This window comes from Pholis gunnellus (genome assembly GCF_910591455.1).
Source record: "Pholis gunnellus genome assembly, chromosome: 3".
In the NCBI taxonomy this organism is placed as follows: domain Eukaryota; kingdom Metazoa; phylum Chordata; class Actinopteri; order Perciformes; family Pholidae; genus Pholis; species Pholis gunnellus.
Genome location: NC_136529.1, coordinates 14,185,383 through 14,309,508, shown reverse-complemented (window position 1 = coordinate 14,309,508; position 124,126 = coordinate 14,185,383). Strand labels below are relative to the sequence as shown.

General features: G+C 41.7%; 9 protein-coding genes across 11 annotated transcripts in view; 6 read left to right on the top strand and 3 right to left on the bottom strand.

The window, feature by feature from the left end:
• Nucleotides 1-15,760: 15,760 nt before the first annotated feature.
• On the bottom strand, nt 15,761-70,195 carry bsnb (bassoon (presynaptic cytomatrix protein) b; the record flags this gene model as incomplete). The annotated part of the gene is made up of 11 exons (XM_079184249.1): nt 15,761-15,801; nt 16,011-16,157; nt 16,243-16,357; nt 16,852-17,711; nt 18,093-20,187; nt 22,230-28,553; nt 29,856-30,692; nt 50,653-51,285; nt 51,742-51,945; nt 63,223-63,613; nt 70,017-70,195. 11 exons carry the CDS (start codon nt 70,193-70,195, stop codon nt 15,761-15,763), a joined length of 11,826 nt encoding a protein of 3,941 aa, XP_079040375.1.
• Nucleotides 70,196-71,828: 1,633 nt separating this feature from the next.
• Nucleotides 71,829-79,060, bottom strand: bap1 (BRCA1 associated deubiquitinase 1). Its single transcript, XM_079184448.1, has 17 exons — nt 78,907-79,060; nt 78,550-78,579; nt 78,403-78,457; nt 78,076-78,208; nt 77,167-77,286; nt 76,674-76,735; nt 76,386-76,528; nt 76,029-76,107; nt 75,822-75,945; nt 75,438-75,561; nt 75,168-75,346; nt 74,789-74,919; nt 74,196-74,659; nt 73,731-73,948; nt 73,456-73,548; nt 73,289-73,361; nt 71,829-72,774 (listed from the first exon to the last, which is right to left on the bottom strand). The coding sequence occupies exons 1-17, from the start codon at nt 78,941-78,943 to the stop codon at nt 72,641-72,643; spliced, it is 2,199 nt and encodes a 732-aa protein (XP_079040574.1). The 5' UTR covers nt 78,944-79,060; the 3' UTR covers nt 71,829-72,640.
• A 600-nt stretch (nt 79,061-79,660) lies between these two features.
• rad54l2 (RAD54 like 2) lies at nt 79,661-92,573 on the top strand. 2 transcript variants are annotated; one of them, XM_079186584.1, is made up of 23 exons: nt 79,661-79,802; nt 79,948-80,039; nt 81,462-81,690; nt 81,812-82,097; nt 82,188-82,324; nt 82,417-82,557; nt 82,649-82,881; nt 82,981-83,163; nt 83,270-83,403; nt 83,490-83,686; nt 83,789-84,131; nt 84,250-84,427; nt 84,565-84,771; nt 84,989-85,107; nt 85,464-85,582; nt 85,891-85,990; nt 86,089-86,294; nt 86,489-86,658; nt 86,804-87,000; nt 87,398-87,582; nt 87,754-87,843; nt 87,933-88,025; nt 88,695-92,573. In XM_079186584.1, exons 3-23 carry the CDS (start codon nt 81,513-81,515, stop codon nt 89,714-89,716), a joined length of 4,518 nt encoding a protein of 1,505 aa, XP_079042710.1. In that variant the 5' UTR covers nt 79,661-79,802; nt 79,948-80,039; nt 81,462-81,512; the 3' UTR covers nt 89,717-92,573. The 2 variants fall into 2 exon arrangements, with proteins under 2 accessions (XP_079042710.1, XP_079042709.1); XM_079186583.1 differs by lacking the exon at nt 79,948-80,039 and having other exon boundaries at nt 79,671-79,802.
• Nucleotides 92,574-92,696: 123 nt separating this feature from the next.
• On the bottom strand, nt 92,697-94,247 carry cyb561d2 (cytochrome b561 family, member D2). Its single transcript, XM_079186585.1, has 3 exons — nt 93,834-94,247; nt 93,708-93,745; nt 92,697-93,435 (listed from the first exon to the last, which is right to left on the bottom strand). Exons 1-3 carry the CDS (start codon nt 93,964-93,966, stop codon nt 92,932-92,934), a joined length of 675 nt encoding a protein of 224 aa, XP_079042711.1. The 5' UTR covers nt 93,967-94,247; the 3' UTR covers nt 92,697-92,931.
• Nucleotides 94,248-96,510: 2,263 nt separating this feature from the next.
• Nucleotides 96,511-102,646, top strand: rassf1 (Ras association domain family member 1). The gene is made up of 7 exons (XM_079156652.1): nt 96,511-96,622; nt 98,165-98,672; nt 99,990-100,114; nt 101,290-101,394; nt 101,541-101,829; nt 101,923-102,038; nt 102,145-102,646. The coding sequence occupies exons 2-7, from the start codon at nt 98,381-98,383 to the stop codon at nt 102,289-102,291; spliced, it is 1,074 nt and encodes a 357-aa protein (XP_079012778.1). The 5' UTR covers nt 96,511-96,622; nt 98,165-98,380; the 3' UTR covers nt 102,292-102,646.
• Nucleotides 102,647-103,083: 437 nt separating this feature from the next.
• Nucleotides 103,084-107,298, top strand: tusc2b (tumor suppressor 2, mitochondrial calcium regulator b). Its single transcript, XM_079157084.1, has 4 exons — nt 103,084-103,222; nt 104,013-104,258; nt 105,371-105,491; nt 105,589-107,298. The coding sequence occupies exons 2-4, from the start codon at nt 104,110-104,112 to the stop codon at nt 105,652-105,654; spliced, it is 336 nt and encodes a 111-aa protein (XP_079013210.1). The 5' UTR covers nt 103,084-103,222; nt 104,013-104,109; the 3' UTR covers nt 105,655-107,298.
• A 3,125-nt stretch (nt 107,299-110,423) lies between these two features.
• On the top strand, nt 110,424-112,263 carry hyal2b (hyaluronidase 2b; the record flags this gene model as incomplete). Its single annotated transcript, XM_079183770.1, has 3 exons — nt 110,424-111,374; nt 111,691-111,780; nt 111,874-112,263. The coding sequence occupies 3 exons, from the start codon at nt 110,424-110,426 to the stop codon at nt 112,261-112,263; spliced, it is 1,431 nt and encodes a 476-aa protein (XP_079039896.1).
• A 3,133-nt stretch (nt 112,264-115,396) lies between these two features.
• abhd14a (abhydrolase domain containing 14A) lies at nt 115,397-119,561 on the top strand. 2 transcript variants are annotated; one of them, XM_079156794.1, is made up of 6 exons: nt 115,432-115,445; nt 115,544-115,680; nt 116,283-116,563; nt 116,760-116,875; nt 117,742-117,977; nt 118,696-119,561. In XM_079156794.1, the coding sequence occupies exons 3-6, from the start codon at nt 116,301-116,303 to the stop codon at nt 118,876-118,878; spliced, it is 798 nt and encodes a 265-aa protein (XP_079012920.1). In that variant the 5' UTR covers nt 115,432-115,445; nt 115,544-115,680; nt 116,283-116,300; the 3' UTR covers nt 118,879-119,561. The 2 variants fall into 2 exon arrangements, with proteins under 2 accessions (XP_079012919.1, XP_079012920.1); XM_079156793.1 differs by having other exon boundaries at nt 115,397-115,680.
• A 2,224-nt stretch (nt 119,562-121,785) lies between these two features.
• The window catches only part of LOC306715703 (aminoacylase-1-like), a 6,773-nt gene continuing 4,432 nt past the window's right edge, over nt 121,786-124,126 (top strand). Inside the window, exons 1-6 of the mRNA XM_079186155.1 lie at nt 121,786-121,816; nt 122,184-122,331; nt 123,320-123,384; nt 123,507-123,611; nt 123,706-123,800; nt 123,996-124,072. Of these exons, the coding sequence (XP_079042281.1) occupies nt 122,205-122,331; nt 123,320-123,384; nt 123,507-123,611; nt 123,706-123,800; nt 123,996-124,072 (469 nt within the window). The 5' untranslated portion in view covers nt 121,786-121,816; nt 122,184-122,204. The remainder of the gene's footprint in view (nt 121,817-122,183; nt 122,332-123,319; nt 123,385-123,506; nt 123,612-123,705; nt 123,801-123,995; nt 124,073-124,126) is intronic.

Genomic DNA, 124,126 nt, shown 5'->3' with positions numbered 1-124,126 from the left:
GGCAATGACCAGAACAGACAAAACAACATAAACGCCTTATAATAATTTAGAATCGCTGTTAGTTTAGATGACTCGTCTCATTTTTAGGCCCGTTTGCAGCATAAAGCACAGCATCCTGTGAAGCATCTATCAGTCAGTGTTTGTTCGGATCTATTCCCTTTAACGAAGCTTTTCTGTGTTCATGTGTTGGTATCATTTTTAGACTGTTGTCGTTTTGTACCTCTTTAATTTCACTTATCTTACCTTGAAAACCCTCTTATTAAAGCTGACAGCTGTGGTATTCAACTTCAGCTCGGATTCATTTATGTAGCTGCCTTTGTAATTGGTACTTACAAGAAAACCATGTAACGTGATGTGGGGAAAGGTTTCAAATATCATGCCAACTGTGCCGGTGCTGGTGGGCCAGTGATCTGGGATGTGAGCACAACTTTCACGCTTTTAATTCCAGCTCCATCTTTGTTGCATGTCGTGCCCCTCGCTCCTCGTTTCCTGCCAATTTCAACTGTCAGCATTTTAATATAAGGCACATACTGTATGCCAGAAAAATGTTATTTAAGTAATCATGATGACATATGCTAAACCGAGTAAAACTGCATTGTGTTGATGACCAATGTTCCCGCTTGAAAGAAATGCTCAACACTACACGACTTCCACCTTAGAAATAAGCAACACAATTCTATTGTCTTGGCTTTGTTTAGGTGTTTCTGTTTTCTGTCCACACAGCAGCATACACTCTAATCACATGGATGTGACACAATACGAGATTTGACAGATTCATTTCCTGGAGCTTTGATATTTGCAGTGAAATGGGAATCCTGAATTGGTTTGATCAAAGAAGTTAAAGTATCCAGTGTAGGGCTGTCTGATGATTATTAAAACAATTCATCATTCAGTCCAGAAAATGCCTGGAAATTGTATATTAGTACTTAGGACTGATTTTAGCAGATTATAACAGTTTACAATAAAACAGAGGGAAAAAACAGCAAATCCCAAAACAAATTCTTTGTGTTTTTGTTGGATAAATGACTTAAAAACAGTTGCAGTCATTTTGTCAATTGAGTAATGAATTACTTGACTAAGTATATCAGTACTAGTACAGTGGGCATCTCGCACACACACAGCACCAACGTATGCCAGGCAGAGGGGAAAGACCAAAGGGCAATAAGAGGGTATCATCTTATTACAGAAACAGTGATAATGCTGGAGCACCACAAGGGATGCCATCTGAGAGGGCCAATTGTAATCCTCCACCTCACCCCCACTCAACAGTTAACTTTACAAAGGACATGTATGGTGCATACAACATTACTGCTGCTTATTATTACTTAGATATTCCGATTTATAAAACTCATGGCCAATGTCCTACTTTCATTTCTGACCAGGCATCATACTCACACTGCTCAGGTATTAGTGAGCAATTACAGTATAGGACAACAAATGCCAGTATAATGCATGAAGAAATTATCACTGGCAATTCAGAGAGCAGTGGTGCATAAACAGCGAGGAGGATACAGATGCCCTGACAGAAAGATTTCACCACAGGCGACGCCGAGTCTGTGGGGTCAGGGAGACCCTATTTCTATTAAGGCGATCATGACATTTCGAAAAGCCGGCATGCAGACATTTTGTTCCTATATCCTCTAACAAATATGAATAAGACTGCTAAACCAGGGTTCTGTGACAGTGAGAACGTGCTTTTGAGGCCAAAGCACATGTCTAGGGCATACAAAAGGCATTTTTTCTATATATAGCCTTTACAATGGGTTGAAGATAAAGACATTTCAAGTGAAAAGAAGTGCCAGCCTGTTCAGTGAGGGTGCAGTGCTACTTGAGCTAGTGCAACACATCACATGCAGCCCACTCACCACGTATTCTACTACGCCCCCACTGCTTCCCACTGACTTCAATGGTTGGTTGAATGGATGACAAAATGTGGCCTATGTGCCACTTCTAATAGCCTGTTCCACCCGTACACTAAAATCCAATGTTCAACGAAAGCTCTGCTAAGAAATGACTTGTGAATGCAAAATAAAGGCACGGAAAAATCATCGAAACGATGTTTATCTTAATTACACACGGGTTTCTGTTTTCAATTCTAATATTTATTCCAATGTCTGCCGACTGATGTGCAGGCTAAAGTAGGCTATTTAATGCAGCTTAGGAAGCACGGTCGACCAATTGACATCTTATTGGGCCTACATCTTCGAAGGCTCCGGCGTGGTGTGCGTCGAGCACCTGACTACACTAATGCAATATTAGTTAAACCCGCCGTAGCGAAGAAGACTGAAACCTTTATTTTGAAACACGGCCCGGCTCTATCGATTCAACACGGCTTTTAAACGCAAATTATCATGTATCAAGTGAGCACTGTCTGGTTGTGTCCATGCAATCAACGACCACCTGACATTTTTTTTTGGAATACACATAGCTTGTGCTTTTTTTCCTCCTGCTAAATCCCTAAAACATCGCTAAAAAAAACGAAAAAGACGCACGTGTCATTTGGTGATGAAACGCGGTTAGAGTGGGTGTAAAATAAAAGAGGTGAATGTACCTTGATCGATGTTAATTCCTCTCCTTCGCCGCTTTAGACGGCATATTGTCGCCTCCATTCACTCGAGCAGCCTCTCTCAGCATCCTGCGCTGTCATTGGGCAGCGGACACGCTCTCTCTCCTCCACGCACCAGGGAGCAGCATCACCACTACTGCATGTGGCAGCTGGCCGGATGGGATGGGCGGATGAGATGCGGTGAGCCGCCTGCACGGAATTTCACTTCATCTCGGTGTTGAACGGTAATCATTGCCCGCGTCCGCTCATATTAGTTCAAGATGTTTGAGGTTTTGTTTTATTCGAGCTCTAGTTGTCTCTTTTATGGCTTTTACGCCAAGGGTTTACAGGTGCAGGGAAACACTGATTCGGTACTTTCAGGTAGACGGGTCTAATTCAAAATCAGCTGTGTGGCTTGGATGAATAGTTAATAAACCTGTGGTGACCCATTTCGATTAAAAAATATCATGTCATTATAATTAGAAATGATCTCTAAATAATGAGTTAACATCTCAAAATAAAGAGAAACATTCAAAATAATGACCTAGTATCTCAATATATTGACTTAGGTTTTTTTGAGATACTCAAAATATTTTATTTCAAAAATACTAAATAAATACATTTATTTTGATGTGCAAAATAATTATTTTCAGATCACTATTTTGATAGTTTGTCATTATAATGACTGACATGATAATTATATTTTTTCATCACAGTGCCACAAATGGGCTTCCATATAACCTGTGGGTGGAGCTAGCTTTACTGCTTTCTATGGGGTTTTAGTTTCCTTAATTATGACTGTCAGGCAGCCTTTCCTCCCACACTGTATACCACCCTTATCAAGGATAAGTGAGGATGGGATAATACCAAGGGATGGGATTGTTGTCGGCCAATCCTAGCAAAAGAGGAGGGATTTGCATGCCTGACAGCCTGAACTCTGGGAATACAAGTCAATTTTTCTTCTTCATCTGTCATCCACCCTGTAATTTCCCCTTTACTACTCTTGCACAGCTGATCCATTTAATTCTTACTGGCTGAGCAGAAGAAACAGAATTACCCCAACACCTCTTGTATGAAAGTGGATCAAGTTTGCAGATGAAATAAGAGCTCGCCCTACATGGAGAGACTAGCATCCTTGCAAAGAATTAGATGGCAAGATACCACTCTTAAATATGGAGCTATAGCCAGAGGCTTAGGACTAGATACAGAGGGAAACAGCTAACCTGACTTTGCACAATGGTAAAACAATCCACCAACCAACAACTCTAAACCGTAGACATGTTATGTGTCATTTGTTAAATCTGTACAAGAATCATTGGGGTTTTAAGGGTGTATATGCAGGACTATTTGTTGGCCCGGTGCCGTAACTTCCTGGAGTCTCGGTTGGTTGCTTGGCAACATCACAGGGATGACTGGTAGTTTTATATTTACAGTACAGACGTGAGATTGTTATTAATCTTCTCATCTAACTCTCGTCAAGAACGCAAATACGAGTATTTCCCAAACTGTGAAGCTATTTCATCTGGTTTGACGTCAAAGCAAAACAGAACTGGGACAGGTAGCCTGGTTTTAAATGAAACAGTTGAAAGAATAACACAACAAGTAAAGCAGTGACGCATTATTGTGTCTTTTATAAAACAGTGAACCCGCTCCTCTCCAGTGTTCAGACTGCCAACATTAAATCAGATTTGCTTGAGGGTAACCACAGATCCAGTGAGCAGCTGACAGAGGAACTTCTGTCGCAGCATGAATCTATCTAAACTCATGACATCACACACTGACTTCACCATGAGGTGAGTACGTCCTTCAGAAGTGTTTGAACAGCCAGACTCGCAGGCTTTTTAAAAACTAAAACAATGCCCCAATGGCTCTCGTCTTCCTCCTGCTCTCACCTGCCTTCAGGCCTCTGGGAATTACGGGGACTTTCTCCCATTTTGCATTGTAAACACTGACGCTAAGTGTGCTTGACAGGGCCCAAAGGAGAGGCATCAGCATTTCTGTGTCCCGAACACAAACAAACAGCATCCCTTCTTTCTTTCCCTCCCATGCACACATACAAGGTTATAATAATCAGTGGTGGGCCGTTAGGGCCAGCACGGCCTTCTCTGCTGGCCTAGACAGAATCCCAAAGTTATAGCTATTTTATAATTTAATACTTTTCATAAATACACAACATGTATTTTAAATATTTTTTTCCCATTATCTTATTTTCTCATTACACAGCTACTCTCGTCCTCAGTTGCTCTGCTTCCAGCGTAGCTTGTTTTAAGTAGAGCTTTTATCCAATCAGATTTCGCCCCTATGCTGTCTCTAAGTAAAAGACCTTCAGAATTACAAGTGAATCCCTGTGCAGTTTAAGTAAATGGGGACAATATTGTTGATTGTCATAGTCTTCAACCAATCAGATCTTTAGTTTGACATGTTGGGTGTATTCTTTGACATGCCAGAGCTGCTAGCTGGCCTACAAGTACGTCAGCATTAACGTGCGGCTTGATTGGTCAGTGGGCTAGTCTGACTGTTGTGAAACTAGCTAGCAGAACTTTGTAGCAGTAAGAGTTAAAGTTTAAAGATATGCAAGAAGTTTTTACGTGACATTTAATTTTTAGCGTTGACAATCCCAATATCTACTGCCTCTGTCAAGCAGACATTTTCAGCACTCAAACGCATTAAAACGTATTCAAGAAATACAACGTGGCGTCCATGAATGGAGAAAGACCTCTCGCTGGAACTGAACCGCACCGATGTTATGTACAACCGTGGAATTAAACTCTTTGTAATCAAAGAAAGGAGGATGGACTTTGTCTTTAAATAGTGATAGGCAGCTTTGATAAGTTAACTACTTTTGTTTTTTTACGTCCACAATAGTAGCCTTACTACTGTGTTAATTTATATATTGTGTCGTTTTTATGATATGGTTAATATTGTTCCCTCTGATGTGAATAATATTTGAATGGCCCGTGCCCTAGAGTGTGTGGGGGAATGCGTGTTTTAGCGCCGCAGTTTTGCTGGAATGTGCAGAGGCCTGTTGAATCGTGTTATTTGTTTTATGTTATTCTACCTGCTTTGTTGTCATATAAATATATGTGACTGGTTCTTGTGAGTTTGTTCTTGTCATTGTGTTAATTATATTCATTTTGACTATATGAATTGCCTGTTAATGACGAAGCATCCCATCATGCAAGTTATTAGGAGGTGGTTCAACCGTAGTAGGACAGCACTGAAGGCCCAGGTATAACATACACGGCTCGCCACTGGGTTATATGAACAGGAAAGAGGGGAAATGGGTACAGTAAGAAGCCCTTTGTGCTCCAGTTTATTGAATACTATGTTCTACTTCATAATGAGATCCCAGTTACAGCCAGAATGATAGTGGCGGTTTGTAAGCTTTGCTTGGATCTTGCAGGGCATTAGAGGCCATGTCGAGCCTTGGCTTCCTTTTCCTCTCACAATTTGACCTGCAATATGTTCCAGCCTGCCGGAGCAGCCATGTGGTCAATGCTGCGCTGCCAGAAATGTCCATTTTCTTGCTCTTCCAATTTAGATTTCACTTCAGGTGAGTAGAAGGTCCATGCTCCTGAAGAAAGCATATAAATAATTATTATAAGAATGTCCTCCTCTGGGTACCATGAGTGTACAAAACGTTTCAATAGGTTAAAGTAGTTTTATGCACAATCCACAAAACCTCAGTAACATAAAATAGAATAAAATAAAATAAAACTGCAATACAAGAATTACCCACATACTGGAATCACAGCTCCCTTTTTTGTTTTGTTTTAACTACAGGTCCTCCTCGGGCACACTGTGCATGCTTCATTATCCTCCCAAATCAGTAAGTGTCTACTTTAGTGATAATTGTGTTGACGGTACGTGAATTGTTTGTTTTATACAGGAAATACAGATCTTCCAACTCTCATCACAGTGGCAAAAACAAGAAATGACCTAGAAACCAAACTGATCGTCGGACTGAGTAACGTGACGTTACATACCTGTTCTCCTTAGTTTGCTGTCAACTGCTCATTTAACAGCGCTGTCAATTCTTCGAAACTTGTCCACTAGCCGATAATCCACATTGTTCATTCCGGTGACCACAACTAACTTCTTTAAAACCATAACGTTCTAAATTCTGTCAACGAGCAAATGACGACAACGTTGCTTGGCGAACAGCTGATGAAATTGCAGTATGGCAATAAGCAATCAGTCACATGGTATCACATTTTTTCCATCCACATTCATAGGCAATTCATTGAGCATGCATATTGTGTTTTCTCTAGATGTTGGGAGCTTGAGCGGTCCCTCTTAAAACACCATTTAAAACTGTTGTTTCAGCCGTTGGCCTTAAATGGTTTATTAATGGTAATAACAGCAACAACCGAGGGTGTTTTATGCCATCATTAATCCAGAATAATATAAATTCCAATCGCACTAAAACCAAACCACATTTTTTTCTGTTGCCAGCAAGAGTTTAAATACAGTCTATGGCCTATACATTAATATCAGCTTACATCAAGGGATACAGTTCACTATGTCTTAATTAAGCTCACAAGGAAATCAGTGAAACTAGTTATTTGTCTTTTTCTAAGACATGTGATTTTAGACTATTCATCTATGGCCCACAAGAAAACCCTTTAAAAAGCATAAATACCTGGAAAAGGATTGTTTCATTATTAAAGTGTTGTGTATTGATTATGCAGTCCGTGGGACTGGCAAGCAAGCAGATTAAGACCAAGAGAGTGACAGGTGAACGAAGAAAACCTGAGCAGCCAGTTCTCCCATCAGCTTAATTCTAACAAAAAGGCTCAATTACGGTAATGTGTGAGCGCACTTTGGCCGTAGCAATGACATTTAATAATTTATTTGTAGAATGAGTCACTCTCTGCTTCCACAGTTCTTCAACCTCTGTGTCACACTTCCCATCACTCGAGGTTGAGTCACAAAATGCTCCTTTGAGGTCATTGCTGATGGAAATAACTGGTTAATCCTCAGAGGTCGATGCTCCTGTCATGGCTTTCAGGAACTGGATAAATGCAAGCGTCACAATTATAGTTCACTGACTTACAATTATGCCTCTAATAAGAGGACGTCTAGGTGAAGTGACCTATATCTGAAGACAATAATGACAAACCATTAATCAACCTGCTGTATACAAGCAGCCACCTGCTCTGATGTGGGAGATCGGACAGAGCTGGCTCAGCCCATAAGACCACTGCTGCGAAAGACAAAACAGAAACAGAAAAATGTCTATTAAGTAATATAGAGTAAGTGACCTCCAACAGTTTATGATGAGGGTCGCTCAGCACTTTTATGTATCATTGTGAAGTTAAATACGCTCCATTAGAGCCACCTGAAGGGAAAAAAAGGTGAGACACCAGTGCTGGAGAGTTGGCTGCTGGGCCCAGCAATAAATCCTTGTTAGAGCAAAGATTGAGCACTTACGGCTTCACAACGCTCTCATTGATGGGTCATATCAGTTAATTGAGAAATTTTAGTGGTGTTTTAACCTTTGTGGACCTATGTCTTAATCATCTTTATCAAAAAATATATCTTGTATGAAGTCCACGCTTGCTTCATTTGAAAACTGCGAGCAGAAGTCTTTGGTGCAATAGGTTACGGTATGGCTCAGCTGGGTCAATCACTCTCTCACTTTCCATTTGGTTTCTCGCAGTTCAACCTCACATGTAAAAAAAAAAGAAGAGCCTAGATCTTTGAAATTACAACAAACACATCTTCCTCTCCAAGATTCAGCTCATATCTTCGACTGTGGAGATCTGTCAAGCTTTTATGATTCAGATCAGATCATAGTACAGCCACTGACCTCATTAAGGAACCAGTGACCTTCTTTTAGCTGCAAAATTGGGTAAAAGGTCAGATTAAGCTTTTCCCATTTTAGTGTTTTTGAATATGTGGACCATGCAATTATAATTGACCACTTCAAATTCAGGATTAGCATTAAGGACGTAGCACTTAAATTCAGGGTCATCCTGTTTTGCATAACACAAATTCTTACACTTGGTTGTATTATTTAGATTTTCTCACTTTGCCATTCAGACAAAATGCTGATACAAATGTAGTTTTATAAACTTTGTTCAGGAACGGGACCGCGCCCAGAACACGGCTCATTTCCCCCGCACAAGTATTTAAGCTCAACGAACCCGTTCACTTCCTCTTCGACTCTATTCTCTCATCCCTCCCCCCAACCCCGTTTTGTTTTCCTATTTTCTCCCTCTCTTGCAGGATTACAGGAACGACAGGGGACTCTGCACCGCCAGAGCTTCTGAAGAGATAGCCCCCATCCTAACATCTCCATTCCCCCTGTTCTTGCCAGCCACCGGACACCAACAGTCCCCCATCGATCGCCTAACCTCCTTTCTACAAACCCTCCTCATTTCTTCTTCCTTACATCCCTTCATCTCTGCATCCCTACCCTACACCCCTTCATCCCTCTTCCTCGACCCCTACCCTACATCCCTCTACCTCAACCCCTACCCCACATCCCTTCATCTCTTCATCCCTACCCCACATCCCATCATCCCTCTACCCTTTACCCCTTCCGCTTCCTAATCTAACAATCATTCCATTATGCAATAAACCTCTCGAAACTCATACTGTTATTGGCGTGGTCCTTGTTAGTGAAATATTATTGACTCACACAACTAAATGACGTAAACAACCTGAATATTCATTACTTAATAATGTTTGCCAGAACCTTTCCACCAAACTAAACACTAACTTCTTTCTTGATGAAATCAAGAATCTGCCAATCAAAGTAACTCCAGCTGCAAACGAGGTCATAACTGTAACTGCACTGCTACAGTACAGTATGGAATGTGACACTAAACAGTCAAACTTACTATTTAAATGCACTTTTCAAGTAAATGTAAAAAATAATTTAATCTTTTTTTTCTTAGCAGAGGTAAATATAAGGCTGCTTCCAATTTTGTACCAGATGAGGGCAGCCAAGATCTGCAGATGTGACTGTTTTACTGCTTTACGCTGAGGGAGAGGGGAGCTGTAGAATGGGTTCATTGTAATCTGGTGGCCCATTCAACTTTGTTACAGCAGAGTAGCACCGTTGAAACACAATATAGGGTCACGACAAGTTGTGGGTTCAGTCCGCTGGTGAATCGATACCAGAGCTGCACTGCTGTGTCAGCAGTAGTGTAAGTTCTCTTCATGAAGGAGTGGTGAATTAATTAATTCATGATAGAAAAAAACAACATGCATCCCATTGACATGAGGAATATACATATCTAGACATATAAGCACACATCTTTGATAAGTCAAAAGAGGAGAGATGGAATCCATTATTGTCACTCAAGCAACCCTGAATACAACAATATCAACTTCAATTTCAAGAATAATCCTCATGTGACATCAAGTCTCACCCTTCAAATGAACTGGGGCATAAAATAAGTCATCGGACCACATAGTTCCCATTTCTGAGGGCAACCATATTGATTTTCAACACACTCTTATTCCAACTTGTTTTGTCAGAGCCCTTGACATCACAGTCACATCACTGGACATTAATATGGGATTTAACGTTGTGAATTCAAACAAAACCACTTCAGGTTCAGGAAAAACTTTACGGGGCGACTGGATGGCTCACCTGGTGGAGCGGGTCCCCCGTGTAAGCTGTGTCCTTATCCCAATGGCCAGCCACAGCCCTGTGCTGCTGGTCGTCCCCTCTCCCTCTCTCCCTTTCCTGTCTGTCTACTACTCATCTTACAAAGTGTCTCAATCAGCACTGCAAGGAAATAGGTCACACACACACACACACGCACACACACACACGCACACACACACACACACACACACACACACACACACACACACACACACACACACACACACACACACACACACACACACACACACACACACACACACAGACTGAAGACAATAACCACAATATATTCCTTTTCTTTTTATTCTTCTCTCTGTATGGAAATTCCAGGGTCAATATTTTCATTAATCACATTACTTGACATGATGCACCAAAATTTACTCTGTTTACAGGAATACACTGAATAGAACACAAGGTTTCACAATGGATACACGACTGACGTTTTGCCCATTGCACTTACAACAGTGAATGACATTTTCCAGATTTTTTGTTTCATTTTTTTTGCTTCCCTTTTCCCTCATACCCCTGCAGATCATATCCATCAAATTGAAGACCTCCTGATATTCTGACAAAGGCTTTCCACTCGGCAGTTGCTGAGGAGGTTTCTTTCTTCTTGTTTTACAAGCACAATATGTATAGAAACTATACACAGACTGGATATGTTTCTGAATACAAGTTTTGTTCCACTGTTGTAAACAGTCAATACAAGTCAGCCACATACATTATGCTTATGCAATAATAATAATCATCATCATCATTAGTTTTACCATCATCCTCATTATTGTGGTAGTAAATATTCTTTTTATACACAAAAGTTGGCAGCAAATACGGCATGGGGATGCACATGACAGCCGTACTCAGAACTCAAAAGCTGTACAGAAGAATGAATTTGTATTTACATGTGTATGTAAGAATGTGTTTCTCTCTGCCTTTCTGTCAAATGGACAGCTGCATCGGAGGCTGTTTTGTCTCGTGCACTTCATCTTGACCAGATAGCATTTCCAACTCGCTTTTGACATAGATCTCACTCTGTTAAGTTGGAGGCACTGTTACGCAACCTCCGTATTTATACGGTTCATCGGGCAGCGAGTGCTGCCAGTCAGGCTTGTGCTTCCAAATTGACATGCCCTGATTTGTGAATGACTGGCTGGACATTTTACTCATCAATATTCTCTACATTGGCCTGTGAAAGTCAAGATTCGTCAGGCAAACCTCGGTGAAATCATGCCGTAGCCTTTTTTTACTCAGGTACAACTTCCAAGAATATAAGCTCTAATCATGCACCTTTCCAATGTCTTGGCTGCTGAGTGGTTTAATCAACAATGAAATATCCGATAGAAGCATTCCATTCACCCCACAGGTTATACTGACACCCAATATATACATTGACAAGTATTAATGATAAGTGCTGACCATCTGTATCACAGGTTTATAGCAGCACGGACAGCCACTGCAAGCCAAACACTGAGGAGCCCAGGTCAGCCAAAACGCACAAAAACTGAATGAAGGCTTACAAACAGCCAGACAAAGCCAAGCAAACCCATGCTTCAAAGCAACATGATGGTGGACATTCAAAACCGACAGTCTACACAGTTTACCCTTTGGCAACAAGTCCCCGTGTGGGGAGTGAGGGGTCAAAACATGCCACGAAAATAAAAACAATTCTAGTTCAATATTCAATATTCAAATTCGTACAGACAAGTTGCTAAGTAAAAACATTTTCATGACCTTTTTTTTTTTTTTTTTTTTTACTTTCTTAGTTCATAATTCTGTTGTTTTCTTGTGAATACAGTGATGATAATAAACTGTTTTAGGCAGAATCACTTCCAGGTTCAAAATGAGTCATTGCATAGAACATTTTAATTGATAATTGCTTTCATCCGCTCCTATATCTGTTATGCACGTGTATGTGTGCGTGTGTGACTTTGCACAAATATAGGCAGTGGGCCCAGCTTGTTAGTGAGATCATCTTGTTGGTGAATTGGTAACCTCATTAATCTCAGCAGGAAGTTAACATCTCTATTCGGTGGAGAACACAATTAACCTTGGCTCTGAAGTGTAACAAGAGTGCAAAGTGTGTGATGTGTAAAGTATGTGTGTGTGCATATGTGTTTGCAGGAGTTAGAGAGAGAGAGAGAGAGAGAGAGAGAGAGAGAGAGAGAGAGAGAGAGAGAGAGAGACTGTCTGTGTGAGTGTGTGAGTACCAGTCTGCATGCTCTTATGCATCTGCACATAACATGCACGTATGAACACGGTACTGTAGTTGTAAACCCTCTGACAAATTGTATTACGGCGATTTATCGACAGAAGTGTTTGATATTTCCCATCACTGATTTAAACAACATTTATACGATTGTGCTATATACCATTTTCTGCATGCTATTGCTTTTAAAAAATCAACAAGCAAATTATTTGATGCAAGAAAACAGATTCAAACAAATAAAAAGTGAAAAATAGAAAGTTTTACCAAAGAAAAACACAGAACAACAAAAAGTCACTGGAGAGTGATTCCATACATACACAAATGACAAATTTACATAATTAGATCTCTGGTTTGTTTATGTACATACAATAGTATACAGTTGTGTAAAAAGAAATGCATGATGACTTGGACATTTTAAAACATATGAGGTATACAAGTAAAAACATGTACTAATAAGGCTCTTCCATTCCGTGAATATCAGGCAAAAATGAAAAGAAACTAAAAGATGAGACAAATCAATAAAAAGGATAAAGTCCCCTCTGAGGCTTTATCCTTTTTATGGTCAGCCTCAGAGCGTCGTAGTCAGCCTGGGGCAGACTACAACGATGGCTTTGCAATGGCTAATTAAGAGCCGTGGCCACTCTTTCATTTGGTCCTCTCATCTGTGTGAATCTCACACTTGTGGGCACACTGGTAGTACTTCTCTTCCCTAAAAACCTACAGCTGACGACGAGTGGCATCTCATAGGTGGTGAAAAAGTATTAATATGGGCTTTCTTTTTTCAGTTTTTCAAATATTTGTGCGTGCATTCTCATGTCCACATTTATACAATGCATTCTGTAGACATCAAAACAAAAAAAGAGGAGAAATAAAAACACATTCAAATAAAGGGTCAAATACCCTATACTGGAATGTACTGTAGAGATCAGAGAAACCAAGCATTCAAGGATCGTAGTGGAGTTGTCTAGTTGGTTGTCATGGCCGTGATACACCTTGTCTACTCCAGGTATGTGGAGTCATTGTGGGCTGATATCAGTATCTTTGATACAAGGAAAACCTATGAAAATCTATCTTATTCTTTTTTTCACTGTATTTTGCATGAAAAGGCTATGAAGACGTCAATGTAGAATCAATATCCTTGCCAGATGTGCACTCCTCAGACACGAGTGGTGTTCCATTAGAATTCCTGTAGAGGGCGCTGGGAGATTTCCTTTATTGAGCTGTTCGAAAGAAGAGACACGCACGGCCTGACACGCTGAATTTCCAGGTGCCTCAGCCAGCGGGCCTTTTACTGTCACACAGAACCCAGGAAGCTTTCTCTAGGAGAAGGACTTCCTCTCTTCCTCTTCTCTCCTCCACATCCTCATTATTGACCGTTGATGTCCTCCTGAAAGAAAGACAGTGAAGATGTGAATGTCAACAGAAATGAATTAATTGCACAATATGAAATTCTCCAAACCACAAAAATTAATGCAACAACCAACAACATTTTATTTACAAAAAATAAATAATAATAATATATATATATACATAAATAATCTGAGCCTCTAAAAATTCGGCATGTTTTCAATGGCCTTTAGAGAGCAACGACATAGACAGAAACGTTCTGCAATGTTTAAGTTTCAGTTTTTACGTGCCAGCCTATTTTCCTTTACTTCCCGTGAGACTCCAGCCAATCACAGCCCTGCTGGTATCGGCAGTAATCCACAGGGCTGAGCAGGCTGGCCTGCTGCTCAGAGCAGCACTGACGCTGGTTTATCTCCACATTCCCTCCACTGAAGCCTGAGACTGGCCACAGACACAAATATGACTCGACACAGCTACTGATATTAACTCAAGTCAACATAGACATCATAACAGCTGAATGATAGACCTTCACTCAAATGAGCCACAACTTCATCCTGTGCAAGTCACAGCATGTGTTGTGACAGACGCTAAATAAAGTGCCTTGAAATCAGCTTTATTTGCGCTTCTGCAGTTCTGCTCCATTGAGCAGAATTAGTTTGTTAGCTCATTCTACCATGTAATGAGTGACGCTTACCATGAGTCATGATTCTGTGTGTCTGCATGGGCTCTTGTCTCTGTGTGTCTTTGCGTGTGACATTAAAGCAAAGCCACAGTTAGCCTTCTCAGGCTAATTATAGCCCAGTGTGCTTGGCCCAGATTATTGGGCATGCGCGGAGTCAGAGGGTAAACCATACTAGTGCTGACCTCCCTTGGTCTTGCCCTCACACTTCTGCAGCAGACCGTTCAAATGTGTTTGACTTTAATAACCTGACCTGACATAGCAGTGAATCAATGAAATAAAGCGCTGAAGCCAACCAAAGCAAAACTAACAACAAAACTAAAATCAATCAGCCCATAATCCAGCATCAGAAACACACCTACATGAGCACACACATGTATGTGAATGACTCTAGTTACTTACCATTGGTCCAATGAGGCATCAGACGTCTCCACAATCATCATTCTGGGACTGTAGTTCTGTCAAGGCATCCACTTACTCTCAGGCCTCTTCAGCCCTCTACTCATGTCTTGTAACACTGTGCTGACGAAGCAATCACCTTTATTTAATTCACTTCAGCCGTGTGCCCATGTCTGGGGAATTCAGTGCTGACAAGGCATCCTTTGATTCCAGCTCTGTTCAGTAATTTGAGGTAAGGGAAAGGTACAACGGATCAGTCAGGATATACAATCACAGACTTTAATCAGTCATACCTTCGCTTGAGTCGTATCATTATACAGATACGGACTATGCTAATCTATGTAAATATCCAGCTGATAAAACACTTAATCAATTAATCAAAGCATGACAGCATTCTATGTTTTCACAGTTTGTAGACTAAAACTAACAAGCTAAAACGTTAAATATCACCAGCAATTAATAGTTTAACAGTGCATCACTGCTTTTGTTTTACACAACAGAATTGTCACAAAAGTGAATAAACATACACTGCATTTTTAAATAGTTTTCTACAACATTGTTGTTTTCACTTGCTTAGTGGAGCAGGTGACACAATATTTATCCTAAAGACATGATGATGAGATACTAATGAGATACTCACTGATGCACTCAGGATCTCTCTTCCTCTATTTCTTCTGTAATGTGAAATTTATTTATTGCAGTTTCATAGGTTTTTCAAGTACAAAGCTACCAATCCATCTCATTTCAACTCTGCATACCCTGAAAGAAAAGCACAGTTGATTCAAAATAAACAAGTGAAGCAATAAGCATAAACATGATCATTTCCCAAACACCCATTAGTTAGTGCAAAGAAGAATTTCCTAATTTATGTTGATAAGCCCATCCCTCTAAACATTTGGAGTTGCACATGCCTGTAACTTTCGTTAAAAACAACTTGAATACACTTACCCTCCTCTCTCCAGTTCACCATAATGAAGTGAACTTCTTCCCGAAGCCAGACAAAGCTACGAGAATGACAAAGAGAAGGAGGCGATTATCAGAAAACAACCTAACCCAAACAGCGATATACCCATTCAAGGAATTCCAGTATCTCACTGAATTAATATACTCTTACTATAAAACTAAAGCTAAATCACAGTGGATTAAACATTTGCTACACCTGAAGATAAGCTGCATTTAAGTTTCTTAAACATTTATTTATTCATGACTGTACCATCGCCCAGTTTCCCCGCTTGCTCTGCTGCTCCTCCTTGCAGGATTTTAGTGAGAACATTTTCCCCTTCAGCAGGTGGCTGTCCTGCTGTGGCGCTGCCTATACCTACGGGTTTACTACCGATCCCAACAGGCGGGGCCTTGGAGCCTGCAAACAACAAACAACATAACCATCACATATGTCATTGTTTGCCTGTGGTTACTGAGTGGTTTATGGTAATGTTGGAACTGACCAATGCCTGTAAGAGGAGGTGTAGCTATTTTGGTAGGTTGAGGTGCTGTTGGGGCTGCTGCTGTAGGTTTCATTACTGTCGCTGCTGCTGCTGCAGGTGTAGCATCCATTTTTGCCTGTCAAACAGAACAGAGACAAATATTGAGTATAAATTGCTACCATGCATTTAATCTCGACTATGTTTTAAATGTAATCCCATTTGAAATATAATCTTATATAGTTAAATGTATACTATAGTTAATCAAAATGTTTCTTATTCTATGCTCTTTATTCTATGTCATTTTCTCTTTCCCACTTCTGTCTGTGTTTAGTTTACATAATGCTCACTATCCACTAGAAGTGTCTTTGTTGAGTGAGTCAGATTGTTCTCACACAATCCCAAAGCATAAAACCAACAGCCGTTGGTTTTTGTGACATTTAAAGTGTTTTTTGAAGGTTAAAAAGGACACAGTGCCATTTTATGACTAAACTTGTTTTCTAACATCACAACTAGCCTCTTGCATTAGGAAAATAACATAATACAGGTTTTGTGATCAAGTAGCACATCCTTAATAACAGAAGATAGAAACAGTTAATGTATTACATTAAAACCAAGCTTAGGTCTACTCACCGCAGTGGTAGCTGGTGGCCCTGCTACAGACCCTACACCTGGCTGTCTTCCCTGTGGTGGGGCTTGGCCAGATTTGGGTTGGGGCTGTGCCGGTCCAGCTCCTGCTGTGGTTGTTATAGGCTGGCTGCTCTGAGGGGTTTGGCTGTGCTGCAGAGGTTGCTGCTGCTGCTGTTGCGCACTCTGCTGATGCTGCTGCTGGGCCTGCTGGGTACCATCAAGTGGTTCAGAGCCTGGATGTCTCCCAGACTGGCCCTGACCACCTGACCGCTGCTGCCCAGCATGGCCCTGAGAGGGCTGCTGCTGCTGCTGCGGCTGCTGCTGCTGCTGCTGCTGCTGCTGTGGTTTAGGCCCTGCTGCAGAGGGCTCCTGCCTCCTGGGTGTTGTGCGATCTCCTTGGGGTCTCTGGCTCCGTCCACCTGTGCCGTGATGATGACCAGAGGCTGCGTCTCGAGAGAAGTCGCCTGAGTTTCGGGGGCTTCCCTGGGCAGAACGGGAGTCTGGACCACTCCTTCTTTGTGTAGACGAGGAGCCTCTGCCATCAGAGCGAACAGATGGGTCTTTGGGGTGTGTTCTGGAAGAACGTGTCGACCTGGGATCCTCTGAGGTGTGGCGAGAAGAGCTGTGTCTGCCAGTGTTGCCGCCATGATGACGGTGATCCCGTGATGTTGTGGAGGAGGGGTGGCGTTGTTGGTTGTACTCATCCTGGTTACTGTATTCCTCTGGAGGTTCGTCATAATCATGGTAGGTGTGTTTACTACGCCTCCCTGTGGATGAGTGAACTCCATGATGTCTTGAGCGATCAGAACGAGCCTCCCGTGGCTTCTCAAACCAATCAGTCTCCTCTTGGCTCAAATGATAGGCTTTTAAAACCAAAACAAACATTATCAGTCAATTGTTTTTTGTGGTGAGAGGAGTAGCATGCAGATTGAAGCCATTCAAAATAACTGGGAAAACATGCTCCACATCCCAGAGCCATGCATATTTTTGAGGAATCCAACAGAAAAAAACTTAAAACAACAGACATTATCTTGCATTTAAAAAGCATGCGTGCAAAAAGAAATATTAAAAAAGGCATTATTGGCTTAATTCATCACAGGGAACATTCCATAGTAAAAGACAAGACAAACAAAATAATGTCGCTCTTCTAAACATTCCACACTTGGCATGCAGTACCTTTCCAGCACACGGTAAAGGTAGGAAGAACAAATGTCACACAGCAAAAATGATTCAGCACCAGTTACCTTCACTGTCAGAAACAGCACAGTGCATGTCATCTACGAGGTAAGGGTCATCTGGTTTATAGACATGACTCCTAGGCAGGTCCTTCTTGTGATGGTCCTGCACATCTGGCAACGAATGGCTGGAGCCATACTGGTTCCTCACATCATGGGCTTCTGGTATGCCGGAGCCACTTTCCATGCCTACAGGCTGCCCAACAGGACTGATTGGACTCTCCTCTTCTGAATTCTGACTGCGCATTGGAGGTCTTCCACTGCGGCTGCTTCTCTGAGACCGCTCCATGGCATCCCTCTCGTAGGATTTACTTCTGTGTCCTGTGGCATCTCTTGAGGAAATCTTGTCCATACCATATCCAGTAGACCTGGACCTGCCAGAGCTGTACATGCGGTCCTCCTCCTCAAGACCATCACGACTGGTGCCGTAATATTTCTGCTGGTCGTATGCATTCTTCTTAATCCCATAGGTGGCATCATCCTGAAGCTTCTTGGATCTTGACACAACTGTACAGCTGCCTCCTGTTGATGTTGTCATTGTGTAAGAGGCAAGGTCAGACTCCACATCCCGTGCTTCCTCAATAGGGGAGAATTTAGAAATCTTCTGCTCCATTCCCTGCTTCCTGTGCTTACTACGTTTAGAGGAGACTACAGCAGGGGCAAGATTCTTGGGTGCAAGTTTGTGGCTACTGGAGTTGCTCCTTGATGTGTGTTTATAATCATCATAGTAATAGGAAGAGCCTCCACTCACTGTGGTGCTGGTGCGACTGTCCACTGTACTCTGGTAACCTGTTGTTCCACTAGGCCTGCCATAAGCATCCACGGGCTCATCTTCAGGTCTACTGTAGGCACTCCCACGTGCAGGACCATTCTCATTGCGATACCGCCCTCCCACAGGATGGCCTAGAGCATCCGTAGGTTGGCTAGTGTTATCTTTTGTCAACTCACTGATGTCATCAATCATGACATAGTTCCTAGGTATATTCTGCTCCAGGTTAGAGGTGTAGAGTCCATCAGAAGCATAAGCAGATGGGGGGCTGTCCACAGAGTGAATCAAGCCGGGCTCCGGGGGGCGGTACTGTCCATATGCATTGTTGTAGACTGGGCCAAAGTTGGTATCTGGAGCTGATGTGGCCACTGACACTGCTGGGTTGCTGATGACTTCATAGTTGGTGGGGAGTTTTTGCTCAAGGTCAGCCAAAGAGGTTTGACGTGGTCTTTGATGGACTGTAAGGATCTCTGCTTGGGGCTGGTAAGAGAGACCAGGTTGGTAGGCGCTGTGGCTGGGGTAAGGAAGGGTCTGGCTGGGCATTGGCTGACCAGAAGGATGGAAGCCCTGATGACCAGGCTGCTGCATGCCAAGGTCTGTCTGGTAGGCGGGCTGGGCATACATGCGATTGGAATAAGTTCCCTGGTTCTGGTAGCCAGGGCCTGATGGGGGATGGGGCTGGAATGTTCCTGGCTGGGGTGCAGAGGATGAAGGGTATTGAGGAGGTTGGAAGCCTATCTGTTGGTAAGCAGAGCCTGGCTGTTGTGTTGATGGCTGACTTTGAGGATATGGATAAGACATATAGGATGAGGTTGAGGGATACTGGGAGGTTGCATTGAGATCATTAGTGAATTGGCTCAATGGTGCAGTGCTGGGCCTTGTCAGCAGACCATTACCATCAAAGGTTCCTGTTGCAGCTACCATCCTGAGGTTGTTGAGCTCACTGTCCGACATGTAGTCCCGAGCATCACCCATACATCTCAGGTAAGCCAGCTCTCTCCTCTCCCTATCCTTCACCATGGTCTCCTTACGTTGGGTGATGCCTAGCTCCAAGTAACGTAGCTTGGCGTCAATCTCTTTCTCTTCTTCCTCCAGTTCAGCCTGCTGCTTTCGGAGCTTTGACGACTCTTGTTCCACAGCTTTCAGTTCACTCAGCAGTCCAGCCTTGGTGACTCCCTGGGCAGGTCTGGGTAGGATCCTCTGGGGCATTCCAGGGGAGCTGTACATTTGTGCTGGAGTAACAATGGGGAGCGTAGTCTCCTCTGGAGGAGGGCTAGGGAGAGTCCTCTTTATTTTCCTCATCAGAGAGTTCTGCTGCTGCTGCAGGGAGGCCATCTGCTTGGAAAGGCAGAGACACATCAGCAAACACTGAGCTATAAACAGAATGTGTTTATGTAAATTAGACTCATTACTGTACACTGGGTACTCACAGAGGGTTTGCACATTTCTTCATCCCTAGACCTAAGTGAAAAGCTCTCCAGCCTGATATGTTGTCAGACTACTTGGTTAATTAGCTTATGTACTACAGGGGCGTTAGCTCCATCAGTAGTTCAACTAACATGGTTTGATTTCATTATATCAATTAAAATGTTGTTTCACTGAAGCCAAAGACACAATGTGACATTTTTCATTGTATGCCTGATTAACAATCTGAAGTAAAACGAATAGTAGTGGCAGTCATTGTAGTAACACAAAGCGCCTCTATTACATAATAATATTGCAAAGTTACACCATTTAGGGGTACAATTTAAATATGTTAATTGTTGTACTAAAATAACAATTAACATGTTAATTGTTACTAAAAGTAACATTTATAAAAATGTTACTGCAATGGATTAAATTTCAAATATATCTCTGTGATATCAATTCACATCTAATTTGCTAAATGTAGCATCTTTGAATATCAGAATAATCCTAAATCAAAATTAAATACTGAACAAATGAATGTGGGTTTGAGCAGCTCAGTAAATGTAAACATCATGTTAATGAAGCAATTGTGTTTTGAGTCGTTTGATTTAATTCAAATGTATTTTTAGAAATATGTTAATTATCCCTCTACTCCTTTGATCAAATATCCACAATATCTGGCCCTTTTTCACATTGCTCCAAACTAATTTCTGTATGGCATGCAGGTAAGAAAATTCAAACATACTGTATAAACTAGAAATAAAGACACAACTTAAAAATATATCTGTGCTAGTCTAATACTTACAAAATACTTGTGTTGGGTAGATCCATAAGTATCCATAAGAAAACCATGTATGAATCAATAACACTAAAGATTATAAGTAAAGTGTGTCAAATGCCTGAAATCTGAATTCTGTTTCCTTCTCAGACAAATGTTGGTCTAAGTGCAGAGCAATGTAAATTTACTTTGACCAGCTGCTAACAATCAGGAAGAGAGCAAATCACCACCACGATTCCTACACATACTATGTCCCCCTAGCAACTCTTAAGGGTTTGCCTGATATAGAAGACATGACAGAAAGGGAGTGAGAGAGAGAGAGAGAGAGAGAGAGAGAGAGAGAGAGAGAGAGAGAGAGAGAGAGAGAGAGAGAGAGAGAGTGAGTAAAACGGGCTAAAGGAGTAGAAAGAGGGAAGATAAGGGAGGAGATGCAGTAGAACCGGATGATGGGAAAAGGTTTTCTGGCATGGCCAGCTGCTCTCATGAGAACATTCTGTCACCTTCTTGATGCCAGATCCTGTGTGATCATCTATGTCCACACACAGCATATTTTGCATTAACATGCATTCATTTTAATTTACATGTTTTTTGTCTCTGACAATTAATTGATAAATACTAACTTAATTTAGGGTAAGTACTCTATTTCTATTTAATGCTTCTCTACATGCTAATTGGATCATATATTGTTTGGCACTGGTATGCTCTGATTGTAAAAAATTAGTTGGACACAAAAGTTGTGACACATTTTAGGACATCCTACATAGTGTCAGTGTGACCTCTAATACAGTAATGTGCATATATAATGTATCAAAAATAAACAATGCATTATGTTCCTACAATAACATACAGCATATTGTCCCATGTAAACAAATGTGTATGGTATTCTTGATATAAAAAAACAATGTATATTTGTAGTAAAAATATATATGTTGAAACATATATTTGAACAATATACTCATATCTCCCTGGGGGACCTAAGGCGTTTATGCAGTATGCACTGTAATTTTATTTGAAGGAACTACTCTGGACTGTGAGGGCGTGCTGTATTTCTACTAACATATTCTTTATTCTGAATACGTTTTATACATTTCTTCTCTATATATATTTTATATTCTATTCATTATCATTTTGTAAGCCTTCAGAAATTTTGATAAACTAACTTCTGCTCAAAGAAAAAGTGATGCTTTCATACCTGACTGTTGGACAAAGCTTGCTGATGATATGGTGAGAACCTGTTCTTTGCAGGGTCCTCTGATGTGGGGCTTAGAGGCTTGGGATCCGACATGGAGCGCTGCACACTTTTTATGGGTCTTGGTAGGGTCTGGTGACGTTGGGGTGATTCAGTAGTAAAGGCCTTCTGCTGGGGTGTAACATGGGCCTTGTTAAGTTTCTCCTGGGAGGCAAATGTTGTCTCCAGCATGCGATGAGGAGACAATGGAGATACAGGGGAGTATAGCACCTGCGGAGATTTGGGGGGCTGCCGAGATGGAGACTCAGTTTGTTGATAGCCAATTTCCAAGGGGTCTGGTTTCCTCCTCTCAAACTTAACAACTCCTTGGTGTCTAGGAGAAGTTGGTTCAGATGTGTTTGCACCTACAATATGCAGAGTTGTTGAGTACGGACTAATAGTTGTAGGGACACTCAGCTGAGGGGCGACCACACCCTGAGACTGAGACTCTGGTTCTGTCTGGCAGGCCAGACTTTCTCCTTTGTGGGTCCTTTCAGGGGCTGCTATGTAATGTAATAGGTCAACCTTTGAGGTCTCTGCCATGGTAACGTGGATTGCAGGTGAAATCCTGCTTAGTTGGTCGGGCTCTGTTTGGCATGACGAATCATTTGTGGTTTGAATAGCTATACTTGCAGAAGCCACTTTAGATGACCCTTCTGATTTAGCCTCCCCGCTGGACTCAGAGTGCTTGGAAACACGTGATCGCCTGCGCCTGACTGGCTGCTGATCCCATTCTCCCTGGTCCTCCTCATCAGTCTGCACACTGCAGTCGGCGATACGCCTTGTTCTCCTACGCCTGTTCATAAATCTGTCTTCTCCATCTTCATCATCTGTTTGCACACAGCTGTCTGCAATCCTCTTCCCAGAGTCGTCCTCTGAGCCATCCCTCAGACGAGGCATGGAATTCTGCTTTTTCATCGTCTTGGAATCAGCCTGTTTGTCACTGCTTCTCAAAGACATTTCAGAGGCAGAACTATGAATGGGTCGAGCAGCCACCATGGCTTGTACCACTTGTCCATCCTGCCAAAATTGAACACTCTGTCCATCTTGTTGAATAACTCTACCACTCTGGTCACAAATAATGAACCCTTGAGGGGGCCCTCCTCCAACAACTACCCCTTGTATAGCACCCTGGGCAGATGTGGCTGCTGCTGCCGCCACTGCTGATGCGGTGGCTGTCTCCACTGCTGCAGCAGCAGCTGCTGCCTCCACCGCTGCCGTCTTTTGTCTTTTCTGCTCCTCCAACTGCTGCTGGAGCTGGTGCTGCAGAGACTGAATTTGTTCAAGCTGCATTCTCTGCTGGGCCAGTTGTTCTCTTTGCATAATGAGCTGCGTCTCCCGCTCTGCCTGCTGTTGGTGTAGGACTTGCTGCTTGATTGACTGCAGCTCATGAATTTCACGCTGAACGATTAGTTGTTCTTTTTCTCTGTGTCGCTGAAGCTCGATACGATCTCTATCAAGCTCCTCGTGTAGGCGCAGCTGCCTTAATTTCTCCAGTTCTACTCGCTCTCGCTCTAGATGCAGCACATGCTCTTGTTGCTGACTCAGTCTTTCATCTTCCTTACTTTTCTGGGCATCCATGGGAGGAGAAAGTGTGGAACTCGGTGCTAGGGCAGTGCCGTGGGGTGTCACTTGGGGCTGACCCTGTGGCAGAACTAATGGTTGATGTGGACTGATGGGTTGAACTTGAGGTTGGGTTTGAGTCAAAGATAAAGGTTCAGTTTGAGCAGGTAACTGGTGTGGCTGCATTTGAAATTGCAATGGCTGGACAGTTGGAGGTTGGCCTTGAGCTTGAGAGAATGATGAAACACTCTGTGAGGTAAGTTGAGTGCGGTCTGTCTGTTGATCTGCCATTGTTGGCGTACCAGTTGCTGGTACATTGTGTGCCCCTAGGTGTGCTGCAGGTTGGGTGGGTGGAACGGTTGCAGCTGTTGGAGCAGCAACTGTTGTTAAAGGCTTTCCAAGGTACACAGGAGTTTCCTGGTGTAAGCTGCTTGCTTCAGGCACACTTCCTGATGGTGTGGCTGAAGTAGGATACTGGTTTGGAGTAGGGTAGGAATATGGTCCCTGTGTGGACAGGGGCATTCTGGGAGTCACTTGAGGCAACCTTGTAAGGCTAGCCAATGGTACTGCAGTTACACCTGTGGGGTATGGTCTGTAAATTCCTCTAGGTATGGGACGCAGGACTGAGGAAGGCTGGGTGGTAATTGGCAAGGTGGAGGCTATGGGAGTGTTAATGGTGGAATATATCATGCCATCACCTCCTCTCATAGCAGCAGGGTACAAGGCGCGTATACTTGCTTGCCTAGCATTTATTAAGTTAGTTAGTGTTTGGCCATTTGCTGTTGGTCTTCCATCTGGGCCATAAAGTAGGTTTGCTCTTATTGATGCTAAGCTTTGCTGGAGATTTAACCTCGCTAAAGGTCCACCCCTTCCAGCCCCATATGGTACCAGTTCAGGGTTATTTCCATACCGGCTTCCAAACTGGTCCACAGAGTTTAGGGCTGCACACATGCGACTTATCTCCCTGGCAGTGGTTGCACTATACTGAGCCAGATTGGGGTCCTGTGGTCCTGTTTGGTCACGTGAATTGTAGGCGTAGTCAGAATTGATATTTGACATGGAGCCATATCGGCGAAGGGGTAATGAAGGACCAGTCAAATCTCCTTGGTGACGCAAGTCTGTGTAAGATCCATACTGCGCTCCAATACCAAGGTATCCACCATCATAAGCCTGATTCATGCTGCTAAGATCTACTGCCAGACCCCCCTGAACATTACTCTGATAGTGACCAGCATCAGTCATGGAGGGCAGATTAGTATCAGACATGGAGGGCTGAATTCTTCCTGAGGGGTCTACGGGCAGTTGATATGGTTTATGCTCCTCTGTTACTCCTTGTGTAGCTTGAGGCTGCTGTTGTGTTTGTTGTTGTTGTTGTTGTTGTTGTTGGATGACATTGTAGTGTGGTGGATGGGGAGCGTGGGCTGCTTGAGAGTTTTCAGTGGTGGGGGTTTTATCTGAGGACATTGTTGTAGGCTTCTGAGTGAATGACCCTGAACAGGAACCAGCAAAGGGCAATTTGTAAACAACATCACAACAAGCCACCTGGTTTTCTGGTTTGATCTGTCCAGTGAGATCCAAGACCTGAGGAGGGGGGGGAGGTTCCTCTTGCTTAACCAGTTGAGTCACTGTGCCCCCCTGTGATGGTTTATTTTCATCAAGTTGCACCATCATGACATGGGGCTTACCAGTGGACAAGTTCATTACTGTTGGCTTGTTTTTTAGCTCTAAGGCAACTCCACCATAGACCTCATGGGACGCATTAGAAGCAGGAGCCCCAGACACTGATGGTGGAGCCAAGGGGGATACTCTAGGAATGGCACTAGCAGTCACTGCAGGCTGGGCACTGCTTGTCTGGCTGACTACAAGGTCTTTTTTCATTAGGATTGGCTGAACCTGATTAGCTAAATTGTAACGTGCAAAAGAGGATTGCTGATGGTGCTGCTGGAGCTGCTGCTCAAGAAGCTGTTGCTGCTGCAAGAGCTTCTGCTGCTGTAACTGCAGTTGTTGCTGTTGTATACCCAGGTTCTCCAGACAGGCATCAATTTTGGGAATAGATGGGTCAGTAATTGGAGGCTTGATCTGGGTTAAACACACAGCTGATCCAACACCCTGCCCCAAATCCACACGGTTTTGCAAAGGATCTCCATAAACAACTAGTTGCTTGGGTTGGGACATGAACATCGAACCTGCAACTGTGACGCTAACTGTAGTCGGTGTTGATACAGATATGTACGGTTGTTCTTGTGCATTCAGGTTCATAATAAGAGGTTGCACTGCTGTGTGTCGACCAGATGGCTGCTCTGCTCCTAAAGAGTATCTCCTTGCATCAGAGGCAAGAGATGTTAGGTCCATGCCCTGATCTGTCATTATAATTGGAGCAGACCTCATTGGGGCTCTCAGATCCACCACGTTAGAGCTTGGATGTGTTTGAACCTGACCCACAACCATTGAAGATCCTGGAATATTTGAGATTTTACACAGAGATATGTTTTCCATAGATCCCCGACTATGTGCAGTTGTGGTCATAATGCCAATACCAACATTAACTTTTTCAACATTTTGAGCCATCTGTGAAGAATGTTTCGAAGATGGATGCATTTGTGGTGATGTTGGGGAACTTGTTGAAGAGGGCTGGGAGCTATACAAGGTTTTACAACTGACCTGTGTTGGTGATGACAAAGGGGAAGTGGAAGAATTTACAGTGAGTGGCTTTGCAGGACTGGTTGTATCTGAGCCTAGAGTTATCACCATCACTGGTGAATCTCGAGAGGACTGTTGTCGTGCAAGACGTGGCGAAATTGCCCTTTGAGGTGCCTGAGCTCCATGGGATGATGTAGCTGATGTAGGACCACCAGGCAAAGATGGCAGCTGCCTGCCACTACCACCAGTGGATCTCACGGACGGTGTATGCGTTGGGCTTTGTGCTGGAGAAGCATTGGGGGAGACTGGGGGGCTGGGACCTTTGAAAAGGGAGAAGACTTTGGAGGTTAAGGAGGACGCTCCAGGGTCTGGTGATGCCTGTGTTGGCCTCTGGGAGCCTGCTCTGTTGCCAGCAGACACTGTGCTACCTGCCTGTCGAGTTGTGGCAGTCTGACTGACTTGGGCTTTGGTTGTGGCAACTCCAACAACACCTTCAATTTTGGCACTCTGTGTCATCATCCTATTTTGCGTTTCTTTTGATAGATGCTGTGCTGCATGAATTCCTGGAATTCTTGGATCACTCCCTGTTGTGGAGAAGGTCATAGGTGCAGTAACCTGTGTTGGGCTTGAGCCAGGGGTCAAGACAGTTTCTGCTTCAAGATTATGTTTACTGTCAGGCTGAGAGGCACCTTTCTGCCTCTGCATGAGCTGTGCTTTCTTCATCATCTCCTCATAGACCTCCTCTGCACTTTTTAGAGTTTTATCAGAGGGTGATATTGCTGATGTCTTTTCTGTAGGGGAGTAGAGTGATGTGAAGGTTGGAAGATTATATTCATTTCCTGTTTTGTAAAGCTTTCCACCAATCATCTCAAAGCCCTCTGCTTCTGAATCCATAGATGGGGAGTATTCAGAACATGACGATCTGTGAAGCTCCTCCATCTCTGCAGCCTGTCTCAGCTCCTCTGTTGGCGATGCATCCTCAATAGGAGAGAGATTACTGGGGGGTGTTTTGGATCTTTCCCGTCTTCTCTGTGCCCGTAGCTCCTCTTTATCCCTCTTTGTTTTTCGAGCAGTACTTCGTATCCTCTGTTGCTCTAGATCTCTCATCTGCTCCTGTTCTCGAAGTAGTTCTTCCTCCTCTCTGAGCTCATCCTCCTCAGATGAGTCTTCGATAGTGGGCAGCAGTGGCCCATGGGACCGATGTCGAGCCTTCCTCTGCTGCTTTGCCTCCTCTAGTCTTGCTCTACGACTAGGGCTGCTGTCACTGTCATCCTCCATGGAAGACACAGATGTGGGGGATGTTCCAGAGGTGTAGCTGGGTGTGGTGGCAGGTAGAGTGGATGAATATTCTCCCTTGGACCGCTCTTCAGGAGAACCAGTTAAACTTTCCATCTCTAGCTCTGGTTCTCGTAGGTCATGTTCGGTGCTGAGCTCCATGTCTCGGTTATAGCTGTTGGTGTTATTCAGCTCAATGGTCTTAAAACGCCGAAGGCCACCGGCCATTACAACATCTTCCTCTTCATTTACCTCTGTTGCCTTGGTGTCCTCCTCAAAACTATTAGACTGGTGAGAGAGTCGTCGCCTTTCCTTGCTTAATTCTCCACCAGTTTTATGTCCCCTTTTAGTCTTCTGGTTTCCGTGTTCTTCCACCTCCTCTTCATCCGCACTCATCTCCAGAATTTGCCTCCTCATGAATTCCTCATCTGTTAATTCTTTATGTGACTTCTTCTGTCTTACTGGCAATGGTGACAGACCACTTTCACTGCTGTCCTCCACATAATCATGGCGAAGCTTACAACTGAGGTCATCTTCTGACTCCTCCCTTGCTGCATCGTCATCAGGATTGTAGTCCCGGCCCTGTCCTACAGACAGTGAATGTGGCCTGTGTTTCTGATCTGACATCTTTGACTCTAGTAGAGGCTTCATGGAGCTCTCTAGCTTGGTGATTTCCGAGGGGATGGAAGCACCACTGAGCTTGAGTGCTTCTTCCCGGATCTGTCCTGTAATCTCCCCATGAGAGCTCGAGATCCCATCTGAGGAGTATCCAGTGTCACTTAGACTCTGTGTACTTGATTTGTTGTAATCCTGAAGAAAGAGAGAAAGAAAGGGAGAGAGGTCAGAAGCAAAAAAAAGGCATACATTTGTCCTAAATTACCTCATGGCATGGTCTATTACAAGCCCCAGTGCACACCTTATAGCCCACTATTTCATCAAACTTATCAGCAGTGACATTCTCATGAGCATTTTTAGATAATAGGGAATGAAATTAATGCACTAGACCGTATACACTTGAAAATGTCTCTAATACTAGATATCAGAGAATAATTACATTGAAGAGAACAAATTCTTTATCAGACAACCAGATATAGTAAAACTTTAGGCTAAAATCAACCCAAATATTTGTACAATTGTTCTTTGGTTTTAGATGTCAAGCGAATTTGACTTTGCATATAGTTACCACCAAGCAACATTTATACATATATTATCCTGAAAAGAAGACTTATTCTAATCTTATTTTATTGTTTGTCAAAGCTATTAATCATACTCGATTGATTTGGGTTGAGTTTGCCTGTCAAAGTTACGTCCACACAGATGGATAAATACACTGACACACAGAGTGAACATAACAGACAGTTGAACATACAAACATCTACAGACAAATGTCATTTGGTCACATGCTTGATTGTCATCTTTGACGCATTCTCCGTTGCATTCTTCCAATCGTTGAAGAATAACGAACATGCTTAGAATGCTTAAAATATCATCACAAAGTTTCACAGTAAACAAAAAGCTTGCGTTTGATACAAATAAATTAAAGTGTACAAAACCAGACGGAGGAATGGCCACTGAGAAAATGATGATGATTATGATGACGATGATAAGGATAAAAATGGTGGTGATGATGAGGAGGATGATGCTAAGCATGAAAATGGTGATAATGATGACGATGATGATGATGATAAGGATGATGATGGTGATGATGATGCTAAAGGTTAAGATGGTGACATTAATGATGGTGATGGTGATGATGATGTGATAACAGTGACATTAGTGACAATAGTACATTTCATGATAACTACTACTAACTACCTTCAGAGTGAATGATGACAATGGAATGATGGAACTGATGAGTAAGGAGAAGAAAAAGAAGTGCAACCAAAAAAATAGAAAACAAACATGTTAACTACAAAAATCATAATTATGAGAACAAATATTTAAAAAACCGATGGCCCCAATAGTGATGTGGAATGAATGATTAAAAGGATGATGATTTAATGAAAATGTTTCTGAGAAATGGTTACAATTATTTGAATGGAGCAAAAACATAAAATAAAAATGGTGAATCAAGAGTAACACGTGAAGGCGAAGAAGTTGCAGGTAGCTCACTTCATGGTGTCTTGACTTCTGTGTATCTTCAGCTATCTTCATGTCTTTTGGTGAAGTGATAGTCTCTGACAGTGTCTTCTTTGGTGAGGCCTTGACGTCTTCTTTTAGAGATTTAGATGTGACTTTAGTCTTCTCCTGGCACTGCGGCTGCTTGCGGGTCTGGTTGTTACCTGTGGGTTTAGACTGAGTAGGTGCTGTTTTTGATGGGGTGGGAGAGGCCTTGACATGGTTCGGTGTGGTTTTACCAGCGGTGGCCTTGGCACCAGAAGGATGAGAAGGGCCCTTAGTCTGAGCAGAGGGCTGAGCAGATCCCTTTGTCTGAGCAGAGGGCTGAGCAGATCCCTTTGTCTGAGTGGGCCCTTTGGCCTGACACTGGCCCTTCATTTGGTTAGAAGACTGAACAGGGCCCTTACTCTGAGCATGTGATTGATTAGGACCTTTACTTTGAGGTCCCTTACTCTGAGCTGAGGGTTGTGATGGACCCTTAGTTTGGGAAGGTGGTTGAGTTGAACCCTTAGGCTGAGGAACAGGTTGGGCAGAGCCCTTGTTTTGAGGGGAAGCTTGGCTGGGCCCCTTGGTATGAGGGGCAGGCCCAGCATGTTTCACAGGAGAGACAGGGCCACTTACTTGGGGACCCGTTGGTTTCTGTTGTTGTTGAGGACCTGTGGGTCTAGGCCCTAAAAGCTGATTTGGCCCTTTCTGCTGAGGTGGTTGTTGATTGGCTGTAGCAGGTGGCCGGGGGGATCCCAAGGGCTGTGCAATAGGAGTTGCAACATCTCCCAAGCTTCCTGACAGAGCCCTCTGCGTCTGGCAGTTCAAGCACAGCCATTCTTTCTTCTGAAAAAGAAGCACAAAGAGAACAGCAAAAGAGTATTTTTAGTGTCACCTGAATTCCAAGGGAAACTATTTCAATGGTAAACAATCTTTCTACATACACAAAGGGTGCTCAACATTGACGTTCACTTTGATATTGACACTGTGTCAACACATTATTTCATTATTTTGTATGATGATTGATGAGTGCAGAAATATGAATGTGTTCGCTACTTAAAAATTTGCTTTATAAACGGTCATGGAATGCCAAGGACAATAGCGAGTCTGAACAACTCGAAGCCTGTCCAAACAAGGCCTTTCATCTCTTGGTGAAGACTTAATCATTTGACAACATTAAGCACTCTCAAACAGGGTACACAGAGGAAGAGTGCTGTGTGAATACAAATGAACATGTCTGTTAATAGATTGGAGGAGTGCAACTGTCATTAGACCTTTTATGGAGGCCACAGCAAACCTTCAATCTGCAAGAGTATAGGATTGTATGGCAATAGTTATAGATTCGGACAATGCTAATCTAGAACAAAACCCATCAATATCAATATTAAAATAAACAGATTCAATTTCAAGTCAATGCAGCAGATCGATTAAACTGCCTGATGGATAGAAATGGTTATATTACAGGTTATGAAAGCTGAAAAGAGAGGCGGCGGCACCATGTTTGTAGCGCAGCCCTCCGTTTCTATGATAATCATTTGTGCCCGAGGACTGAAGAGGGAGCGTTCTTGTGTCACATACAACAAAACAAATAACCTCATAAACACCTCTATTGCCGATTACCATCTGCCAAATAAATCATTCCTTGGTGTCATACTCAAAAGCTTAATAGAGAAGATGGAATTCAACAACATGACCTGAAACAGCAAATAAACACAAACAATGCAGGTGTTCAATGACTGTATCAGAGGACACCTTTACTTTAACAGTCAAGATGCCAGAGAAGGTTGCAAAGAAGTATTAATTATTTTCAAATGCCCTTAGATTTTGCTCACATTGCAATTATCAAATATAATCAGTACTTTTGAAATGTATTGGGATTCTTTCACTTCTGTCACATGTCTGACAGAGGAGAGTTTTTAAAAAGAGTTATCTGCCTGAATTATATAAATAACTGAGAAAAGCTGTTAAAGCTAGAAAAAGAGAGATAGACAGAGAGTGGCAATGATTTAGTCAGCAAGAAACATCCTAACAGCCGGATAGGGATCTTAATCTAGAGACCCCAGAGACCTGCGTTTGACAGACAAGTCTCCAGAGATAAAGTCTTCTTTGTCGCTTCATACTTAGTCTGTGCAGAGAAATTGATCAGGCTCTGTGAGTGAGATTGATTGATTTTGTTCTTCTCAGGGCTACTTGTGTGTCCTCTGGACTCGTATAGAAAAACTGTTTGGCTCACTGGTGGGTACAAACCATCACAGGCCGCTTCTACTATTTTTTCAGTAAAACAAATCTACAAATAATGGTTAACCGCTAGCTGATGTGGGTGGTAGACAAAGCTACAGCTAAAATGTAACAGAAGAGGATGGAAAAGGATGCAGAGGAGGATGAGGAGGAGGCGGGTGAAAAAAAAACAGGAAGAAGAACAAAGTGGTGGTGAGCTAAGGATGATGATGATGAACAGAAGAAAGAAGGTGGTGGTGAAGATGATGGTTAAATAAATAGATGACTACCAATCAAAAGCAAATTGACAAACAAAACAGAGAAATAAATACAGTAAAATTCATGATGTTCATGATCTTCAGAGAATCACTGAAGACAATATCCCAGTACATACACAGGTATAAAATAAAGAGCTGCAACTGACGATTGTTTCCATCATCGATCATTGATCCATTTAACGGTCATTTTCATGATTTACTGATCACTTTTCTGGTCTACAAATGGCCACAAATGGCGTCAAATGTGCATCACAAGCTCTCAGAGTCAAAGGTTATGTATTGTTGTTGTTGATGTCTTGTCATTGTTGAGTCATTTTCTGTCCATCAACCGACCACTCGACTTATTGTTGCAGGTCAAATTAAAAGCTACATTCATCAGTTATCTAAACAAGCTGAGAGACATCCAGCCCTCGTATATCAAGGCCTTTTTTAGGTTGGCATGCAAAATACAAAAAATTGCCAAATTACACAACCAGCAGACACAGAGCAACATCATCATCCCACTTGTGCTTCTGGCCAACTGACAAACACAATCCCCGTGTTGAATAGACTTTTAGCACTGGTTTGGTTTCCAGTAACTCGTGAATAAAGTCTTAGTGCCACAGCTATCAATTATTTTCACACTCGTTTAATGAGCCATTACTTTCTTACTTCATTGATTCATTGTACATCAAACATTGTCAAATAATCAAACCTGAAAAGCTGAGACCATCAAATGTTTGTCATTTGTGCTTGAAAAATTCCTTAATTACTGTATATCATAATAGTTTCCAATTCATTTTCGGACAATCAGATAATTGATTAATGTACTAAGAGTTGCAGCTCTTGGGTCTGTAGCTTGTCAGACGTTGAGACTTTTTCACCAGCTGCTGTGTGGTGCTGGTCAGGTAGCTTGCAGATACCAGGAATACCTAAAACTGCTGTCTGTGGTGAGAGGCTCAACCTCTCTGGATTACTGTGTAATGTAAAAATGATGATTAATTCAGCTTTAGTACCGGTAGACGTCGTTCTTCTGTTGATAATAACTCAATTAGACCCTTATGCAACATGAGTGTTAAATTATGCAGCTCCCTCATTTAGAAATGATGCCATTTGAATCATGAATACTGTGAAAACATGCGCTTCATTAAGGACATCGCTGCAGCAAACTAAGGAATAGTGGTGGCAGCTACAACCTTTTTTAGACTAAAAGGAGATTTAAAAAAAGAGCCTGGCAAACGCTTGGCCAGTTTGAAAACCTTTCAAGCAGTAAAAACCACAATGATCACCTTTACAGTAACTTAATTTAACAAAGAGACGTTCCTAAATACAAGAACCGTCAGAACCAAATGTGATAAAACATATATAAAGATACAATGGCTACATTTGCAATCTATGTGTAAGATGCTATTTTTATTGATGCTATTTTTTCATTCAGGATCAAATCTTTCTTAACGTGCCCAAATCCTACAGGGATCTGTGGTCTCAACGGAGACCACGAAGCATGGATGGAGGCATTGGCATGCCAAACAGACAGACTTGCTTTGTTTTCATCTCTCTCATGTGCTCTACTGAGAAGCTATATATAAACAGGTGCAGTACTCTCAGAACTGGCCATCTGTGCCGGTTCTCTCACAAGTAAAAAAAAAAAAAAATGTGTAGAAATGTCAGAGACAAGCGTCTGTGTGCTTGTGGACAGCTAGTGCACAATGGGGCCGACAGAAAACCACTGAAGCGACAATATAGACGGTGAGAACATGCCGTGTGTGTGTACTGTGTGCACACATGCATGCATACGATCACATAATCAACCAATCTCAATAAATCTACCAGCCTCTAAAGTCTCTACTCATTTCCAACTTCCTCAAAACCACATCAAATCTGCTTTAACCCTTTTTTGAGCATGTCCATAAATCAATTAAATACCTAAATTAGATACTATAATGAGGATCTTTCCTCCGCCGAGAAGCTTTCTTGCTGCCATTTTGGCAAAGCCAAACTCTTTGCTCCTGAATCAGCCTAACATCGCTGCGTGGGTGAAAGGGAGAGAGGAGCAAGGCCAAACCGGAGCTGGGAGTTGCAAATTATTCATGTAGAGTGCTTTAGCTTGTACAGCAGGGAGCATTGTGGGCTGTGTTTCCCACCTCTGCCCACACTGTGTGGAGAAAATCAGGTCCGTAAAAAAGACTGAGCCTCTGCGCCTCAAAGACAGGCCTTTAATGCACTCTGAAAACTGAGCAACCAATTCACTGTGGCAATCTTCTACTTTTTAACGGCCCTCTGAAGAAAAGCACCTCAGCTCAATACAAAGAGATTAAACCACAGATAAAACTAAAGAGATAGAAAGGGGAATTAGTTGTTCAAGCAGAAAATAATTAGTTTTGAAACACAGTTTTTGTTTTGTTTTTATCATTCGCTTTTCTTCAAACTTTTTGGGGGGAGTTACTGTATGTGTGTGTGTGTGGGGGGTTCTACTGTAAGTGTGTATTTTAGCAACAGGCTCAGTTTGTTAGTGAGATCATCTTGTTAGTGAGCTGGTAACCTCATTAAATGGCAGGAGGTTGACTTGTGTGCTCAGTGGAGCGTGTATTTAACTTCGGCTCTGAACTGTAACTCAGATGCGGCTGACAAAACCACACACTGACTGTAATCTATCAATTACATCTAAAGTATTTGCCGTCAGCTCTTTTCCAATGCAACATGAGTCAACGTGGCTTTCAGGATCTAGTTTAAAGACATTTTTTTTTACACTGTAGCCTTCAGCTTGTTACTTGTTCTAAGATTTTGAGTGCGTGGATCTTCTTCCTGTTTGTAGCTACTGTTTATATATTCTGTGTCTGACTAATTAAGAGCTCAGTGCACTTGACAACTTGACAAAACACATGCAAATTAAGAAAACACATCATATACACAGTAACAAAAAGAGAAATGCTGACTACCCATACATGGTGTTGAAAGTGATTTCAGATTGAACATTCTGGTTGCATGATTGAGATATTATTGCAGAAATTTGTGTGCCAGGGTGAGTATTTTGGTTTTTAGTTCCACCGGGAAGTGTTTCCTCTATTTGCTTACGTGTTCTGTATATTGTTGTGTTGTCACTATTTGCAGCTCGTATCTGTATTTGGTTGTTTACATCTGTTATTCCGCATATGTGTATCTGTGTATGTAAAAGAATCAGTAAAAGTGAACTGAGCCTTGCAAATTATTTTACACATTCACAAGTCTGAGTATACGGTGAGATTGAGATAGTTTCACACAAATTTGTAATATTGCTACTATAATACCCCCATAGATTTGCATTTGTTTCCTTCAGCTGCAGAGTGATGAGCTCTCAGGGCCACAGTTTAGTTCCATTGAAAACCCAAAATCTAGACATTTATAATTTAAGCTTAGGAGGAGCATGCCTTGTGGAGCGCCTACAACATTGTTATTTATTTTGTTACAGTTGTACATCCTTGCAGTAAATATTATGTTATGTACCCAGAAAAAGATCTTAAGCTCATGGTGTCCACAACGTTTGAACACAGCTGAAACAAAAGTGTTTGACGCATTAGCAAATGTGAATTCTGTTGTTTTTTTTCCTTTTCAGTTACAGACAAGGTACCAAGAGTAGTGTTGAGAGAGCAGTTAGTGAGTGAAACTGAATCTACCATGAGAGACATGATAGTGTGAACACTGGCAGTGTAGCGATGCTCCAGTCAGCTCACAGCTGGAGAAGCTGCCCTTTCACTGTCAAAATAATGAGGGATTGAACACTGCAGGTTACCACAAGGAAAAGGTCAGAGAGATTGATCCCATTCTCATAGATTGATCCCACTCTCAGAGGAGCTTGCTGAGACATTGCAGCCCTGATCACTTATGTGTGTGCAACCTGAGTATGTGCGTGCTAGTATGTGTACATGTGCATCTGTCCATGTCCATACAAGTATGGTTTGGTATAAATTCAACAAATGATGTAATGCAGCATGGAAAGTATATTAATTATCCTGCGACTGCTAACCCCTAATGACAAGCAAAGCTAAGAGCAGGTATGCAAATGACAAATTCAAAGTGTTGAAATGGGGCTTGATTTGATTGAGGAATGTATCATCCTGAATTAAAATCCAACAATTTTTACTGTCTCTCTCAATTTGGAATGATCCAATGAAGGCAAAATGGCAAATGTAATGAGGCAAGAAGACCAAGCTCTCAAAGGTAGAAGATGAACTCCAGGCTATAAAATATGTTCTTCAAGTTGTAAAAAAACACAACTCTGAAGAACAAAAAGAAATCTGCTGAATACTTCAGGCGAACTTGCACAAGGAAGGGGGAACAAATGCAAACCCCCTGCAGGATGGTCCTCCAGAGTGTGACTCAACAGAGGATTTAAAACTGACATGACAATTAATCAATTACACACTTCTAGAAGTATTAGACCATGAACATAGCTAAATTATTTAACGATTCTATAATAGGAGTTCGCAGAGACCTTCAGAGATGCACCGCAAACCTCCTGAAAAGAAATGTGACTACGCGCCATGCAGGAACTGCAGACGCCACAGAAGTTTGATTGGACATCATTGAATCAAATAAATCAAAGACCGTCTGACAAAGGATTTGAATAACATGGGTCCAAATCAAAAGAAAGTACATACATGTTCAAGAGGAGCCCACACAGAATGCATATGGGCACAGCTGCAGGAGCATAAATCACACTGCAAACCTAAACCCACAATAACTGGTTTATTCTTTTGGCCACTTGGGGGCAGTAGAAATAAAAGTTAACATGGCAAATGGTTTATTCATTTGGAGTCATTTTTTGCCCATCTGGTGAATCCCTCTCCTTTTAGCTCTGGTTTGCCCAACACCAACTCCTGAGGGAAATATGTGGATCTTAGCTGCTAAATAATCCTTTGTGTTCACCAGTTGGTCATTAACTTTGTCAGTCTGCTACTGTCATATAAGTAGGGACATTTAGTTTTCATTAAAACATGTTAGCACTGTCTCGACAGAACAGTGCATGTATTGTTTCAGGTAATAAAATGTGTGTCCTTATGCACTTCATTTGTCTTAATTTCTTTATTTTTATTAATACTGAAGTAGTGATTGATTTACTTTCCATACATTTTAAACATATTGGTGGCTCCTCTTCGAGCTAAAATGCAGCTATGCAGTCTCTCTATTGATAGCAGGAGCTTATAAGAGAAGAGGTGGCTGCTGGAAAATGTTTTCTTCAGGGAGAGGTAACTATAAAGAATGCCCAAAGTGGACTCTGTGATCTGCCTTAAAAATACTGCACGTCACAACTTTTTCTCCACGCGGCTAAAATAAAAGGTCACATTCTTCAAATCACAATCCTGGTCATAAATCAAAGTTTCAAACTTTCTCTATTTTTTAATTTGTTGTCACCATGAAATAAAGGCCAAAATGCACAAAAGTAACGTGCACCAGAGCCAAACTGCTGGTGAGGCAAGAATGTGTTGGAGAGCTTTAAAGCGTCCTGCCCATGGAGGGAGCCAGAGAGCGCAGAATTTCATAGAGAGATAAGGAGTCCCGTGGGAGCATACACACCCACACAACAACATGAAAAACAAACACAGAGTCAGATTCAAGCATCCTGCTAAATATTGCACATGGAGTGGGCTGCATATTTAACACCAACCGTTTTACTGTAATACCATCTCAGCTCTTATTCCCTGCACTATTGGTGTGGGGACAGTCACTCCTCCGCTGTCCCACTTTACTTCTGACACACACACACACACAGGAATATTTTGATAGGCCGATCAGCAAAGTGTGCAAACACATGTGCAAGCAGACATACTTTGTGTAGCCTATACACAACCTCAGTATTCCACCTCTCACTGTCAGTCAACTCACAGCAAGAGTGTGTCCCCCGCATGGTGTCTCTCCCAGGAACCTGACCACAAGCTGTGAGCAAGAAATGTCAGCTGACATTGACCACATGTCACAACCTCAAAGAGGTATATAATATGTAGGTGGCCAGAAAGGAAAGTAAGATCAATTCCCAGTAAACAGCTGTTTTCAATAGTTATTTCAATCGAGATCGCAAATGTAAAACTGAGGCAATGTTTCGGAAGACTGCTACCAACCATCTGCGAGGAAAATGAGCAAATGGAAGCATGACAGGAATGCATGGCGATACAAAACATTTGTAACGCATCATGTGTTATCCTCTCCCTCAAAGTTTGACTTCCAGCTGTCAAACTTTGTCCATCCTACTTCTTAGACAATTCAACCAAAAATAATTCAACAGTAGCTTTCACGTCTTTCCCATCAAAACAGCTTCGGTCATTACCTGAATGGAAGATTTCTTTGACGGTGCATAACAAATGCGCTGGCCGCGTCAACCTTCAAAGTATAGAACAAAGAACTGAAATAAAAAAGGATAGCAGTGTAACAACAAAAGGCAGAAATCATCAGAAAAATCATCAGAAAACATCCTTCACGTTCTGTCTCTCACAGAGATTAATGAGGCGTACGACAGAGGAGGTCATAATTAATTTGTAACAAGTGAAGGTCGGGGGAGCAGAGGGTCAGTGTGAATTATTAACTACAAAGTGCACAGGGGCGCGCTGCCAAGCAGGTATGAATGGGGTGAGTGAGGAAATATGTCACGCACAGTTTGGTGCCCACACACGTAGACACACACACACACTCTCACGTTTAATACCAGTAACGGAGCATAGGAACACCTAAACACACTGAATGTAAAGTTTGGGCAGTCACAGTCAAAGGTTACATTCAATCAAAATAAAATGAATCACTACAAATAACCATACTCACAATCCTGTTTCACTGCAGTGATGTTCACAATAAGAATCAAAGATCAGCAGAGCAAAGCCCTATCGTAGCCCTTTAAACCATCGTATCCATTTCCATTATGCACAGTCTGAATAAACAGTGGTGCGCAGTGCGAAGTGTGTAGCGAGCACATGTCACAGTAGTGTGCCGGGCCGTGTCACTCCGCCACACGGCTGTGACAGGTCAGAAAGAGTCAGCAGGTATATAGGTCAATCCCCTGGGACTCCTTCAATGGCGACACGTGGTCAGGCCTGTGGATTAGAGAGGAAATGAAGGATCATCCATGGAGGAAGCAGGACTCAACTACAGTCACGGTCACTCATACAGTTCCCCGCAGTGTGTTCAAAATGAAGACAACATACAGTAGATGGTCATCTCAATGAGTTTTGCAGGGCCAGATATAGAGTATTTCCATACTACACTGTCCTGAATAAATACTTCTTCTTCTCCTCAGGGTGTGGCATGTTTGATAGGCCAGCCTGCAGGTAGACAAGTCCATTTTATATTTGTAGGAGTAGTCCCTGAGTTTATTTCATTAGAATAATATTATTCTCTGTGCTTTGTTTATGTGCCTGTTCCAGGCGCACGTGCATTTTAGTGCATGTGAGTCCCATTGTGTGTGTCCAACTGGCTGGCTAATCGACGCCGCTCTGCACTGCGCTGCGCTCATACGGCGGTTACCGACCCCCTCAACGTCCCGACCCACGGCGTCCGACTCAGGTAAACACTTTTAGCTCTGTCAGCAATGTTGCCATTGTTTGCATTGCTGCTATCCGCCGGCTCAGCCGTCGCCATGTTGAGAGCCGTGTGGAGGCAATCCCTCAATCAAAGATATGCTCTGAATGTGGAATCAAGCACTTTTAAGGGATCACTAAAGCAATAACAATCCATCCACTGGGAACCATAGATGTCTGTGCAAAATGTCATATCAGTCAGTGTGCGAAATACAGGGGGTCTTGATTGACACTTGACACTCCCTGAAAGCCTCAACAGCAAAACTTTTGAGGGTCCCTGGAAAAATCCTCCAAAATTAATTTGTCACTTGAAATCGTCTTTTAAACGCTCTCTATGTCCAGCACTATTAATGATTCAAATTGCCAAACATTTATTCATTAATATGAATACAGAAACATATTGTTGTTTCTATTGCCGTTGAATACCCGCTATTGAAATGTTGTGTAGTTTAGAAAACCTACAAAAGCATGTAGCCTAGTTGAGTGCCTTCACTTACATCAGTGAAATCTTGTAGGCCTATTGCGTATTGAGCCTTGGTGAGACTTCAGCACAACCCTGGAGCACCAGTTTGGGTGGATCGCCACCATGGTACTTCGCACACTGACCAAAGTGGTAGATCGATTGACCAACTGACATTCTCATGTATTGTGTGATGCTGATAGTATGGCTAAAAAAAGATACATATGTGAACTCATTTTTAAAAAATGGAAAGGAAAGGAAAATGATTAGACAAGCAGATCTTAAAAGCTAACCCTATCCCTTGCTTGATTATTACGTGACTAATGTGAACAATTAGGCACATTATCAAAGTGTTTACAGTAGAAGACTTTTCCAAAACAGTGTCAGTCTTCATGTGAAATAACTTTTTACAGCGTGTTGCTGCAGGACAACAGTGTGTCATCTGCCATTAAGTATGTCTCTTCTGTCCCTCCGGGGGGTGGGGTAGCACAGTGTCAGGTCATGCTTTCTGCTCTTCATTTACGCAGTCTGTCTGTATCTATTCGTATCAACGGGGGCAACAGGTGCTCTCTTTTGGCCCAGCATCAGTCTCAGTGTCCTGCCTCAGTAGAGGGATCTCGATACATAAATAAGACGCAGACATCCAAGTTAACCCACAAAGTCATTTTATCTGAAAGCATGTTTCCAACCACACATCTTCATTTTGGAGGGAGTCTGACAGAGACACAGACTGGTGGATGATATTTTCAGCTTTCTACCATTTCTGCTCCACCTGGACAGGAACACTCAGAGGAGGCTACATGATGCAAATGAAGCACATTGTTTGTTTGAGTTCTGGATCTGTAAAGCTATCAGCAGCCATCTCCGTAGGAAAAACAATCTGCAAGAATCATACAGTATATGTGGTAAAATGTACAACCTTAAACGCAATTTGAAAGTCCCTTTGATCAAGAGTGTTCTGGCAGCAACAGCAATATGTTACAGACCAAGAACAAGACAGATGACTTAAAAATACTAAATAAACTGAAATGAAGTTACTAAATCCTGAATAAAATGACTGTTACGTAAAATATTTCATTTTAGAAACAACCTGCATAGCACTTTGAAACAACGCAAGAGTTGTTCAATCCATAAAAAAAATACTTTTACCAAACCGCCATCATATGTGAGGCACTAAGCTACTAAACATGGCAAATAATAACCCTAATCCATCGCCTCCACCATGTCTAAATATAACTGAATCTTTAGGGAGGTTCTGTGGATCCACCTCCTTCATCCCTCAAAGAAGTGAAATCTTTCCTAGAGGACAAGAACAATCCAATATCCCACTTCACACACTTCAGGACTTGTAAGAAAGCATTCAAAGGACGGCTGGAGCTGTTCTGAAGGCAGAGGATGGTATTTGACAGTTTCCTTCGTTTTTTTTTATTTTTTTGGAAAGCCTTTTAGCCCAGCTCTGCTAATTTGCCCTGAGAATATTCAAGATGAATTGCAGTGTTTATCCCTCTGCAATCTTGTTAAAAAAGCACCAAGAGCGGCAGCACACAGCTCAGCTCAGTTTGGTGAATGCACCTTCCTCTGTTGTCAAGCTGTCTAATGCAGTCAGGATAATAAGAAGTCATTGATGTGGCTTATTTTCACCGTGCCACACCTACACCGGCCTCATACGTCCCGACTCTTTCACTGTTCTCCCCCGTCTTTAATCAGCAAACACGCTTAACGTCAGCAAGATAATAAGACACAGAATGCCAATGTGGCTGATTGAGATTAAGTCAGATGTACACACACACACACACACACACACACACACACACACACACACACACACACACACACACAACATAATAGTTTGTCTGCAGCATCATACAGAGGATGGGTAATTTGCATACTCCTTTGGCAACACAGGAAAACTCAACAGTCAGATGTGCTTTTTGCAAAACTCCTCCGAGGCAAAAACAGAATAAAGGCAGTGGCAAAACAACAGTCAAACCTCTAATCACATCTGTTTTCCTAAATGTTAATCAAGCTGCAGCCAAACAAACCTATTTTACACTGTGGTTGGCAGCCGAGCCCAAACAAGTCATGTGTCTCGTCACATATGCCTGTCCCCAGGACAAGTTAATCAGGCTGTCTCCTCGGCCCTGTTTCATTTTAGATGAGTTTCTAATACCCTGCCAGGCGATTCTGCAGCCATCAGCCAAGCAAATACAATTCATGTATCTCACATTTATCTTTTAAACAAGTTACTCAAGCTGCAACCTATCACTAGCGCCTAGTCAGGTGATTCCTCTACTGGAATGAGTCCAGCTAAAATGATGTCTGCTAATGCTGCACCCGTCTTTCAGACGTGTTCATTTTGGAGTTACATACAGGTTTTAAGTTGGTGAGCAAGTCTGTAAGGAAACAAGGGCTTCAGCATCCTTTGAGTGGGACTGACTGTAGAAGAGAAGTAAGTTGTAAAGTCCTAAAATGGAGTGACATAATCCACTGTACAAAATGTCAGTTAAAGACGACAACAGTCACAAGATTGTGGTCACATACAGAACGTCAGTAAGAAGGCAAAAAATATATAAATCTCTAATGCGCAATAACCAAACTATTATTACTTTGGCATAAAAAAACTATGATCATGTAGAACCTCGTTGCTCACAGTCGCTGATTAAGAAAATAGGTCATCAAGGCCAGCAAAATGCAAAATTATGGATAAGCAGACTGTCACTTTTGGACTTGTCTCATACTTTGTCTTGTTGTTGTTAATGTACGTAAGGAAGAAAAAGGTGGCACATAGTGAGTGGTTCCCAGGAGATATTTCAAAGTTAAAAGTGCATGAAGTAAAGTATCAGACAACACTGCTGCATATTTTTGTACAATATTGTATAAAAAGCACAAGGTTCCCTAACACAGCTTTTAAACATCTATACATTTGAGACGAAAAACAACCCTGTATGTGTTGGTTTGTGAGGTGAGGTGTTTACAACAAAACGACAGTGACCAAGCCATTAAGCACTATTACCCTTCCCCTGGTTGTTGTGTCACGCCCCCAGCAGCAAACTGCACTGGAGCCTCAGTGTCTTCACTAATCAAAGCAGTGGGAGGACCTTTTCTCTGGCCAAGTGTAATGATCCTCGTGCTGCTTTTGCTATTGTTAATATAGTTGTAAGCCCGCTGCTCACAGCAGCAGCCCAGACCCTCACAGCTGATCCGGTCATCTCCACTGCTGCCCGACAGCTGCAGCACTGAGAAGATTAGCAAGGGGTTAAATGTAATATCTGAGCGATCAGTGAGCTTTATCTCTTTCATTTTGTCTCTCAATCTCCTGCTCCCTTTCATTATAGCGCTCCCTCTGTCTGGCTGTGTATTTTCATTCCCCTGACACACGACTACACGTCTCCGTTCCGTAATCTCACATTTGTGTCGCCAGCCTTTTAGAAGTTGCAGCCTCTCAGCAAAGCGCTCACTCAACTGACCCCCTCCTTCTTTCCTAATGCCAGCATTAGGGAGCACTCGCATGCCCGAGGTGCTGCGGGGAGGAGAGAGCAGGAGCACCGATGAGGCTGGTGAAGTGATGCGTTGAGACAGGAGGGCCCAGTAGCCGGGGCGGGAGGACTGCTCCGGCCCACCTCTGTGCCTCTGACACCGAGGATAGACACAGCACTGCCAGGAGCCCTTGGAGCGTCGCTAAAGCTCGTTAGCATAGCCACCAGGCCTTGAAGATGATGAGTTCTGAAGAGGTGATTAAGCCAATGCTGAGGTCCCTTGTAGGCTTCAAAGCACAGTCACTCACAAGGTAGGAGAGGAAGGGCATTTGAAGAAAAGAGCCACAGAAAAGAACTGGAGGGGTAATTCAAGTTCATTATGGTCACTGTGCTCCTAGATAGTCATTCATCAAAAGAGCTGATACGGCTGCCGGTGCAGGCAGGGCTCGGGAACAGGTCGAGGTTGACCTCAAAGACATCTCGTGAAAAATGAACACTTGTGGTGCACAGGCGCTTAGCAGAATAAGGCACATACAATGCAATCCCAGTGCCAAATGGTGCTAGTCAATCACGATTCTCCTGTCACCCTTTTTCTATTTCCTGTCAGTCCCACGTTTAGAATCAGGAATCACAGTGCAACATCTCAGGAATCTTAAAAAGCACAACAGATAGCGCCGGAATATAGAGGCAGTTGTGGGAGCTTTGTCCTGGATCTCTCAGCAGGTCTGTGATATACAGGAGTTTAAACAAAGTGCATGCGACTCCATCTCAGACAGAGCCCAGAGCCTGCTGCCAAACACAAAGGTCCCACAGATGAGAGTGAGTGGCATTTAAGCCTCCGAACCAGCGAGCCATCTGTGCTGGGCGCCACATAATCTCAACAGGAAGCAGACATTGCTGTACGTCACATCATCTTCCTGTCTCCGTGTCTACCGCAGCACAGTCACACACACTGCATGTTGTCACTGTGGCACAAGGGGTTTTGGGGTGAACTCGCTTCATGTTATTCAAACTGAACATGTGCCGCCTCTTTTAAAATACAGGCGTTCAGTGGAAAAAACCTTGGTTTCACCATTACAGTCTCTTCAACCCTAAAATCAAGTCATAATGGGCTTTGTCTCAGTGTAATCAGCCAACAAGGCTTACTATTCTCAAATGGCACTTATTTGTGTGGGTGGATCTTTACAATGGTGTGTCGGGGTTAAGCATCGTACTCAAGGGGATCACTACACTCCCTCAACACGGATTACAAACACTCTCAACTATTAGCTCCTTCTACGACCCCCCCCCCCCCCCCCCCCACACACACACACACACACCCCATACACACAGAAACACATCCATCTCACTGCCTCTGTCTCTTTTTGTTTGTCTGTGTCACCTGTGTCTTATAAATACTCTGGTTTTATGTGCAAAGGTTTTAAGATGTTCACCTTGCTGTTGCTGCTAAATCAACAGAGCGTAGACTGAATCAAGAGGACTGAGTACCCGTGTTGCAATGTCAACTGCGAGCGATTCAACCAGAAGTAATTGCCAATTCAATCAATGTGTCAACAGCAAGCAGCCTCCAACTAAGGCGTGTAGACAGGAGGAGGGCTGACTGAGTGTGTATGTGGGTTTACAGAGCTGGAAAATGTTTAAAAAGGTATCAGACGCTAACGTTAGGATTTTTTAAAAAGGAGTCAGTAGCATAGTTCAATAAATAGATTGAAATAACTAAAATCACAATAAGTTGTAGTTATGGGTAATAATAATATTATTTTATTTATTAACTCAGTTATTTATATTTGAGTATAGTAATATACTGCTGTTGTTCTTGGTAATATTCTAACTACAAATAAAACCATTTAGTGTCTGTATTCACAATCATTGTTAAACAAACTGACAAATATTGCATACTTTGCTATATTATTACTCAAGATCAACAGTGTGAAATCTGTTAGTTCTCAGTATTGTGCTTCAGTGGGCGTGAATACATGTATTTTGGTGTGTGCAGCATGTTTAATTGGCATGTGGGCGTCTGAATCTGAATTCTTGTAATATACGTGCACTGGACCTCCACAAGCAGTACACGCAGCACAAAGGAATACTGAAGTATTAAAAGGCAGCAAGCAGCTGATTGAGGCCGGGTGGGGGGGTTTGAATCTGTGATGGTGTACCATCATCACTTTGGGAGCAGCCAGGCTGAGCATGGCAGGCTTGGATGCATGATGCCGGCAGCCATCTGGCTTTGGATGGGACTCCGAAAGGGAGACGCAGGCTGGTGCCAACCTTCAGAAAGCACTTCCAGTATGTTTGAGAATGAGAATGACATGTTCATCTATACTGCGGTGTGAGAGCGGCAAACTGTGTTCCTGCAGAGCTGTGACACGTAAGCAAATACTACATGTTCTACATATGTTCACTGAGCGCCTGGTGCGTCTTCAAGGGCACTGCGGTCTCAAGCAAATTGCAGCCGTGAATGGAAAAGTAGAGCTTCCACCAAGACTTTGATTAATTCAAGATATGGATTTAATCTGTGTTTAGCTCTCGGTGGCTGTTGGATGTAAGTAATTCTTCAACTGAGTCAACAGTAAGCTCCATTTGCACAAAGAAATGTTTGAAAATCAAACAAAGTTTTTAAAGGCTAAATTTCACGCTACACGGTCTATCTGCAATTTCTCATTATCAACATTTCATCGTGTGCTAACCACACAGTTTACTGGGCACATACAACTGAGCCAATATATAGCTACTGCAGACGGTGTTACAGACTGTTAAAAGGTTACTCTTTGCACACTCTCTGACTGTAATTGCTTTGTCAAAGCCGAGCGTATTACAGAATGAGACTGTGAGAGAGCGCCTTTGTGTGTGTGCGTGTGTGTGTGTGTGGGTGTGTGTGTGTGTGTGTGTGTGTGGATGACTATGGATTCATCATATACAATGAATGCATACTGGTAAAGGTGACATGATGAGCAGGTAAATGTAAATATGTCAATGTAAAGTTACTGTATACTGATCTTATTTCAGCTCTGTGTGGTCTCTGGCTACAGCTAAACTTTACCTTGCTGACACATCACCAGGATAAATTAATGTTAAACGCGAGTTTGTCTGATCCCCCTTAATATTCAAGAGGATGAGAGAGAGTCTTATTAAGAAGTAAAAAAAAATAGATTTTAGGCTGAAAAGGGAAGTTTTAATGTTGGAATAAAACAGTTAATATATTTGATACAAGACACCAAATATATGTTCTGAAAGAGTAAGTAGACTTGTTGTGAGTTTCAGTACAGAATTTGATACCTTAATAAATCATATTGGATTCTAACACCAACTATACAACCTGCTCCTGATACTCCGCCTCATACAAACGGACGCTGTCCCGCAGTAAAACTACCATGCACCTGCACGTATACATTTCTCTGCTCATACACATGCACGCAACATGCACACGGGCATCAGCACACACTGACCTTATGTGACATGATGAATCAAACGCAGCACTCTCCCTGCTCCACACTGCATGAACTATTTATAATGTTCTCCCTAGTTGAATTATTGATGAACTATATTTTCTGTTTCTCTACACTTTTTTATTCAACTCTGTGAGAAATTCGGTCTGTTTACTAATGATCCACTCAGGGCCTCTGTTTCGTTATAAACAGAGAGGCTCTATATCATAATAATGGACACACCGAGTCAGATCAGAACGCCGGCCCAGCCGTGGAAAGGAAATGTTAGGCATATGGGAAAAACAATGTTTTAGTGAAACTGCTGCATGGGAACTGAAACAGAATGCATTGTGTCAAACACACCTCCACCTATATTTACTGTCAAGAAAAAGCCAAAGCACGGCTGTGGGCTGGAGTAGCCTGTGCGTACATGCAGCGTACTGTAAACCAGATTGAGCAGGAGACACTCCAGTGAGAACATCTTATGTTCTATTTGCAACCGTACTCTGGGGAGACGACAATGACACAAGGTTGGTTTTAATCTCCTTGAGAGGCGTAATGGGGAGGAAACGGCCTCAAAACAAGGACATCCTATTTACTCAGAGCCACACATGACTTTCAGCACTAATTGATGTGAAATATTGTGCAACGTAACAAGCAGTTGGCTTCCTCTCACTCATTATCTCTAATTCTCACTCTCTCTCCTTCCTCCTCCTTCTCGTTCTATCACCTCTTTCCTTTCTCTCCTCCGCTCTTCCACTCGTTCTCGCACAGACGCTGGCATTCGTCGTCTCATCGCAGATTGAAAAGGGACCGACTATTTTTTTTTCTTTTCTATGATACAACGCAGCCTAATTTGCTCAGAATGAATTATGCAGTGTGTCACTCACGGGGTGACAGAAAAATGTATTTTCATGAATATTTCCAGCATTTTTCTGTTATCCACACGCTACAGATCCTCCTTAAGTACAGTTACAGAGAATTTCATTGCAGGATGTCTATTACAAGTCGTGCTTTAGGTGTAACACAATAAGGGCGATAAACTCTTAATGGGCAGTTTTTCTGTATCTTTGTGGATATGTCTTTCACCTTTTCCATAATGCAGCATTTTCTTTTGTCAATGTAAAAATAAAAACTGATTACGTCCACTGCGATTAGTAGAAAGATTAAAACCTGTAAAAGACCACGGTGGGGTGAACGCTTGCTGAAGCTACTGTAGTTTAACGTTGTTCTTTTTAAATAGCTTTAATTACTTTGGTACATACTTACAGTAGCAGCTCATTTGCATTTCCTCCCCACTTTTGTTGTCACTTTCTATTAGTGTAAGAATTTCCTCAGCTCTCATCAGCCAGTGAGGACTTTATTTACTGTAAATTGTTTCATCTTGTAGCCGAAAAAACAGCAGCCTTTGGAAAGATAGGGACATATAATACAAGTGAAAATCACAGATTTTGCTTCTAATAAAAAGATCCTGAAACAATTGAGCCTTAGAGGAGAAGTCTGGTGCTATTATTATTATTGTCTATATTATTGAAAACACTGAAATGATACTGTCCTACAAACAAGTTTTGATAAAGCATATTCCTTTTATTCCTCCATCAAAACTCAAATCTCATCAGAAATTATAAACACATAAATGAGCCCCACTGTTGCACTGGTCCCACATAAATCAGCTAAAAACACTTAATACTTAAAAATAAAAGTATGTATTCATTAAATCGGCAGTACATCGTCAGCAATAACCAATGGGCTGAGAGTTACAGACCGGGAAGGGAAGAATTAAGAGGACAAACACATTGTTGGTTTTGGTCTTTTCATTTTAGTCTCTTCAGGATTTGTTGATAATAACAAAAATGTAAAATATATCTACAGCCTTGTCCTTTAATACATTTCTAGTAACTGGTAAACAGTTGTCACTACCCAGTTGTTCAGCCACTGAGCACAGATTAAATGTAAGTTTTTTTTGGCTATCATCCAGGGTGACTCAATAAAAAAAATCAGACCAGACCAGTGACGACAAGAAATGATGCACTTACAGGCTTTGTCACCACACCGTCATGAAAACAGGGAGCAGTGATACAAATTCAGGCGAGAAAAGACAAAGAAAAAGAAACAGAGAAACAGAAAAGTTTGGAGGGATTAGGAAAGGATGAGGAGGAAAAATGTGCCAAACAGGCTGTGGAAATCAAGCTGTGAAACCAAGACTCAAAGTACAAAGCCTCACACCATGTCCAAATGCTTCTCACCCACTCTGGAGAGACCGACCTTTCAGCTCACATGGAATGACAACAAAAACTGTTTGGAAAGAATGCACCTTGTGCTGGATTGAGGCCGAAGCCAGCTGAGCAGAAACACATCACGCCTAATAGTCTCTCCTGAAAACAGAGCAACAGCAGTCTGAAAGTTTTTGTAGACTCTCAGCATCTTAGCAGCCGAGCATGAAAGGGACGCCTGACAAACAAATTATCTCTCTGTTTCCATAGCGATCTATGAATGGCCTGTGCTAGTGCCTGTGACAACCAGATGCCCGGGCAGACAAGGCTCGCCCATAAAAAGCCAGCGCTCTGCAGAAAGCCAGTTATTACTGCTATCATTCAATTGGATTTGATTTGCATAATTAAACTCTGTTATTGCCTGGCTTACTGCAAGTCCCTGCTCTTACCAACTGGATTGCCACCATGACAGAGGACTAAGGAGCACTTCAGGAAACAATATACCCTCAGCTAACCCCTGTGACTAATCAATACTAAGATTAACCAGTAAATTGAACTTGATAAGGCCCCGTTTTCTGTAGATGGGTCATATATTCCTGTGCAGCTCCAGGGTAGAGTGCACACTGATGAGGTGAGTCACAGCCTGGACTTCACTCAGCTAACTACATGAAAGGCCCTGACGGAGCAGAACAGAGCAGGTCCGGTATGAGAAGCACTGAGAGCGAGAAAGAGAAGAAGCTCACAGGCTTACATAAAGCATTGTGTGTTAACCCTTGAAAACACAAATATCAACCCATCTTGTGCAGAAATCTTCTTTTGTCCTTTGCATGACATATTTTAAAGTCATTTGTTGATCTCTCCAATGAGGCACTACTCTTTGAAAACACTACGAAACAACAAGAACCAGCACTGACATACAAAATGGAGATCATGAAAAACCGCAGAGATAGAGCAAACGGAGACAATTGTTGGCCAATTGACAACACCTGAAGCACAAGAATCCTCTGTAAATTGCAGCTATTCCCTCCAAGAGCGGGCCGCCACAAATGGATAACAACACAGCCCATTCAACTGCAACATGACGCAGCATTTCTTCTGGAAACACATCAACAAATCATTTCATTTAGCAAATGCATGGTCTGAAAGCCGTTGCAGACCAGTTGACACTTTGTTACACATAAATGAAAGCCAAACAGATCAAATCAGAGTCTTACCTCGACTAGGTGGGGAGTGGGATTGAATCCACACATGTTGCACACTTGGTGGTGGCACTGTGTGCAGGTGTTGTAGTTGGGTTGTTCTGCTGTGTTGCCGATGTTGAGGTTAGTCTTGCACAGAGGACAACAAGCCTTGGGTTTAGTGGAGTCCGGGGGGGTGTGCTGTTGTTGCTGCTGAGCATGGGCTCGAGGCCCTTGTTGTGCAGGCTGAGGTCCTGAGGGTTTACCCGGCCCAGGCCCTGGACCAGGAGGTCCTCCTGGTTTGGGGGCCGTTTTGGGGGGCTGTTGTTGTGGTTGAGTAGTCTCAGATATGAGAGTGCTGGCCTGGTTAAGAAGAGAAGCGCCAAAGCCAAACAGCTTCCCAAATGTCTGCTCTGGAGGTGGGGGCTGCCGTGAAGGAGAGCTCCCCGCACTGCGAGTCTGGTCGTGGCGGGTGTGCTGGGGTTGGTGGGCGGGAGAGTTGCGGGACAGATCAGGCTGGGACGGGGCTTTGGCCATGCCGGGGAGAGCGACTGCCCCTGGAGGGAGCTTTATTTGTTTCTGACCTGGGCCAGCTGGACCTGCCTGTTTGGTAGAGCCAGGCACTGGATGGGCCTGTGCTGGATGTTGGGCCTGTGCTGGATGTTGGGCCTGTGCTGGATGATGAGCCTGCGCTGGATGATGAGCCTGCGCTGGATGTTGAGCCTGCGCTGGATGTTGGGCCTGTGCTGGATGTTGGGCCTGTGCTGGATGTTGGGCCTGTGCTGGATGATGAGCCTGCGCTGGATGATGAGCCTGCGCTGGATGTTGAGCCTGCGCTGGATGTTGGGCCTGTGCTGGATGTTGGGCCTGCGCTGGATGTTGAGCCTGCGCTGGATGATGGGCCTGCGCTGGATGTTGAGCCTGCGCTGGATGATGGGCCTGCGCTGGATGTTGAGCCTGCGCTGGATGATGGGCCTGCGCTGGATGTTGAGCCTGCGCTGGATGTTGGGCCTGCGCTGGATGTTGAGCCTGCGCTGGATGATGGGCCTGCGCTGGATGTTGGGCCTGCGCTGGATGTTGAGCCTGTGCTGGATGATGGGCCTGCGCTGGATGTTGAGCCTGCACTGGATGATGGGCCTGCGCTGGAGGCTGCGTCTGAGGAGGGGGCTGTGTCTGGGGTGCAGGCTGAGTCGAAGCTTCAGGTTTAAGTTCTGGTTTGGCTGCATGAGAAGGAGAGTGTATCTGTTGCTGACTCTTGGAGCGTGGTGTGGTCATGTCCATCCCCAATGCTCTCTGCATCTGACAGTTCAGACATAGCCACTCCTGAACCTGTGAAAGAAAGAGATAAAAAACAACAACAATGACCATAAGCTACAGCATCTAGTCTCCATCGTGTATTAAATAAATGACAGTGGGAATTAAAGAAAATAGTTCAACATATTGGGAAATAAATTCATTTGATTGATGACTCTCTCATGTCTGTACCCTTTTTATGGATTAAACAAACACAATATAATGTGTTAATCAGTGAGCTTTAGAGGCACTGGGAGGCAGATTGTCGGACAGCCAGGCTAGCTGTTTTCTATTGTTTTCAGTGTGTATGCTAAGCTAAGCTAACCATCTGCTGATCGTAGTTTCATATTTACAGTGCAGACACATGAATGAATCTCACTCTCTGCAAGGTAGCAAATATTTCCCAAAATGTAACATGATACCTTTGATAAAAGGTTTAACTGACGGGGCGGTTGTAGATGATAATAAGAGGGTGCATTATTTAAATAAGTCAAGATATCTTTCAAAAAGATACCGTAACTTGGTTGTCTGCATCTCCTCCCTGCACCCCCTGGGTTTTTAGTGCATGCTCCACTTTCTTTCCACTGTCCAAAGAGATTCAAGTAACATGAACTAAAAACTCCGAATTGCCTTTGGGTGTGAATGTGAACATGAGTGTGTTGTCTGTGTATGTGATGGACTCGCTGCCTTCCCTTCCCCTCATCCAATGCATGCTGGGATAGCCTCCAGCCTTCTCTGAATAGGAAACATTGTGTATGTAAAATGATTGAATAAAATAATAGTTGTGAATGATGTAAAATATCTCATTGAGGATGGATTTTAGCATCCTGTGCCTCTGCATGGACATTTATTGGTAAACATTAATTACCCATGAACAAATGCGTAGGAAATAAATGTGACAGACTAGATGAACTCTGGACTTCTTCAATAAATCATCACTGCCACTGATTTAGCATCTTCCCTCGCATCTTTTCTGAGTGTCTCTTCCCTTTTTTCTTTGTCTTACATTCCCACTCTTTACACAACATGTTCCCTTTCTCATTAAAACCCTCCAACTATTCTCCTCTTGTTCCTCCTGCTGTTGTCATTTCCTTTACGGCTTTGCTTCTCCTATCTTCTGCTCCATATCGGCACATAAGAAGGTCAAAGTCAGAAAGTGGCCCTAGTGATGGCACATGGCCATACGTGGTAATTGGCATCCTGGTGCTTTGACAGCTGCCACACCATTGTAGCTGTCTTGGATTTGCGGTCATTACATAATGCCTTAATGCATTATAAATGCAGTCGGAGAAAAGTTGTGTGAAGATTGGGGCAGGGTTGGAGGTCTGGGGCTCAAAGGACAAGGTGGGAGGCCTGGACGCACTCCTTTTCCTTTATACCTTTGAGTAAAAATTCACTTTTAGACTGTAAAGGGGGATTGATAAAGATTTTGGTTCGGCTTCAGCTGAGAGTTTTTAGTACTCTGGGAGCTGCTGAAGCGAGGATTGAAAATGCAGCAAGATCTCTTTACTTCTGCTGTGGAATCAAATGTCTCAGCAAGCCTGTGGCCGCGGCATGTTGATTCACAAACAAGCTCACAAACAACACGCACATGCACATTGTCTATGAGGGACTACGAAGTGCATGTTATTATTTGAACAAGATCTTTGTCCTGTAAGATTTACTCAAACTATTGCCTATAAAGTACAACAACAACCAACACACTTTTACTCTTCATGTTTGATCCAAACTAGCTAAAGTATCATATAGTACTGACTATAACTTTCAATAAGTATGTTTTGTATAGTAGTATTTTGTTTAGTAGTATTTGTGATTTCATGCTGACTGTTCTCATGTAACTTGTTATTGTTGCTGAACGTCTTTATAAGGTTTAATTGCAAAATGTTATTGACTGCCTGGAGCGTCGTTCCATATATTATCTGTTAAAACATTTCATACAAGCTAGCACGGTAGTTGTGACTTCACAGTTTAGCTACAGCGCTATGATTCAAGTGTAGTATCGCTCTACATAATGCCAAACACTGACTCACTGCTGTGCTCTGACTTTTAGTTTAACAGTAAGCTTAAATAGTAACTTAACCCTGATGATAGCACCTAACTCTATTATAACCCGACTGAACTACCGCTTTTTATCACTTCTTTATTCATTATTAATCATTGGGGATGACCGATTTTACTTTTTAAGTGCCAAGATCCCATCCAAACCTGAGCTGTCCTACAGGTTTCCATTTTAATTACACTGTTCACTGTTTTGAAATGTTTAATAACCAGTATTTCTCAATCTGTCTCCAAGCGAGTCATTCAGTCGGTCAGTCAGTACAGACAGAGTAAGTCTCGGGCTCAGCAGCATCTTTGCCTTGTGCCTGGCTCCTGCCCAATCCTCAGTATGTGGAGAGATGAGGCCACGGTTTTCACTGTCAATCAGGGAAGCTGAGAAGCCGGGAACAGCGGTGAACCCTCGGGACAGTCAGAGTAATGTGGACAGTGAAAAAAGCCAACACTGGACTCTTCTTCCAATCAGAGATTTACAAGTGGGAACTCCTCTTTCCATCATTATTATTGTCCTTGATTTTTTTTTTCTTCTCTAAATTACAGTTAGGATAATCATGTTAACCCCATTGAGGAGAAAACAAACCAGAAAAACAAAGAACGCAGCTGCTGGGAGGGCAGGCAGCTATTTATCAATTCCATCGCGTCTCTGCTTGCCTCCGCCTCATCTCTCCATCTCATTCCTCTCTGGGTCCCCCTTGTTATGAGGCAATCATGTGGATCTTTATGAAATCTGATCTGTATCAGCAAAAAAACAAGCACACTGCACACTCTGTCTCCTGCCCTCCTTCTCTATACGCTCTCTGTTGAAACCCTCCATCTTGTCCTCCTTCACCCATCTTTATTTCTCCGTCTTATCTGCATCCCTCGAATCACACCACTCCCTATAACTCTCCTCCTCCATCTCCATCACCGTCTCCGTCTCAGGTACTGTATACATTTTTGATGGCTCTCATCCGGCTTTGCTTACACACATGGATCCAATTCCTGCCTAAGCCTGCTAAATGTGTGTGTTCGTGTGCAGGTGTGTGTGTGTGTGTGTGTGTCTAGTGGTAGGATGCACGTCAAAGGTCAAAAGATGCGACCGGAGCTCACAGTTCTGTGAGGACTCAGCGTCTGCCAACAGGATGCTCGAGCAACGTGGCTTCATGCAGAACAACGACTTGCTGCCATAAATAGAACCTTTTAGCAGCAAGGGCCCACCGATTCTTGGATATGGATCAAATCATGAGAGCAAAGCATCCTTATTAGCACCACACACACACACACATATACAGTATATACGTTGAATTTTATGCTTTGGGTCAAATCTGATACATATATACTTCATCATATCAACTAACGATTATTTTAAATAATTGATTCACTTGGAGATTGATTCAATTTCACAATTTATTAATTGTTTGGTCTGTTTAATTGCGATCACATTTTCCTAAAACCTGACATCTTCAGATGTCGTCTTTTGTTCAACAACATTTTTGGCATTTCATCTTAGTAAATTATTAAATTATTAATTGAACTAGTGGCATCAGACAACATCTATAACTCGGATGTAGTCGAGAGTAACTCTGTGTATTACAATAAAAACCCTGTCAATCACTTAAACTGATAGCACATTCCAATCCTGTGGTTTGATTTTCATTGGAGGGGCAACACTGTTGTTCCTCGTGGATCACAAATTTGAGTAATTTTGCAGCGCTGATCTAAATAACATCCCTGTGCAAGTTAAAAGTGTGAAGAAACAATGACAACTGAGTCAGAACATGTAACCCTGCATACATCACATAGGTGCACAGAGTTTCCCACTTTTCTTCTCCCGTTTGTTGACAGGAGCGAGACATCATGCACCCCATCATTCCCCAGGAAAGCTGAGTTAAGAACGCGCTCTGAGACAGAATCAAACCTCAACTAAACGAGAACTCAGACAAAGGAGGAAGCTCTGTCCCGGAGATCACAATGCGGTATCACCATGCGGTACGCACAGCAGCTGAGCACTGCAGTTTGGGGATCAGCATGCTTGGAATGCAGCGGTTTATCAATTCCTTGCAAATTGGGCCAGAAGACATTGAAATTCCTCTCAATGCGCCCCCCCCCACCCCACCCCCCTCTCTCCCCTTTCCTGTCAATTTGTCTCTTTCTGCCTCTGCTCACCCATGTCAGTGCTACAAACAACTACACACGTACAATCTCAATAACACACATCTGTTTTACTCCCAAAAATGCCAAGCAGGGAACTGCATTCATAAAAAGAAAGAAATTAGATGAGTAGATTTATGAATGGTTGTGGAAAAATCGCTGTTAAATGTATGTTTGTTGTGCTGGTGCAGTGTCGGGCACAGCGTAACTGAGGATACTGGAAATAGTGGAGAGAGGTAGTGTATAACATGATATCTTGGTATACAGAAGATGGACACAATGAACACCTGTGCAGTGTAATGCAAGAAAAAACTAATCTCTGCAAAAGACATGCTGCTACCTTTTAGAAGCTTTTAATGTCACATTTCTGTCCAGCTGTAATGTTTAAGGCTGCATTTAGTGCTGTTGTAGTTTAGTGTTTAGTTTAGTTTAGTTTTATGCACAAAGACCAGATGCACATGCGTTTAGCGTTTGTAGCAAAACGCTAATACATTGCTGTAAAGGGTAGCTATTATCAGATAATAGACAACAAAATGGTAGCACACACCTCCGCAAATGATGAACATTACCATAACCATACCTTTGAAACACGGTCTCAAAAACTAAAATTGAATTTAAAAGCTTTGAAAGAGACATATTTCGGATAAACAGATAAAGGTTGTTTTCTGTGTTTTTTAAGTGTTAAGAAATAAGCGTGTCTGGCAGAATAATAGACTTTAGATATCTACTGCAAAATGTAATTCCCAATCTGAAGCACTGGCAGAATAAAAAAGAAACAAATCAATTGAATACATCCTGATGCTGCGCTGATACACAAACAATGTGACCGATACACAGTTTGGTAAACTTGTGAGTTGCATACAAAATAACAAATCACCATATTGTCACCATGTTGCAGAAAGTGAGCTTTCAATGTGTTTATCTTGTCATATTCTTTTACAGTGACAACGTTAAGAACATGGACTAAAGACACACAGCTGCCCCTTCTCAATTCAAACAGATTGAAAAGATGTGATGCTTCCTATTATTCCCTGCTGCAAGCTGAGAATTTAAATGCAGCTAGTTAGGGGGTAATAATCAAACCAGTGTCCCAGATTTAGTGTCTGGCACTTCTCATTGCAAAATATTTTGGTATATGCAAAATTCAGCATGTAGTGTCTCAGCTGGATACCTGACCCAGTTCATACTGTTTGTCCACTTAAAGCCCCAGTCTGCGATTACAGCCTGGTGCAACGTGGGAAAAAATGTCACATAGACACATTTTCGCATACATTTTCTGTATTTTGTTTTATGGACACACTGTACATGTTCAGTGAGACGTTTCCTGTCTCGGGATTTGCAGTAAATAGGATTATAACATTTATTAAAAACACACATTGTAATTTGTATCAAGCCATACTAAGATAACCTACATTTCATTTCCAAAACATTAGGTATCATCTAAGAAGTCAGACAGTCAATAATAATAATTGACAATACGTGCATGCTGTCAGAACTTAGATGATTAAACATTTTAATCTAAACTCTAACATATTTATGTTATATATATATATGATAATGATCTAATCATTATTTCATATATGTACAGTTTGTATCATATGTGTCAAAGGGGAAACAGCTTTGATTTTTTCAGAAGTAGCAAAGCCTCAGTTGCTAACTCAGCAAATGACGCACACAGGCAGGGAGACTGCTGCTGTCTTGTTGGTGGGAATCCAAGAATTAAACGACGGGTCACTTTGTCCGCACGAATAATGAAATAGAACATTTTTCTGCAAAAACCTTTGATGATAAGCAAGTGGCCTCAAAAGCTAAATGATTAAACATCCATTCAGAATATATTAAACTCATTCATTTTTTCAAAATCTTCCAACACAGATTGGGAGACAAACTACAAAAAACCGTAACTACAAAGGAACTGGTATTTTCCCCAAATCTGTCCCCTCAAGGACTAAAACTAGTGAAACATTCCAACTTTTTGTGAAGTTGAAATGTTAATAAATCACATCCTGATCCTCTACATTCGTGACATACACCAGCCAAGCTGTCCTTCGCTAAAAGTCAAGCTCAAGATAATATTATTGAGAGATCCATATAACAACCTTATTGTCTCCCACTTTGCCGAATATAAATGCCATTGAATCGCGTGAGCCACATGATGTAAAGTTAGAGGGGGATTAGAGATGTCTGATGCTAAATATTTGAATTAATTCGAGGGGATTAGGAACAAGTCTCTGGCTCCCTCGAGGTATAATGGACTTATCCTTCAATGATACGACCACATCATTTGAGTTTATATCTATTTGTATTTATTTTTCGCTATATATTTGTAGACTCTCTCTAAGAAAAATCAGACCATAATGGTGTAATATAAATGTGTTCCCGTATATAAACAATAGCCCTGCTATGAAACAGCTTAACTCTCACTCTGAGGCAAGCAGTAAAGCCTGGAAGAAGTTAAAGTTCAAACTAAGATCAATAATGTACCTGAGACACTCACAACCTATAAAGTTGCCTTCAAGAACAAAAATAACAGAATCTTCACTCATGCCACTATGAACAGCTTGTTCTTCCTGGTTGGTGTTGCTGTAGCACCTTGAGAAAATCAATTTGGGGCCTTATGACATGGGTAACTTTAAAGTCCAAGTCAGCTATAAAGCACCTCTGTCTCTGAGAAACTTAGAGGTAACTGACTATAAGTTTGTATCCCACAGCTGTATATGTGCAGGCAGGAGGGGGTTAAAACATCCGACTGACTGACCAACAGAGTGACTCATAGTAGCTGCTAGACACAGCTAAATACCCTGTTTTTTAAAAAGGTTTTCAATTTAGCCGTAAAAGACAAGCAGCACCTTGAACACTTGGATGCAGTTGAACAAAGTTGCTGTGGCGAACAAGTTATCAAACTGTTGCCTGTTAACACATCGCGCATACACGAAGCAACATCCATTTGAAGTTGTGTTTCTGGCGGCCTGTTCAACATTCACTCTGCTTTTAGCTTCGTTTTGGTCTCAATCAGCTCCTGAGTGAAAGATCTAAATGCTCCACTATGTTCTCCAGCTAGTTGCTAATAGTCTGTCCACCGTTTGCTGCTGGGCAGGTAGAGTACACAACGCTTTTATTAGAGATTTTTCTGCAATTGGAAACCGACGAGACTGAACCAAAACTTTAAACCAAAACAATTAGCTGAAAGTCTCTAAAATGCTCCGTAGAGCTGAATCGGGTGCGACTTATCAGTGGGTTCGTCACTACAAGTTAACCCTTTTAGATGCAAGATGTCATGTTAGCCATTGTTAATAGAAAATAATTGATTAGTTCATCTTATCAACAATGTATGGATAAATGTATCCATACTTATGAAATATTAGCTTGTGTAATCTTTTTTTTAATGCAAAATATTGTATTTTGGAGCTAAAAATAGATTTCACATTTCTAGTTCGGTTGCTAAATATATCTGGTGCAACTTTCAACTGTGGCTACCTACCGGCTATATTTCGGGGATGAGGAGATATAAAGAGTGGCTCCACAGAGTCTTCTGTGTGGGAGCATTTGTTAAAACTGTTCCTCAGCGTGTGGGATTGTTGGTTAAACCAAAAAAGAAGCAGTTCCAAGGCACTCTTCAAACAAAAGTATAAAAAAAGTCTTCATTTCATCAAGACAGAGGGTTTCAAATCCATCTCCAGAGTGTTTTGGCAATGCGGATGCCTTCATCATGGAGAGGCACACCAAACTGCACACGGAAAAGGTTTTGTTTTCAAAAGTGCCCGAAAGAATTATTTTTTGATTCATCTCTATATTTTGCATTTTTGTATTGCGGCACTCTGAGCTGAATCAATGTAGTGTTGCAGAGCGTGAACACTCTGACTATTATGGTTAATTTATGATGATGCTTTTCTCTCCCGTTCTCTCTCCCCCTGCTACCACACAGCTCTCTCTCTCTCTCTCTCTCTCTCTCTCTCTCTCTCTCTCTCTCTTTCTCTCCCTCTCTCTCTCTCTCTCTCAGCTGTGGCTTCTCAGGACCTGGCCATCAATGCAGACAGAAGGAGGGTATGATCTATAAATAGAAATTGTACCAATTATAAGGCAGATGTTCCCCTGTATGATGGTGAGAAAACACTGTCGGGGGGGGGGGAGGGGGGTGTCTGTGGTACTTTCACTATCTCTCTGTGTTATTCTCCGTCTCCAAGTCTGTCTATGACTGTCTTGTTTCTCTGACTCTGTCTGCCTTCCTATTTTCCTCTTTCATTCGTCACGATGTCTTTAATTGAACATCGCCTTTATAACTGTTTTTTTTTCTTATTTTATCATGCGCACACATACGTACAAGCTCACGTGTATGATTGCTTGCACCTTCTCCTCCAAAGCCTCTGAATAAACCTGGTCGTCTCAGCTTGACTGACAGCTCTGTAACAGACTGTGGCACGTAACATCCATTTGTTGCTTGCTGTTTACGTCTCTCTGAATTACATTCCCATCACCAGGTTGTTAAACACAGCTCCGACTTGTATTTCAACAATTGTTATCTTTCCTCAAACAATCTTACAAGAACAGGGGGAAAAAAAAAAAACGGCTTTACTTTATACTTTTGATGCCAGGCCAGAGATACCATTTGGGAATAAGGTGGTGAATAAGCATAATATAAAATATCCAAATATGGAAACGCCCTCGGTTATCAACACTTTAATCAGCACTGCCATCTTTCTGTAATTTGAGAGGAAAGCCTCTTCAATAACAGCTTTTACTGTTATTATCCCCATAATCCCGGACGGTTCAATCAGTGTCTGACAACTATTCGTAAACAGACACATCTCTGACAAAGCGGGGCACGAACCCGGACTGAGCCTGTGTTGTGATCAAGAGACGATACTGGAACTGCATTACGTGAGATGCTGTTTTTAATATAAAATGCCACAGGTAACGTTCCCATCAAAACACCAGACGTACAAACAAAAACAAGTATAATCCTAGAAAATCCTGAAAGTCTGTCTCCGCGTCATCACAAATATAACAATATCTGCTCCTGCTCAGGAGGAACATTTCGTTCCGGGTCTGTCCTCGCGATGACTGGAATCCTGATTCCAGTCATCGTCGTCTTCGTCCTTATCGTCACCTTGATCGGCAACTACGTGGCCATCATCAATTTCACTGATGACTGATAAGGCTGTGTTAGATCTGCTGCAGTGAGGCAAAAGCCCAATCCATGCTAAGTAGGTTAAGGGGGTACATTTTCAGGTCTCCAGAGGCTGAGCGCTTTCCCTCAGAGTCTCTCTCCTTGTCAGCATCTGACAAGCTCACCAAGACTGAGCTACAAAATACACATAACATCCACCTCCGTGGTTCTCTTTGCTGCCATGCTCTCCTTCACTTCCTGCCATGATCTATTCTTTTCTGTCTGTCTCCATTTTGGTCCACGCATTTCTTTCTAGTCCTTCCACCTCCCACTACTTCCTCTTTCCATCTTTTGCAGAGTCTCCCTTCTTACACACACAAACATGCGCTCATGCAAGAGCGTATTCAACGTTTGCATGCATCTACAGTTAAAAAAACCCGAAACATTTACTCCCTGAATCCTATTTATTCAGCCTACAGTTGATCTGCAGGCCAGCTTAACTGACATCGCATCTTGGCTGCAATTTGCAACATGACTCACTGGAGTTGATGTGAAACTTTGTGACAGATGACACAGCCACACTTGACTCACGGTAACAGCGAAGCATAGACTAATTCAAATTAGGCAAGTGATTTATTTTAGGATGAAGGCAATAGGCTTTCTCAGCTACCTGTTAACAATGATGACTGTTTAGATGCACATGAATGACTGTGAATGATGGGGAGAGGTTCAGCGGTGTTATAAAAAGCTTTGTTTGGGAGAGGCTCATGGGCATGATTTGGATGCTCGCTAGAGCCTGTCACAAAGGATGGATGGAGCTTTGTTCAAGTGTTGTGTGCATTTCCTATGAACATCAGCTGTAAAAGAACGTAGCACTTGCTCAAGATAAGGCCCTACGATTCCTTACAGTTAATAAGAAGTGACCAATATGTTACTGGGCAGAGAATTGTGTGATAAGCAGGTCTTTGGGGATGAAAGATCATGAGCCCATTAATCATTAAACACTTCATCAATCAAGGCGAACAATGGCCAGAATTAGGAAGTTCACAGCTCTCAATCAGCCGCGCATCTAATTTACATCCTTGCGCAGTTTGAGTTGGTGCAATCCAGCCTGCAGGACCAGTCACAGCCAACTTGACTACAATAGTAGTCATCAATGACATTACTCACAAATGTCAATGAGAAATAATTACCACAGGACAAAGAAAACCAAAATCAAATACCTGAATCACCCACTTTGATCGAAATGTTTCAACGTACACTCACTGTAAGAGACTTTGTATTCCTGTTGATATGCTTTATGAAGACGCTGCATATATATGGTATATGCACTGATGTCGCTTTTTCACATACCACCTCACTCACCACCACCCGCTACGGATGCTATGAATAGGTAGAGCTGAGAGCAGAGAAACTGCAAGAATGAACCAGCCGTCAACATGCATATATGATTCCATACGTAGCTCCACACTGGGGAAATCGTGTTTACTGAATACACCTGAAGGGACAAAGACGGTACATCCTATTCTGAAGAAGGATTTTTAAGCCTGATCACAATTACAAGGCCTTTGAAGAATATCCTTGTTGTCTGTGGATAGGTTTGTAAAATATTTACATTTTATTGTGCGATTCATTCAAAAAAGCATGTGCTTGGTAAGTAAACGTCACACAGCGACCCTCTCTTCTCTTTAGCCTTCAGGCAGTCTATGATACTGTATGCTCGAATTCATTCTGAATCTGTTTGTGCAGTCGATTGTACGACAGCTTTTTTTTCCCTTTTCTTTTTTCCCATTTTGTGTTTTAGATGTTTTTGTTTTCCGTGTGAATGCACCATGGCAGATGCTGACCGGCTTTGTAATTCAGGGCAGAGTGACAGTGGTGACTTCCCATACTTACCATGACTACGTATATGTATGTGTTAGGTTGGTTGTTGAGTAAACTACTACGGAACTGGGGGGAAATAGAAAAATGTCCCTATCACAAAAGTACAACACGGGTATTGTTAAAAACGCACTGCTTACCTCTGTGAGATGAGGGTTGGGGTTGAAGCCACACTGGGTGCACACCATGGAGCAGCACTGTGTGCAGGTGTTGAAGTTAGGCTTGTCGTCCCCAGTGCCCATCAGGTCGGTGGTTTTGCAGACGGGGCACAGTTTGCTGCTGGGCATGGGTGCAATTTGTGGCACAGAGTAAGGGGACGTGGGGACACTGCCTCGGTCCGGGGACACGGAGGGGGACCTCCCAGTCCTGCTGCTTCCCACATCCACATGCAGACTCTTCCTGGCCACATGACCCTGGCCCTGCTCTCCTTGAGGCGCAGCATGCTGTCGGGTTTCGTGGGAGGCCAACCTGTCCCCTGTCCCGTGACCACTCTGGACTCCTGCTTTAGGTCCCGGGTCTGACGGAGGTGGTCTGATAGAGATGATAAAGAGAACACAAGAGGTGGATGGCAATTGGTAATACACATTTCTCTGTAGTTAACGCTGACAACATTTGCCTCGCGGCAGAAACAATTTGTCACACACTGGTTTTATACCAGTGATCTCTGTTCAATTTCAAGATGGAGCTGTTCTTTTGCTTGAGTGGTATATTTTGGAAGCTTTCAGCTGTGAGATGCACAAGGTCCACATGCCATTAAAAGATTTTATTGCTGTTCATAGTGTGATATCAGACTACTCAAAACCTTGGCCAACAGAGAGGCATATGCTGAATATTTTATATTGCCTCTATCGGTTTCTGTGAAGGGCTCCTTGTGGCTGGTTTTCACTCTTTGAAGCTGTTCTGTTTTGGCCTCAGCGACGTGTTTAGGGTGGAATGAATGTAGTGTATCAGACAACAGCATGGTAAACTTTTGGTTTTCTTGCTCATTCCGGCCCTCGGGGATTGGTGTCAATAGTTAAATAGGAATGGAGGATTTCCTGTGTCATAACAACTTAGACCTTGTTTTGTCATGCCCGTCATCTTCAAAGACTCAGCAGCAGTGAGAGAATGGTGGAAATAAAGGGAGGAATAAAATAAATAAAATGGAGCATGTTAGCATTTATGAGTCCTAGCCCATAAATTGTGCTGCTGCACAACTCCAACCTTGTTCCACTCCCCTCAGGAGTCCTGTGTTCACCGTCGTGAGCCCATCAGGAAAAACCTGCACTTTTCAAACCATCACTGGACTGTAACATTTGAAATTAAACACAATCCTGCCAGTGGGCTGACCACCGCTCTCACTCTGTTTGAGGCTAAATTGGACTTTTGAGGATATTGTTAAAGCTACTGACCACTGATACACAGAGTGGACAAGTGCAGTCTAAAACCTCCCGGTGTTCTCACAAGATAGAAGGCAGTTTCACATAATAATCATCACTTGAATGGCGAAGATACCCACGTGGAGTCTCTTGTGATTAATGCAAAGCCTCGGGCAAAAAGAGACACCTTTTCAAAAGATTCCTTTAGATATTCTCATCCATAATGGGAGTCCACTGAGAACAACTTGAGGATTTGTGTCTAAACCAAAGCAAATTGCTTACTTTATCACAAATAGTGAAGGTTTCGTAAGCTGCCATTCTTTTGTAATGGGAGCTTCCTGCAAAACAACATCTCAGTGTCACTTCAAGGAATAGTTCATTTTAGAAACATTTTTGGGAATAAGCTTATTCTCTGTCTTGCAGCGATTTCGATGAGAAGAGTCGTATCAATCTTATCTTATGAATAAGTGTATGTGACACGTTTTCCTTTAAAAGATAGCGTATATGCCTGAGTTGAGTTGTAACGAGCACAAAGTGGACGCCATGTTTGGCAAAGAACGCAGAGTGTCTCAAACCAGAGAAAGTAGTTCTAGGATACGCCATCAAACAGATCGAAATACTAACGATTGGGTAATTAAAGAAAATATGTGAATAGCAGCTTTAATCAATAACAGAACGTAATTATTTCCTCTTTTGTAAAATACCCGCGAATGTGTGGAAGCATCAGAGCCTCTCTGGTTCCTGACTCAACAACTTTGGTCAAAATGTAATCTTCAAATCCATTTTCAATTTGAATCCAGAATGAGGACACATCAAATCAACACATCAAAGTAAGTTCAGGAACATCTCAGCAGCCCGTTTACCCAGCTTCCTCCAGCAGTGTTGAACCATCAGAGCATAAATCAAAGTATTAACTGGTACAAGGTTATTACATAACATCGAAAGGGTTAACAGAACAATTAACATCTAGTCTCTTTACAATTTAAAATAAAATGACCTCACACTGACATCTAACGTGTCAATATGTAGCTTGGAACAGTAGGAAATAAGACGGGTACTTAATTTCAGCCCGACACAGTATCAGTATCCCTTTAATGGAGATTCTATATGTTTCCCATTGATTTATTCCTCTCTCCACTGGAAATGAAACTGGTTACCTCGGGCTTCTCAGTGAAAGCTATCTTGTGTCGTCCATTTAGTCATATTTAAAGGTCAAAGCAAAGAGAGCGTGGATACATCACGCTTCAACAAGTTTGAATGCACAATGTGTTTATGATGGCCAAAAGCATGTTAAAGGCATCAAGTGTAGCATAAATGAATCAACTCTTCTGTTTTCACAAAGGTTTGTCAGCGACTACTGACTTTTAGGAAATAAAATGGAACACGGTAATGATTTCTTTTCCCAGAAGGAAATACTTTCAACTTTTGAATTTCAGATTTAAGCTGGATTTAACTGCTGTGGCTGCTGGACACCTTGCTTGTTGGACAAGAGGTTTAATGTGTTCAAGTGCTTTTTATCAGCTGCTGGGGTAAAAGTAGGACAAAGAGGACATTCAAGAGATGTCCGTCAGAAATGATGACAAACGCATCCTTTTAAAGAAGCAGTTTTGGTTGATGTCGTTAGCAGCAAAGAGTTACTTTGTGCTGCATTCCCACTGAATGAAAAACACACAGATGTAATGATTTTTTGTTGTTTTTCAATTAGCCAAACCTGTGTCAGAGGCTGTGACAAATAGACCCACATCAGGGCTGTTACACTATTCACTAAACTAATTATTACAGTCTCTGACAGAGACAGTGGATAGCAGTGTTACAGGCCATGGCGCTTCTTGTATCCATTATTTGCAGCCGTTTCATCATTTAGTATCAGGCAAGCTTGCTAGGCCCTCAAAACATAATTGATGAGCAGTCGGGACATGGACGAGGGAGAGATTCCTGCAGAGACACTGTCGTCCCCATCATGGTGGTCAAATGAATGTGCAGGAGCTGTAGTGCTGAAATTTGAAATTCCCCACCTGCAGTGCGTCACATGAGAAAGGGCTTGTCACATGAAGCTGACTACATCAAAATCACAACAAGTGGCCTTCAAACACTGATCCCAAAGACAGCACACACACACACACACACACACACACACACACACACACACACACACACACACACACACACACACACACTGCAGTGTGTGTTACGGCTATGCCTTGTTTTATGGTTATGGTTTGAGTGTCGTTCAGATGAATGGCAGGCTGCACTATAGCCCCAGTTAATGCCTTGTGTGTATTGCCGATATATTCAAGTCACGGAGCTAAGCATTTGATTTCATAACAATATATAAACCTGCTGATCTTTTAAAAACACAGAAGGTCGCTTAACAACACTCTGAAGGTATTTCCAGAAACTTCAGAGAGTTTTTTCAAACCGTCTGAATAAAAAATGTTGTGTCCACTGCACCTAAAGAAAGATTTTTAATCTGTTTCCCGAGTTAAAATAGTAAAAATGGAGATGGTAGCCAGAATGAATACCTTCCTTTTACATTGCTATATTGACTTTCTCTTTCCAATCTCTTTGCACTTTCATACACAATAACGCGTTCATATTTTGATTGTGATTTACAAAACGAGTAAATATGTAATTTGTATTATTTGGCCTGAATATTTTTGCCTAGCTCTGTGTCTCAAACCGGGGTTAGCTGCACCAATGTGTCTGCCTCTAACTCACCAACCACAGAGCTGGTTCTGCCAAAATACGCAGAGAGGTAAATGAAAGTTGGGCAGAGTTCAGCTGAGCCTATAGTTTAGTCACAGAATATTTGCGATGGACCGCACAGTCTGAGATAATGCAACGTACTGAGGAGAATGTGTTGTACTGGTTTAGTCAGCTTAACCGCCTACATATAACGTACACGCATGCGGCTAAAACTGGCCACAGTAGTGCACATTCACTCACTGACTCACTCGCGGACGCACATACACAACCAATCGCATTATCCTCGTGAAAGAGATAATAATTCACGGGTGTTTAAATTAAAGAGTAACGTCACTTTTTGGAAAACAATGCTACACCGTCAATGACTCATAGGTAGCCATTCATTTTCTCAAGCCTATGGCTGTTGTTATGTTAGAAATAATAATAAGAACGGCTTTTGCATTATTTGTTTGAGTTGTGATAACCCTTTGGTGTGTGTCGGCTGCACAGTGAACAGTGCTTTCATGAAGGTAAATTAATTATGAGGGCATTCTGTGTGCACACTTTGTCTTAGAAGAACACGACCGTATCCATCATGTTCATGGGTTTTATGAATATAGCTTTGTTCAGGTTTGTAATGGACTTTTGATTTATTTGGATTTACATTGCTTAATGATTTACATAGTAGCTCTCAGCCCTTCATAACATATGCTATTCCATGAAGGAACAAGTGCAGCCAGAAAACAGTGAGATGAAAATATAGCAGCATGCAGCACGTTGTTGCAAACACAGAAGATATCTGGACCACGCGTTCAACACAAGGAAGCATATTTTACAATTGCGAAGGCTTCTCAGTTATGGTCATCAAGTCAGGATGACTGTGCACTTAGTCATAGCTGTTCTGGTAAATGCAGAAAACCACTATTGTGGTGCTTTGTGGAGATGAAGGGTAGGGTGACTCCCATAGCTACATGGATTCCTACATGGGCTCAGATTTAGCTCTTTGACAGCGATGAATTTATATATATGTACTGTATAGCATATTATGTGCCCACTTATATTAATTGGCAAATTCATAAAATGCTGCAACTCATTTTAATTAGGATGAAAGTCTCCTATCTACAGTCTCAACACAGCCACCGTCTCTTTGTTTCTTACACTCTCACAACTTCTTTGTGGAAGAGTATTTTAAGGGAAAATTCAGACTGAACGTGGGGGCCCTGATCTTAAGAAACCCATTTTAATCAGCCATATGATATACTCTCTCTCTCACCCTCTCTGTCTCTCAGAACTCCACATCCCATTGAGACACATGCATCAGGGTGGATAGCAGAGAGAAAACCAGATATGAAAGAATCATGAGGTCATCATAGGAGCCTCTAAACCTGCCCCACAGTCAATATAAAACATATAAATAGAAACACAGACAGGGCTCAACATGGTCAGGGGTAGGCCTGTACCATGTTCTAGTTACAGTGGCAGAACACGTACATACAGCTCCACACTACACCTTACAATCACCGTGTCTGATGATGTGAATCAGGCAAGACAGACTTCTCAAAGAACCGGCTTGAATTTTAGAATTGAATGAATCATGAATGACCACATACATCTTCATGGTTGGTAAGCTAAAATGGCAAGTACAGAGAGACTGTCAGCCGGTGTGACACATCCGAGACACAGCTGTGCCTCTGCATGTGCGTATTCAGGTTTGCAACTGTTGAACTGTGTAATTAAGGCAATATCAGATCTTGTTGGAAGGGTAATCCCTCCCACACACAGACCGAGGCCTACAGGCTATACATGTGGTTAAACACTAATGATCTGGGCTGGATTTAGGTAAAGGCTAATATATTTATCTGATCATTTTGCCTTCTAATAGCACAACAATCGAGTTTTCACATGCAACTGCCAAAATAATATAACACTGTTATGTAAGGCTATAACTGTTAATGTGTCTGGGCTCAGTGTCTGGATTTTTTTTTTTCTTTGATGGTGAGATGCAACACCACTCTTCCGGAAGAAACTACCTCATTTTCTGTGCTGTGTAGTGGCATAGTGGTGGAAAACCATTTCCACTGGCTGCATATTGATTTGGTTTGAGATGTGATGAGTGAGGCAGCTATATGGCACATATGCGTTACGGTGCTGTGCTCACAGTGACGCCGTCTGACGGCAGCATTGTCCCCCCCCCCCCCCCCCCTATCCCCTCTACAACAATCCACACCAGCAGGAAGGTGATTTATTAGAATGACTTCTCATTTGCTGGTTTTCATGTCGAGGCATGTTCAGGAAATCAACCCGTAATGGAACCGAGAGAGCCATTCAACATGAGATGCAGCTTGCACTTTGCATCATTTACATTTCTAATTTATTCATCACCTGAAGCTATGAGGGACATTAATATCTGTGAGACCCATTCCGAAGTATTCATATTTACTTGGCAGTGCCTCACTATGAGGAGGAAAATGTCGCTCATTCATTCATGTTACTTAGCTGCTGATGCCCGAGGACAGACACCGTGAAAACGGGCGTAGAAATCCCCACTGAAGCGTTTCAAAGCTGCATTCGCGTACTATTGATTCTACATCGAAAGCATTGCGTTACGAAATGTGACTTCGACCCAAATAGACGTTGAGTAAAAAGGGTGGTGCTGTCAAGAGCCAGAAATGGGTCTCAAACGGGGTGGTGAATTGTGTTGACAGGGATATTGAAATAAATAATTAAGCACCCATTCAGGTCTATCTCCACGCAGTCGGTTGATCCTAAAGCCTATCTATGCTCCACATCGTACAGATGTACTACCGTAGCCTACACGCCACGCTGCCGTGTAGCCTTCCCCGATTTCTCTCCACAGTTTGGCAGAGAAGCGTCCTAGCTATAGCGGCTACCTGTTAATCCCCGGCCCGGGTCCAGCCCCACTTCCTCCGGCTGGCGCTCCATTGCTCGGCTTGATGAGCTGTCCAGAGTCCGGTGGTGCTGAAATGGAAGCCGGAGCCCCCGCTGCAGGGACGGCGGGGCCGGGCTGTCCCGCCTGTCCCTCCCCTTCCATGCTGGCCTCGTTCCCCATCGCCTCGGGATAGGTCTCGACGGAGAGAAACGATGTTGTAGATGGTTCTACAGCTGTGGTAAAAACTCAGATGAAACTCAGTGCTGCTCCCCTTCCGCCATCATCACCTACAATTCAGCATCCCGCACGGAGCACGCGCGCTGACGGAGAGGGTGAGGGAGCGCGCTGACGCAATGGGTGGGAACTCGAGTGGCTCGTACGTGCGCGTTCACGAGGCTCGGTTATCTCAAGTAACCACGCAAATAGCTCTGAGCCCACTGAGGCACATGACTGGAGACCACTGGGACCTCCCTCATTTAATCCACGTCTGTCCCTCACGGACCATTTGTTTAACCTAAATGACCAGCAACATCACACATGATGTGTTTGAAATGTTATTATGTTTGTCCATAATTTGCATTTATGTTCCTGTGAGCCTGAAAGAGGTCCACAGTACACTACAAATTATTTGTGCTTACTCATTATTTAATTACAAAATGATGTAAAGCTAAGACTATTAATCGCCTAATATATTGGACAATTAATCAGCAAATATCTTGATAATCGATTGGGATATTCGTATAAGTAATTTAAGCAAAGAGGCCAATACCTATTGGTTCCAGATTTTGAATATACTGCTGGTTTTCTGGTCTTTTACAATTTTAAACTAAATACTTTTTGCTGTTTGGACAGCAGCAAGGGTTTGGGGAAATTCTGAAAATGGTGGCCATTTACCAAAAAAATTATTATCTGATGTAGTTTAAACCAATTGAATAAACAACTAATTGACACAAGTGAAAATTGATTAATTCATAATGGAAATAACAGTTAGTTGCAGATCTGACATTCCTAAACCCACAGATCTTGGTCTGTGTCTCTAAACCAAATCACTAGCAAACAATGGTGACATAACACTACAGCATGTACAACTGTGTGGGTGAGGGGTATTTTCTACTGTGTGTACTCGACCACTCTGATCATATTAGTGCTCAAATGTGTGGTAAAGACCGACAGTGTCAGATGGAAAATAAAATAAACAACTTTTCATGGCAAGAGAGAATCAAAAATTCATGTTAAGTTTGATGGTTTTGACTCGTGGCAAATTATGTTATATGTGACAAAAGACTGTTTAATAATTTGGTTGATGTGAAAATGTTATTTCATTCTGAAAAAAAATGAACTGTAGCTCTACTGTATTTTACTACAAATAAACTAAAATAAAATACTGTTGTAAGAGAAAAACTGAAATTGTTCTGGAAAATATATAATTATTATAAAATAACACCAGTACAAACACACTAACAATACAACATATGCATCTAAATACACATGTACATCACAGCCCCTCTGCAGTCCATCTTATTGTGAACCATCTCTCTTTACAGCTTAGTAAAGGAGATGATTCTGAGATGGTCCCACTTGCTCCTGAAGGATTGCTCTCCCTAGTGTACACCAACTGTCACTACAACAAAACACTTAGATCGATAAACCTGATCTTGTTTACCGAAGATTTGTAACACATGAGTCAACAACATTGGTAAACATGTTGTTGTACTATGAGTGGGAATCCTACCCCAATATAAAATACTATAATCCTGGATCAACCAGTCTAAACCCACAAACTTAAAAAAAAAAAAAAAGAGTGGAATCTTGATTATAGCAAGACATTTTATTGACTTTATTGTAGTATGAATCGGCAAGCACACAGAACAACTGAACTCAGTGGAGAGCCAATTAACAGTTACATATGTACAAAAACATACAAGATCACACATCCAACTTAATATTCACTCACTTTGAGATCCATTTCAAGTACAAAAATAACAAAAATAACAGCGTGTTTTCCATTTGCCGGACCTCAAAAGATATTCATACACAGCAGGCGACCCTTTGTTGAAAAAACATTCAAGAGTGTGATTAAAAGATGTTTTTTTTTATGTTACAAAGTGAATTACCAAGAGAAGAAGTGAAGAGATTATAACTGAAATTCTATGGAGGAATAAAACGCCTTCTTTTGTCAGAACACTCAATACTTCATTGGCACCGTAAAAACATGGGTAAGGGATGCAGTTGAGAAAAGATCAACTTATTGTTACCAAATTGAATATTTATTAACATACTAAACTGACCATAAGACTGTAGAGGTCTTTCAATAATAATGAATGCTTTGCCAGATACAAAAAAGCATTCAACACACCATTGGGCACATGCCTTTTTTGATATTTACAAACAGTCAATAGCAGTGGCACAAGAAAGAAGAAAATTTACATTGAGACTAAAATGGTGGTACATATATACATAAATGATAAGAACTAACCAAACACATGGTCGATTTGATGAAAGAGAGGCGGCTCAGACTAAAATACAACCCTAGACTGCCGTTAGAACAGAGGTTCAGGATTGCGTTCATTTCATTTTCTCTGTGGTGATTGCTTGGTTTCTTACAGAAGTTGTGATTGCTTGAAGTTACTGGCGCTTGGCTTTGTACGGTCGGGAGCGTTTCCTGCGATCAGGCTTCCTCTGTTTGTGCAACCGGCCGATACTCACTCCCTGACGGCGACGTACGGAGATGTTTTGCTCCACAAGGCTGGCCAACATGCCTGAAGAAGATACCCAGCCGGAGTGAGTGAAGGAGCAAAGAAATTACAACAAAACAACAGATTTTAGCATGTAACTAGGATTGTACAAATGTGTAATGGATAAAATGGTATTTATTTTTAGTCTTTTATTTCTTCTTTTTAGGAGGGACATGCATACACATGCCTGTTGTATTTTGTGTTACGCTGGTAAAGAGGAAAAAGGTGGCCCTCTATGTGTTTTACAACAATATCCATAAATATGATGTGATGTGAATGGAGAGGTATGAAACATGTGGTCACTAATGATCCACCACAAAGAACCCAGGGAGATAGGCGGAACTTTAAAAGGTTTAAATGTATTTTCTAATGGAAAGGGTATATATATATATATATATATATATATATATATATATATATATATATATATATATATATATATATATATATATATATATATATATATATATATATATATATATATATATATATATAGATAGATAGATAGATAGATAGATAGATAGAGAGAGATATTTACCTTCTTGGGCCAGCATTGATATAAAGGTGCAGATGAACTCATCGTAATTATGGGTCCTCCTCTGATCATCGATCTGATCAAATGAAAACACATTTTTGATTAAAAGCCAACAAAAACAATGTCGCACTCACCAAAATTTGGATTGGTTCCAGGTAAACAAAACCTACTTTGTATTTCTTTCTCTTTTCTACTTCCTCCTTTAGATACACCTCATAATTGGCAATGTCGGCCTCCACACACTTGAGCAGTGCAAGCAGCTCCTGCAAGAGACGGAATAAGATTAACCGCTCGGTGTGTTTGTTGTTTAATATACAGCTTTATAAACAACTTCCTTATTGGCAGCATAAGGAAGAAATGTGATGTCAAAAACACATATTGGCAGGCTGATAAAAATAGCAAGGCACATATTACAGTCATAACGCTATGAAATCCTTGGACTTACTTTGGGAGAGTACTTCTCCCCGGGGGGCTTGCTGTCTGCCGTAGTTTCCGTAGCATTGGACTTTTCCTTGCTAGGCTTCACCTCTGCTCCATCTTTGCTCTCCTCTTGTTTCATCTCCACAGACGGTCCCTCGTCTCCCTCATTCACGCCTTCCTTTTCTGCTTCGGCTTTTATCTTCTCGAGAGTGCAAGGCCGCTTTGTGCCATCAGCAGCCAAATCTACCGCACAGAGAAGAGATAAAGTAGCGATCTATGAAAATGAGCTAGACTCAGACAATCCATTAATAAAAATAGTGTATGTTATTCTGATTAAAAGGTCCTGTTTACGCTTATTGTCTATGATGATTAATAATCTCTGACTGTTCTGTGATTATCAAGGGATAGACTAAAATGCTCGCTTCAACAGAGGCTTTTAAAATCCCCTTTGTATACAACACGGACAACAGTAAGGACCTCTTGCACTCACCAGATGGAGGGAGAGCATAGATGACTCCATCCTCCTGCAGGTGCAACAAGGCTGCGCTGACGGAGGGACCCAGTTCTCTTACGGCGCGGTTATGTCTGGAGTCTAGCCTGAGCATCTCATCTTCTCCAAACAGCACACGAGACAGATGGGATGCCACTGGGCTGGATGGCCGCGTGGCAGCCTGGGAGCGTGCGGGGGAGCGTAGCGGGGAGTTGAAGGCGCTGCCAATCTCAGAGGCCGTGTCGGTGCTTTCGTTGCTGGGTGTGGGGGAAGGCTGTGAAGCAGATGTGATGCAAATGCCTCCTGTGCGCCCTTCTGTGCGTACAGAAAGGGGTGTATTTAGGGCATCTTTCTTTTGGGCTTCCTTCTTCAGTTTCTCAGCCAATACAGTGAGGGCAATCTGGCTCTCCATTCCAGTCCCTGTCCGCCCTGGTCGTGATCGCAGACTTGCCTTCCGTCGAAACCTAAATGACGACAAATTCAAAAACAGGATCTAAAAAAAGATTCTAAAGAATCTAAAGAGCTTTAGCTTCCTTCAGTCAAGTCATAAACATAGAAATAAATTACACCTATATATTCATTACAATGCTAACCTGCTGGATGTGCCTGCTGAACCAGTCACTTCCTCCTCCTCCTCCTCATCCTCATCATCGTCGGAGTATTGGGGTTTGGCCGGCCCTGCCCCTCGAGAGCGGCCAACTCTAGCAGCGAGATCCTCCTCTTCCTGTTAATCAGAGAATCTTTTGTATCATCTGTTTTCTGCAGCAACTAACATGACTTTAAATTGAAGCTGCCTTAACAACAGGAACAGAGAAAAAAAATCACACAACGGGGCTTTTAGTTAACAGTATAGTGGGTTTGCATTTTGTACAATGCAACCAAATCCTCCGACAAAGATCCTTTCAGGCCAAAATTGGTGAAGAAACTGCAGAACACACACACACTAGCCAGGACCTTTACTTCGGCTCTTACCTGCATTGGAGACTTGGCATAGTTGTGGTTGTCCAGGAAGGCAGGCAGCCGTGGAACGATGGGGTTGGGACTGGTGACTTGCTGGGGACCTCCTCCTGTGGGGACTGGTGGTTTGCCCATGACCTTAGCGTTTCCTGAGGGGCTAGGGGCGTCCTTAGACTGATCTCCTGACTCGTCCACTGAATCGAATGTGAGAGTCGGTGTATTTCAGTAGAATGTTTACAGGATGTATTTGAACAAAGGCCGGGGAAATAAAGCCAACTTAAGTACCTGTTACTGATGTAACTGGCTCCACATCTGCCTCTTTCTTGATCGCAGTGGTGTTATCATCGACGGAGGAAGACTCCTGCTGCTTCTTGTCCTGGACAAGCTCGGGCTGAGTGAGCCGGATCATCTGAAGGCACGACAACATTCAAAAGATATTTTACAACATGTCAGTAGACGTCACCGAGGAGATCCTGCTTGGCTAAATATCGTCCCCATCACGTTATCTTATATCTCATACTACAAAAAAGGCTAAGCATAAACAATTACAAGCAATACCTCATTAGGTAATCAAAACAAGTGTCAACTATGACATGCTGCAGCAAAGGTCACAACCACTCATATATTTGTATTCTATTTCGGGCGAGGAAATATCTAGTAGTTCCTGACCTTCTGTAGACCCTCCAGAACAGTCTGTCGATTCCTCTTCAGAATTTCCAGTTTGGATTCGTACTTCATCCTGCGGTCAGGCACCACTGCCATGAGGTTGAAGCGAATGTCATGGTACGGCTCACTAAGAAAGAGCAGAGCAACAGCATGAGAAGAAGAAGAAGAAGAAGAATTATCGCTGCGTGAGCTAACTGGTTCAGGACTCACCCGGCAGTGGCCAGTCCGATCCTCTCCATGATCACCCGCCGAGCTTTATCGGTCCATTCCTCCTCCTCACCCCAAGGCCCTGAAATACAGTCGAATATTATACTTTATTTATGCGTTAATGCAATTCATAGCAAATTTGTCATAACAAGGAGTTCCATAACAATATGAATGAGGCTGGATTTCAGGCCACACACTGGATAAAAGCTGCTTACAACAATGATAAAACATAAATAACAATAGGTAAACTCTTGAATTCAATACAAACCTCTTGTCGACATATGCTCAGCCTTCATGCCAACTTTCAGTGCTTCCATGCCAGCTAAAATGCTACAAATCACAGGACTGTGTTTCTCATACCGTGGTCAATGGGGTAAGCCTTGAGTCCGTCGAGCTCAAAGAGGCGGTCTTTGATGGGCACATAGCTCACAAAGTGGAAGGCCTCCATAGTGCGCACTGCACTGATCCCATTCTGTTTCTCCGGCAGGTGCCTGGGCTCCGGTCTCCATAGAAACACGGTAAGAGAGCTTTAGAAACTGATGGATGTACAAAGCCGGACATCTCTCACAGTGTAGTCAACCAATCAAATAGGATTATTTTTCAAAGAGATGTGAAATTGTTAAAAAGGAACCACTGACTGTAACCTACCTGGCGTGGCTGTTATGTGCTCTGGCAAGCTCTGGGGCATTTCCTATTGCGTAACCTTTACTCTGAAAAATACATCAAAATCAAAATGTAAACATGACAGTGGGTGAGCAGGAGGGAGAGAGATGTGATCGGTTACCCTCATACTGTATAATATATATGTTGTGTGTATATATATACGTGTACGTTTGCATTTTAATGCAGAGAGAATGTTGATACAAATGAAAAACTAGTTGGAAATGCTCTTGGGGGACTTTTTTTTTTCATTGTCTGTTCTTTATATTTAATGCGTTTGCGAAATATAGATTCCGATGACCTTATTCATTTCCACCCAGCACATATTTAGTTTTTATCAACTTCCTAGGATTTCTTAGACTGTAACAGCCGAAGAAAAAGCTGAAAAATGATTTTTAAATAAAAATGTAAATATAATGCACACGATTAAATTACACTTAACACAACACAGATACATGAGTGAGTGTGAGAAACATCTTACCTCTGGACTAAAGCCTTTAGTGAAAGCCTTCATGCGACTAAGGGTGGTGCCGAGCTCAACGCCACTGCAGTTCAGAAGCACACTCAACAGAGCGTGGGTGGCACATGAATTTGGTATAAGCTGGATACATAAATGACAGCATAAACACAAGTCAGAGTTAGAATATGGCATTGTTACAAGACATGATTTATAAGTGCTGGAAGCAGAAAAATATCTTGTGACTTCTACTTTGTACAGTTGAATAATCGATCCTTATGTTGGGATATAAGATCACGGTCTGTCCTTTCATTAATACTGAATATTTTGATCTTTGGTTTCATATATATTTGTATTCAAGCTTCTTTTTTAGCAGTTTAACAGTTTCTTACAATTAGGACAAAACATTTTCAGAACTATTTCATTCAATTTTAGATATTAATGTACATATTTTGCAATATATATATTACATTCTATGAAAACACAAAAATAAATGTACTGGTTAGAAGTACCACTTTTCATAATTTCATCCAATTTAAAATGAATACTTGTGGCTAATAGTCAAAATAATTTTCACAAATGACTTTGAGGCCAGATGAGGTACGAATGCCATTTCGGTTTTACAAATTGAATGAAAAAGTAACTAAAATTACTAAAAGAATTGTTATCTAATGTGATGTTAAATGGCTGTTTATGATTATTGACGAAGAATGAAAGTTGTTCAGGAGCATCGTATTTACATTATAAACAGCACTAATGAAAAAAATGTATTTCCCTTAGGTGACAATAAAGAACATCTAATCTAATCTAATCTAATACTGATAACATGACTCATGCTCAGCTAAAGGCTTTATGACTTCAAAAACAGATCAGTTGCTCAGTAATCAAAATACTTATCAATAACTACAATAAATGCCAAAGCAAAACACTTACCTGATGAGCAAAGAACATATCATTTACAATTTCCTCGTCAATGACAGAAGTCTCATCCACCAAAGTGTTTACTTTCCTCCTGGATCGACGTTCCTCAATCCACTTGAACAAGAAGATGAAGCCATAGACGGGGCTAAAAAATAAAATCATATCAAACACTGTTCACGTGTTGATTCTACAGTTCAACAGGGTGTAAGAAAATGAACACTGTGTATTCAGATACAAGCTTGGATGGGATTACCTGATTTATCTGCCAAGAGTTTCATTATTGATTTACTCACAACTATTGTTCACCAAACAGACATGTGCAGGTTACAAATGACGTACCTTTGGCATTTGCTTTGAAGATCATAGATTTCCTCTACTTGAACACCTTTGATACCTACATAATACACAATACAATATTCATTTAAATTGGCTTTACTAGCCCCCAGGACAGGATTTAGCTATTTTAAATGTGCAAACGTTACTCACCAAAATCTTCAACCAGCAAAGTGAAGAGTCCTGAAATCATCAAACATTTTATTTATGGTTAAATAACATAGAACACACCAGAAAACCTCATGAATGACGAATTTAACGTTATTATTTTAGCTAATAACGGTAATCCTCCTCATATTCTGCCTTAGGTTACTCGCTCCATCAACTTGCTCAACAGTTGACAATAGACATACATATTATTATCAACCGCGATTCTATCTTGTACTGGACTTAAGTTGCTTTCTACGCTTAATAAGTGAAGCTGCTTGGAAAGCTAACCTGTCCATCTGGATGTATGTGGAAGCTAACGATGGGTAACGTTAGCTGTGTTGTTTGTCGAGTTGTCTTTACCTGGATCACTCTCGAGCTCGAGCCACCCTTTGTTCATTTTCACATTTGAGCCGAGCTGAACTAATCTTTAAGATGTGTTCCAGTCCATGTCCAAAAGAGGTGTAATAATCTTAAACGGTCATGTTGTATCCATTCACGACACAACTGTGGAGAGCTCAAGATAAACACAATAGACAGAAATTGGCCGCCTACAAACTACGTCATCAAGATCCGACAGGGGGTCGCAAAAACACGTCCTCTCTTCAACTTCCTGTTGTCAGAACTAAGACCAAAATAAATCAGTCAATCAGTCAATCAATGCATTCGTAGTTTTATTTAAACAACTCGAAATAACGGAGAAGGTGAAATACTAATCAAATTAAAGGTTAAGTAAATTATTAGTTGAATGTCATTATTGTTCGCACTCATGGACTTTTGTCCAATACAGCTCCACAGTATTTTCAGAACTTGCCATATAACAAATTCATAAATTAGGGCATATTTAATATTCATATTAACATATGGACATGTAAACAAAATTCAAAATGCTACTTTTTTACGTTTTTTGTATTGTATGAATGTAATGTTACAGGATTAAAGTGAATACTGATTGGGTAGATGCTATTTACTAAAACAAGCACAAAACGTAATTCGGACTTGAACATGTTGCAAACATTAAAAGTTAAAACATTAAAACGTTTTTTTTGCTTTGTATTTCCTTCGTTAACGGGCTTTCCGGAACCTCACTTGGCGATACGTGTATGGGGACGGTATTAATGGTTACACTGGGGAAAAAATGGAAATTAGCAACGTTTTATCAGTTCAATTTATACAGTTAACGTACTGGGCGAATTAATTGGTCGGTTGTTGTGTGCAAAGCGAGGTTTCTTGAAGAGTACAGCAAAGCTGCATGCAAGGTAAGATCCACCAACAGCCCGATGTTTGAATCCAACTGGCGCGTCGTACCTAACCGACAGCGTTAGCCTTGTTGTAATTCAGGCTAGCATTAGCTACGTGAACCTCACACCTAAACAATGTAAGATTGTTATCTTGTTACGGCAGCCCACGAAACAGTCGGTTCGGCAAGGAAAGCTGCTTTTCTTTGAGCCCAAGATACAACCAGCCCCTCTGTTTTGCTTCCACTAATGGACAAGGTATAGTTCAACAGCTAACGTGGTATTAGCGTTTTGGATTTGCGTTCATTGTTGTGTAATTAGCTAGCATATTGGTCTGCCCACTCAACCTGAGAAACATTAGCATTTATTTGCAGTCATTTGCATGCATTTTGGAAGTCCCATTAAGTCCACTAACGACAGGTGTTTGATGTTAACGTTAATTAACAATAACAACAACGTGATAACAGATGAGCTGCAGAAGTAGCTTCATGCTACTCGTTAGCTGCCTCCATCCTCGGCTCAGAAGCCTCTGGGACAAATCCCTCCCATGTGTCACGTCATATTTAACGTTGACTATTTAACATTAGATCCCGCTCTGATGAGTACCCAGTCATTTCTCTACTATGAACTCAGATGGCCGACATTCAGTATTTGATATATACAAATGTAAACATACTGTATGATGGCTGTAGGAGTCTTACAAAAATAGCCTGTTTTGGATAGACCACAATTGGGACTAACTTCCATACAATGTATACCCCAGACTTCACGCCTGCAAGTTAACCAAAATTATTTAATTTTAGAGATGGATTTCCCATCTAGTTATGCAGTATTACCAGTATTTGCTTCTCTGTATAATCTGGCCAAATGAACCAGGACTCGGAGGCAGCAGGCCTATCTTCACTTGAAGTCTCAATCTCTTAGCACCATGACCAAGTTAAAAGCATCTGAGTTGTTGATGCTGACCTTTTTTTATTTTGTTTACATATCAGTAGCATTACCAACGATTCCTCTTATAATCCAAAGAATATTTTAAGAAATCCGTTTTTTTTTGTCCCAGTGAGATTCTGAAACACTTGTCCATGCTTTTGTCATCAGCAGTCCGGCCTAAATTAACATTCTTGTTGAGAATAGTGCTTCTCTCCCTATTTGGGTCGGGGCTTGATTTAGCATAACGGTTCACCATTGCAGAGATGAAGAGGTAGGGCTAGGTACAATCAATGCAATAGCACAATGAGGAAACAGACTTTTCCTCAACTGGAATGTCCTTTTTAATTGGGCCTGTTCATAGTTAACTCAACAATTCATTCAAAAATGATCTCCCTTACTTTAATAAGGGCCAAAGATTCAGTCCTATCACTCTAGTTCTTGAACATCTTTAACATCAACAGTGAGTATCTGTTCATTACAGAAGTGACTTTAGAGATGTTTGCTCCTGGTGTACAAACCAACCTCCCAATGGTCTGGTAGTCAGATTATGTATCTGACATGTTTCAATTCTAAGAATCCAAGAGGTTTCTCAGGTCACAGATCAGTCGGTCGAGTTCAGTGTGTCGTAAATCAAAGATTTTAATGTAGTGATTAGAGAATACTGTTTACATTTGTCCATCTACTAATCGACAGTCCAATAAGGAGGTTTACTTTTGAAAGGTTAAGATGTGATGTCTTTTTTTGTTTCAGGGCTCCTGATGAAGGTGTGTAGGTAATACTTTGAGAGCCTTGTAAGACGCCATGTCTGAAGAGGCCATTTCAGAAAGTGACCTGGAGCCCAGCCTTAACAGTGAAGAAGAGGATTTGGAAAATGAGGATGAGGAGGAGGAGGAGGAGGAGGATAACAATGACGAGGACAATGACGACATGGAGGAAGATGAGGATGAAAATGATGGAGACGATGAAGAGGATAGTGTTGGTGAGTGACAAATGAACTTCTCTTGTGCCTCTTATAATTCAAATGCATTCACAGATAAGGATTTGGTGCTAACTAGTCTTTGAAGACATCAACTGAAATACTGTCTATGTTCTCTCTCAAGAACGACCTGCGAGTGCAGAGAGCAGGACAGAAGGTGCTCAGGATGGCAGGGACTCCGCTTCAACTACCTCCGGAGAGCCGTCCCCAGAGCCTGCGTCCCGCCCGTCCTCCAGACCTCCCTCTCGTTCTCAACCTCCAACCAGCCCAGAAAACTCAAGCCAGAGCAAGCCCCCTCCCAGCAAGACAAAGAAACACAAAGCCTCTAAATTAACCAAATCTTCTAAGTCTTCAAAAGGCTCCAAACCTTCCAAGCACTCTAAGCCTATACACATGAGGAAGAATATCAGGTACATTTATCTGTTTTGATATTTTCCCTCAAGAACAGTATATTGCTCAATGTTGGCATGTAAAACTGAACTTTTTCTTGATGCTTACAGAAAGCTGCTGAAAGAGGATCAGCTGGAGGCTGGGACCAAGGCTGCTCAACAGGAGGAGATGGACAGGAGGAAGCGTCTGGAGCAGCAGAGGAAGGACTTCCCGACAGCAGCCTCAACTGTCCCAGACTCTCAGCTAGGTGACTGTGAAGCTCTGCTTTTCCAGCCGTCTTGAAGTTTGACATTTCTTTTGGGTGCTTTATATCCTAATACTTTCCCGTCTCTCCATCAGTCGACGCTGCTTCAATTTTAGGAGAAGTGTCTCAATTGGTCCCGGCTCTCCTGATCAAGCAGGATGTGATCTGTCTGGACAGCAGTGGCGATGAAGATGAAATAGTGGACCCCGAGCTGCCTGCACTTGCTATTAGAGATGGTAAGATATATGATGGTAATGTGAAACTGTGATCCTTTATTTTTTCTCCAAGTGATTTCACACAGTTTTCACTTCTCCTGTGTTGACGTAGATATAATTGAGCTCAGTTCTGGGGACGAGGACGCCCTGCAGATAAGCAGCGAGTCGGCCGATGAGGATGCAGATAGCACCGCCGCCTCAGAGGAGAGCAGCGGGGCACATATCAACGATGCTATGAATCTGCCCGATGCCCAGGGTCGAGTGCTGGTTAATATCAGTCACCCTGCAGAGGAGAAAGACATTTACCTTGCTCCACAGCTGGCCAAGGCTGTCAAACCTCACCAGGTATGTTCAAAATCTCTCTCAAAACATCCTTCTTCAGTAGCAGAATAACCCCATAGTCCAACTTGTTTACCCTTAAACATTTGTCTCCTCATTTGTAAGATCGGGGGAATCCGGTTTCTCTATGATAACCTCATTGAGTCACTGGAGCGGTATAAGACCAGCAGTGGCTTTGGCTGCATCCTTGCTCACAGCATGGGCTTGGGCAAGACACTGCAGGTCATTTCCTTCACTGACATCCTACTGATGAATACTGAGGCTCACACTGTGCTGGTCATTGTTCCTGTGAGTAGTACAAGTGTGTACAGTGCCAAAAGAAATATGTAGACTAAACAATCTTATCTTGTTTTGATTAAATTTACCTCTGAAATCTTTTTTTCCTTCATAAAAGGTGAACACACTCCAGAACTGGCTGACAGAGTTCAACCTCTGGCTCCCACCACAAGAAGCCCTTTCCCCTGACACTGACCCTGCATTCGTCACAGGCCGCACATTCAAAGTTCACATTCTCAACGATGAGCACAAGTATGTAACACGCCGTGTTGTGTGCAAGATTAAGCATTGATCGTCAAACGTTTAAGCTGTTAATCGTCGCTCTGTGTGACCTGCAGAACGACGTTGGCCAGGGCCAAAGTCGTGGAGGAGTGGTCCAGAGATGGAGGGGTGTTGCTGATGGGTTATGAGATGTACCGCTTGCTGTCCATGAAAAAGAGCTTCGTCACGGGCAAGAAGAGGAAATCAAAGAAGCCAGCAGGACCAATCATCATTGATCTGGATGAAGAAGATAGACAGCAGGAACTCATGAAAGGTCGGCAGAAGTCATTAGTTTGAGGGAGGCAGTGCAAACAAATGTACAGTGTAATTTATATTTACAGACCGATTCCCTCAATCCTCCCTTTTGTCTTTTCAGTTATTGAAAGGTCCATAGCGCGGCCTGGCCCAGATGTGGTGATATGTGACGAAGGTCATCGCATTAAGAACTACCACGCCAGCACATCACAGGCTCTGAAGAACATCCGCTCCCGGCGCAGAGTAGTCCTGACCGGTTACCCGTTGCAGAACAACCTCATTGAATACTGGTGCATGGTGGACTTTGTTAGGCCTGACTTTTTAGGCACACGTCAGGAATTCAGCAACATGTTTGAGCGGCCCATTCTGAACGGGCAGTGTGTGGACAGCACTCCTCAAGACGGCCGCTTGATGCGCTACCGCAGCCACGTGCTGCACAGCCTGCTGGAGGGTTTTGTCCAGAGGTAAACGTTCTGTCAGTGCTGGATTTAGAAAGCTGAACATCATGGTGGAAAAGAAAGCATAGTAGCCTGGGTAACGCTTAACTGTCAATAATCTCTGTGGTGCTTTTCTGGGTTACAGGCGAGGTCATGATGTGCTGAGAGACTCGCTTCCATCCAAGGAGGAGCATGTGATCATGGTGCGGCTCTCTCCCATTCAGAGGGCGCTGTATACCGAGTTCATGAAACGCTTTCGAGAAGCCGGGAACAATGGCTGGCTCGGTCTGAACCCACTCAAAGCCTTCTGTGTATGCTGCAAGGTGAGGCTGCTTTCCTTGCTGTTAGGTAGACGCTTCTGGTGGAAGGGCCAGGCCAACCGGTTTTTCGCTGATACAGTTGATGAATCAGGTTTTTTTTATCAAGTAAGCCTCCTTCCTCTTCCCCCGGATCCCTCCAGATCTGGAATCACCCAGACGTCCTCTATGAAGCCCTGCAGAAGGAGAATCAGGCCAACGAGCAGGACCTGGACCTCGATGACATCCGCTGTCCGGGTGCTGGCCTAAAAGCCAAAGTGGCCGACTCGAGCAACAGCAAAGTCAACAACGCCCTGCCGCTAGTCAATGTCTCTCAGGAAAGAGCCAATCAAGTCATCACATATGAATGGGTATGTCGTGACAGTCAATGTGAAGCTGCTCAGTTTTACTGCTAAAAGAGTCCACTTATTGTTAGATTTTTGTTTCAAGCTCGTAAAATGTTGAATATTGAAATGTTTACTACTTTGTTTAGTGCCGATATGTCTGCTATACCAATATGTAATCTTAGTCGTCATGTCCGTATAGAGGCCCGAGGTCTTAATTCAACCTCCACATTCTATGTTCCAGGCAAAGGGCATAATGTCAAACTACCACACCGGAGTTCTGGAGAACTCTGCCAAGATGATTCTGCTCTTCCACTTGATTGATGAGTGTGTAGCAAGAAGAGACAAGATTTTGGTCTTTAGGTAAGTCTCATGTACATTGTGTTAACTACCAATCCACCAATCGACCAGTAAGCGGCTTAGAGACGAGGGAGACTGACTTTGCATTTCAGTTTATTAGATCAGACTTCTGGAGCTTTCAGAGGTTTTTACAAACTGTAGGGAATCCATATTTTAATCTTCCTACGTCGTATGAGGTTTTCTGCTTCTCTTCCAGGTTACTCCTGTAAACAGGAATTTCATAGTACATCTGACTGATTAATAGTAACTCTTTACTTTGAGTAACAACACTGCAGTCACTTTATTTCATAAGTGTTATTCATTTCATACAAAAGTGTACTTTTCTTACCGCTTATCTGTTTCTGCTCTTTCCCTTCTAGTCAAAGTTTGTCCACCCTGACAGTGATTGAGGACTTCTTAGCAAAGAGACCCATGCCGACAGGCATCGCCTCCTCTGAAGCCCAGAACCCAAACTGGGTTCGCAATCTCAATTACTACAGTGAGTCATCCAATCTGTCCTCTCTCTTCTCTCTGTTCTCTCGCTTCTCTCTCCCAAACAGCAACTCTGCAGAAAGTGTGGTCATCACCACTGAAGCCTCACAGTTTTGATGGTCTTTATTGATTTAGTATCAATTTAGCTGCAATTCCTTGAGTCTTTTTTTTTTTTAAATCTCCCATAAGAATTTGATAGAAATGTCCAGGATTAAAAATCTCAAATATCTTAAGTATTTAATGAAAAATATTACCATGACGCGTTCAGGTGCTTCAGTGTTAATGTATGACATGCTAATGTATGTCTGTCTTCAGGACTGGATGGGAGTACATCTGCCTCAGAAAGAGAACGACTGATCAATCAGTTTAATGACCCAGAAAACAACAAAACATGGGTCTTCCTACTTTCTACAAGGTGTGTGTCGCTGCTCTCTCTTTTTTACTAATCATTTTTCCCCACTTCCTGTGTTCACTGGCGGAAATATTATCAATAACTTGCTGTGTTCCTTTCAGAGCGGGCTGCTTGGGGGTAAATCTGATTGGGGCCAACCGCGTGGTTGTGTTTGATGCCTCCTGGAACCCGTGTCATGATGCTCAGGCGGTGTGCAGGGTGTACCGCTATGGTCAGAAGAAGCCCTGCTACATTTACCGCCTCGTCTGTGATTTCACCTTGGAGAAAAAGATTTATGACCGACAAGTCTCCAAACAGGGCATGTCTGGTAAGAAATCAACTGAAATCCTGATCGTTACTTTCACGGCACATTTTCTAAATGCGAGCAGTGTGTCCATGGATTGGACGTTTCCATACTTTCACACTTAGACCTGCTTTATGAGTATTAAAAAAGACATACAAATCTCAGTTTTTACAGCATGGGACCTTTTTAAAATGTTGTGTCTGTGTGTTTGTCTAAAGACCGTGTGGTTGATGACCTGAACCCAGTGCTGAACTTCACTCGTAAGGAAGTGGACTCGCTGCTGCATTTTGTAGAAGAGGAACCTGGAAGAATTTCTCTGGAATCCCAGGAGCAATTTGAAATCGTGATGCATGAAGCGTGTCAGCTTTACCCACACCTCATCACCAAGGTACAGTTGCATGATGGGTGTTACTTACACAGCCATGTCACCTATCTGATATGGGCAGAAGTCTGTCAACCTGCCTCTTGCATGGAAAATCCAATCTGACGGTTGATCTGTAATTTAATTTCCCTCTGTCCATTTGTCTCCTTAGCAACCTTTTCATCACGAGTCTCTGCTGGTGGATCGGAAGGAGTCGAAACTGACCAAAGCCGAGAAGAGAGCCGCCAAGAAGAGCTACGAGGAGGAGAAACGAGCCTCTGTGCCCTACTCGCGCCCATCATACGCCCCTTATTACCCAACCAGTGACCAGACGCTCACAAACATACCAGCATTCAACCAACGCGGCTGGTGGGTTTTACACTGCATATTTTAGCTTGCGTTCATTTTAGGTATCTAATTGAATTGTTTGCATAGTGGCTCACAGAGGCTAATGTTTTGTTTCAATGTGAACCATTAGCTCCCCAGCTACAACCACAAACTAACCAGCTGTGTTTTCCTGATATTCTGTAATGCAATGCATTACAATTTACACTTTCCTCCACTAACATATTGAGGAGTCTGACTGCTTACTGGCAAAAACAGGCTTCCGAATTTAAACCACCATTAAGTTTGTTGCTTTCTTTGAGATTGTAGCTCTACGTGAGTTTATTTTCAAAATTTCCATCAGACTAGACAAAACTGTTATGTGTGTGTGTGTGTGTGTGTGTGAGAGAGCGTCTTATGAGTTCAGCCCTCCTATTTTCAGGCGTCCCATGGCACGGCCAGATGACAAGCCTGTGGCAAGTGTCAGGCCCATCCAGTCAACCCCAATCCCCATGATGCCTCGCCAGGTCGGCATGGGCATTGCTGGCTCCAGCTCTGCCGGCAGCCTGCCTGTCAACTTCCTGCAGAAAGCCGGTGTTTATGTGCAGAGAATTGTCACCTCAACTGGTAATGTATAATATTTTAAACGCTTAAATCAGTGAATGTGTCACACCAACCCTAAAATGTTACATTTTGAATACACTATTTCATCTTTCGATAGAAGCAAAAATGAATAATTTGTTGTGACATGTAGTGGCCAGGTGATAACAGCTGCCATTTTTTTTTTTGGGTCCACAGATATTGTAATCCCAGGAGCCAACAGCACAACAGATATTCAAGCTCGAATTAGTGCAGGCGAGAGCATCCATGTCATCAGAGGATCGAAAGGTAGTTGCAGCAACGCAGTCATTTCTCTCTTCATACAAAGCATTTTGAGTTACTGCCGAGTCCATCACTTGACGTATTCTCCACCACAGGTACCTACATCAGGACAAACGATGGAAGGATTTTTGCTATTCGATCTGGAAAGCTCAGTAGGCCAGCACTCGGGGGCTCTGCTGCTTCAAGGGGTACAAAGTCATATTTATTCATCTTGGTTCCAGCTGTATCATGTTAAAGTCGTACAACAATGAGGGGGATCTTCTTTTACACATGAAGTTCAGTTTACTTGTCATGAGAAGTTTCTATACAACCTGTGAAAACAGTTTAGTGTGTTCTTTCAGAAAAAAAACCCTGATGATGTCATAGTGATGTCATCAGGATTATCTCCGTTTTGGCTTTAGACTTAAAGACTACTACAAAAAGCCTTACAACAGGAGATGTGGAGTTTTAAAGATGAGGGCATTTAGGAGGCGTCTGATGGAAGACACCATCAATTTGGAGGGATTTGAGCGCTTGACAGTTATTACGGAGTGAAAGTCAGGATACCTCAACTTCTGCTGCACACATTTAAACTATCCTTATTTTATGGTTTCTGACAACCCTCCAACTGTATGGAAGTGACATACCTAATCTGGAGTACACATTCAACTCCTCAGTACCTTAAATACAATGTTTTAGAGGAGGAAACACTATAAGGACTTACTGTTGGTTATTAGTTTCTACAGCATGTGTACATTCCAGGACATATTTGGCTTCACCATCTTATTTCCAGGGTTGACCTTTTCAAACATAAATTATTCAGAGGCACTGTACATGTCTCCTGACATTTCACGAGTGCATTTCTCTCTCCGCCACAGACACCCAGGGTTCCCTGATCCATCCACTCAGCAATGGCTGTTCCTCGCCTGTGGATCAACAGCGGGGCTCCCCCAACGGGGAGCAGCGGCCCTCCTCTCCCTTAAGCTCTGAGATTCTCAGAGAGCTCAGCCGCTACGCTTCATCCACGGGTGATGCCACCGCTGCGGGCATGGGGAATGAATTGCCATCGCCGTCAGAAATGCTGGCTATAACAGCGGGGAGTGAAGGCAGTTCGCAAAACAATCAGGCCGGTGATCTCAACAGGCAGCTCAGCAACGACCTCTTGAGCTCGGTCTTAGAGATGCGTGGCAGCAAGCGCAGGAGTACTGAAAGCCAGGGCAACACGCAAATGGGAGGCAAACGCACTTCTGCTGCATCTCGATTCCCTGGACTGTCCATGGGCTCCGGTGGGCTCGGCTATCCCCCGGTGGGTCTGAACTCCTCCTCCCTACTGGGGAACCTAGGTCACATGAGTCATCCACTTCTGATGGGTGGTAGCGGAGGATCGTCATTCCTTCAGACGCCGGGACAAACCCTGGCTGACCTACAGACCATGTTCCCCTCTGCAGGCTCGGACCTACTGAGACAGTCTGCCACAGGAAACGGACAACTTCCCAGCCCCTCCTCGTCCTCTCTGCCGACCGGCTTCTCCTCCGCTTCCACCACCATCCCCATGTCATCTACAGCCTCGGCAGCCACTTCTTCCTCCCTGGCGTCCGGGTCTCTGCCTCCGTACTTGATGAATCCCAACATGGCTGGACTGCTTTCATCCGGCTTCCCTCTCAACTACAGTCAGTCGCTGCTCTCTGAGCCGAGGATGTACCCTACCTCTCTCCTCTCCGGGTCAGGGGGATTCCCCACGTCCAACTCCAGCTCTGCTGCATCCAGTTTCCTCTCCCACTTCAACAATCCCACTTCCAGCCTGTTGGGGGCCGCTCTGACTCAGCAGGACATGCATCAGAGTGCAGAGAACGGCGGCAGTAGTTCTGATGACGACGTCATAGAGGTGACGGGACAGTAGAGCGGCAGTTTTATCATTCATGGCAAACATAAGTTAGGAATGGGAATGATTACACGTTTACTAAATGAACTGAATGGATTCTGTTACAGCATCTACACTAACCTATAAACTGATCATTTATAGGTTAGCATTGTGATATTCTGAATATGTGAGCACATCAGAATGCAAGTAGGGACAAGTGGAAAATTATCGGATAAATAAAACTTTTCAGGAACTAAACAATCCCCTTTCATTAAATTAGCTGCATTCCCATTCCTAATGGTCTCATTAAACTACACACACACACACACACACACACACACACACACAGACTCACCTGCAAATGAGAGAATCAACTTGTACCTTAATGACTTTACAAAGTCAGAGTAACAAATCCTTATGCTGAATATCCCAGAGTTGTTCAGCTGGAGCGTCGGAGCAGTCGGAACAGATCACTGTAGTTCTGGGACCAGCTGAATCTTTCTAAGCACAGCCTCCACTGCTCGGCCTCTCAGTGCTGTTCCTTTTATTTCCCCCGAATTCAAACGGAATAATGTGATAACTGCTTCTCGTTGGACTGTAGTATCATGACGCATTGCTGTGAAACGGTCTAGTGCAAACCAAAATTTGACGCAACTGTTTCACCTGTCAGCTGTGCTCACCTGCTGTTCGCACAGATTCATTTTCTACTAAACAATACCGGAAGGCAACACAGTACAATAAACGACTCACGGTGGCTCCAGAACGTGGTGTTAATATTCGTCAAAATCCACTTGACAGTATATTTAGAGAAAATCCTTCAGCAACAGAGATTTTAGGCTTTCAGAGCATATTTTAGTCTTTAGCAATTTGATAGACATTGTAGCATCCCCTGTTGAAAGGATATTATGTGTGATACTATAACTGAACATGTTGATACTTTGTAAATAGCATCATTATCGTTGTTTATATTGCAAGTCAATACTGTGCAATGTGTAGATTTTGGTTGGAGGGAGATGGTTTTGTTATTACAGTGACTATCATGATGATAAACACGCTCTCGCATTGATGCTAGTGAAACAAATTTATGTTCAACTTTATAATTGACCTCTTTTTTTCCCCCCTTAAAACTAAAGTGAATGTACTTTCATGTTAGCCTTTGATAACACAGGGGGCTGGGACGAGGATTCGGACTGTGTTCTTTCATTTTTAGCCTTAAATAACACAAAGGGGTCTTGAGTCTGGAGCATTTATCTTGGTACATCCTTTTTACTAATCTGTTGGAAGAACTACTGAGCATTTAGATGGTCGGTGTGAAACTCAAAGCGCGTGTTGGACAGATTCAGCGTTGTGTGGAAGGCAACAGGAGAAGAAAGCAAGTTTTCATGTTGCTCAGTTGCCGCTTTACTTTACAGTTTATTTTTTTACTCAAGTGTCCCCACCATCAGACAGCCTACACCCTACATGTAGATTTGATGATCCTAATTTTCTTATGAGAACAAATATTACCTAAACTGTAGGAAACATTGCATTCATGCAGCCTGAGTGTCTAAAACCTTCAGTCAACGTAGCCACCAACCATCAAAACAGACAGCGAACACTTCACTACACACACCTGTGACTGTTGCAGAACCAGGTGCGGGGGTGCGGTGGCCTTTACCGAACTGACAGTGCCATCGCGTGGTAGCGTCTTTAAAAGCAGTGCCGTGTACGTAGCTTCTGTCAGTAGTGTCGGTCTGTGGTGCTTTAGGGAGTTTAGGTCTTTGCTGTACTCTGTAGCCTTGTGTTTCTGTGTTGTGATGACACCTCAAGGTATGTAGATTTAGGAAAGCCCTTCTCCTTTGTCTGTAAAATAGGCTAGACGCAGTGGTTGTTAACCTTTTAGAAAACACTGGATAATCTGAGACAACTGATCATTCCCTATGAAGTTCGATTTTGCTCCCACTGTTCACTTTTTGTTACCACTGGCTCTTTCCCTGTTGTTGTTCTGGATGCTTCATTTCCATCATCGAGGATGACGGACGTTTTCTTCAGCATGTTTTGGGAACTTGTGATGGTTTGTGTCAGATTTGAAGGTGGAGCTGGTACTTTAAAAATGGATCATATCTGCTTGTGAACTGTACGAGGTACATCGTGTTGACGCCGTGTCTTTTTGATCTGTTGGATACCTTTTGCATTTGAATCTTGGGAATCATAAATTTATAAAACCTGTCTGCCATTTCTTGTCAGTTACGTGCATTTTTGTTTTATGGAAATATTTCAGTTTTTTAAATGTTTTTTATAACTTCTTATTGGCAGTTGTCTCCCTTATTTCAATGTAAGCGTCCAAAATTTATTTATAATGGAAAATACATTCTTTTTTGTAATTACATTTTTTAAGTTTTGTTCACTTTGACCCATTGACGGCTGACTCAGTAAGAATTTCTTACATGCAGCCTAGATCGAAGCGGAATATGACTGTGTTATCAATGTTATTTTAACAATAAAACACTCTTCTATTGCATTGTGAGTCATTTACAAATGCTTTTAATTTACAACATATCTTCAGTTAAACAGGTGGCTACATAAGTAATTAAAGGCAACAAATAGTCAAAAGGCAGGATAAGCAACCTGAGATACAGTAGTTCAACATACTTTCAATACTTTTAAGGCGATAGGAAGGATTTTAGAAAGTTTTATTTATTTTAATACTTTCTGCAAACTATATCTCCCATCATGATCTAATACCTTCACACTGCACCGTTTGAACCGCTTTATTTTATGAATTTCAGGCACAAATTTTAATCAATTCTTTTCTAAAACACTCTACAGGCGTGCTAGCAGCTCACTGCTTTGCAAAATGCGGTACTGATTTGTATCAGGTATTATATTCACCAGTTTAATTAAGCATATTGGCATGCTAACAATTGGTGTTAAAATCAAAGTACAGCTGAGGCTGATGGGAATGTCATTAATTTTGGAAGTATTTGGTCATAAAATAAATCTCTTGTCATTTTTACCTAGAAAATAAACAAAATCCTGAAACATATGACCTCAAGTGCTCTCAATGGTTCTGTGTATGCAATCCAAAAAAGCAAGAAAAGTAATTAATCATCCACATTTGACACGTGGTGCTTAATAACCTTCAACGAGGCGTGCAGCTGCAGACACCAGTTCCTTTGTAACTTTCATGCAAACCAAACTGATTTTGTATGAGTAATGAAATCAACATGACAAAACTTGCATAAGTATTCAGTGAGTGTTTTGAGTGTCTTCAGTCAGTACTGCAGCCGTTTCTTAGCCGTGTACGCGCTGCTCACTTGGTTCATTATGACGAGGGCATTGAGAGCCGAGCAGAGTGCCGACAGGTACCAGGTGTATTCCCCGACTGATCCAGTAAACCAGGCAGAGCTGATGCCGAGGAGCAGGCTGGCACTGCCCAGCAGATACGTGACCATTCCAGTTGCTGCATGGTAGCGTTTGAGTTTGGCCAGGGACCAGCCTTTGGCCAGGGAGTGGTAGATGAGAGGCACTGCTGCCAGAGACTGCAGCCCCACCACACACACCGTGAGCAGGCCCAGCACACCGTGCCACGAGGTGAAGTGGGGTTTACCGTTCAGGTGTTTGTTATAATAGATGGCTGCCAGACCCAGGACAGCACAGGACGCACAGAGGCCCTGCAGGATCCCGTGAACACGACCTTTTGTCTTGTGTGAGAACCTTTTCAACGGGGAGCCATGGGGGGAGAAAAGGAGTATGGCTTCTGTCATGAAGAAGGAGAACTAATGGGAAAGGAACAAAATAAAATAAATGGAGCAGCTACTCACTGTTATTGTCATTGTTGATTCGTCTGTTGGTCTACAAATATAGAATATAGAATCACAATTTCCCAAAGGTTACATATTCAAATGTCATGCTTTAGAAACATGCAATTTGACTTGAAAATGCCTTAAACAATGAATCAGTTAACAAAATAACTTTCTATTAATTGTATTAATCCACTTATTATGTTAACAGCTGAAAATGATTTATAATGAAAGAGATTTGAACTTACAGCTAGTGTCATGAAGAAAGGATGCCAGGAAAACAAACCTAAAATAAAACAAACAAATCAAATTAACAAATGGTATTCCGACAAGTAACACACGACCATGTACCAGATGACACTAAGAGCACTCACTTGTACCCGGTTGAGACAGAACTGCGATGAACACAGTGAAGCCGATGCAGAGACAGTGGGACAGAAGTGCGGAAGCTGTTCTGGTACAACTGTAGATCCGACGCTCGGATCCAGTCTCCTTGTTGTAGACCATATTAAAGACAAGTGTATGTGGACTTGAGCAGTTCAACAGCAATCGACCAACTGTACCACAGGTTGTCACCTAAAATGAACTCGTATAGTTTCAGCCAGACAAAAGCGGAAGTGGTGATTAATGAAAAGTTACCGTTGCCTCCTCGTGCTTAAGTGTTGTTGATTTTCAAGATAGAAGACGGGACTTTAATAGCAGAGTCCTGCATATACAGATAACTGTCACATGGCGGTAACATAACGATTCACATAGCTTTACATCTGTGAATGAAGCCCAATGTGCTATTCGTAACTTCACTGGACAGAAAATAACAAAACATCCGGTTAGTTATTTTCAGAATAAAGCGTTATATTGTCAATCCACCGTCACTCAAAAGGCAATCCTGGCTCCACTAAACAAACTTCAACCTGAGCAGAAGTCTAAATAGCCAGAATACGTGAAAACACATGTGTAGGGTCTTTAAACTTCACACACACACCTTTCATTACTACTTAACTAGGAATACATCATTAGAGTGTTGTGCTCGGGGACAACACTGAATTCCATCTGGATAGTGATTTTACAATCCCTCACACAACCCAACGAATAGTTTTCCGATTTTTTATTGGAGGAGGATAGGAGTTGTAGCAGTGAGTTCATATCTCTGTTAATACAAATAAATACTTTTTTACGCTTTTATTCTGAAATCTGAATATCCGGATATCCCCTGTGTGTATGATGGTGAACTCCAGCCTGGCTGACGTGGATTCCTGGGGGGAAGATTTCCCATATGCATTTAGTGAAAACGCTTTTTTTTGCTGGTTGCATCATGCCCGGAGCTGCAGGCAGAGTTGACACGAAAAGTGTATTCATTACGATGGCATTGAAATGGTTAACTGGAAACATCTCAAACGTGTACTGTCAAACTACCACAAGTCAGTTTGGGTGCATGTTGTTGGTCTGAGCCGGCTGGTGTGATGTTTCGGACTAATACCACCCATTTCACATCCAACATTCAGTGGTCAGTTGTGCTCCAATTACTCTCTCACAAGCGTGTGACTCTGCAGGGCCTGCACATACTAGCATACAAAGCAAACAAACAACAACATGCTCATTCAGGACATCCCTCTCTTTGTTTTTCTCAATCTGTCTCACAAACACATTATTTATTATAGACACATGATTCACCAGATACAGTGTCATGTGTTCTCTTCATGCATAAGCAAATTAAGTCTAATTACAGAGTGGCAAAGCAGCTATGTTTTTGTCCATTGTGTGTTTCTTTGCTGGTTTCATTGTTTATTTTTATTTTTTTTAGTCAGATTTGCCATGCAGGTTCCTGTTGTGACCAATACTCAAATATAACATCAAGATGATATGTATTAGGCTATAATAAATCATTACTCCCATATTATAAACTCCAGTTGATGAGACTCAGGATCATGGTAATGCATCCATTTTTACTCTATTTTATTGACTTTTAAACAGTGGTGGATGAAGTATTTATTTACATTACACCACTACTTTTCAAAATGTTTTTGTTTTCAAAAATACTTTGACGTCTTAGATTTGCCAGAGCATATTAACTTCACTTAATGAAAAACAGTACAAGTGAATTTTATTAGAATTGTTATTAATATGACCAGTTTGAGTAAAGAACGAGAACTATCCAGATATACTCACACCTCTTTCCACTGTATTTTATATTTACTCTCTGTCGTTTTTTCTCTCGCTCTGAATCAACTAGGTGAAGAAAATCAGAAAATTAGAGCAGTTGTAAACCTCTCCAACATATTGGCTTGAGAGAGATAAGAAGGGCCCTTCGTCATCTGTCCCCATAGCCTGGAGGCCTTTTTCCCCATTGGTGGATCCAAATGACCCTTTAAACATTAAACAGTCTGTTCATTCCAAACTGACTTCCTCTCTCAGTTTCAGACTGATCAATAGTGCCATTCATTAGGAAATCAAACACATTACAGTCAGTTTACATCAGTCTTATATATATATATGTATGTATACATATATAAAAATATGCATACATAATATTTTATTTTTCACACTATGTGCATGTGTGTGTATATATATATATATATATATATATATATATATATATATAGAGAGAGAGAGAGAGAGAGAGAGAGAGAGAGAGAGAGGAAGAGCGAGAGATAAACTTGTCACAACACTTTCTGTCCATGGTTTATCCGTTGGTAATAACACAATAATACAGTTGGAAATATTCTTTATACATTCTGAAAAACCTTAAAGTCTGCAGTTACAAATATTGTTATAAAAGTGTTTTTTTATGAATGTTTTTTTAATGATCTTCAAATCATTACAACAGTATATATTAACCATTAAAAACCTCATAATCTATTGTTATAAAGTGTTACCAGAAAACTACATTTCACGTTTAGTGTACACCTTTATATTGACCACTCCATCACATACTGACAGTGTGTGAGAACAGAGCGGGTTCCCCTTGTGGTGCCTCCCCTCAGGGTGGTTTAATACACATCGCCTACTGTGCGGGATTAGAAAGTAATCCCGCACTCACAATGTGCATGCGCAAACTGAAGTGCGTGCAAAGGAAGAGGGACAGCTCGGTGTTAATATAACGACAAAAACTGCGTCCACTCTCCAAACCTCCTCTGCGATAAGTGGCGATGATGATTTAAACGAGGTAAGGTCATTTTTTCAACGGTTTGTCTTTCAGCAAATCCGAACATTTGTTCGGGTGTCACTGTCAACTGAGTTTGTCGTCTCGTTTCGGACAGGATTAAACCGGGCTGTCCCGTTACACACTGGGCTGCACCCTGCAACAAATGACAAACGCAGATTAAAGACGAATAATCAGAAACGTTATAGATCGAGCCATTAATGCTTAGTTTCACATTAAAATAGCTTATGACAAAACCAGCAGAATCTGCATGGATGATCCCGTAAAGGCGACATTGTTGCCCTGTGTGGGTAATTGCACCGTGTGGTGACCCACTTGGCAAATAGAGCCCCGGGTTGTTCATATTCAAGTCACAGTGCAGCTCCACGGAGAAACTAATGAAACTATCTGAAACTATAGTATCTGGTGCACCTGTGAACATTTCCTCTCAGTGACGCCACAGAGGAATGTAGTTCTACTGCTGTCAGTGTTTGCATAACGATCCTTGCACAAGAGGTGGAAGAGGCATTCGTGGAAGTAGCAATACATTACTGCAAAAATACTCAATTTAAAGCTATAGTCCAGAGTTCAAAGTCTTCCTTAGGTAAATGTACACAAGTATCAGCAAGATACGTAACATTTCACAAATGGAAGTACTCATTGTGCAGCAGAGTGACCCCTGTCAGTGTTATAGTAGCATGTGTTTTATTAATTATATTGATTTGTCATCACTGATTCATTAACAGCATTATTAATGTTGTAGTGGGTGAGGGTAATGCCATACGCTGTAGAAATATTTATCTCGGTAACACGGCGAAGAACATGTATGAAGTAGCATACAATGTAAATACTCAAGTGAAGTGCAAGTACTGTACCTTCAATGTGTACAGTACATGAGTACACATTCCTCCACTGTGTGTCACACACTCAGCATCTAGCTTTAATGCATGCATACATAATATTATGTGTGTTTAAAATGTTAAAACCATGGCTGTTGACTTTTTACTTCCATTGTGTTGCCATTTATTTCTGAAATAATATCAGTTTTCTACTTTCTGAGTTTAACGAATAAAATGGTTTTGGCCCACAATTATAGTTTCACTTTAGTGTCGCACAGAAAAAAATGTATGAGTTGTGCCAGGATTGCACAGGATTATAGCCGTCATCTTGTCCCATATTTTTTATAATCATACAAATCCTGGCATCAGATAACAACAGTTAATCTCTTGTTTTTCCATTTGTCAAGCCCATACCACAAAACTTGACATTGATTCAAGTGTAGAAGCAAAGTGGGGGTTTCTGGCACAACTTGTGGGAAAAAGAGGTCAAATGTCCAGCGACACTTGTATTATATAGAACAACTTTATTGTTTAGATCAACGTGTTCCAGCTTGTGGCCGTCATCAGTGCTATCCTGACGACATGATGATTTGGATGAAGGCCAAATGTGTTGGTATAACAATAAGAAAGTTCAACTGATTAAACATGTCAGATTATTTCATGATAAACTGACTCATACATGTATTCATTGTATTCTACTTCTGTATGATTTTAAACTGTCTTGCAGCCCAGAAGGACTTAGCAGCCACCCATTCCTCTTCACAACGCACCACTCTGGACCGACCTGTGCATTTAATCAGAGCACGACATTCACCACATCCTCATTAAGGATGCAGAGGTGCACATAATAATGCTGTCTCCTCTCATTGCTGGGTGTCCACCCATACTGGCTCATGGACAGCAAGTGTTCGCTTGACATGTCAGAGTCTCTATCAGGGACACGATGTCTAAATGTGAGCTGATTGAGCTGAAGGACCTAAGTGTAAATGATCCCATTGAGCTGGCCGCTCCTGCTGCCCGCACTGCCCCGCCGCCTGTAAACCCAGCTCAGCCGAGCCCCTTCCATGTCGTCCGTCTGCTCGGAGACAGCGTCAGAATCGAGGCACCCCGGTGTCAGACAGGAGATGCTGGAGTGGGTCATGACTTCCAGCCCTACAGTCACACCCATCTCACCTGGTGTGACCTGTGTGGAGAATTCATCTGGGGTGTTTACAAGCAAAGTTTACGCTGCGCCAGTGAGTACCTTCTGCATGTGGATTTGATTGGTAATATTCTATGTTTTTCCTCTGTGCCATAGACCTCTGTTCCAAAACTATTAAAAGCATATCAATCAGCGTACATGTTGTACTGAGCGACATGTTCCTTTAATCCTATCAACATGTGCACTGTAGTTTATTTTGAGTCATTCACCATAGACCGAAAAAATACTCATTAAAGCACCAAATGTGTTTGAATCCACGGCTGAAAATAGTCCCCAACAAACTCACCATTTACTCTTGTTTGTAACGTTTGCTGAAAACTACAGTATCCATGTAAATTAATAAGACATATTTTAAATTGAAAGTATACATTAGAGAACACTATTAAAGTCTCTAGTAGGAACAAATGGGCTTGGCTCTGAGAGCCAGAGACAGGTTAGAAAAAAGTATTGTGGCATATATGATTTTAGCAAGAAGATAAGTGTAGAATAACGGCAGCCTTGTCCTTTATGTTTGGTGTGTACACGATGAGCATATTTATTCTGCAACCATTGACCTACAAAGCAAAGAGACTCAACCAGCCACTAAATACTGTATGTACTGTATGAGACACAATGACGTGCAGTGTATTAGGCTGCCTGAAGCATCATGTTCCTGAATATGAGCTTGATAATAGACATTGTGAACTACTGTAGTTGCTTACTCAAGGTTGGTAAAGAACACTGGGATAAGTCTTATCAGAAATGACTTAAAATGCCCCCAAATGAAAGCCCAGCTCTGTAACCCCATAATAACTGAGACGTGTCCATCCAAAGCTCACAGAGCTGTGACACAGTCTTCACTTTCCAGTATCTGGAGAATGCAGGATGCTCATGTTGCTTCTCCATTCATGAGAAACTTTATCTCAGAGTTTTTCCTAATCTGTAGGAAGCTCTGGCAAGCTTCATGTTGTACAGATAGTTCCTGGGAATGTATTCGTTTGTCTATATAATTTGACTTCATGCATTTCTGTCCCAGTTCATTACAAAAACTTAGAAACAGTTGTGAGCGATAACGGCCTATAATTAACATCCCACTAAACATCAAACATGAGCAATTTTTATTTTGTACAAATAATTTTGGCATGTTACTTAGACAATGCATCTAGGTTAGTGTGCTTAATGCTGTTCAGCACAGGGACTGATTACCGAAGAAAATCCACAACAAGTATTGACATCTAGCCAAAGCATATACTGAGAATCAAAAAGCATCTCTCTCTCTCTCTCTCTCTCTCTCTCTCTCTCTCTCTCTCTCTCTCTCTCTCTCTCTCTCTCTCTCTCTCTCTCTCTCTCTCTCTCTCTCTCTCTCTCTCAGACTGCAGTTACACTTGTCACTACCGCTGCCGACCATTCATCCAGCTGGACTGCAGCACAGATGAAAGTTTGTTAACAGACGAGGAAGATTTCTCTGTTGACTCCCTTGAGACGGACACAAATGTGGTGAGGAATAAAGCTATAAACACATACTTTATTTATAGTACATTTGTATAGAAAGCAGTCTTCACTGGATTGTTTTAGGTGGGTATAGGTCAAAACAGATGGAGGCTACCAGATTGTCCACTGCCGAGTATCAGTGTGCCATATGTCCTCGAGGATGCTGTTTTTATTACCTCCTCATTGTCAATGCAAGTAATTTAGGAGAAGCTGGGGGGGGGGGACGGGGGGACGTAACAACTTCACAATAAAGCAGCTGTCTTTATTTTTCGGAGCCACACAAAATAATCTAGGTCCAGCACAGGTTATCAGATAATTAAAGGTTTGGTTGACAGTTGTTCCGCTCACTCAGACAATATTAATAAGAAATCAAATGGGACATTTAGCAACTTTTGATTTATCATGATTTTGGAAGCCCTAAATCCTTGACTAACCATACTATGTTAAAACACAGCATGAAGGAGTGGTAGAATAGTGAATTGGAGTTAGTGATATGGTGAATCATATATGATAGGAAACGACAGTTTGATGTTGATATGTATGCACACATCAACAATAACTTTGGGTGAAGGTGTTGCTCTCAGGAGGATTTGAGCAGATGGGCTGGCCCTTCAGACATCTTTGTGAGGTTTTATTGTGAGGGAGGAGCAAATGGAAATGCTGAGGTCAAAAGAGCTGTGAGCGGAATCTGATCTGACAGAAGAGAGAGAGAGAGAGAGAGAGAGAGAGAGAGAGAGAGAGAGAGAGAGAGGGGAAAGCAAAGAAAATTCGGACTTACAACTCCAGAAATTAAGATTTAAGACAAAAATCTAGTGAAACTCACCTGAACCACGGAGATGACTCGGGGAAGCACAGCAAGTGACACATTTTGCAGTCAGGAGGACAGTAGCTCAGACATGGAGGTGTATTTTACTGCACATACGTCTTTCTTTCACAAGATGGGAAGATCAGCGGTGAGGCTATGGCATGATTCATCAGTCCTATTAGCACAGAGCTTAACTATAGAATCATGTCTTTATTTTGTAACCGCAGACAAAAAGCTTGAATTGGTTTGACTTTTATTCACGTGCATCTGTTCTCTGTCACTTTCTCTTCATCCTCATTGCTCACTTGTGAGGACAAGCCTTCTGCTGACTTCATGTGGCCTATTTGCTGCACAGTAACCGCTCTTTTCTTTTTAGGATGAACAGATCGATTGGGGTAAACAGAAGTTGTCTGTCTGTGAGATTCAACATAAGGTTAAGGAGTATAATGCACAGATCAACAGCAATCTCTACATGGTGGTTGTGAGTGAATAATAACTTTTCTTTCTCAGAATATTCATTCATGCACAAATGTGTACTTCAGCTGTATTTTGATTGATTAATATTGAATAGCTTGCAGTACTTTTCACTTCCATTCTTTCAATACAGTATATCTTTCTTACTTGCAGAATAAAGATGGGTCCTACACTGGTTTCATCAAGGTCCACTTTCAGTTAGTCCGTCCCATCTCCCTGCCTCCCTCTCAGAGCCTGTGCTCCACACAGGAGGAAGATGAGCAGGGCAGACATATGAAGCGGCGGACATCCTTCTACCTCCCCAAAGACACTGCCAAGCACCTGCATATAAGTTCCCAAACACGTGTGCGAGAAGTCATCGAGGCATTGCTCAATAAGTTCACCGTGGTGGACAACCCGGCCAAGTTCGCCCTGTTTGAACGCGCTGAGAGACAAAGTCAAGGTAAAATCCGCAATAATGTGCAGTTATTGTAAAACGAAACATAAACAAGTAGTAAGTAATGTATGTGTAAGGGCTACATTTTATTTCCTTTAGTGTACATGCGTAAACTGCCTGATGATGAGTTCCCCCTCTACCTGCGCTTGTGTGCTGGCCCCAGTGAAAAGGTCTTGAGTCTGGTTTTGAAAGAGAATGAAACAGGGGAAGTAAATGTAAGTATCCAATTGGATCTGAGAATGTATTCATATGATAAACAAGGTAATATATGCAGAAATAGTCAGTCAACCGATTCCAATGTGAAATTGCTCTCCTCCACAGTGGGATGCATTCAGCTTTCCTGAGTTGTGCAACTTTCTGCGAATCCTGAAGCGCGAGGAAGAAGAGCATGTCCGGCAGATCGTGAAGCGCTACAGTCTTGCTCGAGACACCATGAAGCAGGCCATGGCACGGATCACTCCTGGTTGACGTTGATTCAATTGAGCTTCATATGAAGAAGAACGTTCGGTTGTTGATTACCAATATAAAAGGGAAGAAAAGAGCTCAGACAATGGCATTGTTTTGAATAAATGTTGTTTATGAAGCAGGGATACTGCTGTTACATTTACTGTGAACTACTTAAAGGCTTAGGCCCTGCTAACTTTTGAACTGAATGGAGAAAACAGTAGATTGGACTTAATTGGATGCAGTTCTTTCTTGAAAAACCATGCTGCTTTTCTGGATTATTTATAGTGGTACTAAAAACACAAGTTCAGTCTTTTCTGTGGTCATTTATAATGTGATATTTAGTTTCTATTATATTCTGTGAAGATGTTTTTAAATTTCTGGCACTTTAATGAACATGTGAGATGGATTTGAGCAAGTTCAAATATGAAACAATGTGTTTACATTATAACAATCTAATAAACTTATGATAATAAATCATGGTGTATTTTGATGTCATTGTTTAAATTATACAGGCGTACTAACTCTGATAGACTGTTAGTACATATCATTCAAAACCAAGGAAACGTATATGCTGTTGAAACGGCCTACACTCTTTTGGGGAGGCTTTCCTTAAGATTTTGGAACCTGGGCTCGAGGCAGAGATTTGCTCTTGTTCTATTTCAATGTCTAGTTAATTGGGGCAGGCAGTGAGTTGTCAGTACATTTGTACTCCTGTTCAGCACATCCTAGCGTCTGTCTTTCCTTGGCAGTTGTCTAATCTGTCCCCCTCCGGTCCATGTGGTGGCGGTAGCTCACCATCATCTCTTTACTAGCCGGCAGAGAAGGTGTAACGTCTGTTAGCATAAACAGCTAGCCTAGCGGTGTGTCTTATCTTGTAGAGATTTAGCAACCCACCGAGACAAATTCATCAAAGAATATTTCAGACCTGCGAACACATCAAACCACCCTTTAGGTATGTTTTCAACTGAGCTAAGCGGAAGCGACAGACGCCAGTCATTAAACCAGCTAACGGTAGCATTGTGCAGCGTCAGTAACGTTAAACGTTATTTTCTAAACCAGATAAGAACATGTTGACCTGGCTAATGCTAATAACGGAGTAACTGACTGTCTTTAGCTAACGGTGATGTTAGTATCCAGGATATAAAGTGACATAACAGCCATTGTAACTAACGCACGCAGGACCAACGTCTAATGGTCTTGTCGGTCAAAGCTAGCTAGCAGCGTTAGCCGTCCTGTCCCAGATAACCTATGCTAATGGTGGCGAGCCCTCTTTACTACAAAGCCGACTAACGTCATTCAGTGTTTTCTCGTTTTCACATACAAATGTAACCTGATAGTAATAGGACGTAGAAGAGTGGTCCGGTTTGCGTTGGCAGGCTGTGTGTTGCACTACAATACTGTGATTTAACATATGTTGCACTGTAATGTGACGTTAACTGGCCTGCTAGTTATATTCATATATATATATATATATATTACTCGAAATTATAGCCTAACATCATTTTGGGAGTTGACTTACATGTTGGCTATAAGCAATATATACTTGCTGTCCATAGAATAATGACATCTAACGTAATCATATACAAGATAGAGCAGAGTTATTATCCCTGTCAGTAGTATCGCTTTCGTTGACCACAGGGAACTGTGTTGTCAGCATCAGCTGATAAATAGGGTTTTAATTGTGTTTTGTTCTTGTCTAAAATGACTCAACTCCCCCCCCTTTCATGTGTCACTTTTCATAGGTTTGATATTCTAAAGGACACATTTCATCTGGTACAGTAACACTGTAACACCACTGGCAGTCGAGTGACCCAAGAAAATAATGTGCAGCAGCTGAAGATGGGGGGTAGCGGCTCCAAATCCAAAGGATTTTGGCCTTTTTCTGGCTCAGGTAGTACGGACGATCCAACCAAAGATGGAAACGAGCAGTACATGGCGAAGGTTCGGAGTTTCCCAAGTGCAACCCCTTTTGTGTTAACTAGAAAAAGGTAAATATCCCCTCAGCAGGATGTAGCCTTCATCATACCTTATTCAGGTATTATCGTAGACTGATATAGACTAATCTTATTGTCTTACAACAACACAAATACCCATATTTATATTCCTCTTAGTATTTAGATTATAGTTTGACGTCCCGGTCCCCTTTGTGTCCAGAATATTCCACAGAAAATAGCTCCATATTGATGTGATGGTATCGCTCATGTCCTGCCATTGTGGCAATGCAGACATGCTTTAAATATCTGATAAAGTATCTTAAATATCTGAGGATTACTATTGGGCTGTAATGTGGGGGTGAAAAAGGTCATCGGAGTGAGCCAATGTGACTACTGCTCTTGGGCAAGGCTTGAGAATATTTGATGACGTGGTGTATTATGTGCTCATTTAAAAAAAAGACGATTTAGGGACATACCTGTGTTTTTGCACATAACACATCCCCACATATTCAGCCTGTGTGGTTGACACTGGGCAAAATGGAGCCATACATGTACGTTGTTTGCAAAACAATTCAGACCAATCCTCTGGTGTGTTATACCATAAACCAGGACTCACCGATCAGGTGATACTTATTCCTTCAGCCAGTGTCCACATAAATGTGTCTACTCAATCTTCATTCCACTTGTTTTTTATCTTACAGGAGTGGACACGGGCATAGTGTTCTGCTGCCTTAATATATTATGTTGTGGTTTTATATGCACCACTGCTGTGCTGAGCTGTTTGCTTACCATACTCTTCTGGCTTTTCAAAACCAGGCATTTTACCCACAGGAAGAGAGCTGACTGAATGTTTTGAGTTCTTACACTATTTTAGGTAAACTACATTGTGTAATGTCCAAAATCCCCCAAAGAGGTTCACTGACACGTTTGTGGTCTAGACACCCTGGTTGTGTATTTTTAGTGGCTACTTCATCGAGTAACTCTTTTTGTGTGGAACCAAATACAGTGTATGTGAAAATAATGTTTGATTTTCACGTCATCATACTGTACGTTGTGTGATATTTGTAGTATATCTTGTAATATTGTCAACAACCTCTCCTGAAGCTTTGGATACGCACAGACACATTATACATGTTCGGATCATTGATTTAGTCTCTCTGCTGCAGCTCTATGTACTTTGATGAAGACGGCGACTTGGCCCACGAGTTCTATGAAGAGACAATTGTGACAAAAAATGGACGTAAAAAAGCCAAGCTGAAGAGGATCCAAAAAAACCTAACACCTCAGGTGAGGAAATCATAATCCCTGAACGATTTGCTCTACTCGCCAACAGCAGCTCTCTGTACTATCAGTCCAAATAATTCTCTCTTTTGTGTCCTTGCAGGGAATTATAAAGCTGGAGATCCCTTGCATCCATGTAGATTTCCCAGTCGTCCTCTGTGAAGCCTGATGATGTCTGAGCGGTGTCTTAGAGTAGCCACTGTGTCAACTCCGTCCTGTGGTTTCCCCTACAGCTGGAAGCCTGAAGCACCTTTTAAAATAACATGATCTCTTGATATATTCGATGCCCTCGTGTGGACAGGCCGATGCAACGTGTGCTGAGCCTCTGCATGTGATCTGTTTTGGCTTGCGTGCAGTTAGTCACAGAATAGGTCACCAATGGAGATCTAGTAGGGGTGCCGAGATGGCAAAACCTACTCCGTTTACAGGTCATGGTTTGTGTGCATGTAAGTGTGAACCTGTGTGCAGACACGGGATGAAATGTGACAGAGTCCTGAATTTATTGCTGCAGATTGTTTTCTGCTAGGATTCATTGAACTCTAGGAGTTTGAGGAGAAGGTAACCAATTCTTCCCTCTGTCACGATCATATCTAGAGCGGGAAAGTTTTTATGTGCACACTTTCGTTTTCTGACACCGTCATGACTTGCTTTATTATGCATGAAAAAGGATCTGCTTATCGGTAATAGCCTAGGGAGTTGACAATCAGTGGCCCTCGTAATGTTGGATGGACTGGCTTCAATGACATCGGGTGATGGTCTAATGATGGTCACATGTACACAGCAGCAGTGAGTCTAGTGAGAGATCCTGTTTCGTTTGCTGGCATACTATCTTTCACTTTTAATTTATTATAACTGTTTTTTAATTACAATATCAAATGCTAAACCGTGTCATGGTCCTTTTTTTTTTATACCAATACAGATGAACAGCAAGTTAAAGTGCATTTACTTTTTCACAAGCTGTCGAGATCAAAGGGGAAAGAACATTCACGGACATATTTTATATTCATTACCTAAACAAGCTCCTGGGGGGGTCACAGTCATTAGTGAAACGTGTGGTAGGTATTTTAGTGGCTAATAGTGGCTAAAAATGAATTAACTCAAGATCCACTTATGAGTTTTCCAATGGTTACTTTCTCCCCCACCCTATGTGGCCTGTAATGACAGACCTAAGACCTTAGGTGTGGGAAGTTACACCTGCATGGTGGGAAATATTTACAGAATCTAAATGATAGGCTTTAAATGGACTTAGATCCTGATACACTGCAAATGACGTCGAGTGAAACTGAAATTTTAAGAAGATGAAGGAAGTTACAGGAGGAAATCTCTTTTTATTAGCGTCAAATATGTCTCGCTAGGCTGAGTCTTTATGTAACAATTATTTGGCAGAGCTCTTTGTGAAATTATCAACAGACGGGAATCTGCTTATTTTTTAGGAAATGCTACTAAACTGAACTGACAGGACCTGTCTACCCATGTAGTGGAAATAATGCCCCTGACCTCCACCTGTGTGGAAATTAGCCAACTGCATAGGAAATGTGTACGTGTGTCTGCTAATGAGGGCTGGGTTAAAGAGTGAGGGGAATGCAGTCTCCATGGGAAAGAGTTTCCTACAAAGCTGTCTGTGATATTGTTCTCCTCAGAGGATAAAGAGGGCTTTGCCAAAATCCACTCCACTTTATTGCTTCCATGAAATGATTTTACTCGACACAAGCCTTTGTGCTGTTTTTACCTCTCTTTTTCAGCTGAGTCTGGGGGAGACATGGCTGTACAATTACTTTTTGTTTGTTTACTTTAACAAAGCTGTAATAATATGCAAGGCCATGAGGGGAATTGCAGTATTGAGGTTAAAAGAAAGGATTTGACTCAGCAAACCACCCGTCCTCTGGCTTTGCTTACGAAAGTCTGAGTGCATTTTTGACAAGGAATGAAAGTAAGCTATTAATAAATCATTACTTTTATTATTTATCTCCATATTATCTTTTATTTTGTCATTAAAAAAACAATGATTTATTATACTTTAATACAAAAGCTGTATGTTTCAGACATGCCATATCTGAACCTTTTTTATTATCATTTTGGAAACATCTGGAAAATCCAGAATAACTTGGCTGATTTAGCTGTGAACTCTGGAGAAACTGTCTAAAGTCATGAGGTCTGAACGTGCATTTTGAAAAGGTAATAAAGGGACAATGAGGTCAATTGTGTGACAATACACGAGGGTTCAATATAACCTTAATGTGTTCTCTTTGCTGAAGGTACAAACAGATCTTACAAAAGATATTGCTGAAGTAATTACCTCTCAGAGGTAAAATGACCCCACTAAGTTCAACAAAAGGTTGTTGTTTTTTTTAAGCAGGAGTCTTAGAATTGGCATCTACAACAAGTCCTTATATGGTGAAGTCCCCTTTGGCTCTTGCTGACCTTCCCATCTTACTGTACATGCCTGTGGTAATAACTTTTATAGATCATTTGATGGATGTTATGTAAGCACTTACTTTACACACGTCACATAACAGACAAACAACCAAGGGGTTGAACAAACAACTCAACATACAGTACTGTTTATTGGAAATCACCTTTTAGCTGTTTTCAGCTACTAAACTTGTGTTTGCGGTCTACAGTGAGAACCTGTCTGACACACACTAATCTTATCAAAACAGCAGTGTCTGTAACTGTCACAGTAGCATTGTTGATGCTCACAGCTCACTCACAAGCATGTAGCTGAAAATCTTCACAATAGATTCTAAATCTACTTACTATGCTCTCCACTGTTTGGTGCTTTTGAAGGCTTAATTTAAACTGACTAAAATTAATTTTGTGTGCCCTGTCAATGACATCCGAATAATGTAATCAAAGAAGTACAGAGCTAAATCTGCCTCAACTATAGATAAGCTGCCCTTCAACACTCCCAAATTGGAAAAAAAAGCTAATCTTTGAAACTCCCAAAGAGAGGTGGAGTCTGCGGGATATTTAATAAATACCACTGGGCGGTGCGTTTCAACACAGAATGAACATCTGCATTTGTCTGCTCTGTTTGAGACTCACAGACATGATAATGGGCCATTAGAGGGGAAAAGATTTCTGGTAAGAGACATTTTAGAAATCATGAAATGATAGATTTAAAACGTATTGATGACTATTGTGCTGTGTGTGTATGTATGTATATATATTATATATGTTCATGTTCCAGTTCAAATGTATATAAGTATGCATAAGTATAAGTGACTTTCCTCAGAACAGATGCAAGATATAATTTTAATTCAGTTCCAAAGCACTGCCAACTACTATTACCAACTTTTAATTTAATACTTTACTTAATACTAAAATGATGCCTATTGTTCTTAGGAAGATGCATGTACTAGGTCTAAAGCGTCTTTCACGTAGCCAAACTGTTCAATTCAGTCAATGACGCTATTATGTTCACAGAAAATTCAAATCAAATCTGTTTTAAAGTATGTGTTCCACCTGATTTAACTGATTGCCATTATATAAAAAGAAACAAAAGAACTAAGTGTCTTGGGCCTCATTCATTCAGTCAGGTTTGATTTTAACTGTTAACACTGTGGCAACTGAAATCTAGCTAAAATACAACAGCCATCAAACAATATAACGTGGAATCTGTTTCATATTTGGGCTCATCATAGAAAGTTGCCTCTGCAGTCAATTCTTAGCATTACTTGAAGAATAGACTACTTTGACATATTAAAGGGGGGGTGGGCGGCTTTGGAATGTAATGTTACGCTCAAATTAATGCCGTACAGGCTTAAAATCAGGCTGAAGTGGTAAGATAACATTCTTTTAAATTAAACATTCATGATATGTTGATAGAAATGGCAAACCAAGACGAATGATGCCTTTCATAAATTAAATCCCCCCCCCTACTCAGGAACTCAATGCGCTGAACTGTGATTGCTCAACGTCATCGTCGCTCCTTCGTTTCTATTAGCCTTAGCTGGACGCTTTGTAACTCATCAACATGGGTTGAAAGTACTCTGACTTTAGTCTTTCACATGGCAGGTCGGTGGAAAAGTAATGTATCTGACGGTTACATGACGCCGAGATCTAAAAGTGGCCGATGTTATGTCACTGTGGTTCAGCCGTATATATACCGATCCCTGGAGTGCCACTACTTTTCTAACGGCATGTACCATTTCCTAAAGGTAGGTTCCGCTTGAAAGTTTATATGAATGGTATATGCTGTTGAATCTGAGTGGTATGCAGTTCATTTTAGTGGTAAATGCCGTTGATGTATATATATATGGATATATACAGTATATATATATATATATATATATATATATATATATATATATATAGCCTAACATTGGCCATAATATCAGTTTCAGGGTACATCAGCACGAAATCTCTTTATTGTCATTTCAGAAGCCTTGCATGTATCATAACAAGACAATGGACGAGATAAAATAGATACATTCATTTATTTAGCACAATGTGTTGCGCTACTTTGTCAATAAAGTCAGAAAAAAAATACATTTACGGCATCACGGGTCGTGAATCAAACCGACTTGCATGCAATTTGTACAAGCATCAATAGGCGGCACTGGTGTGTCTGTCCGACAATGGACTTCCACTCTCAAGCTGCACCTGCCTTCAGGTAACGGTATATATACCGCTGACAGAATAGAGAGGTGACGTTAATGTTGAACCTGTAACTCTATTTTAACAATATGTATGCCCCTATGTTCGATATGCTCACTAAAAGTCAGCCTGCCTATGAAATCATGTTGCTCTTACTATACCTTAAAACTATCTAAGACAATAACATTACATGGGAGTCTTTTCATAGATGTAATAACGATGACACATCTATAGATATTTGGAATGGTTTTGGTTTTATTCCTTGTTTTGGCTGAGTTAAACAAAAGCGCTTGTTTTTTGTTCTCTAGAGAAAGAGGTGAGAAGGTGAGCGCAGTGGCCATGGGGGCTGTATTTCCCTCTCTCTTCACCACAGCTGGCCAGCTGCCGTGGTTGCTTCTGACTCTATTAACATCGTGGACGGTCTTGTGTTCAGCGGACATAAAGCAGACAAGATGGCCATTGTATTCCCAGAAGCCGGTTCTTCTTGCCTGGAATGCCCCAACACAGGAGTGTGCCCCGCGACATCGCGTGACTTTATCGTTGGACCAGTTTGACATTGTGGCATCCCCCAATGAGGGCTTTGTCAGGCAGAACCTCACAATATTTTATAAAGAACGCCTTGGGTTGTATCCCTATTATGAGCGTGGAGGCACTGCAGTGAATGGAGGCCTTCCACAGCTTGCCAGCCTCACTCAGCACTATGAAAAGATGCCTGAAGGTTTGCAAAAATATATACGTGAGCCGGAGGCAAAAGGTTTGGCTGTAATTGATTGGGAGGAGTGGCGTCCATTGTGGATCCGAAATTGGGATATTAAAGATATCTATCGAAATAAATCCCGTGAAATGGTGGCCAAAAAGAATCCCAAGTGGACCCCAGAACAAGTGGGAAAAGTTGCACAGCAAGAATTTGAGCTATCGGCTCGCAAGTTTATGCTGGAGACTCTGAAACTTGCCAAGAATTTGAGGCCCAATCAACTGTGGGGCTTCTACCTGTTTCCAGACTGTTACAACCATGACTACAGGAGCGGCCTGAAGAACTACACTGGCCGCTGTCCTGTTGTGGAGATGGCGCGCAATGATCAACTTAACTGGTTGTGGATGGAATGCACAGCCTTCTTCCCATCTATATACGTGGGTTCTGTACTGGCCTCTACAAATAGTGGACGCCTGTTTGTCCGAAACAGGGTAAAAGAGGCGATGCGCCTGGCATCTGTTGGGGATGGATTAGCACGGCCTGTGTTTGTTTATGCCCGTCCTACTTACATCAATCAGATGACCCTCCTAACTCAGGTTAGTTGGCTCGAGCAACAATTCATCAAATAGAGGAGGCTTAACATTCATTACGTTATCTAGAAGTTCAGTTATTGTATTTTACCATCGGATGGTGGGATGCAGTCGCCAGGAGACCTCACATTGCTGATGAATTGTGTAGTGTGTATATTTCTGGGTAACAGCAACATAATGTATTGTTACAGCTTAGGCCTAGCTTGACACTATAATGACGTCACTGCCATGAGAAGGTTAGATAAAATACAGGTTAACATTATACTCCCCCCCCCTTCATTGTATGGTGTACCACTGAACTGTTTGTGTAAATGTTTTGTAGACAGATCTGGTCTCCACCATTGGTGAGAGTGTTGCACTTGGAGCCGCAGGTGTAATCTTCTGGGGGGACACCTCCTATGCAAGCAGCAATGTAAGTGTCACACCCTCTCTGCTCATTTGATGCTGAATAGCCTAGTGTCCATTGGTTTGGGGTTTAACATCCTTTTTCTTTTTGTTCCTGCAGACCAGCTGCTCCATCCTGAATAAGTATCTTCAGGGACAGCTGGGCCGGTACCTCCTCAATGTGTCCACAGCAGCAGAACAGTGCAGCCAGGTGGTATGTAAATCCCACGGCCGCTGCCTGCGCAAAGTACCAGACAATGAGGTGTACCTGCATCTCAGTCCCTTAACGCACAGCATCACCAGTCACGGTGGCCAGCTGAAGGTTACAGGCGTGCCTAGCCAAGCCGAGCTGGCGCTTTTACGCACACACTTCCAGTGCCAGTGCTACAGTGGGTACAGGGGTGAGGCCTGTGCTCAGAAAGAAAAAGGGCAGAATAGAGCCTCCTCTGTCTTAGGGACCTGGTCTCTTTGCCTTTTACTCCCACTAGGACTCTTCACACTGCTACACTGAGGAAACTGAGAAGCCCAACATATTCACTGCTTCTGCCAGCCCCCGAAAAGGACAAATCAGATTTTTCAACACATAGGTGATAATTTACAGTGCACTAGTGATGATGCTAAATGCTCATGCATTGTCATCAGAGATTCATTTATATCACATTATGTCAGATCTCCATGCTTCATGCTGACCTGGGCCTCCAGATGAGGAGATCATCATTCCACATTGAATGGGACTATAGTGTAATTGTAGGCCTTTTCCCACAGAGGATCAAATGCATCATGAAAACCTTCAAGTTTTTTTATTTTTAATTTTTTTACAATGGACACAGGAATACAATGTGAGACTTAAACCTTTGATGCCCAGTGGCATACAGTATTCACAAGTTGTTTTTGTTGTATCATAACTTTAGGTATTCTGCATTTGGATATTGTTGTCCTCAAACATTATTGTTTCTATCTGTTGATTGATCAAGCTGTTAAGTGTTAGCCTTATGAATGAAATGTAAATAGTGCATTATGCCAAATGGTGATAAATTATTAGAAATGGAGCCTTAAATATCTTTGGCTTAAAGAAACAACATGGCTGGACCTGCCTGTTTCAGTTCAAAATTGTGCCTTAACTGGGCTACCAACTACAAAATGCTCTTTTTTATGGTTGCCTTTGTTTATAAGTTTTGACTATTGAGGTTTTTGCAGCAGTGTTTATCTCAGCCGTTTGCTGGCGCCGGTGCTTTATACTAATATGAACTCTTTAAGCCTACCATTTATCATTTCATCCATAAAGGAAGATGTGTGTATAGAGGAAAGGGTGGACAGACCTGAAAAAGACAAAAAAGAAAAGATAAATGCACTAGCATTTACATGGCATCTTTCTAGTCTTTCGACCACTCAAAGTGCTTCACACACACACACACACACACACACACACACACACGCAGATGGTACAGAACTTACAGACTGCACAGAATGTGGGGTTCAGTATCTTGCCCAAAGACACTTCCACATGAGGACTGGAGGAGCCGAGGATTAAACAAACTTTCGATTAGGGAACAATCCGCTTTATCTCCTGAGTGGACTATTCACTTGCAAATGGTGTCGTCTAATTCACATGAATATCACTGTGAAAACAAGTTATCTTTATGTTAAAAAGACTAAATTTCAGCATCTTGGTAATGTCACATTTGCCAAATTGCTGTTAATTTTCATGAAAACACACAGGTACTAGCAGCATGTACAAATACACAATAGGTACATTTAACATTTAAGCTGGTTTCATATATACTGTTATTGGCGTATCTGTCGGCTGATAACTGTCAAGACATTTTTTGACATAAATGCTAAAAATATGTTTGTTTTTTCTATTATAAATTGTTTCATTCACTTCATGCCTTTGCCACAATTCTTAAATATGTGAGGGATCTGTTTGTTTCTGTTTACATTTAAACAATTTGGCTGATACTAACCAGACTTTCTTTAAACTCTCAAATATCCATATTAGCCTCAGAAACAGCATTGCTCTGGCTGTGTACACAATTGTCAGGGTTTTTTTTTCGTGTAGTTTGTCATTGACAATGTGTTGATAGCAACTACTGTAGGTACTTCTTCAAATTGGTTTATTGACAAGTAAATTATGTTCTTGAGTTTCATATTTATACAGTAGGTTCTGTATTTATTCTCTCTGGCACTGCTCAGAAAAGTATTCAGCTACCTAAAATGAGTTATGTTTTTCATAAACTGGAAAATTGAGAATTTTACTTATAGTATTGCGATAGAATGTTTTAATTATGCTGCAACCATTTTAAGTACTGCACTTTAACTACTTTTTTGTTGAGGTGGATCTAGCTTTATTTCTTGTTTGAGATTTCTTCTACTGTGAATTTTGTGCTTTTGATTGTTGATTTTCACCCCTTTACTTTTAACTTTCAAAAATAATCTAAGGGTTATTTGTCATTATTTTTAAATAGGATACTTTGTTGTGTGGGGAAAGACTCAAGTCAAAAAAAGACTTAATTGGGTTTAGAAAACCAGGTCTGACACAGAAACACTGGTTTATGGTATAGACAGGGAAGATGTCACCCATGTATAATGCACATTTCCCCCCTAGTAATATTTGACTATTATTTGCATGCACGTTGCAATGTTCAGCTGTAAATCAGTATGTAAAAGAGGACATATACTGCCAATCATTTCCAAAGGCATACAATAGTATTTGAACGTGTTTTTCTCAACTTTTAGCCAGCAGTTGCTTTTCATTTATTGCACAACAGTATAAATAACAACGTGAGACTTTAAACTTGTTTGAAAGGCGTAATTATCAATTATTATTATCAGTGATAATGTGATGGATTGTCGTACTTAAGCAAGTTTCCAGTCTCAGTGAAATCAGTGGCTGCCTCAAGGGTAAAATGATAAAAAATGAAAAACGATGAATCTGTAATCTATAATTTATGGAATCTTAGAATTTATTTTGTACTACTCCACCTCTCTGTTTTAAAAGCAGCTTTGATATTAATTAGGAAATTACCTGGAAAGCCTTATTTTGTCCTACATGTATTGATGCTATTCTTTGAAACCAAATCTGAAAAAAATGTAAGGGTTTTGTATTTGAAAACATTTTGTATTCACCTTTTACATCAGATATTTAATTAATTAAAGAGGAATTTGAATATATTGTTTCTGGTTCTGTTATTTTCTGGAGACTATAGTGTACTGGGATTTCATTCATTTAACGATACATGTTTACTCTTTGTGCAAGAATATTGCAAAAACTGGAAATGTACATGGTCAAATATACTTATGACTTACACTGATCCATGTGTTATATTTTAAACATACAGAGAATACCAGATACAAGCTGTTCAAAGTTGACATCAAGCAAGTAAATAATATTAAAGCAAGTGGAAAACAACGAATATCATGATGCCTGAGGGTCAAACTCCTTTAATGACAAAAGCAGGTTGATAAACGTTTCTGATAGCCGCAGCAGGAAATGACGTAGAGTGCGTAGTGTTGTTATGTGCAGCTAGAAATGTGCTCCGACGAGGAACAGACGACTCAAACCTTTTATGTGAAAGAGACCTATTCAACAAAATGCCTATGCATCCCTCGACTTTCTCATGTGACATTCTCGTGTCCAGCTTTTACTACATAATTTATTAGACATTTTCAATCCAAGGAACGTGGAGCGTACAGGTAGTTTATCGTCAGTACAACAATGTATAGCTTAGCGTCAAGCTAAAAATTTCTCCTCTCAGATACCAAAGCTAACGTTAGCTACCACCTACCACCAGCATCGACCCCCGAAGCCGTTCTGCAACATTTCCCATCACTGGCAACCAGCAAAGCAGACGACATGGCGATAAAGCAGACAGCCTCGTCCTCGTCCACCCGCCAGTGAACGTGTCTAACTATCATCGCCTCTGTCTTGGTAGGTTTTCCTCTGGTGCTGCATCCTTAATGTCTCCTACAGCGTATCACTGTGCAGAGATGTAACGTTAGCTAGTAGAGGAGCGACAAATCGAGCGAATGTTAGCTCATTTGCATATTTTAGCCGAATTCGTCAGTTTAACTTGTTTGCTCTGCAATATATTAGAATGTCCGTCCTTCATCCTAGAATGTTAGCTTTGCCTTAACATATTACACTTCTGTATTTTTCTCGATTCACTTTGTTTCACTGCACAGTCACCTCCAGAAACATGTTGAAATATGTTTTTTTTTGTGTGTATTTATTATAGTTTTGGACATCATTCCTGCACGTGTTGTGCAATCCTTTTACTCATCAAGTCAATTGTTGGCATCTGCAGATGTGGCAGCATTAGTGTACTACACACACAGCTTGTGTTGGTATGAATGATGGTTCAAACTATGAACAATAATGTACAAATTAAAGATTGTGAATGTAAAGCCATAGGTTGAACCACAATGGTCTTGTACACAGTTTACGTGTACTGTCAAACAATTACAAATACTGTATGATCAGGATCCATATGATGGGCTCTCAGACAATGCACTCTCTGTCACTTTTCCTAGATCATTTATCTTGACGAAATGAATTTCCTGCGTAATCGTCTTGTTGTTCTGGGCCTGGTGTTGTTGGCCACGTTACTGCTGTACCTGCTGCTGCCATCCATTCGCCAGGGCAGCATGGAGCCGTCCCTAGAAGCTCAAAGGATGGGGCTGATGGCCACCCCTCCTCCTCCAATTCCAACCATCAACGTGTCCATTCGCACCGGACAGCTACCCGGGGACCCTCCGCTGTTCTTCAGAGAAGCTTTACCTGTTGATGGAGCTGGACGACAGATATTGCCAAGGTGACGAGTGGAGAGAACTATTTAAAACATCTGAGCACATAGCATGCCTTGTCCTTGTCGTCATAACCAGAGAGTGAGGATTATATAATAATATTTTTTAGGAAGTGCATACAAACTGCTAATCTACAGCTCTAACATATGGTAATTGTCTGTCCTGCGATACAATCCTAAAAATTAAAATGATTTCTATATTCAGGCTGCAAGTGGTCCTTCTGCATGGCCAGGCCTTCACATCCAAAACCTGGGAGGAGCTCGGTACGATGGCACTACTGGCAACTAATGGATATCAGGCCTTAGCGATGGACCTTCCAGGTAGAACTTATTCGTATTGCACATTATAACTTTAGTGACTGTAGTGAGGATACAACTTTAAACTGAATTACACACATTGTTTACAGTAGCATGTATGGTCTGATACACTAAGGAACTAGAGTTAGAGAGTTGGTTTACTTCAAATGTAATATATATATATTCAAACAAATATAAAGTCAAGAGATTGCACAGAGTTTAGTCAAAACCAGTGACTTGCAAATCATTTTCATCACAATGAATAGTAATATACTAGAAAATGGATCATTAACAAATGGGTAGATTGACACAAGTTGTGTTCTTTTAACTTGCTTGGTTTTTGGGGGCTGATAGTGCACTCTTGTGGTTGAAAATCAGAAATGTTTTAACCTGCCTAATCTTTTTCTTACATGGATGAGGTTCGTACAGGGCACGTTGGATGCTGGTTTACCATTGTTGAGAAGAAACTGACATCAAATTATGTTTTATATTTTATATTTTAAAATTTAGCAATATATGAAAACTGACGTTCTCAATGTGTGAGGTGTATGCACTCGGTTTGCAGACCTTTTCACTTTCTAGGTTGCTATGTGTGCTATGCTGTTGGTGCATGTGGTATTCTTTAGGTTTACCGTTAGTCTGAGATTATAAGCAGCAAAATGAGTACGTGGAGTTGGGTAATCTCAGGCGATTCCCAGCACAGCTGCACCCCACATCAATCTAATCAGCCAGAATAACTCAAAACACCTGTGTTTATGTGCAGTGCTTTAACAAAGTCTGTAACACAAAAATGTATTCCAAGAAAAAAAAACATAAAGAAAAGTCACAGTGAGTACACATTGAAAAGCACACTGGTGTGAATGGCTGTACATGTGTTCTTCTTCTCGGAGGTTATGGGAAATCGCCCGACTCTGAGGCTTTGAAGACCGATCAGAATCGAGTGGACCTTCTGTCAAGATTCATGGAGTCTTTGGGTGTCAGGGCAGCTGTGCTGCTGAGCCCCTCCATGAGTGGACATTACTCCATCCCCTTCCTCATGAAGAACAGCGCTCAGCTTCAGGGCTTCATTCCCATAGCACCAGTCGGCACACGAAGCTACACTCCACAGCAGTATCAAAATATTCAGGTGAGGGAGGTAAAGCGGTAAAGATTGTGTGTATTTTTCTATTCAAACAGGAACAACATACATAATGCAATCATTAGTTCTGTATTATGTGAGTAAACAAACTTTGCTGGTGATTCTCATGACATTAGGGAGAACGTTTCTGTTTTGGGTGAACTGTGCCTTTTAATGGGGAATACATTACACTGAGGCATGACCAGATTAACCCACCAGAGAGCCTTGTGTATGTAACATGTCTCTTCAAACACCCATTAAGTACAACGCTCTGCATTAATGGGCACTAACACGCAGACATTTCTTTACATTTTTGCTCATACTACCTGAGCACGCATGCATGACGGTTATCATATATATATAAATAACCACATGTTGACAATCCGTGCGTGGCTGCCACAGGTGATGTGTCATAAAGGGTACTATCCACATCAATCATTTCAGGGCTGCTGCTAACAAATTATTTTTATATTCGATCAGTCTGCCATTCATTTTCTTGATTCATTGTTTGATCTATCAAATGTCAGATGATATTATGTTTACTATCTAATATAAGACAAGCAAATGTTTTATAGGTATACAAGTGCCAGTTACAGTAGATTCACCACCCATAAGTATGTCAGAGGGTTTTGTATATCTTGACACAGTTGTATGCTGATATTGGTGTAAAAACACATTCTAGTCTGTGTAGTTTCATAGTTTTCTCACTCCTGTGTGCTCTTTTTAGATTCCCACCCTAATTGTGTTTGGAGCCCTGGACACAAATCTGGGTGCCCAGTCCCACAAGAACCTCATACAACTTCCACATCACTCTGTGCTGAAGCTAGAAGGAGCTCGCCATGCCTGCTACATGGACAAACCCAGAGAATTTCACCAAGGGTTGATCGACTTCCTCAGCAAACTGAAGTGAGATGTGCGGTGGAGGAAGAAAAGGTAGAAAGATGGAAACAAAAGAAAGAAGAGGATATAGTCAGAGGAACACTACTCCCCTAATCAACGGTTTAGTGTGGTGACAATTTTGCTCAAAGGTTCTAAGAGCTAGATTATTCTCATTCTATCATCACCTGAAGCAAGAACGTTGGCATGGGAGTAGGTTTGAATACATGGAAATGGCCTGTAAAACCTTGTAGTGACATTCAACAACACAGTAGTTCAGATGTTTGTTTCCATTATACAAGTATTATTTTCAAAAATACTAGTTCAGCTCAGCTTGTTGTTAAAATAGCTTCAGATTTGTATAGTGGTGAGGTTTGTTTCATGTGTTTCATGTCTCTTTGCATGTAAAAAACAACATGGAAAGTGTTTGCTTCACCGTTACCATTTTTGTAGGTGACATGTAGGTTGCTGCAAATATGCAAATGTAGCAGGTGACTGTGTTTGAATAGCTTCTATTAGGTTCACATTTGACAAAAATATTTGTATATTTAGATCTGGAAACCATTCCAGCTTCCAACAAAACATGTGCTAGACAAAAAGAAACCGAAGTGATACACGCTGTAATAAAAAAAGTTGAAACGATTTTTAAGAAATAGCTCACATTTATTTATATATTGATGATGAAGTTATATGTAATATATTTGCAATAAGTTTGGACAATCATGCAAAAAACCAACTTAAAATAAGACGTGCATATAAAATAAAACTAAAATTGTGTGTTTTGTATGTGTCATTTGATAAAATGCCATATTTTGAAAACTCTAGGTTATTTTGATGTATTTATATAATGTTACTGCTAACTTTTCTAACTTTTGGGAAAGTTCTTGGGAGTTTGCTTGGTCCACCTTTGCCTTGAAGTGAAAAAACACAAACAAATACAGAAGCGCTGCAGAGCCCAGACGTTGTGAATGTCTTTTCTAAAGTTGCAGTGCGTTGAGCTCTCAAGATAACCATATATTTTACTCCTTTTGCGCAATGAATGAATACAAATTTAGAAAGGAGGAGAAGGAGCAGACAGAGCAGGGGAAAAATATAGATGCTGAAATAAGTATTTGCATTTCAAACTAACACACTGCCCACATTGGCATTCAACAACTTGTTGTTGGAGAAGGTGACCAGCAGGAGGCGTAGTGTCATGTTGGTGAACTGATGGGGGTTGACCTCTTCATGCTCCTCTTCAAAGGCCTCCACAGCAAGGCTCGCTCTGTGTTCCACACCTGCAGTAAGAAACACACAATGCAAAGAATTTTGTGGTTAGATGACAGAAAAAATGTCAAAAAAGCTGGAATTTGTGTGTTTTACTTGCCTGTTTGTTGCTTTAAATTTGTCACGATGGGTGAGTGGACAGTTATCAGCTTACTTTGACTGTCTCTTGATACTGGAGCAGGTTGATGGTCATCAGGGGAGAAGGCCCAGCAGAGCACCTCATCATGGGCCACTGGATCCTAAAGGTATGGTGACAACATTTACACATCACAATACAACATAAACAAAATGTACAATCGGTAAAAGCCTTGAATCACCTATCAGGAACACAAACTCTACCTGTGGAATAAAAATAAAATCCAAATTAAGCTGTCCTCCTGAGTAAATTCAGTATTACTGGATCATCTTGGAGTGAAGGACCTCTTAATGAGAGTGTTTTTTGCTATTATTTGCCATATAAAGTGAATTCCATGTGAGGGAAAATGGACCTCACAAGACAGTTTCTGGAAATCTAGCATATGTCCTGACACACTTAAAGCAAACAATGCTAAACATAAAATATGATGCCCATACCTATAGTGTATTGGCCACAGAAATAAAAGTGTATACATATGTATACTTTAGGCCGTATATTTCAAGTGGATGCTGACAAAAATGCTGCATTTTCATTATTTTAAATATCCAACAATACAAGTGGATCGCTGCCTTTATTTCCAGTTGTTTGTCTCCATGGAAACTATTTGACCTTCAGAATCGACACTGCCTAAGGTGCTTTAACTAAGTAGTGAGGTCAGAAACGAGCACGTTATCACTTTAACAATCATTGAGCGGAGTAGCTACATAAACTTCTGCCGCATCACATCTCTTCTTTTAGGAGATTGCCACGATATGACGTCAACATAGTTGCTATCAAAGTTCGGTAAAGTTGGATTATTATTTCATGAAAACAAGTTGTATAAACAATAATAATAATAATATGTAAACAAGCATATTAAATAATGACGAATAATATATATGGCAGTTAAAATCCAAGTATATAACATAGAGTAGCATGACACTCACAGTTAACATTTTTACATTTTTTTACATTTTTTACATTTTTACATTTTTACTTTCAGTTTTACTTCTGATATTTTTATATCTGACATTTTACACTACACATCTTACTTGTTTATAGTCCTGTTATCTGTTCGTTGTTTATAGTCCTGTTATCGGTTCGTTTGTGCACTTTATTTTATATTTCACTTTATTTTATATTTCATCCTTATTCTATGTTTCACTTTATTTTATATCTTACTTTATTTTATATCCCAATATTAATATTATTTTGTTTCTACTTGCACTGATTGTTGTTGTTGTTGTTGATTGTTAAATGTTAAGCACCTTCCCGTCATGTCAAATTCCTTGTATGTTCAACATACCATGGCAATAAACGGTTCTGATTCTGATTCTGATTCTGATTCTGATACATTTAGCTGATTACACTAAAATAATAAATTTCTTTATAATATATTAATATAAATATATTTTGTTAATACTTAATGTATGTCTTTGTAATACATTAGGACACATTTTATGTTGACGCCTGAAAACAGTTGCAAACGTTTATAAACTAGTGTTTTTATCTGGTGACAGGTCTTTTATTTTGAAGGGCAAAAACGGGTCCGGTGAGTCTGCAGCAGTCAGACGTCAAGTGACAGCGCACGGTAAGTATTGTGATAACTTTAGCTACAAAGATTGAATAGATCTACGTTGTTTTCTGTCCTGTAATCCATGTTTACTACCAGGAGGTCTGGTCAGTTAACTAACGTAATGGGTAAGGAGCAGGCACAGCATCTTCTACAACTAAAGAGAGAAGAAGAAGTTACGAGGCTAGCTAGCTGATTTAGCACATAATTGGTCGTCTCAGCTTTATAACGGTAATGCCACAGGCTCCTGGCCCGGTGAGTGAGACAGCAGCTATAACTGGAGCTAGCTGCTCTGACAGATACAGGACACAATGATAATGTCGCACTCGATCCTTGCATGTTGGTTATTATATGTATTGTTATGTAACATCTGTGTGTCCTCCAGAGAAGTTAAATACATCACACCATGCTGCCTGACAAGGATGGTCCAGGTGCTGGAGGCGGACACAGCTCTGCTGGGGGAGAGGATCTCTCTGTGAGTCTGTTCAGAGAGTACCTCCGCGTCAAAACTGTGCACCCAGAGCCTGACTATGGTGAGATGTCTTCATCACAACACACTGATACTGAGCCATTGGAAAGGTCTTATTTTGGGGGGGTTTCTGTCATTTATGAACCCTATTTGTTGGGATCGTAGTCAAAACATCTGTTGTTGCTTTAAATATTATTATATATCACTTTACACACTCATAGTTATTTTATAGACGTATTTAAAAGAAACCGGTGTCAAAGTCCATTTCTTATCTGCGTCAGTTAGAGATTAAAGGAGACATAATAAGCTCATTTCTAGGTTGTATTTTGGGTTTCCACTAGAACACATTTACATGCTTTAATGAATTTGTTTTAATACTGTTTGTCTAAATATACCTGACATACATTTACAATATTTCCTGTTCAAACTGCAAAATTGTCTATATAATGTATAGTTGTGACACCACAACCGTACGGAAATCCTGACCGCTGGTTTAAGGCCACAGCTTGTTGAATATGGGCTGTGTGTTTCTCTCCCTGAATGTAGCCTGTTAGTACTCAAGCTGTATTTCTACAGCCCATAGACCTGCTTTATCACGTCACAGACTGTAGCCCTGACCCAAAAAGAATGGCATTGCACAACAGCTGTGATTGTTTTGTCTGCAGGAGGCCTGGCCTCACTCTTCATGATGGACCTCAAAGCCATGTGTGTTGGTTCAGTTTAATTGTCGTGACCATCGGGAGGTACAGCATCATCCTTCTGACCTGGGAACGTTTGGGATCCCAGAGTATTGAGGGTTAGGAGAGTGGCCGGCTAGAGGACCATTTAGGCTGCTTTTCTCACCTGGGCGCCTGCATACATTAACTTGAAAGTGGCTGACAATGGTTAGGTAATAAGAGAAAGCTTTTGGTTTTTCTGTGACTGTACCAAAGTCCAACAGTATTGCCACAGCTAGCAGCAGCAGGACTTATGCTTGTCTAGTGTTCTGAGAGGTTTTACACAAGTATTAATATTTAAACAGATTGTTCTGCTATCTGTTTATTCATTTATAGATGCTGCTCTTCGTTTCCTGGACAGAATAGCGGAGGAGCTTGAGCTGCCGATGAGAAAGATCGAGGTGTGCGTCGCTGTATAATATAATAGTATAATACATTTGTGAACATGGTGTAAAGACAGTACAAAAATAGGCAATACTTCTTCTGAAAGGAAACAGTTGTCTGTTATTCTCTCTCCATGTAGGTTTGTCCAGGCAGAGTTGTGACCATCATGACATGGGAAGGGACCAACCCGACCTTAAAATCCATTTTACTGAATTCCCACACTGACGTCGTACCTGTTTTCCAGGTATGGCGACTGTCTCTGTTTATGGTGTTACAATCCTGTTATTACCTGTGATAGACATGAAAAAAAATGGATTTGATATCGATCTCTCCTCCAGGATCATTGGAAATACGATGCGTTCAGTGCTTTCAAAGATGCAGAGGGCAACATTTTTGCCCGGGGATCACAGGACATGAAATGTGTAACTATACAGTGGGTATAAACTGCCTTGATAACTTGTTTTTCTGAACAGGATTTGTACTCTAGTGTTGTTTTGATCTTCATTTAATTATGTTCAGTGAGAAACACCTGTTTTAACACCCGCTCCCTTCACCTGCATACTGTCAGTCCAAACTCCATTTCTTATTTGTGTCATAACTCTGCGGTGTCTTCTTTTGTTCTCTGCAGGTACATCCAGGCAGTCAGACGACTGAAGGCAGAGGGACGGAAACTGATGCGCACTGTGCACTTAATGTTTGTTCCTGGTAAGATCTTCGATTGCTGCCCTCCTCTATCTGTAGATTGTTGTCAAAGCATTC

Coding starts and splice junctions, on each gene's coding strand:
- bap1 (XM_079184448.1), bottom strand. CDS start 78,943: ATGAACAAAGGGTGGCTCGAGCTCGAGAGTGATCCAG. Junction 75,347..75,437: donor GCCAGTTACATCAGTAACAG/GTACTTAAGTTG, acceptor CATTCGATTCAG/TGGACGAGTCAGGAGATCAG. Junction 73,949..74,195: donor CTATGCTCTCCCTCCATCTG/GTGAGTGCAAGA, acceptor TCTGTGCGGTAG/ATTTGGCTGCTGATGGCACA.
- rad54l2 (XM_079186584.1), top strand. CDS start 81,513: ATGTCTGAAGAGGCCATTTCAGAAAGTGACCTGGAGCCCAGCCTTAAC. Junction 83,404..83,489: donor ATTCTCAACGATGAGCACAA/GTATGTAACACG, acceptor TGTGACCTGCAG/AACGACGTTGGCCAGGGCCA. Junction 87,001..87,397: donor GCATTCAACCAACGCGGCTG/GTGGGTTTTACA, acceptor TCCTATTTTCAG/GCGTCCCATGGCACGGCCAG.
- cyb561d2 (XM_079186585.1), bottom strand. CDS start 93,966: ATGGTCTACAACAAGGAGACTGGATCCGAGCGTCGGATCTACAGTTGT. Junction 93,746..93,833: donor TCTGTCTCAACCGGGTACAA/GTGAGTGCTCTT, acceptor GTTTTATTTTAG/GTTTGTTTTCCTGGCATCCT. Junction 93,436..93,707: donor CTTTCTTCATGACACTAGCT/GTAAGTTCAAAT, acceptor CTTTCCCATTAG/TTCTCCTTCTTCATGACAGA.
- rassf1 (XM_079156652.1), top strand. CDS start 98,381: ATGTCTAAATGTGAGCTGATTGAGCTGAAGGACCTAAGTGTAAATGAT. Junction 98,673..99,989: donor GCAAAGTTTACGCTGCGCCA/GTGAGTACCTTC, acceptor TCTCTCTCTCAG/ACTGCAGTTACACTTGTCAC. Junction 101,395..101,540: donor GCAATCTCTACATGGTGGTT/GTGAGTGAATAA, acceptor TCTTACTTGCAG/AATAAAGATGGGTCCTACAC.
- tusc2b (XM_079157084.1), top strand. CDS start 104,110: ATGGGGGGTAGCGGCTCCAAATCCAAAGGATTTTGGCCTTTTTCTGGC. Junction 104,259..105,370: donor TTTGTGTTAACTAGAAAAAG/GTAAATATCCCC, acceptor TCTCTGCTGCAG/CTCTATGTACTTTGATGAAG. Junction 105,492..105,588: donor AAAAAAACCTAACACCTCAG/GTGAGGAAATCA, acceptor GTGTCCTTGCAG/GGAATTATAAAGCTGGAGAT.
- abhd14a (XM_079156793.1), top strand. CDS start 116,301: ATGAATTTCCTGCGTAATCGTCTTGTTGTTCTGGGCCTGGTGTTGTTG. Junction 116,564..116,759: donor GGACGACAGATATTGCCAAG/GTGACGAGTGGA, acceptor TTCTATATTCAG/GCTGCAAGTGGTCCTTCTGC. Junction 117,978..118,695: donor AGCAGTATCAAAATATTCAG/GTGAGGGAGGTA, acceptor TGCTCTTTTTAG/ATTCCCACCCTAATTGTGTT.